Consider the following 142,754-nt stretch of genomic DNA (forward strand, 5'->3'; position numbering starts at 1 on the left):
TACCGCAGCCCTTAAGACCTTTTAATCAAAATGGCAATCAGCTTCAGCATAACCATTTATGTAGTGCATAATAACAGCAGCTTGGGTGCCAATCAACCAACAGGCTGTCCCTGTGTGTGTGTGTGTGTGTGTGTGTGTGTGTGTGTGTGTGTGTTAGCTGGGGGGCTGTGGGGTTGCACTGCAGACTACAGCAGCAGACAAAAGCCGCAAACCCCAAAGTGACAGTGCCTGTGACTGTGTCTGCTTCTCAAACAGGTGTTGATTGGTTTATTTGGTGGAGGAGGAGTGATTACTCTGGTGAGAGTTTACACACTCCTGTTGGTTGATCTTTTTTTCTTACTGAAATGATGGGACGAGTTGCCGAACAGATAACCAGAATCATAGCTCAGTTTTCCTCCCTTACGGTAGCCTACATAACAGAAAGTATGCAGCTTAAAGTGGCAATATGAAGCAAATCCCTTCCTGGGGCATGCTGAAACTATGACTATACAGTATATGTTGGCTTCATCTCTCCTATAAAAAACATGTCAAACTAACAAAAGGATGCTTGCACTGCTCTGCTGAGTGTCAGGTCTTTGCATCCTCTCCTGATGGCCCCGGGTTACTGATCTTCTTCTGCCTGGGTGAAGAGCTGGGTGCCTGAAGTGGGACGGGCAAAGAGGGGAAACTCTGGCCCCGTCCCGTTCTCCACTTTTAATGAGCGCTCCGATCATGCAGGAGTAAAAGTCCAGGTGGAACATTTCAGCGCTTGCACACACACCCGCTGGTCCAAATTGGCTTTTCAATGAACGCGTAAGGATTCGGGGAAGAAACTGCACAGGGAATTACTTTTTGTAACGCCTGGAGGACTATTTTACCTTCTCAGGTAAGTTTACCTTCATTGCTTTGCGGAGATGGGGGTTTTAAACAGAGAGCTACAATTCAGCTCCACATATGAAGTGGGGACTGTTTGCTACTGCGTGGCGTGAATGAATTATCCACTGTTTAAATGACGCGTATTAGCGCGCAAATGATATACATTGCGTCCAAGCGAATTGTGGCACTGCAGTAATGAGGTTTATAAGGGGTTTTAACCAACACTGAGAATTGTTTTGACGTTTTTTTCTTTTGCAATTTATGACTGCGGTTCATTCAAACTGCGATGGTGATTTATGTGACAGTCTGCTCAAATACACGCCCCGCTGCTTCAACCTGGCGTTTGTTTTGCTCTGTTTATATTTCTTAATTTTCCCATTTTTAGTAAACACCCCCTTCCTCTTCTCTAAGGTGACGTTTTAGCTTAATGAATTCAGCCATGTCATCATCATTCATGTTGTAGCAACCTCTCAACAATCTGTGGAAAGTGATCCAGCTTTTATTTATTTACATTTCTCTCCGGCTAGACTCAGCCTTTATTTTGAAATGGCTCATTTTGCCAGTGCAATAATCAGCACGAGGAGTGAATTCTTAAGCTTTTATTTTCATTTTTTATTGTGTTTGACATTTCTTTGTGTGTTCTTTCTGACATTTCTGTGTGGTTTGAAGCAGCCTGATTAGGCACAGGTGGTCTCTATACAATATGTCCAGCAGCAGCCTGCAGGCTCTGGCTTGCACTCAAGCTGGTGCCAGGAATCAGAGTAATTCAGCCTGTTCTGTGCTTGATAAACAAATACTGTCCCAGCAGCAGCTGCCCAAAAACCTACAGAAATGACCTTGTAGAGACATGTTGGCTTTCCTGTGTGTCTGATCTCTCCTATGGTTCTTTAGTTGGCTTGTTGCAACAGTACTTGGCACAGCTAACATGCTTACAGTACATTTTTGACACCTGAATGAGTGGGATTTAACACTCTCTGGCACTGGGTGTGTGTAAATACTGTCTCACTGCAGGCATGCCATCACTCAGGAGCACTGTGAAACCAAGTTCTAGGCAGGTCATGATACTCAAATAAGCCTGGGTCCCCTTTGGTGCTTACCCTCATCGCATTTATTCTGGCCACCCCAGACAAGGAATGTGGGTGCTGCTGAGATGGAGGAAGATTAAAATACAGTCTTTGTGTTTTGGCGTGAAACTGCATGGCCCAAAAGCTCGCAATTACTGATGGAAATAATGATGTTTTTGCTGCATTATCAGTGCTTATCAGCAACTACCTTCAAACACTTTGAAGACTGTGGTGCACCAGTCACAGGTGTGTGTGGTCTCATTGTGTGTTGGCCTTTGAAATAGGCACAGACACTTACTGTACATCCTGTTTACATCATAGACATTGTTTACCTTTGATGCTCCTGCCAGGTGTGATTTTCATTCTGAATTATCAGATTTCTGGCGTTTGTGCACAGATGAGGTGGATGTACTACTAGGTAGATGGGTAAATTACAGAGGGTACATATATTGTAAACGGCCAGAAAAAGAGGTGGGTATACCCTGTATAAGTGTGTACTCTCCACAACATCACCGTTTATGCATCAAAATTCACTAGAAATTTGCCTGCAGGAGCTAAAAATGTTCATTTTTAGCAGCAGTCCAATAGCCTTTGCATCAAACTACTTGGCCTTGTAATCTTACTTAAGGTTGTGCGTGTAATCCACATTGTAGTAGGAATGTTATTCTGAATTGTATTGCGTTTTAATTCCTCAAGCTATGTGACCTGTCTGAGCTGCTGGGTTTGAAAGTGACTGAGTGGCCCTGCACAGAAGCTTTCATCTTTTGCAGTGGCTGTAAAAGAAATGATGTTGCTTATTTTTCTGCACAGTTTCGTGTAGTTAACAGTTTGTTTGATTTGTGTCCCCACCCAGCAGAAATAAGATCCATGATATGCTTAGTTTAGGGAAAAATAAAGCATGCTGGCTCTGCAGAGGCCAGATGAGCTTTAAGTACAACCCATGCCTTATCTAAAGTTTAACACAGGTGTATGCAAGATATACAACACCTCACCCACCCTGCTTGTGATTTATGGTGGTGGTAAGCGGTGGGTCTGGAAGCCCTCACATACAGTGGCCTTCTTCAAAGCTATCTGAGCATGTTATCCCAGATCTCGGCCTCTGTTTGTTTATTTTATCCTTCTCTTGAATGTGTGTGAGAGTGAGTGTATGTGTGTATGGGATTGTGTCTCTGCAAGTCCCCTCAGGATCTATTATCTACAGTACAGGAAACTCCCTACAGTGTTTGTCAAAGGATATCATTTGCTCCACGTTTCACTGCCTGGAGAAGGAGGCATTTATAGGCTCACACTAAGAACACAAATTAAAAGGTCTGAAATTATTGTCATTTCTTGCACATTTCTTTTTTTCCTACAATGATGTCATGCCTCTTAAAGAACAGAAGTAGAAGAAGAACAGAGTCACTGGACGAAGGCTTCTTTTGGAGTATCAGAAGTAGCTCAACTTCGAGGAACTTGGTGTTCACGGTTTAGGTTTCCTCGCAGGTGTATGACAGATCAGCTCTGTAGTTTGCATTATCCAGTGAAGCGCGCTGACTCACCTCTCATACGCTGCAGGTCTGTCTCCTGTACTGTAGTTGTACATATCTGTCCCAGCTTGTTCCCAGCCTCAGATATCTTCCCCCGCGAGGACAAATTGTAGTCCTGACTGTGCAGCAGTGATCCATCTGCCTGTCAAAGCACAACACTGTGGAAAAATCATGTCAGTGCTCATGAATGTCAGATAAAAATGTAGAGCTGCATTAGGGGAAGTCCTATCACTGCCAACTGCAGCTGTATTAATTTTTGCCTTAACATGATACGTTATGTTTGCGGTGGGTGTTCACCCTAAAAATACCATCATTAGATGAGAAATCACTCAGTGCACAACAAGCACCTTGTGTACACTTTATGTAGAAGCTGCAATTAAAAAAAAAACTGTGCATGGAAATAGCTTTTGGTGGTAACTGTGAAAATGTTTAACTCCAAGAAAGAGAAAAATCTTTTAAAGTTACATCACTGCACAGCAAACTTCATGTTTACCAGCCTGACAGGACATCAGTGTAGTGAAGATTACAGGATGCTGTTGTTTAGGACACAGTTGGTGAATCACGCTTGAGCTTTAAAGGAATAATTCAATATTTTGGGAATTATATGCACTTTACTTTCTTCCCAAGCCTTAGATGAAAGGTTAATTTGATATTTGTATTGTAAATATAAGCCACAGCCTGCAGCTTAGCGTAGCTTAGCATAAAGACTTAAAACAGGAGCAAACAGCTAGTTTCCAAAGCATCAATCTAAAGGTCATTACAATGTTTTTTATTCCATACAAAAACCTAAATTAAAAAAAAAAAAAAAACATGTTGTGGTTTTATGGGTGTTGAAGTGCCAGACTATTTCTTGGCTATAAGCACAGTGAATTCCTGATGTCCTGTGGTCACCATGAGGTTGCCAGGCAAACTGCAAAGACAGCAGTGAGTCACCGCACCTGGCCAAGTGAAAGCCCCGCACATAACCTCCCTTAAAACCACAACTTGTAAGACAACAAACATCTTGTATACATATGTATATAATAGATAACAAAATTCCAAAAATTATTCCACTGCCCAGGTCAAACAGAAATGGAAGAGAGAATCAGGCCTGGAGAAATCTGGGAAGGTCAAGCTAGGACCACTAATTCAAGAGCCTGGGGGGAGTTCTGCTGGAAAAAACATAATACCATATTTCGTAACTCCAAAACTGAAATTCATACAGTAGGGGTCTCAGGGGTGGGACGAATGCTGGAGTCTGTGTGGTAAATCAATGGCAGACCATTTTCGTATTTTTTTGGGATGCCAACTAATTTATTCATACTAGCAAGAGATTGCCAAAGAAATAAGGATAATCTTTGAAATAAGAGTTGATTGTTCTTTTGTCGTATTGTACTAGGGCAAAACCCCAGACAATCTCATGACCCAGGACAAATACCTTTACAAAGTACTTTTGGCTGCGAGCAAGAAAGCCATTACACAGAGGTGGCTACAGGGGATGACTGGATTGTAGTTATTAAGGATATTCACTGCATGGAGAAATTACCTTTTCTTTAAGACTGTGACTTGATCAATATACAGACCTTGGAAAAAATGGATCGTATACACAAAGGTATGTAACCTATTGACTGTTCCAACCCATGCCCCCACCCTGAAAACACGAATAACAAACAAAATTACCTTGTGGGGTGCCCATTAGGTCAGTGGGTAGAGCGGGTGCCCTGTTTGATTCCAGCCTATGGCCCTTTGCTACATGTTGTCACTTTTGTCTCCCACTTTTATGCCAAACTGTCCTCAGCCCCCCAAAAATAATCTCTTCAAAACCACAACTTGCTGTTTTACACTGGTGTGAGTTATAACAAGCCTAATATAGCGTTAATTATTGAACTTTAGAGGAGTTGGTAGGCAGATTTTGTTACTTTCGGACAGAGCAATGCTAGCTTTTCCCCTGTTTTCAGTGTTGCTAAGCTGGTCCGGGAACTGCCCATTGGTTCGACATCCCATTGTTCCGACCATATTAAACTCATTGTCCCGAAGTCCGTTCCGAAATCATCATGACGCCCTGTGGTTAAGGTCTGGTTAGGTTTAGGCACAAAAACCACTTGGTTAGGGTCAGGAAAAGATCATGGTGTGGGTTAAAATGAAAAAGAAAGTGGCAAACACATAAGCTGTGAGCCTGCTCCGCCTCAAGCCAGTCGCGCCACACCATACGCCCGCCATGAGCCGTTCAGCACCGCGGACAGTCGGACTAATGGGATGTCGAACCAATGGGCTGTCGAACCAATGACATGGACCCGCTAGGCTAACCTGTTGCTAGCTCTAGCTTTAGTGCACATATGAAAGTGGTGTCAATCTTCTCATCTATCCCTCATCAAGAAGCATCGAAGCCAATAAAATTACAATTTCCAAGTTGATCATGTGATGCCATTGGGCCTCACAAAACTTACACTGTGAAAGAGATGTATAGCTGTACATTTTTTTAGCGTCTCAACCCGTGTGAAATGACTCATTTCTCCATCAGAATTTGACCTGTTTGGTCTGATAGCATTTGAAAAGTCGAGAAGAGCCACACAACTGAATTATTTTATTCCCGTTCATATTAGCGGAGGGCTAATTCGGAAGTAGCCAGCTCGGCTGGCGATGCCATAGCAGTGCCGATGATCTGGGTAATTTATATGTGGCAGCAACTGTAATAGAAATGAGTAGGGTCCTCCATCGCTGTATCCAGTTCTCTTTAAATATTCATATCAAGAATGCAAATAAGCGGATTTCCCAAAATGCCAAACTATTCCTTTAATGAGTCTGTTTTTGTGGACTGTGGTTGGTATTTTTTGTCTGAATGATATATTTAATGATTGAAATGTGGGCACTCCAGTAGTTACAATCATTGGGGATGAAATTACAAAACGACTTATTGCTATTTCTTTGGGTTTTTTTAACCTTTATTTCACCCAGGGAAGTTTTGTCCTGCTTACACACATTCACATCTGACAACACACTGCAGCGGTTGAAGGTTAAAGATCTTGTTCAAAGACAGATTTATCCTCCTGGGATCCAACCTGCGATCCTCTAGTCACACATCAAATAAGACAGGTGCATTTTTACATTGCGCTTTCAATAGTACTACTTAATATTGCAAACATGCCCACTCTGAACTGCATCACACCTGACCCTGCCTCAGAGGTCGCTGTATGATCACATGTTCCCACTTGATCAGATTGAACCTGCTGGCGTATGGCGGCAGTGACAGGCATGACGCTGCCCTTGTGGGAGGTACAGCATTCCTCTGTTAACAGGGAGGCCTCAGTCATCACATCCTCGGTGAGGAGCTCCATCCTACCGCCTCGGGACAAGTCTCATATTCAGTTCATCTTCCAGCCTGTGTTAGGCTTTCTCTGGCTGTCTGTCTTGGTTTAGACTTCGCTGTTGCAGCGCTGTCGTTACTACAACAGACCTGCAGTGTCTGGAATGATGTCTTGGTGACCCACTTCTTCCACTTTGATTTATGTCTTTACAAGAGTATATCTTCTGAATCGGAATGACAGGCACAGAAAGAGACTTTCTCTGTCTACTGTAAACAGACTGTTTCACACTTCTGCTTGATGTGGTTGTTGGTGTCAAACAAAGGAGACATCTGATTGAACACAGTTCCCCATTCCTTACACATTAAATTGTGTCTGTGTGTGCTCTCTAATTGAGTCTGACTCCAGAGATAGAGGGAGGGCTTTTACATACTGTTCTGTCTCAGCCCAGATGTTCACTGTGGAGCTTCTTTATTTGAGCCTTTTGTAATGCAAATAATAATTTGAACAAGATACATTGAGCTGAATACAATCCTTTATTTATCTGGCTGATCTTAGAGGAAGTTGCGACAATGAGTTGCAAGGAGTGTTTCAAAATGTTTAATTGGCCACATTTGGACACTAGATGAGTCATTCAGCTCTGTGTGTAGTCCACAGTCTGCTATTTCTCCAAAAATCTCTGGAAAGTGTATCTCAGTGGCACAAGTTTACTCTGTCTTGTTTCCAGATGACACAACACTCTGGAGTAAAGAATCCAGTGTTAATTTCAGCCAGTAGGCAGGGAGCAGGAAATGTGTTTCAGAGAATGACAGTGAAATTCTGCTGCTTCTCTTTTCTCTTCAAGGTTGGGAGGTTAGACAAGGACACCTGGTTGACCTGCTGAGCCAGCACACCACCCATCATGATCAGAGCATCACTCACTGCCATCTGCCTCGGTGAGCAACCCATCTGTCTCTCCGCAGGAGTATGCTGGTTTTAAATATATCATCCTCCTCTACAGTGTTTCATATTTCCAAAATATTCCCTTTAAGTCTTTTTCATGTACATTCACACCATCAAACAGCAGCACCATCCTCTGTCAGAGAGGTTTTGTTTGTATGGTAAACACACAGATGATTATGCTGCTTTGTCTGAGATTATGTGAAACTCCCTTTGCCTCACCCACAGCGCTCCTCCTGTCCTGTGCTTGCTGGGCCAAGCCTAATGGACCAAAGAACAAGAAACCAAAGCAAGGTAGACATCATCAACAAGCAAGCCAGTAATCTCTCTTAGTCCCAGTGTTATTGTCTCTACTGGCTCGCTCCACTGCAGCCTCTTTTAAAGGTCCAGTGTGTAGGATTTTAGGAGATATTGGCAGAAATGGAACTTACTACAATAAGTATGTTTTCTTTAGTGTATGATCACCTGAAAATAAGAATGTTTATATTTTTGTTACCTTTGAATGAGGTATTTATATCTACATAGGGAGTGGGTCCTTATCCATGAAGTCCACCATGTTGCACCACCATGTTTCTACAGTAGCCCAGAACAGACAAACCGAACACTGGCTCTAGATTAGCAATTCATGTTTTTGCATTTTCACATCAGCCACCATAGCTAGCAGCACCTCAGTAAAAAAAAAACTGATTATTTATTTATTTTATTTATTTTTTCAGTGTTTTTACCAGTTTAAAATCACCTGGTCCATTTGTTTCAGAGAGAAAGAGACTTAATTCAGCTTGTAGTAAAAACGTCCTTACAATGAACACAGAGGGAATTCTAACCAGGAGAAGTTTCAGCTGGTTGCAAAGTGCAGTCCTCACTGCCAGACACCACTAAATCCCCTACATCATACACACTGCTCCTTTAATTGACTTATTAAAAAATGTTGAATTTCTAAATCACTTAAATCATGTAAAAACGTATGTTACATATGTATTTAAAGGTTGGAAACAAATAAAAGAAAAAGATGCACTTTATTAATAAATCCCAATTAGCATTATGCTAATTCATTAGGATAATTAAGTATCATCACAGGAATTAGGGCTGTATTTCTTTGCGATTATTGTCATTATGAATTGTTTTCTCGATAAATTTCTTGATTAATCAATTACTTATTTGGCCCAAAATGCCAGCAAATAAGAAAAATTCCCATCACGATTTCCTGTTTTCAAGTTATGTTATGAAATTGCTTGTTTTATCCGTCCAAACCTTAAAGGTCTAGTGTGTACGGTTTAGTGCCATCAAGTGCTGAGATGGCAGGTTGCAACAGACTAAAACTTCTCTGTGCCAAGCGTGTAGGAGAACTACTGTGGCCCACGCAAAAACATGAATCGCCCTATCTAGAGTCAGTGTTTGATTTGTGCATTCTAGGCTACTGTAGAAACAACATGGCAACTGCATGGATGAGGAGCCACTTCATATGTAGATATAAGCGGCTCATTCTATAATAACAAAATAAAAACAATTCCTAGTTTCAGGTGATTAAAAAATAATGAAAACGTAGTTATTATATTATTTTCCATTTCTGCCATTATGTTCGCCAAAAATCCAACACACTGGTCCTTTAAGAATATTCTCTTAACGATCTTGTAATACAAAGAAAAGCAGCAAATGCTCACATTTGAGAAGGTGAGCCTAGAAAATGGTTGCCATTTAACATTGTAGTTGTTTTTTTTTCAGCTGTAATTTCACTGCTGTTGAAACAATAGTTATACGAAACCTCAACATTTTAAAAAAAAACAACAACCCTGACCTGTCTTATATCCTGTCTTCAACCATCTTGCTCTACTTCTTCTTCCCTCCACAGTTGTTCCAGCCATTGAGTGTGATGTCAGAGCGGGGAAGATCAACCTCCCAGAGTTCATAGTCAAATGTCCTGCACACTGTAAGGAGACAAAGCAGCAAGTCTATGGGACAGGCGTGTTTGCCTCCATCTCCAGCATCTGCAATGCAGCCATCCACAGGTTAACAGCAGGGTGATGAAATAAAGCTTATGTGAGACTTTTTTAAGACTTCTTTAATGTAAGAATTGTTGTGTCCACAGCGGCATCATCACCAACGCAGGAGGAAAGGTGATAGTGAGGAAGATGGCTGGGCAGAACATCTACAAAGGCAGCAATTCCAATGGAGTGCGCTCTCTGTCTCTACCAAAGTGGAGGGAGTCGTTTGTTGTCTCCGGTATAAATAATGAAGTAAACAATGTTAAACACAGTTATTATAGTTAGCCCTTCAACCAACAGCTGGCTCTGTTGTGTTTCAGTGGGGAAGCCCAAGAAAGGAGTGATCTACCCGTCTACTCTGGACTACGTCCCCTCAAGACCAACCTACGTGAAAACAAGTAAGAAGAGGGTTATTTTTACACTTGTATCATGCACCATTTATGTGAATTTGAACTTTGATGCATTACATGTAGATTTTTCATTGAGTGGATTGACAGATGTCCAGTGTTTTACAATCACAGGACAATGTGATAATGACCCATTGAGCAATGATTCAGTGGTTTATTATTTTAAAAAGTTGTCTACACATGTTGGTTAAACTGAGTGAAATTTGGTTAAAATGTAAAAGGTTATTAGATGTATTGACTCCATATAACCAATATTTCAACATCATTTTTATTCACTATATTGTAGCATATACTTTTTCCAGTGGGGTCTCCACAGATGTTTTATGTGGGTGGCCAGATGGGGCCACTGAAAATCTTAGAGTAGGACACCAAATCCAAAAACCGTAACTGAATTTCAGAAATTCTGTTATGCTGTTGAACTATATAGGCTAGTTGAAAACTATGTCAATATGGAAAGTTAAGGAATCACATACTGATATACTTAAAGTTTCTTATTTTACACTTAATGTTACTAATTATCTGATGTGCATAGACTCATCCCAGTGCAGTTAACATTTTGACTCCCACAACAATCCTGATTTAACACAGTATGTGTCTATAAAGTGTTAGTATGTATTTTTGAATATAGTACCATGGCCCAGTTTTTACCTTGACATCTTTTGGCCTACATATCACCAGATAAGTGCGTTCTGGGGACAAAAGGTTACTACGCAGACGTCCCTGCACTCAAGTCTGGCATGTTGAACTTCGCTCAGGTTGAATGAGGAGTTGGAGTGCTGCTGTCTGGTTAAGAATGTCAAGAATGCATTACAACTATACTGTTACTGTAGACGCTCTTCCTCCCCGTCCATCCATCTTGTACGCGACCGCCTTAATCTGTCGTCTCCTTTCAGGTCAAAAGGAGGCCAAAGCGCCTGCAGTCACCACAGTGCTGCCTACGCCAACTGCACCTGAACCCACCACAACTACTACACCCGAACCCACCACCACCACACTGGCTCCCACCACTACCACCACCACTATACCTCCACCACCACCCACTACTCCTAAGCCTCGAGCTGCTGCCCATAAAGTCCGGGATGCAGGTGATTTAAACAACCTTGAATCATACGTCATATTTGCATACATACATGTACAAAAAGCTCGTTCTTTTGCCCTGAATCAATGGATCCATGTATGTTATGTGGAGGATTGTGTATTTACTTGGATGCAGGATGCTGTTCATGATCCAATGATACCGATCCATACAGAAGATCCACTTCAGCCAGTGTGCTGCTTAGTGGCCGTCTAACTAACATTAGCAGCTTGTAACTAGGAATGCCGAACAAGCTTTCATTTGTGTGAAACCTGAGTGATGAAGATGAATGATTGCAGCTGGTAATTACAAGTCACAACTGCAATTATGACAAATTACAGCAGGTCTGTGATGAAGTTGGTGCTGCTCAGTCGCTTGACTGACTTCACTGTACACTTGATCAGCAGACCTTTCATCACTCTTATTAAATGAAAACACTATCAGACGGCAATCACTGTGAGTCATCTGCCATGTTTTGGATAGAAATGCAGCTACAGTGAGTAGACAATGCTGCAATATCTTAAGGTATGTGTGTAAATGAGATGGGCTCTGTGCCAGACTACCTCCCAGCGGTCTCTCTGTCTCCTTTATTCTCTGTAACGTTATCTCTCTCCTCTCCATATTGGCACCCCATTTGTCTTTCTTCTATCTAGGCAGCAGTCACCCATACCTTGCCTCTGTGGCAGCCGCAAGTAAGTGAAGCAAAACAAACAGAGGTCAACACTGGGTTACTTTTTTTTTTGGCATGATAGGTTGCGGTGGTGTTGCTTCACAGTTTTGTGTGCAGGATTAAGTGTCTACATTAAGCATGGGGTGTTCACGTTTCATCAGTCCTATGGGAATAGTGTGCATCAGGATTTATCATGTATTCTGTGTCAAAGTATCGGTGGTCCTACCTTTAAAACAAGTTTGTCTTGATCAGTGGCACAACTTGTGTATTTAATCCGTTCAGTTCACTTGTTTTAAGCCAAAATCTTAAAACAGTAAGCTCATGACCTAAAGGTTGTTATCAGCCCATTAAAATGGTTGCAGTTTTGTTAGGTTTAAATGCAAAAACTACATATGTTTTGGAAAAGTCCATGCTTTGGGTTAAGATATGTACGTTTGTTATAAAACGTCATGTGATGAACTTATGCCAGTTAAAATAAGTCAGCCTTGACATTTGGGGGACATTATGTGGGACAAGAATAGCCATTGGATGAAAGTCCTGTGTTTGTTTGACCCTTCTATCCACCCCGACCACCTTCCTATGCAGACTTTGTCGTTCTTTATACCACATCAGCAGACTTCCTTTGTTCCCATCATAATTACTAAGGCCACTAGAGATCAGAGTCTTTGCTCCCAGTAACTGATAATGGCCATTTGATGGGCTGATAACAGCCTTTTGAATCTACCAATAGGTCCCTTTTAACCCACATCTGGAAGGCTTATAACACGCATTCAATCAAGTGATCACATTCATAGGTGGTGGACCTGGGCTATTGGTTTACGCTAAATCCAAAACTATGTTGAATTTGCTACATTTGCATCTAATTTACGTTAATAAAAATGTTGTGTAAAGTTGCCAACACTGTTATTCTCAACACTGGTATAGGACAGTCACAGAACAGTCAAGGAAAAAGTCCCGGCCAAGGTAGGTCAATACTCTCACTTATTCCAAAGCTCTTGGAAAGTCCTTTACCCCACATACAACAATTTAATTAAACCGTGGCATCTCTTCAAAGTATTCAGAGGAAGTGGCTATCCGAATAGATACCCACAACGTGCCAGTGCAGGTAAACCAATCTTTAATCTTTCTGATATGTCTTTTTTTCATTCTACCTTAACCAGAGATTGTCTCAACATGTGCTCTTTGCTCCAGCTCTCTTTTGTACTGATAGATGTAAACTCTGCATGCCATCTCTGTTCAGTATGTGCACAGCTGCTTTAAAAGACTTTTACGAGTTTTCTAACATAGGGCCGAACCAGATTGTTCTGGAGAAGCCCGACTTCTGTTCTGTTGTCTTTCAAGCCCAATTTGTAACCCACTGTTTTTTAGTGTGACAAAACAAAACGATACTTCATGTTCTCGTAATACATTTGTCTCCCAATCTTGGTCCCAGGTCTGCGCAGACCAGAGGCAGGGTCGGCTATCAGGAGACAGCCATCCTCTCCAGTCGGCCCAGGTCAGCCTCCTCATTAACACACACAGAGTAACAAACAGGTAGACATGGTGGGACTGACAGGGAGTGCGGGTCAAGGGCAGGAAGGGGGAAAGATGTGTCTGTTGGAACAAGAATCCAGGAGACGTAGACCGCTGTGAGTCTGACCCTTGTATCCACACCCATAAGCCCCTGTGATCTTCACCCCAGGGTCACCACTAATCCACTCCATCAAGCATCTCAGCTAACATTCCTTTTGCGATAACCGCTGTTCTCTGTCATCAGGCACATCCTCTTATTCGTGTTTTCATTTTCCGAGATGAAAAGAGGCAAATCAAGCTATGACTTAAGGCTTGTAAACATACCCAGCATATATCCTTTTGTTTTCAATATCATGCTGCGGAGAAAATGCCTTCAGCTTCACTCAAAGCAAAACAGCTGGGCTGCATTTGTGGATGGAGCACACAAACTGAAGCTCTCTTCTGCCCCCCTTCCCGCTTCTTTTCCTCTCATATTCTATCTGCCTGTTTCTCATTGCTACAAACAGCTTTTAACAGGGTTCAGCCAGCTCCACCCGAGCGGACTCCAACCATGAGCCAGTCAAACCCCGGTAAGTATCTCCAGACTTTGAGCGGGAGTCCTTAAACTGCACTAGTAGACGCATTTACTGACGTAGAGGAAGTAGATTGGTCTGATCAAACAGGGGAACAAGTAGGGCAATAAAACCCTGGTGAAATGTTTTATAAAGCAGCACTAATGTTTACCCTCTGTGGAATGATGTGGTTCAATGCATGGCCAGTCCTCTATAAACAACGGGCAGAAATACAAGACTTTCCCTGAACCCAGCATGAAAAAGTGAGCAAGTGAGTATGTCGATACAGCTCAGAGATGAGCAACGATGTGATATCATCGTCCTGAATTCATCTTGTGCCATATCGCCACTATACTGAGACAGCAGCGAAGACTCTTTTAGATAAGACCACGATGAGAAACATGCTCTGTCAGTGCTGTAATAACATCTTATGACAGATCCCATCTGGTCTGGCCTCATCCCCTACCTTGTAAATGCCTGGAGAGAGGAAGAGAGAGATGAAAGCAGCAGCACCAAGTGGCCCGGTGCTGCTCCTAGAGAGAGACGCATGACCCGATCCACAGCGCTGCTGCAGGATCTGGGTCCACTCTCCAGCCTGTCAAGAATAGAAAGCTCTCGCCGTTCAAACCAGGCTAGGTTTGGCTCGCTGAAGAATGCCCTTCTGTTTTAGCTTCTGTGGAATGCAAAACCAAAGATCCCTAAAATTAGACTGAGCTATATCCATTTAAATGATGCCTGATTGTATGATATGATTTCTAAAATGCAGTGTAAGCTGTTTCAAGCTTGTGTAGCATTTATCTGACTGACCTGTTTCTGCTGGGAGTGTGTGAAGTATCTGATCACTGCAGAGAGCAGCCATTCAGATAATAATGTAATACTTTATTGATCCCCTTAGGGAAATTCTTTAAGCTTAAGGTCAGAGGTCAGAGGTCAGGATCAGCAACACAGCAGTGCCCCTGGAGCCAGGAGGGATTCAGTGTCTTTCTCAAGGACACTCCAACAACGTGGATGCTTGCCGACTTTGGAGTTTATGAGTTGAAGGGATTTCTCCCCGGACGCTTTGCCACCCAGCTGCCAGATGTTTAAATTTATTGCTCAGCTTTCTGGAAATGTTACAGCCCAGTTCAGCTTCACATTTGTAATGAGATATGCCCACTTGACAACCACAAAGATTCATGAAAAACCTCTAAAACATGTCAAGACTCTGATCGTTGGTGTTAAAATGCAATCAGATTTTTATGACTTTCAGAGAAACTGCATATTACCATTGCTCCTGCAAACATATTGCAGACTAAGCTCACAACCCAAGGTGAGGATCAGTGTCCTCGATCCTACTCTGACCTTCTGACCGCGGTGACCACCGAAGTGACTATGATCAGGAGAGTTAAACTCAATCCTTTTAAAGCACCTGTTTCATCAGAAAAAACAACACTCCTGTCTGCTGCATAGAGCTGAGCCTTTGACCAGCAGTAAATTAGGCTAATCTCTGTGTCCTACTATCTACACTGTCCCTAGTTTGACACCAACTTTAGAATAATACTCCCACGCTTCGCTGGGCCGCTGGCTGGGCTCTCCCAGCCCGTCCTGGTCAACAAAGGCCCTGCTCACTAGCTGCCACTGGATGGGAACCTCAGAGCTCAGGCTGTGTGTTTGTGTAAGCTACCCATCCACCGCAGGGAGGGGTTAACTGAAGTGTGTTGTCATGGCTCAGTCAGTTTAGACAGATGCGACTCAATGTTATGGTTTTGCTCAGCTGTTTGAGCTTCTAGTGTTCAATCACATTTCGATTAACCTCAGGCCATGCAAGAGTCTGGCCAATTAAACTGCTTGATGTTTTTGCCACATTACAAGTGAAAACTCTGAGTCTGTGTGAACAAACTGTGATGCCAAGAAGAGCGACGGAGGTAGAAAACAGAAAAATGAGAAGCAAATTTTCTCAGAGTTGGGCCTCCTTTCTCTCTCTCTCTCTGCCCTTGAAAGCGTAGGTCTAAATTTCACCAAAACAACCTTTAGTCGCCCAGTCGCTGTCTGTCTGAGTGACTACTGTGTGTTTAGTGTCTGACTCAAGGCTGAACATCTTGTGCATACCCCACTAATAACGTGGCAGGTTTAGTGGAGGTCACAAGTATGCTCCTCCTTGATACTTGTCCTGAACACAGCTTTCTAATCTTCCCCTGCACAGCTTATCCCAGAAGGGATTGGCCGCCTCCCGCCTTTCCTCGTCCTGATTGGTTCCCTGGAGCTCGACGAACAACAGGTACGAAATACAAAACAGAACATTTTTGTCTAACAATTCATGAGCTTATTCTAATATAAAAGTGAGTGGTTTCCTTAATGTTTAAATGGACCATGGTAAGAATGGATGCAAGCTTTTAATTTCTTGAATATAGTAATTTTTAAAGATTCTCACTTAAAGTCAGGAACAATTTTGTCGTCTTGCAGCAAAGTGAATTGGAGAAGAGTTTCTTTTAAAATCAGTTGTGGAAAGAAAGTTGAAAATAAATGACTTAATATGACAGGTTATCTTATTTTATGGCATTCACTTGTCCCAAACATGTGTTGCATCATACCATTAGAAAAGGTTTAAATGTGGGTGATTTTCATTGTATTAAAGGAATACTTTACCCACAATATTTGTTTATTATTACCAATTGTTTAGTTAAATTCATGAGGAAAACTGTTTTCTCGCATGCATCCATAGTGAATGAAGAATCCAAAAACTGGGAAAATTCTTGCTGAATTGGAGCATAGGTGTAGATGTTGGGTGGGACGCAGGGGACATGTCCCCCTCAATATTTAGAAGATTTGCATTTGTCTCTCCCAATAAAATCTGAAAGAAGTAGAGGACTTTTATTTTGACAAAATTAAAGATGTTTAAATTGATGCAGAAAAGTCACAAATTAGGGCATCAAAAAATCTCCAGAATTCAAAAAATCAATTATTTGATGCCCCAAATTTTCTGGCAAAGGACCCCCAAACCATTTGTTTCATGTGTGTTCTCCCCCCAGTGTTTAATCAAAGCCACTCCCTTGAATTGGACTAAAAGGGGGCTGTGATTAACAACAACAAAAAAAAATCAAAATATCTATTTACAAACTCTCACACAACTCGTGCAGTATAATCTAAGTCTAATTTTTTTCTGTTTTTGGATTCTTCGTTCACTGTGAGGGGGCGCAAGAATAACAAAGTTTGTGTGGCTGCATTAATTGCAGTGGTGCTTTGAACTAAATGCTTACATCAGTATGCTAACACGTTCACAACATGGATGTATTAAGCAAAGAGATTCTTCTTCTTATAATACATCCATGTTTTACAATGATAAAATGAATAATGTTTACCAGCACTGCAGCAGAGGCTGATGGTTGGATGGATGATGATGGATGGTTAAAGGCAACATTAAGGAGCCTAAATAAAACCCTTGCAGTTGCTGATGCCTCCACCTTCTCTGCTGTACATTCAGATGTTAGTTATGCAGCTCCAGACTCAGGATACACGTGGAGTGAGACGGACACACCTGAGATTACAGGTAAGTCAAAGTCTAACAGTCTGACAGTTTGGTGTGTACTGCCCCCCTTCATAGCGGCAGCTTACTACACCTTGTATGCATTAATGTTGCATGTGCAAATATGGCATGCTGTGACTGATACGGTGAGGTATCTGCTGATCATGTATGTGTTGAATTGGCTCCATCTGTAAGTACATGCAATGTGTCCCTCAGGACATTGTCTTTACATGCCATCTGCCTGCCATATGAGAGATTCCTGTGAAGTGCGGAGGAGAAGAGCGTAGGGCAGGTTTATTGTTTGTGCATGTGAGAGAGACACTGTGAGTGATAATTCTGCTAAAAGCCGTTGTTTTCACTGGTCTGGGATTGGTTGGGAAAATATGTGACCAATCACAACCATGGAAATATGTGCTTTTCCCTCTGAAGTTCATTGTGGGAATACTAACAGGTTTCACAACATCCTCCTCTAGCTCGGGATCACAGGCCTGATATCTCAGAATATGAGCGCTGGTTTTATAACTTTGGACCGTACCGTAAGTGTTTTTCTATTCTATTTACTGGGCACTAACAAGTGTTGGGGTTCAGGCTTTATATTGTCATGTGTACAGATTGCGATTGTGTAGATGTAAAATCTGTTTTCTCTCAGTGACACAACTTCTCAGACATAATCTCATGTTCCCGTTTTATTTTCTGACACAGGAATAGCTTCAGTTCCTTCTTGTTTCATTTAATGTTTAAAAAGTTAAAGAGCGAAAAATCATATTTTCCAAAAATGTTGAACTACTCCTTTATGCTCTTTGACAGGAAAGCACTTTTGATTTGTTTTTAGTCACAGCCTTAACACAACCACTTACAATATGGCCCTCTGACAAAACACAAAAGGGCATGCAAAAAGCCCTCACTTTCAGATTACAGACCATGGTTCCATCTGTTTGATGACACAGCCGAGCCTCCAAATCTAACTAGAAGGGACATGGTTTGGAAAACGGAGTGGCCGAGCCATTTCCAGCATGCACCACAAAAATACCACCACACATCCAACCAAATGAGACATGGAGCGGATGGGAGCAGGCTGTAACGCCATGGTGTGTTTGCATTTGTTTCACATGTGTCGCAGTCTGTCATCACTGATAATGTCTTCACTTTTAGTGCCTCGCACTCCAGACTCAGATGGCAACCATAAAGTGCCATTGGATACAACCCATACTAGAGGTGAGCGGTGGTTGCCATGGCTACAAACACCTGTTTGTATCCAGGAAAGCATCAGTTTAGACACATCATATAGCATTTATAAAGCAATTACTTTTTTTCCTGTAATTTGCTCCGCTATTCAGTCAGTTGTGAGATTTCCCTAACAGCTGCTGCTTCAGCTTTCTAATAATGAGAAGAGCCTAAAAGACGCCGTATATCTCAGTTCATGACAAAGAAATAAGCCTTTTTGTGTAGCTCTCATGGTGAGTCTTGTTAATTAGTTACTTGCTGCTTTATGGTAGAAATGTGCTAACGCTGAGCTTGTATGCTATCATCTATGCAGTGGAGCCAGTGGATGCCTGGAAGCCAGATGCAAACTTATATGAATCAGGTGAGATAACTTGCACTGTTCCTTTCCTGCCCTCCAAAGGAGTCACTTTGCCAGTAAGTCCTCAGTTCTGACTGTACGCACAAACCAAACCGAGGCCATCCAAGGAACAGCATCTGGGTTTCCGCTGAGCCTGTAATTGAAGGGATTCGGGGTCAAAGTCAAATGGCATGGTTGCTTGAGGATAAAATCAGTTCCTGTTTGGCATAATTTTTGCCACAACAAATACTGGCTAATGTTTGGGAACTCAGGAAAGTGGACAGCTGCAAATGTGCCGTGCTCAACGGAACTTTTACCAAACTTACAGGGTGATTCTGTACAAGTGGACTTTTTATCTTGCTTTGTCATAAGAGAGCAGAACATTTAGGAAGATATAATTACCTCAGATATTAAAAGGTAATGACTGTCCACCATCCCATTTAAATGCTGTGTGATTTAAATGGATGGGATTTCTATAGTGTTGAGAATGCATATGATTATTAAAGGACATAAACCGTCCAGTGAAATAAATGAAAAGTCTTATTTGCAGTACAGAGCCTAAAGAGCAGATTTTAGCAGAATATCAGGGTTCTGCTTTGAAGACTTGTGTGTTTCTTGATTTTCAGGCTTTAACGTGAGGGAACAGGAACCTGTACCCAGAGCACCTGAGCCTGTGTCACAGGGAGACCCAAGTACGTCCCTCATATGTCTTTAAAGCCACTATGTGCAGAGTTTGTATTTGATTATTGCATCCATGTAGTGTTTCTCAACAAAAACACACAAAATTAACTGTATATATCCTTTGGGCCAAACAAATTTGTAGACTTGTTCTCGTCCTCATAAAACATTTGCACAGATATTCCTAAAATCACATAAAATGCATTGTTTACATACAGTACATGGTTGCAAGCTGCTATCAGCCTTCTTCTGCTATCAGCCACCAATTGTTATCAGCAGATATTCCTTCTAAATAGTTTAAAGGTCGATCAGATGATGCTCTTTCCCTACATGCAGGACTGACTGTAACAACATATTAGGTATGGGTAGGCCTATGTCAGTATACCTACATGTGTCAGCAGACATGCTAAATATCTTCGGGTGGTGCACTTCAGCTCGCTAGTGGAAAAAATCCAAGGGGAAACACTGAAAAACATTGCTGCACAGAATGCCTCTAATGTCTGCCACATGTACGACCAAACACATTACTAAATCTGCTGTAACCCTGTGATGTGTCCAGATTGTAAGGTGGATCTGGCCTTCCTCATGGATGGAAGCTGGAGCATTGGGAAGAGGCGCTTTAAGATCCAGAAGGACTTCCTGTCTGAGGTGGCTCAGGTCATCAACGTTGGTGTGGCTGGACCCATGATGGGCCTCATCCAATACGGGTAGCCTCACTTATCCTGTTGTGGTACTATGTGCGGTTTTTAGATAAGAAAACATAATGCAGTTGCTTGTTGTTTTGTCTGAAGGGATGACCCTGTGACAGAGATCAGTCTGAAGTCTTACACCACCTCCAGAGAGGTGAAGTCAGCCATAGATAAGATCTCACAGAAGGGAGGTCTCTCCAATGTAGGTGAGTGACCCGCTGCCGTACAGTAAATGCCTACAAACAAAAGTGTGAAAGTGAAAGGGATGCAATTATCGCATGGTTTACTACCCAGGCACATTCTCACATGCAAGGATAGCATTAAATCTAAATTTGCCGCGAGACACTGTTAGCTAAATTATAGTCCTGCTTCTGTAAGCCGTGTTTTTCCTCTCCTCCAACCAAAAAGCATTTGGTTTTACCAACCCATGGGGGTCAGCTTTCAGAGTGGAAGTACTGTTTTTCTGCTTTGGCTGGTGCGTCAGCATGATGCCTCCACCGCCACATGTGTCTTTATGACTTGCTAAATTTTGCATTCACGCACAAATAGTGTTGTTTGTGTTTGCCCAGAAGTGCTCTCTAATCATACGACAGTGTGAGTGGCTGTAAAAGCTTTTATAATCCCTAACAGAGCCTTCGGCCTTCGTTTATACCACCAACAAGAATATGATAGACTACATAATGGGATATCACTATTTTTGTGATGATATACAGTAAAAGCAATGAACTCAGATGTATATTTGTACACAGGCTACTATGTTGAGCTTTTATGTGGCATACAGTAGTTTTTTAAATGGTTGCTTCTGTACATATTGGTTAGGAGAGCCATAAAGCTTTCAAAAAATCTCTACATAATGTGCATAATGAGCACTTTCAAAAGTATATTTTTTCAATTGTCCTTTCGTTTAATTTCTTGTTCTATGTGTATTTTTTACTTGCTGAGAAACAACTTTGTGAACAACAGATTGGTTCTACTCTCTCAGCATGTCTTCTCCCAAATGCATTCCTGCTTTCCAACCACAGACTTGCATAGAAAGCAAATGCAGAGATCATTTTAACCGTCTCCCTACTGCCCCCTGGTGCCCTGACAGGAAAAGCCCTCTCCTACATCAACAAGCACTACTTCAGTGATGCCAATGGAAACAGAGGTGGAGCTCCGAACGTGGCCGTGGTGCTGGTGGACGGCTGGCCCACAGACAAGGTGGAGGAGGCGTCTCGGCTCGCTCGGGAGTCAGGCATCAACATTTTCTTTGTCACCATCGAGGGCCCCGATGAAAATGAGAAACAAAACCTGGTTGAGACCAACTTTGTTGACAAGGTGGAGTATTGCCACAGAAATGTGTCAGTGCTGAATTAAAGGAGAACTTCACCCACAGAATGAACATGTGTAAATCAACTAGTTAGGCTGTGTTACCTTGAATTTGTGAAGAAAACTTTGTCCCACAGCCTCCATGGAAAACAGAGAACATATTGATTTATTGGTTGATTGGGGACCACATGTAACAACAGCAATTCAATACTGCACACTCCAATACTAAGGTTTTGATGGAAATGCATGTGTTCATGAAGGAGTGAGCATATGACTGGATGAATGAGACTTGGATTATACTGCATGAATTATGTGAGAGTTTGGAAACAGATGTTTTGAAATAGTGTTGCTGTTGTTAAATGTGGTCCCCAATCAATCATCAGTATGTGCCATTTTCCCTGTGTTCCCTTGCATGCTAGTTCAAACACTAATTTATTCACCAATGATCATTTTCTTTGGGTGAGGTATTCTTTCAAAATATGCCATTTTTAAAGAAAGTGTGTCCTTCATTCCACAGGCTGTGTGTCGGACCAGCGGTTTCTTCTCCCTGCCCGTGGCCAGCTGGTTTGCTCTGAGGAAGGCCGTGCAGCCCCTGGTGAAGAGAGTGTGTGACACAGACCGCCTGGTGTGCAGCAAGACCTGCCTCAACGCCAACGACATCGCCTTTGTCATCGACGGCTCCAGCAGCGTGGGAACCGGCAACTTCCGCACGGTGCTGCAGTTTGTGGCCAACATCACGCGGGAGTTTGAGATCTCTGACACCGACACACGGGTCGGAGCTGTGCAGTACACCTACGAGCAGAGGCTGGAGTTTGGCTTCGGCCAGTACAACAACAAGGCCGAGCTGCTGAACGCCATCAAACGCATCAACTACTGGAGCGGCGGGACCAGCACCGGTGCTGCCATCACCTATGCTGCAGAGCAGCTCTTCAGCAAGTCCAAACCCAACAAACGCAAGATCATGATTGTCATTACGGATGGGCGCTCCTATGATGACGTCATGGCACCTGCACTAGCTGTCCATCGCCAAGGTTAGAGGTCAAGATTTTAGTCAGATCCAGAAGTAGATTTTTTTTAGCTCCTTAACACTTAAAACGCTATACTCCTGGTGTTTCCTGGTATGTGTCAGTCCACAGCAAGGTGTCAGGCAGTGTGTTTGATGTGACGAACACATGTGAAACCTGTGTGTGTGTGTGTGTAATCTGCTGTCCCTCCCTGTGATCTAGGTGTGATCGCCTACTCCATCGGCATCGCCTGGGCAGCCCAAGATGAACTGGAGTACATCGCCACAGACCCCGACAAGGAGCACTCCTTCTTCGTAGACGAGTTTGACAACCTTTACAAATTTGTACCCAAGATCATCCACAACATCTGCCAGGAGTTCAACTCCCAGCCCAGAAACTGAGGACTGGGCGGGTGGAGGGGAGGTGTAGAGAAGAGACATCTTGATCCTGGGCTGTCTCAACAGAACACTGATTGTAAATTTACTCACTCTGTTGTCCAGATGGCGGTGCTGGATTGGCTGCGGCGCCCCGTATTTGAACAGGGAAGGGTTTCGAATTTAGGTGAGGATTAAGGGTTCGAACAAAACAAATCTTAAAGTGAATCAGCATTCGGTCCCAAATATACAGATGGTGCTGAGGGTAAAGGGTTTGCATTCACAGTGACATAATGACATCTCATGTGTGCTGTGGTGCCAGATGTTGGTGCCATAAAGAAAACAAAGTATTCCTAATCTTTTAATTATCGTGCTAATAATTCAGCCTTTATAAAGGGGTTTTAAATTGTAACTGAGGGTTTTATTAATGTTAAATAAGTCACTAATTCTCTGTAGATCAGTTATAAGCCAGGTTCAATACATGGTGTCAGTCTTCCTCTGGCATAAAACCTTTTATATCTTTTTTAGGCATTCAAACCTCTAAAATGCACCGTTTGACCTCTGACCTTCTGGGAAAGTGCCGCAGAACATTTGTGCCAAAATTCATTCAGGAGCAACTTTTCAGTGTTTGCCAAGTGCCCGTTTAATGTGTTGATTTTGGAACTACAAGCCTGTAAAAGCGGCGTGCTGGAGCAGCCACAAACCAAAAGTTAAAGCCCTCAAGTGCAACTTAGAAACCTTTACAAAGGATGCATTATTAGGAAGTGGTACCAAAATGATTACCAAACATAAAGCTACCTTACTGGGTTATGGTGCTTGCAGAGAAATGTAGATTTAAAGCATGCCTAGCACTTTCTCCTATGGCTTAACATACTTCATAAACTTAATAACACAGTGCTTTTTATACAATTCTCTGTAAAGAGGATATACTTTCTTAGAATTGGTGCATTTTAATCTTCCTAATAGGAGAGATTTGATAGTAGGGACATTGTTAAAGTTCCTCTCAAAGACTATGGTGCTGATATTGCTGTTGGTATGAGTGCTTGATGAAATGAGGCTTACGTGAGAGGCAAATCAACAACACGGAACAAAGAAGTGGACGAGAAGTGAGGAATGAGGAGCTTGTATATCTTTGTATGGAGTGATGGCAGATCATATATGTGCTTCTCTGGAGAGGAAGCAGTTCATCTCATCACTCTTGTTTTCTAACAGCGTGGCTGCTTCTAACATTGCAGACATTTCTCAGTTTTATTGAAAGAGTATTTATGATTATCTTCCTGTTATGTCCTGTTTGTACATATGCATATTAAAAGCCTTTCGCTAATAATGTTCATAATTGATCAATATTTTTTTTTGCAATTTTTAATAAAATAAAGAAAATGAAGAGAAGTTAAAGCGGCGATTTTCTCCTGAATTTTTGTTTATACGCTTTGTGTCAAAATTGCACTCCTCCTCACTCAAATCTGAACTCACAGACATGATACACATATTTTTAGAGGGACTTACACTTTTTATAGATATCATTATGTCTTATGTCCATTGCAAATAAATGTCCATAAATCCACTGCTGCTAATAGCTAATTCAGCAGGGTTGGGTTAGACTCTGAAATATAGTCAGTTGCAGTTGACAAAATCAGATTATATGGCAATTTTTGCAATCAGTAAAGTAATCCATTGGCTTATTAAAAAAGAAGTCTCACCTGAACACTACTAAATTAATTCAAGACACTGAAAATATTCACCTTACACTAGACGCAGCCAAAAAATTGAATTCCACAAATATCCTGTCTTCTCTTTATACATCTAAAAACGCTTAAAATGCAAATAAAATGCGTTTACAGTTGGTTGAATCAAATTACCCTTTAATTACTGCCACAAAGTGCGTGTATGATTCGCTTCTCATGAGTTAATAGAGCATTGGTTATATGTAAAAAGGTCTACAGCACTGGTTCCCAACTGGTCCAGCCATGGGGTCCAGATTTCTCCTTAGTCATTAGGTCCACACAGTTTAATATATTCTGTCATACTGGCATTTGGCCATATAGTCAAGCTAGTTTGCTGTCTCTGTGAAGTAGCTGTCTGTTAGTCACTCACTCTAAAGCGAGAAGCAGCACTTCAAAATATGAACTCTGTGCTGGAAATTCACTGACCTTAAAAATAAAAATAAAAAATGTACTTGTGAGTCACTTACAAGCCATTCAGAATGGACCCGCGACCCACTTTTGGACTGTGACCCACCAGTTGGGAACCACTGGTCTACAGTTTCACGCAATCACAACTATGATCTGTATGTTTATGTAACTATAATCTAAAAACATGTTTCAAATGTCATCTGGGCTGAATAGTTACTTATTTTTTGTAATCTGATTACCTCATCCTAATTTAATGTTATGTTAGAATCCAACACTGTAATCTAGCATACGTTTGTCAAAATGTAAACAAATATAGGATTTAAACTGGAATTACGGCCTAGCAGTTGCCGCAGTTAGTTTACATTCATGTCTGTCCAGACTCATATGTTGCCATGACAGTTCACAATCCTTCAAATGTTGCTGCAAAGAAGCTACAAACTCGAAAACATGGATGCTTCACACACATCTTGAACCCAGCAGCACAGATGATCTATACAATCAGCAGTTTCAAGGTGGACACTCGAGATTGGTGTCATCAGTATTTGGCTAAATGTCTCCTCTTCTGTTCCTGAGTTATGACATTAAGTTATGGCTAGAAGTGTTTTTGCAGAACGTTATGATGTCACAGTGAAGTTGACCATTTGGATATAAAATGTCACCACTTCATCACTTTTTCATGTTAAACATTTACATCAAGTTTTGCATGATTAGTGTATATTTTTTTGTGTGGTCACAGCGACCTTTTGACATTTGACCACCAAATTCTTGTGAGTTCATCAAGAAATTCCCTCGAGGTGGTTTTGAAATATTGCTTTCACATTTCTGGGATAGACGGACAACCTGAAAACCCCGTGTGAAGGCATGAAAAACAGGGATCAAGCTGTAGTCCAAAGCCTAACACACACTGATTTGGTCTACAAAGGCCCAAATTGTCAGATTTCAAAAACCATAATTTGTACTGTTGCGAACAGCGTCCACGTTTGTCAAATGACCAACATCAGAGCCCAGTTAACATTTTACAGCAGGTTTTATTTTGAACATACTTTCATATACAAACCAGTGACTGAGAAAATGGCTCATTTGAGGCTGTACTCTACATGTACAACATCTTGATTGATTTGTTTTTTCCACCCAGGATAGTTTCCTCCTCACAGTTTACAGTAAACTGGAATCTGCAGGACATTTCTCTTCCCTCAGTGTTGGATGGTTAACTCATTATTTCAAAGTAGTCCCACAGTACTGCACTAATTTCCTGCTAAACACTGGACTACTGTAAATATCTGGACATGATACATCACACTGTAGTCGAGCATGTCCGCACAATTGGGGAAAACTACATACAGTACAAGCCATTCAATTCACACAAGAGCAAACTGGCCAAAAATCAATTAGTTATTCCTAAAATGGACATCTAGAACCAAGTCTGAATTGTAATCATATAACCAAGATGGTTTACTTTGGACACATATGCTTGTAATCTTACTTCTGAAGTGTACAGTTACTTTAATCTAACAAACAGGCATTATATTTAGTGGTCTGTATCACTCTACCAGCTTTGCCTTGAAATGCACAAAATTGATTCCCCAACCACACTTATCAAAAAGGAGCACTCAAACTCACGCTGCACAGTAAATTTTAAGACTGAATATATATTTTGTTTATTATAAGCATTTGTAATTTTACATCCAATGTTAAAATCAACAACATTGTGACAACCAGCTCCATTTCTCCACCCGTCCCCTCCCTCCCTGTTCCCCAAAAACGAGCTTGTTAAAATAACATTTTCAAGACCTTTTTAAAGCAAAGGCACATTTGTCAATACGTGTTTTAAAAAGGAAAATAAAGGCAGGCCAGCAAGCAGAGTCAGTCTGGGAAGCAGAGAAGAAGTGAGAGGCTTCCACAACAGCTCCAGCGAGCCTTCAGTACCCCACATTTCTGGAACAACACAACACGAAACCTGACTTGGAGTAACGGGCCCAGACCTGGTTCGTCTGAGAGGAAAGGTCAAGGGCCAGAAGGATTTAGGATGAGCGTGAAGTCGCAGGGGCAGAAGACCGGCTTGAAACCTCATTTCTCCACTCCACACTCTTTAACACTTGTCCTGAGCCTCCTAGCTACGGAGGTTATGTTTAAGTCTGTCTGAGGGGGGGCGCTGTGGCCGGTCACACCCAGGCCTGCCTGGATGGTAGATGGGGGACCAGAGAGCAGTTCTCCTCCTGACTGCCCTCCCTGCCGACCCTCTTTCACGGCCCGTTTGAGGCTAGCGGCTACATAGTCTACCAGTCCGACAGGAAACCAGTGGGCTGTGAGAGGGGGGACTGGACCCATGCCTGAAGGTCCTTCCCCTCCTGTGTCTCTATTGGTCCCTGATCATGAGAGGCTGAGTCAGAGAGCAGGGCTGCAGGGAGACACGCAGCTCCACGTCATACAAACACTTTGGCGAGAGCGTCTGCCCCGGCGCTGGCGATGTAGCATTTGGACGGATGAAACGCCACATCGTGGATCGACTCCTCGAACTTCTTTCTGTGAGCTGTGAACTCCTGGATGCAGGTTTTGCTCTCCAGGTTCCACAGACGGATTGAGCAGTCATGACCTGTGAAGGACATGAAGAGTTACACACGGTATATGGGGAACAGCATCTCAAAAATGTTCCTGTGAGTATGAATCAGTTTGTCCTAAAACCTGGAAACATGACTTACATTGGTGGCAAAACATTTCACATATCCATCTACACATTACACCAACGGTCACTGCTGTGTTGAATCTGAAGCAATTAATCCATCACTGAACTAATGTTTCAAGGGGAAACAGACACAAGGAGTCACTGGTTACGAGGTACTTACTGCCTGACATGAGATACAGTCCATTAGGGTCTACAGCTAAGCTTGTAACAGCATCCAGGTGAGCCACCATGGAGTGAATCAGCTTCCCGCTATTGTTGTCAAAGAACTTGATGTGTCTGTCCTCCTGTGCAGTGATGGTGATGGGAAGAGTCGGGTGGCTGAGGACCTTGTTGATCTGACAGGGAGTGCCTGGTTAAAAACAGACAAGCATGTGAGACACCACACAGCAGGAGGGGGAATCCAAACGAAATCATTAGCAACTAAAAATCTGACCTGTGGAGTTATTATGCTTTCTGTTTTTTTCTTTAGCTTAACATAACCTTAAAGGGATAGTTCAGATTTTTTGAAGTGGGGTTGTACAAGGTGATACTTAGTAGATGAAGAACTGTAGATGGCAGTTGGCACATGTCAGGTTTGGAGAAGCAGGCAGGAGTATCAGCACGGAAGCTAAGCAATGTACTGCTGTGGATATGCGGCAGCAGCGGCATTCATTTTAACTCCCTAAACATTTTTAAGTTTAAGCGTTGTAGTGCTATATTGATAATATTTTCACAGCTTTGCCTTGCCATCAGACAGCCCTTTCTACAGGAAACTGAACTGTTACATCACTCTCATCAAAGCTGCCAGACTCCATTAACGAAAACAGTAATTATAGCTTGCAGAACACAGGAGCTGCTGGTCTACCGCTGCCTCGATCATTAAGTTTGTTTGCGTTATTGTTTGACTCTGTTGAATCTGAACTAACCCTTAAAAACCCCAAAGTCACACAATAACAAACAAAATACCTTTGAGGCAACGATAGACCAGCAGCTCAGTGTTCAAATTATTGTTGTTGAAATCAATGGAGTCTGGCTTTAAAGAGAGCATAGATACGTCTCACTTTCAGTTGAGTTCCCCATGAGAGAGGTCAGTATGCGGGAAGGTAAAGCAGTGATAATATTCTTTTTTTTAGGATGCTAAAATATGTTTTGCTGCTGCCCCCGTACACAGCAGCAGATTGCTTGGCTTCCTTGGAAGTACTCCAGCCTGCTTCTCCAAACTGTGGGCGTGCTGACTTACATATGCTGTGCAGTATGTAATACACTGGATATAGATAAATACTCATACAACCCCACTTCAAAAAAATCCAAACGATCCCTTTTACTTTTAGTCAGTTCAAACTTGATGTACTGCAGACATAAGTGCCTACTGGTAAACAACTTAGTAACACAGGACAGATATAGAGATAATTATGCACAATTGTGTCTTGTGATTAAAATACTGTATCAGTGACCTAACTGACAGTTAACTTAGAATTCATAAATCAGACCAAGCACATAATAAAACATTGTGGGAGAATATAACATGTGTCTGCTAATGATTTATTTTCCTACAGCTGCCACTAGATGTTACTCAAGAGCCATATTTTGTGATAGCACTTAGCTAACTCTAGCTGATCAACAGAGAATATTTCTGATCTGAGGTCTGTATGCTGCAGCCTTTCAACTGACAAACCTACCCGGCTCCAAATTGGACTCGAGACTGAGAACCAGCTGGCGGGTCTCCATGTTGAAGAGGCCGATCTCCCCGTTTGTGAAGGATGTGACCAAGTGGGCTGGTTCACTGCACACCAGGTCAACTGAGGAGGGGACTCCTAGCTCTTTCACACAGACAGACAGCCACATTTATGTTAACTATTCATTCAATTAAAGCAATATTGAGAAAAAGAAGGTCATGATACAAGGCTGAAGCCCGTACTTTTGTCTTCGTTGAATACTGCGAGGGCTGGGGAGGTGGTGTTGGCGTCCCACAGTCTCACAGTCCCGTCTGCTGAGCAGGAGAGGAGGCGCTGGTGTGCGCTGCTGTATACCAAACCCCAAACTGAGTCGGTGTGTCCAGACAACGCCCCACGCAGCATAGATGGGTCTGTCGCAGAAAAAAACAAGACAATCAAAGTCAGCTACCATCACTTGATTTGAAAATACATCTGATTTAAACAAAAAAACATGGTGCCATTACCGTAGGAGTCGTAGGGGTCGATGTTGGGATTGGGGGTGTTCCAGCACTGTATGGTCCCGTCAACCCCTCCACTGAAACACTGCTCTCCTGTACTGCTCATCACCACACTCAGTACAGCCCCCCTGTGGTTTAAATAGTAATGAATTTTCAAAACCTCTTGTGTAATGTTAAAACAGAAAAATGTCTTAATGTATGAGCATTGGGTACCTGTGTGCCCTGAAAGTGTAGATTGGTTCCACATCTAACGACGCACTCCTGAGGAAAAACAATGAATTCCTTAATTAATGTAACACATAAAAGCAAACAGCAGTGCCAACTTAATGTATCAATGAGTAGATCTGAGTTGTACACAGCCACAAATCAATGTACAATTTGCTGCTATCCCAGTTATTCAGTTGTAGATACTGTATCATGCTGTTGTTTGTACCAATAATACCCTTGACTCTAAAATGACTTCACCCTCTAAAAATAAAAAACATCACATTACTACACACTCTGTGTTGTCTGCAGAGTTGTGACTTGAAATAATGAGTCTTGTGTCATCAATTTTATGTCACATGGGGACAGTTTCCTGCAGCTGAATCATGTAACAGGGCAGCAACAAAGATGAGCTATCCTCCTTATGGGACTGTAATCAACCAAAGAGACTTTCTTCAAAAGTTGTTTACTCTGCTGCTGCAGGTGCAAAAAGACTGAACAGCTGCTGTCCGAGTATTAGTGTCTCTAACAGAGCGGATAAGGATGGAATATACAGCTAATGAATATAAGAGTAAATATAAAGCTGTTAATTTTGCTCCTTTTGGATGGAAAAATGAAACCAATAGTAGGAATCAATCAAAAATCAGTTCGAGGTGTACTGGAATAGTGTTAGGAGGTATTCAATTTGTGTTAAGATATTCTTACTTTTTGGCAGGAGCGGTCTTTTGCAGGTTCCACATTTTTAACGTGTGGTCCTCTGAAGCAGTGACAAGGACGGGCTCCACAGGGTGAAAGGCCAGAGCTCGAATCCCGTCGAAATGGCTCCGCAGAGTGAATTTGGGGTTCCACGTTTTTCTCATAGCATCCTTGTTGTTGCCAATCTGAGGAGGAGACATTAAATTTAGCAACTCAATATGCAATTAACAGTGTTACTACATATAATTCGCAGTCTTAGAATGAACCATAGTTGAAGCACCTCCTTTAGTTTTTCTTTTTTTTTTTTAAAGATTTTTTTTTGGCCATTTTGTCTTTAATTGACAGGACAGGTAAGCGTGAAGGGAGGAGAGAGAGGGGGATGACATGCAGCAAAGGGCCACAGGCTGGATTTGAACCCTGGCCGCTGCGGCAACAGCCTTGTACATGGGGCGCCTGCTCTACCACTAAGCCACCGACGCCCCGCTCCTTTAGTTTTTCATTGACAAAAGCAGCGATTTTACATGAGAGCTGCTGGTCTACCACTGCCTCGTTCAGTCAATTAGTCTGTGTTATTATGTGACTTCGGTGAAGGATTTAGCAAACTCACACAATGACAAAGACAAACTACAAATCAAGGCAGTGGTAGATCAGCAGCTCCTGTGTTCAGTGAGGCAAAATCACTGCTTTTGTCAATGGAGTCTGGCTTTGAAGAGAGCACACACAGGTTTCACTTTCTTTTATGTTCCCCATCAGACAGGACTGTCTATTTGGAAAGTACTGAGCACACCACTGGATTAATGAGACTAAGATTATACTGCAGGAGTTGTGTGAAAGATTGTAAACAGATTTTTTGACATAGTTTTGCTGGTGCTAAATGTGGACACACATAACCTCAATTCATCAAGAGTTTTCTCTATTTTTGGATTCTTCAGTCACTCTGGAGGCATGTGAGAAAAGCGTTCTTCACAAATTCAACGTAAAGCCTGCTATCAAACTAAAGTCAGCCCATCTTAAAAAAGCATGCTACAACCTATGCAGATATGTTTTTACAGGCATGTGACATTGACATTACTTTTGTAAATGCGAGTTAAAAAAGTAACTGTTATCTTCCAATATTATCAAAGCAGCTTCCCTGACGCGGCCTGCCTATAAAAATAGCTGTTTGACACACAGATGGCAGGTTTTCAGCATGTGATGTGACTTGGTAAATTTGCTGCAGATTAAAGGAGGGAGGTGGGATGGCTGCTTTTCACAAAGCTCCAACGATAACATGAACAGGAATAGTTCTCACAGAGAAATGTTCCCATGGCTCTTAAGGTCCATTCTGCCTCTTCCTACTCACATCGTATGCCAGACTGTCGGCCTCATTGGCCACGGTGAGTCCGGCAAGCTCCCCCAGGCCCAGCTCGCTCTCCATAGCCTCATCTGTGCCCATAATAAATGACTTCCCTGATGTGGGCGGGAAGGTCAGTGCCTCAACTGTGAAAAGAACAAATGAATAAATATCAGACCACTTTGGGACACAGTTAGCCAGGGATGAAGGGGATGTAAGCCAGTCTAACAAATCGTTAGCACTTCATCGCTGTGATACCTTCATCTGGCCGGTTCGCATCATGTTCGTTGAACCGGACTGCGTTGGGCCGGGATTGGGGGGCGGCTGGGGGAGGCTGCATGTGGGTCAAGTCCTCTGCATCCCTCAGGTTAGCCAACATGTCCTGCAGCTTGGACCGGTTTGGCCCTGTTTAACGAGTCAGGTCAACAGTGTTACCAAACTGACACAGTGATGGAGAGTGGAGGGAAAAAAATAAGAGGCAAAAAGTAGAAAAACAATAAAATATTGTCACTGAAAGGCTGTGAGTAGAAGCTGAAAAAGAGAACAGAAAGAAAATGGAAGGAAAGCAGCACTGAAAGGGAAGAAAATAAATTAATAAATTATAGTATGTAAAAGAGGAGAAAATGAAGGGACGTCAGTGCCAGAGTCCTTGTTAGATGAACTGAAGAGGTAGAAAAGGTGTTGACATATGTTTATCTTTAAGTGCGGGCTGTGTGGAGAGGTTAATATAACATACAGCTGGATTTTGTGTCTCAACCCTGGCAGAATCATTTATTGATCCAAGTACGGATGTTTATTTTATGATTACAAACAATTTAACACATGTGGGCTCCTATAATCAAACTTTAGAGAAACACTTAGCCCCAAATGACGATTTGTGTATTTATCACTCACCCTGTTATGTTAATTTCATGAAGAAAACTGTTTTTGTCACATGCCTCAACAGTGAATGAAGAATCCAAAAACAGAGAGAATTCTTAAAGAAGTAAAAGGGGTCCACATTTAACAACAGCAAAACTACTTAAAACCCCAAGTTGTGTGAGTACAAACTCACACAACTTGTGCAGTTTAATCCAAGTCTCATTTGTCATATGCTCATACCTCCGAAACAGACAGTCCTTTCTGACAGGGAACTGAATGGAAAGTTAAGTTTACCTATGCTCTCTTATAAGCCAGACTCCACTGACAAAAACAACAATTTTACCTCACTGACCACCGGAGTTGCTGATCTACTGCTGCCTCGATCAGTTAATTTGTTTGTGTTACTGTGTGACTTTGGTGTTTTAAAGGGCTAGCTTGGAATCACCAAAGTCACACATAAACACAAACAAACTAATGATCAAGGCAGTGGTAAACCAGCAACTCCTGTGTTCTGTGAAATTAAATTACCATTTTTGTTATGGGAGTCTGGTGGCTTTGAAGAGAGCAATATAATGGCTTCAGTTCTGCTGTGGAAAGGGCTGTCTAATGGCAAGGTAAAGCAGTGAAAGTATTCTGAATATAGTTGTTTTACTTGGTCCTTTTTTTCAGAGGCTAAAATACATTTAGCTGCCAGCCCCATACACAGCTAAGCTTGCGTGGTGGTACTCCTGCCTGCTTCTCCAAAGCGTGGGCTGGCCACCATCTACTGTTGGTGATACACTGATTATGAATATAAGTACCAGATAAGTAATAATAGTAATAGTAAACTAACAGACTGAGGCAGCTCTTGTGCAAGGTAAAGTTACTGTTTTTGTCACTAAAGTCTGGCTTTGAAGAGAGCATAGATAAGTTCCCTGTTGGAAAGGACTGTCTGTTTGACATACAACTGGATAAATGAGACTTGGATTAAACTGAATGAGTACTATGAGTACATGGCCCCCATATGAATTAAATTAATCAAGATTTTTCTCTGTTTTTGCATTCATCATTCACTGTGGAGGCATGTCAGAAATGCAAAGTTTTCTTCATGAATTCAATGTAACACGGGGTGAGCAATTAATATACAAATGATCATCTGTAGGTGTAGTATTCCTTTAACCCTGCTGGAAAGACAGTATACCAAAGGTGCAACAGCCGAAAAAACATCCCTGACAGATCTCCTGATGATCCCCTCCAAATGCCCACAGAAGTGATAAAGCACCAACACAGTGTGAAGATCAAAAATAGATTTCTGCTTAAACCGGAGGAGGAGAAAGCCAAGTGTAAAACGTCGTGCTGGAATCAAATGTAGGAGAAAGTGAGATGAACTGAGTTGTTGATCTCATGATTCAATCCCAGTGAACAAAAACAGCAGCAATGCCTCACAAATGTGAAATCTAAGAGCTCTCAGCCACTGAATGAGGCTACATCTAAAGTGGGCTGTTACACGGAGAGCAGTAGTATTCAGCTGAGTCACTTCACTGAGTCACTGAAAAAGCTTGTAATTGCTATCCATTTACAACAGCAGCAACATTAGTTATTACTGTACTATCAACATGGCTGACAGATGAGGACTGAGATGGTGATGATCATTATATTATGACTGGAGAAAATGATGTAGGAAACGGATGACTTTGGAGACTGGTGCTAACCCAGATGAGACAAAGACGGACGTGTCATCAAGACTACCTTTCACATTAATTCCCGACATCTGACAGTGTGAACAAGATGATGGTGTGATTATGAATAAAAACATATAAACGGGAAAAACATGCATCAAGCATCACAGTTTGTTTGGGTAGGAAAATAATAATGACAGATATTGTATGAAGAGTACATTCACTAGAAGACAGAGGAGACATTAAGTATGAAACGATAGACAAAAGGACAGAGCAGTGCCAAGTAGACGGCATAATAAGGAGCAGCTAAAGAAGGAGATGAGAAAAAACACAGCCAAGATGTTTTGTTTTTGATTTGAGGCTTTTTGGCTGAACTCAGGATAGTCAGGCTCTACAGAGAGAGGAGGAGGAGGAGGGAGGCAGCAACGCCTTGACAAAACTTACTCTTCACCCCCTTTTTCCCCTTGCGCTCCTTTCTGTACTGCTCCTTGAGTTTGGTTATCAGGCCCGGGTCCACGTCCCAGGCCTCAGAAATGGGACCTTGCTCGTCCTTCTCTACACAGGGGGAACAAAACCAGACCGAGAGGCTGGTGAGGAACTGCTCTGGTCGAGGCCCGAGCTGCTTGACAGTACGGGCGAGGTGCAGAGACCTCTCTCAGACTCATACTCTCCTGGAGGTTTCTAAAGCCTCCAGGAGAGTAGTCGGACTTTAAGACCTGAGACCTTTTTCTTCAAGAAGACTACTCCCACCTCAGTGACAGTAGACTCATTATAACTACTTGTTTAATAATTTTTCTTTTCTATTGGAAGAAGTAAGAGTGGTGGAAGGGAAGTTAATGTCATGTCAGGAATTCTTTCATCTGAACATTTCTGAGTCATGACAAATCTACTCATGAAATCCTCACAGTGAAATCTTTGTGATTATCACAGTGTTGTATACACATGACTCAAATACTCCAACCCACGTTCAAATACAAAGAAACACCTCAGCATGACATCAAGCCCATTTTTATTTCTGGCTTTGGGTCTAAGGAACAGTGAGAATCAAAGGGAATCGGGCTGATTTGACGACACACGGGAGTGGAAGAGACATTGTGGTCACAGGCTGGCTATGGGAACACACAGTGGGAGAGATCACAAACTATGGGTTAAACAGATAAACATCCAAACATCATGATTTATGACCACAGCGTGATATATGAATGACGAGTACTTCATGAACAGTCACCAAACTATGTGAAGAAGTCAAATTCAGAGACGCAGGCAAATCATAAGAGTACAGCATAAAATAATTAGTAATATTCTCAGTGCTTCTGAAACTTGTGTTCTTACTTTGGCGATAACAATGAAACAAGCCCAACTTTGTACAAGAGAAAATTAACATTTTGATTTTTTTTTTAGGTACTAAAACTGTATTTGTGTTGTTGAGTGCTGTTTATCAAATTCCACCTCAGCTCTGTTGTCGACTGATCTGTGACTTACCCCAGTCTGTGCCGTCCCCGTTGCCTCTGGACTCCGGCGAGGTGTCCATCTCGTCAGGGCTGGACAGGAAGTCGAAGCCCTTCAGTGCCTCCTCTGTGTCAGGGTCCTCACTGGTGTCCATACTGGCTGGCGTCGATGATGATGGGGGCTTCTTCCTCAGGATCTGGGGAAATATTGAGAACCATTATTAAAAACATAGTGACAAATTACTACTTTTCTTTGTGTGAGTGCAGAGGATGAGGGTCGACTGTTTTCTCACCGTCCTGGACTCCACATTAGGCCTCCCCTCACTATCCTCTTCATCATCTTCATCACTGAACTCAGCTGCTGCATTCTCAATGAACTTGAAGGCCTCCAGTACAGCGCTAGTGTCAGAGAGCTCAGCTTTCCTGTGAAGGAACAATGAACGATGCATGCATCCATCAGAATATTATTTTACAGTATCTGTACTGATTCCCTGCATCATTCTTAAGTGCAACACACTTTTGTAGCAAACATTGCTGTGTGTTGCCCTTTAATACACATTGCACTGCATGACTTTGGGTTTCCAGGCAAAAGTTCACAATCATGAAAGAAACATTGTCATCAATTAAAGGAGGTGTATGCCACACTCAGAGTGCATCTATGGTTCTGAGTCTGAGCAGGGAATGTCAGCACACAGTCTCAATTAGGGATGGGCATCAATTTTCGATTATCGATGATTGATTGTTAAGGCTTTTGATCGATCACAAATAATTTTGATCGATAGTCGCAGTGTTTGCCCTACAATGCCTGGCATAGGTCCGGCGAGCCGCCGTGCCAACGAGACCACCCGCCCGGCGAGTCACCGTACCAATGAGACCCTTCCGCCCGGCGAGCACAGCAGCTCGACAGGCCTACGAGACCCCCGCCGGACCTATACCAGGCAAAAAATCAGAAACAGACGGAGGCTCTCATCGCTCTCCAAAGCCTCGGTGGCTTCCCTTGAGGCCTCTGAAAACACTGCGCCATTGAAAGTCGGAGGTTTTGCTGAAAACTGAAGCCTGTAACTCTGGCTGGCAACGGTTGTAAACACCCACGGGTGAACTGCGCATGCGTGCCATTCTTCCTCTTTGGCCTGGGGGGGTTGAAGCTCAAAACTGGGGCAGCTGCACTCTCTTACGGCGACAGTCTGCACTGCACTCTTTTGTTTTCTCTCTTTTGAAATACTCGCTTATCAATTAATCGATAATTGATCGTTAATTTTTTTGATGATTGAATAATGAATTTTGATCGTTTGCCCATCCCTAGTCTCAATATGGAGCTGACTGAGCCGGCAGCTAGCAGCTAATGGTGCTGAATCTAAATAAACAGTGCTTACAATGGAAAAAGTGCTGACAGAGCTAAAATGTTTACCTGAAGGGAAACCAGAAGGTGGGCACAGCGATTCTGTGACGACACACTCCTGCTATTAGTGGTAACTGCCATATGAGCACCATATTAGCGCAGTACAGCGCAGCTGCCATTAGCTACACAGTGACATGACTCGCATGCGTTAACATGCACACGCAGCCAGACTGTCTACCACAACAAACAACAGAGAAGCTCAGTGTTACAACACACACAGAGGAAGCAGGACTTCATTCTCTGCTCAGGACACCATTACTCTTCTAAACCATCGCATAGCAATTAGTAGTTTGCTTTTATATTAATGCTCTGAATGTTACACACAGTTCCTTTAAAACAGACTGTCAGACACAAGTATTGTTTGCCAATTTAGATCCTCAGCGGTGAAGACAGGCTTTGAAATCTAATCCTCTTTTGAATTTATTTTGATACAAAGAAGTGCCAGCGCTGTGCATGAAGCTTGTTTATCTTTTTGCTATATTTTCGAAACACATGAGAGTGGCGCAGACTGCACTAGTCTCTATCTGTTTTGACTGTACTGCAACAATTCACTGGACATTCACTGCACAATCTGATGTGCTGCAAAATTGATAGTGTAAAGCCTTAGAGATTATTAGACCCATTACACACTGTGTTAGACGCAATGAACTCGTAATATTGTTGTTGTCCCTCAGTCTATAGAGAGCTTTAGAGGAAAATACTCACCCTCTGGTGCCCATGCCCTTTGTTGATGTGTCCGTCCCGTTGACCAAGGGCTCAGTACTGGTCCGTTCCCCTGTCCTCCCACCTCCATCCCCGGCTAGTCCTAGCAGTGCTCGAACCCGCTGAGACTTAACATCTAAAATAGTGTCTGTGTAGCCCACCTCCTGCAGGTACCTGAAACAAGGTAAATTAACTTAAACCTGGTTATAAAGGGTCAAACCTAATTTTAAAAGTGTCATTTATTGTGAAGGGAATACGAATATGCATCTATAATGTTGTATGGAGGAAGTTTGGATGAAAAGATGCAGAGAAAACGTAAGTGAGTCTATTACAATGCTGCAAAGGCCCACTGATGAAGTACAATAATTCAAAATGATCAAAGATGAGGAAGAGTTGAGAACTTGTTACTGTCAAAATTGCCATGTCCTCTGGCAGTTATCTAGTTGATGGTATCAGCCCTGCTGAGGCAAGACGAGCTACTCATCAAATATTACACTTACCCTGTAGGGTTGAGAGCTAGCAATCTGAGCGGGCAACTGACTGAAAGGGAGGGGTGTCTTAGCACATTATTGATTTGTCCCTTGACACAGAGTGAAGAATAAATTGGCTGCCTCATCAGCCAGCATGTTGCGGCAGATGATGTGTGAGGCTGCTGGAGCCTGGTTTATTTACACAGGCTGACTGTAGAGTAGAATGATATGATAACCAAACTTCCCTGAGCCCACTGGGTACGCCAGAGAAAACAAAACACAGAGCAGGTAATGACTGCTGCTGCCCATGTGAGGGAGCTCTTCCCCACTGTTATTTATTTATTTATTTTTTGCCGTATCATTTCTAGCACAGATGCATACTTCATAAAAGCTGTTAGTCTCACACAAGTGACAACACTACTGCAGGAAAATGCAACTAGAGGCCTGGAATCTCGATACAGTCCATTTTTAGTGGAGCGATTTAGTTTTCTGGGTTGAGAACTGTCACAGAAGGATTAAATCATGTGCACTCACTGTCTGAGGAGCTGACGGCCTTGTTTCCAGGACAGCTGATTGTTGAGCGATCCAGAAGACTCGTTCTCGTTGGCCTCATCTGCGGGAGAAGAGGCAGACACAAATCAGCGCTCCACAAACAGCACAGCCTCTGACATTATTTCCACTCTGTAAACACGACCAGAACATTCCTGCATCACAGCATCCAGGCAACTACACACATCCAGTGCTTAGCTGCTTTCAGCAAGTCAACAGTGGATTAGAGTTAAAGAAAAGAGGGGAATTGCTTCTCTTTAAATTTGGCCAGTGAAATATCGCTTACAAGTTTATTGCAAAAATAACCAAACATTCTTGAAACAGCCGTGGCCAAAAGTATTACCAGTGTTTACGATCCAAATTAGTCACCTTTTAATTCATAGGGCCCTGAGTTATCATTTGACAACATGTGTAAGTTTAATAGCTAGCCTCAATCCAAATATTTACATCCCAGTAGTTAATTATGACCCTATTAAAACTATGTACACAACAGTACTGGCAGTAAAAACAGAGATTTAAAACTCATTAGCAACGGCTTCTTCTTGATGCTACAACAAGACATTTGATATTTAATGATGCATTCCGACACCTTTAAAATGGCTGGTCTCCGCTCCAGCTATGTCCCATGACATACAAGAAAGAGCAACGATGTGGGTCTGTGCCCGCAGCATCCAGAACAACACACACTCTTTATGACTGTCTACGGCTCTGACAAAAAAAGCAGTGATGGGATTCAAAGCTCACTTTGACATTCAACAACGTCAGCATTCTGCTCGCAAGTCAGCTGGGAATTCTGCACGGAGCAGAGAGACGTGTTAATAAGATTTAGATGGTGTGTGTGTGTGTGTGTGTGTGTGTGTCGAGGAGGTTGATTTGGCGGGGCAGCGAGTCGAGGGTGCCTCAAAAAGTGGGTCATGCCTAATTCAGGAGGGTGAGGAGCGGGCAGGTGCACCACCATACAAACAACACCTCCCACTCCCTGTCTCCCCCTCTTCCATCCCCTCCACCTAACACCTCTCCCCTTACACCCCCCCCCCATTCATCAACACTTCAAGGGCTATGGTGCTTTGAACAGCCCTCATGAATAGAGATGAGGAGAGACGAGCGGAAATGTCGCAATCTGACTTAATGATGGCAGAGGACTTGAACATGAGAGGCCAATTAAACTACAATAATATAACAAGAGACAGGTAGTGCACCGATACAACAGAGATACAGAGCTAAACCTAGGTACTGTTATGGAAAGGGTAAACACTGAAAAGTGGGAACAACATTTTAGCTGATGAAAGGGACAGTTCACCCAAAATTCAAAAATGCACATTTTTCTTCTTACCTGTAGTGTTATTTATCAGTCTAGACTGTGTTGGTGTCAGTTGCTGAGTGTTGGAGATATCAGCAGTGAAGATGTCTGCCTTCTACTGACTACAATGGAACTCAAAGTGCCAAAAAAAAAAAAACAACAACAACATTTGAAAACCTAAACAGCAATGTCTCTTTCCAGAAATCATGACCCAGTTACTCAAGATAATTCACAGACCTTGTTTTAAACAGTTTCATGTAGGAACTATTTGCTTTCTACTGAACTACACATGCCAACTGTATCACTGTGCAGAAGGAAGCATGCATCTACTATCTATTCTAATAAACAGTTTCATACTGCTAGCTCGCCTAGCAGCACTGAGAAAGCTAATGTTACAGCTCAGCTGAAGAGGATGCCATTAATGTTAACATCTTGCGCTGTCACAAGAACGAGCTTCTCAACGATGAGTAGATGTACACTTCCTTTTGCACAGTGATATGGTTGGCTGGTGTATTTCAGTAGAAAATAGGTTCTTCATGAAGCTGCTCACAACAAAGTCTGTGGATAGAATGCTGCAGGGGTGAGATTTATTTGTGGGAAGGTAACATCGCCCTGATTCCCTCGACCAAAAACCTATGGGTTTCTTTAGATTATTGCAGAAAATAAACTGTGGCAAACAAAAGCATTTGACACTTTTTCAGCATTATAATCTTCACAAATGAAAATCACTTATATTACTTGAAGCAGACATGCAATCACCAAAAGTAAAAAGCTAACGTTAGGTTATAGACGACCCACACTATGGTTGCATAGTGCGTTCAGCATGGTGACGTTTGGTGTATTTATTAATGGTGTATTTACTGACCTATTTTATGTGTTTTCTTAAATGTGTTTTCTGACATATTTTAGCGGAGTTTATTAACGTAGAACAAAATGCGAAAGTCTTTTAAGCTTGTGTGAACCACAGACCTTGCTTCAAGCATCTCTCCAAAACTCACTCAAAAAAATCCATCGACTTGCAGACAAGGGAACCAAAAGTGCTAAAATGCAAACTTGTTTCTGGGTTTTAGGACTCATTCATGCAGCACTCTATAATCTTTAGTAACCTGGTCATGATTTCTGGAGAGACACTGCTATTGAATTTCCAAATGTATTTTTTTTTGGCGCTTTGAGCACCGCAAACCGAGTGCCATCAATTTCCATTATTTTTGGGAGAAGGCAGACATCTCTACGGCTGATATCTTCAACACTCCAACTCACATCAAAACAATCAATTCCATAGCTTTTCAGTTGAGTTGTTGTTGAATTCTAGATGTTCAAGTTTCTAATATTTCTACGCTACTAAGGATTTTGCATTTGTGGTGATTTTTTTGCACTGGGAGCATTCAGGGTGCAGACTTAATTGTTCTTATCTTTCAAACTGGAATTTTGTTTGTAGTGCTCACAGCATTAAAAATTTAGATTTACTGAATAACGCACAGATTAACTGTTGTGTCTGTAGACTGTCAGAAAACTATGAAAAACTATGTCCTTAAATTCCCATACACCCAAAGGGATTCAGATTACTATCACATGAGAAGAAGAAGAGCAGAAAATGATCACAATTGAGGCACTGAAACTAGGTCATGTTTTGGATTTTCCTGGAAACATTGCTGTTGAATTTTCTTAAATGTAAATTTTCTGCATTTTGAGCACCACATATTTGGTTGTCAACAGAAATATCCAAGGCAGATATCCCGAAACGTGGGCAAATACAACCAGAACTATTTGCATAGCTGCATGACTAGATATCACAACAGGCCAGTGAATTTCGTTGTAATTTGGGTAAACAAACACACTGTAAAAGAGAGCCTTCACAGTGTGTCTTTGACAGAAAGTAGTGAAAGTATAACTGTTGGATACTTTTCTGTCTTACATGTATCGTCATGAATGCTCTCAATCTATATTATTTTCAACCAGTTTGATCGCATTTGTTATACATCGCCTTGTTAGGCAACTCAATATTTCTTCAGTACATCCGTAACATCAATGGCACTCTGCATTCAGGAAAGGACGCAGAGAGGAAATCTATCGAGGCAAACAAGATTCAACATGAATGCAGCCTTCGCATGCGTACCAGTCCTGTCACTTGAGGTATGTGAACTCAACAATCACAGTGATTTAGTCTGAAGAGGGGGAGTTGGCCGTTTGAGCCACCATAGACTTACCAGAGTCGTAGCTCGGAGGCTTCATGTCACCTTGATTTAACTCTGTCCCATATTTTAACTTGTGGTACTTTGCTCTGGAGAGAAAGAGAAAAAAAAGGCAGAGGCAGACAAATAAGCAAACAGGGCTGATCAAAAAGGTCTGAGAAGAAGCTATTTAAAAAACTCATTATGCATGGCATCTGCATATGCTTTGAAAGTCAGCCCAACATCAACTTGCTCTACTTCTCACAAACACATTTGCTTGTTAGACAGCATCACTTCTATGTTGGGCTGTGCTGAAATCAATATCACAACATTATACATATTTATAGAAAACAAGGCGGCGAGTAACACTTGTTTACATTATCAATTTATCAATATCCTTGTCAGAAAATAGTGAAAAATGCACGTCATTATTTCCCTTGTTCAAAGTTGATGCATTTAAGTTGCTTGCTTTGTCTGGTCTTCAGATAAGACATTACATTACTATCGTAGTGGACTGAGAAAACCAGTGATTCTTCACATCTGAGCAGCTGGAACCAGTTAATTTTTGGCTTTTATTTTTTCAGCTATCCTTTCCGATGTATGCAAAAATCACATACATGAAATGCAAGTTGGGGTTCCTGTGATAAACTTCTGTTTTTAGCCACATGTACAACAATAACTTGAATCACTTTGTTATTTCTTTGGCATTCAAATTGACTTAAAATGAGGAATTTAGGGAAAAGATGAATAAAACAACAACACAAAATGCACATATCATCACGATTCCATTGACAGGTGATCAACATAAAAAAAAGGAAATTTGCTCGCACTTAGAAACTGATATAAGATGGCATACAACATATCGTAGAAAATCAGTGTGTGGCTTTTGTGTTTCTGAATTTGCAATACTGAGATTTCTTCCAATGGCTGCACACGCACGCACGTCAGTGGTAAAGAGTCAATACAAGGAGCGCGCTCTCACACCTTTTAGTTCACACAGCCCGCACCACACTACTCTCCCTGTGATCCAGAGGAAGCAACCCCCATCCAAATCAAATTCATTTTAAATTGGGTACATCCTACATTCAGAAAGCCATTTCTGATATTGCTTTCAGATACCCTCGCAGACATGACCTGTTGCTTAGCAACCGGGGAAAGTGGTAGTAATTCTGGGTTAAATGTTGCTCCTGAGTCGGCGATGATCTCACTGGAGAAAAGCAGATAAATATACACTACAAACAGCCAGAGGACAATTCCATACTTAACAAACCTAGTGATGATGTTCCTCATAGAGCACAGGCTGGCAAAATGTAACTAACCTCTGAGCTGACTGGAGGAACAACAGAGCACTAACCTATTTTGACACCTGTCTAGGTCAGCTGTGTTAATGCTCTCATTAGTCGAGACACTCTACCAGCTCCCAGCTCAAATTAACACACCTGCAGCCAGTTGTTTCATTTGTTACCCATCCATCCCGGTTTTCACTTTTTTATTCATAACCTTTAGTTATTTGGGGGGGGGGGGTCTTTGGTGATTACTCACACTCATTTCAGCAATGCTTTACTTTGCATTCACTGAATTCCATACATTCCCAGCTTGTTTACAGTCTTACACTGTTTGGCTACAAAGCATCTAAAGATTTTTCTGAATGCTGTACCTAGGGTTGCAGCGATATACCAGTTTTAAGGTATACCGTGAAATGAAAATTGAAGATTATCATACTGTGTCAATTTGTTTATTTACAATATATTTAAAAAATGCAACTAGAAGAAGAATTTGTGCTATATTTTACTTATTTTCAAAAGGGAGAGTTTTTACACATACTTCCATTTAAAGATGCCGTCAGGTTCAATCACACTTATAAAAGAATAAAGATTTTCCTTTAAAGGTTGTTCTGACTGATATTTTCTGAGGCGGTTATCGTACCCTGAATATCTCATACTGTGGCAACCCTAGCCTTAACACTAACCGTGATTCTTGAAGCGCTATGTCTGAAACCATTAACACTTGTTGCCAATGCATTTACCAATTGTGCCAAACTGAATGCACATTCTCTGATTAACACTCATTTTATAATACAACTTCCAAGAAAAGTGTACATTGGTCTCTACATTGCTACAATTTCTTGCCGATTGCCTTTCCACATTGACACATGCTGCCTATCTCAAGACAACATTGCATATCATGTGGTTGTAGTCTTTTGGCCGGACACACAAAGAAGACGAGATGTAGCCTCATTTTTGTCTGTTTTTCTTTTCTCATAACAAATTTTGAATAAATGTCTGCACACCTACATGTATGACAGGTATGTCGGAGGAGGCGCAATCTTGAGGACAAAGAGAAGAGCTTTTGCACACCTTTGTTTTTTTTCACTGCACTTTTGTTGTTTGAGGAGTGATGCAACATCCTGAGAAAAAAAAACTTTTCCCCTATTGATACATATCTATACTTCACACATTTGGATACCTGTGTGTACGTGTGTTTACTGCATGTATGACAAAATTTTACTGCAAACTGTGATGCCCAGCAAACAGAAATCCAGAGGGCCACGTTTTTAATTTATACTATCAGTGTGTAGTTGGTGCTGTGAGTGCTTATTCAAATAATTTGTGTGTACTGTATTGATGCAAAAACACAACTTTTTAAAAGAGTCTGAAGAGTTTTGCTAGATTTGTTTGCTTTTGCGAAAGATGTAGATTATTATGCTGGTTTAGTGAAAAGTTTTGATGGTGTCTAAGCAATCAGAAAAGCCTGAAGTACTTCCTCTGTGGTTATCTTTGAGGGAGAAGATAGTGACTGGATTGCCTGGCTGACGCTATTAAATCACCGCTCCAAGGGAGTAGTTAAAATGTGAGCTACATCTCATAGTGTTAATAATTTTAGAAGAATAATTATGGTTTGTTACAACTTACGTCTGGCAGGGCAAAAAACACAAGCTGTCAGACAGGTTGTAAACAAGAAAGCCACTTCATTTAGAGGCAAAACTGAGAGGGAACACACCTGTAATGTCTGAAATAATCCCTCATTACACAGAAAAACTGAGTGTATAATGGGTTGAAGTTGGACTAGGATGTCAGTCTGTTACGTATGATGGATGTTAATGACTGAGCAATAATTTTACTGTCTACCTTCCGCTTCTGTTCCAAAACAATGTGGTTGATCTAGTCCAATTTCTATAAAAACCTGTCTAACTGTCTGACTGCTCGTGTTTATCACCCTTTCAGACTTTTTTTCAGTAAATACCATGGCAACTAAATGTTATCATCAGTGGGAATGGTGGCCAAAACATCAAAACAATGACCCAGCTTGTAATTAAATGGAATTATCCCTTAACTTTATTGAGTTGACCTTGGGCTTTACTGATACAAGCACTAGATATAAATGCTTTTCATGTTTCCAAATAAATTAAGACTATTTCTTAAGTTTCTGTAGAGGTCTACAGCTTCAGAGGCTGTTTGAATGACAAACTCAATGGCTTGAAATCACATTAATAGCAACATGTTGAAATCACCAATACATCTCTGTTCGAGGGTGCAGCCATGCGTCAAGGAGAAAGGGAAATGCAAAGTGTATCACCACAGCTACCACAGGGACCTTTTGTGTGATGGTGACGGGCTAATGCACATGAGAATGAGAACAATGTAATTCTTCTGGTTTACTGGGGAAAGAAAGCTGCGACGGTGACCTTGTCTTGGGTGGTGAGAGAATTCCTCTCTCCTCCTTTTCCGTCCTGTCCTTCTACTGAGGACGGTGCGGAGTCATCAGCAACCGACAGCAAACAAAGACCATGTGCCAACACATGCTCTTGTCCAGAGACATCACACCAGCTGGACTCGAGGGGAATCTCTCTGGCACTCTCACTCTGCTTCTGCTGACACCAGCTGAGACGACAGACTGGTACGCATAGAATACAAACACGAGGAAGCTGGAATTTCTTTTAAAATGTTAGCAGCCCTTCTACATATTATCAAGAGAAGTGTACAGAGCTGCACTCTAGAGTGTGCTAGCTCTGTGCAGGTGCAGTAGATGTTGATTTGTTGACCAGTGAGAGTCTCACACAGCCATGTTCTTCTTTTCCATATTTCTCAGAGGCAGGGATTTATTTTTAGGAGCGTCCAAAACATGGAAACACTGCAGTTGTTGCAGACTAGCTGAGGTATTCGTGTGTATTGTGGGTGGGCTGAGGCAGCGGTGGGTGGTAAGGAACTCACCTCTCTTGCTTCAGCGCGTACTCCAGCATTTTGATCCTCCTCACAAGGTCTTTCTTCAAGTTCTCCTGACCTTTCCTCTCCCCCTGCAGGAAGGCAATTTGGGCCTGAAAACACAAAAATAGCATTGTCAGGTCACATTTTAAAGTAGTAAAAGATTTACAGTGGTTGCTTTTATAAATAGAGTCCATGTTTCCGGTGTTTTGGCGTCTTTAGATATGAGCTAGCTAGCAACAAAGACTTGACTTCAAAGACAACCTCCATGAGGCAGCATCTGAGACAACTACTTCTGTCGAGACTGAAATAGGCTGATGTCAAATCAATATGCGTGGCATGATGGGGGGAAAAAAGCCAATCTGTACTATTCTATTTTAATCTAACCTACTCACTCTCCCACACCAACAGCCCCCCCTCCCTTCCTCTAAAATCCCTTCCCTCTGCACACCACTGTCTCTCTTCAGTAACAGGCAGCAGCTGTTGACGCACTCAGTCTGAGTCAGCATTACATTACATTGAATTGCTGGGTACCACACAAACATTCATGTGTGAGTGTGCGCGCATGCACGCACGCTTGTAATGAGAGTAGTAGAGGCTCGCTCACAGCGAAGCATGCAGTGCATGAGCTGCAGCAGATAAATCAATCAGAGCAGATCACACATTAAGCACAACTGTGTCCATCTTACAGCAGGATCAGACACTGGGCTGCTGTAATCATCACAATATATTCCAGTCACAAATATTCAACATTACCAATTGGAAAAAAATCAAAACAGATATTCAGTCTAGAGGGCATCTACAGTACACGAGGCTAGTTAGCTTCCAGCAGGATGACTTCATCTGGTGTTACTATAAGAGGTGGGGTCTTTGACAGTCTCACAGTTGAAACTGATTCTTGGTGTCAAAATAGATACCAGTTTCAAAACGATTCTCGTTTCAATGTAAAGAAAGAGCCACTGACTCCTGTCTTTTGCCCGAGGAGCTGCAAATGAAACATAACAGTTAACATAATTGGTCTTGGTCATCGTCTCTTTTTATTATTAAGTTATTTTTAATAGTTATATTTAAAACTGTAGTTGGAAACTTTTATAAAAAAAAAAACCCAAATTATTTCATATTTGCTGAAATTGTCACTTTATTTACACAGCACTAAATGAGACTGATAATCTGTGATAAAAATCATACTCCTCTGTTTACTCTATGCCTTGTAGCGCTTCTAATGGCCTCACTGCATGTCAGTGAAAACAACTCATCAGAGCCGAGGAGTCTCCAACGCAGCTGTCAATCATATCAATCACTGCTTACGAACTATGGTCAAATTGTCAAACTAGACAGCGCAGATCAAATATGAATCGAGATTGTGTTACTGCATTGCCTATTTCTCACCTCAAATGTTTTCAGAAACATATTTTAGTGTACTGTTTAGCTAGAAAGGTAAGTTAGAAAGGTGGTCCGGCAGGTGGGCGGTGCTTTGTAGTTCACCGTATCCAACATGGCGAACTGGCTGAAAACTAGAATATTTTCTGAAAAAAAAAAAAAAAAAAAAAAAAAAAAAATCAGAGGCAAGAAATAGGCAATACAGTAATAGAATTTTGATTCATATTTGATCAGCACTGTCTAGTTTGGCAGTGTGACCAAAGTTCACGGAGAGATTGACATGACTGACTGCTCCGTTAGAGACTCCTCGGCTCTCACTGGTTGCTGCTGCCACGCCAGTCTGATTATTTTCACAGACTATCTGTCTCATGTACTTCTTTCAGAATATAGTGACAGTGTCAGCAACTATGAACAAAAGTTATTTCATATAAGTAGCCAAGTGTAGCTTTTAGTTAACAGTATTAACTTTGAAGCATCTTACAGTAATTTGCTGACCACCATCACTGGTTTTAAGTTTTTTTGTAAAATTGGAAGTTGGTGTGTGCGTGTGTTCTGAAGTAAAGGGGGTGAAGGAAAAAAGCCAAGGGCTCCTCTGTCTTGCAGTCAGTGTTATATCTCCAGTAGTGCAAGGCTTTTAAAATGAAACAGACAATGGACTGAGTCATTTTCTTCGCAAATAGGAAATTGGATTACAAAGATGCTGGAGCATCGACACTGATTTTCTAATTACAGGAAACAGGTAAACTGGGTAAGGCTATCTGTAATTGCACTGCTGCTAACATTAGCCTCAAATGGCTTGAATGGTGTCACTGTGGTGTGGTTTTTACCTCTTATGTTTCTTCTACCTTCTTCTTCTTAAAGCTTTAAATATTTTATAAAGTGCATTGCATCCTGTGAACCTGTCTTCCACTACATGTAGTCGAAGGAGCAGAGAGCAACCAAAACCAAACACAAGAGCAAAATGTGCGCACACAATCCATACTGTATCTCAGGGGTTAAGGTGAGGTGAAGACTGCCAAACGACTCTCGAGGCTGCTAAAATCTCCAAAGGCTGCGCTGTTTAAAGAAAGGAGGATAAGTATGCTGTTGTTCACCACTTCATCAAAATTACACTCTCCTTTAGTCTCAGTCATTGAAAACCACCAACAAGACAAAGAGCGCAAGAGGTGGATCTAAGTGCCACTCTGTAGTTAGGAGAGGATAACAGAATAATTGGAGTGCAGTGTTTGAAACGTTTTTAGGATCAACATGAATGGCAAACAAAATAAGAAACAGAGTAAACTATTGACTCAAAAGAGCGGCAGTGTGACGGAGGATCCACTGCAAACAAAGATGGAGAAAAGCACCAAAGCCAGACTTCACCTGTCTGACTTCAATAAGAGAATTCAAAATCACACGTTAACATCGTAGAGGGAATGAATATTGACTTGATTCCGTGCATGTCACTCTACATGCAGAGGATGGTGCGAGTTTGAGTGGGCTAAATCACAGTTTCACACGGATAGCAAGTAGCGCTGCTGCTGCCTGCAACAATGAGTCATGACAGCACTTCAATCTGCCTCGTATTAATAACAGCATTTCTTACCAGCCACAGTTCTCCACAGAGGAACTCATAACAACCTGTCTGCTACAGTGCCCTTAGGATTTAGGGTACTGGTGCTCAGTTTTGACAGTGTAAACAGCAGCGAGTTCGCTTGGCACCAGTCACATGATAGCAGTCTGCATAGATGCCAACAATTGATGTTCTTGAAAGGTGGGTCAGCACAGCATATACATCACTCTACCTATTAGCTCTACACAGTCTCCAGTTCCTTACTCATCCTGTTTTATGTGCATCTACCTTCAGCTAAATCTATACTTTGATGCATTTGAGGCTGACAACAATGTTAACAACGATTATTATGGATCTGACTCTGGTGTATCTATAAGCTCAGTTACAGTAACATGAAGCAGAACATACAATGAATAGAGAAAATACCAGCAAAGCCCCAGCAGTACCTGATGACCAACACTGATTTGCAGGTGGATTGAAGATTTTCGAATATGGAAAAAAAAAAAGTGATGAACAACGTGTTTACATTCAATAAAGCATGGATCACACAAATAAGGCATTAGGAAAATATTACATATGGAAAATGATCACTGTTTGGATTGGGCCAGACTGTGTGGCTCCCAAAATAACTGACTCTGGCTAAAGTGGCTACAATCCAAATATCAGTGAGGACCACTGCCTCGGGGCATTGAAACCGTATCACATGTGACCGGACTGCAGAACCTACAAATACCTCATTAAGCTAATTGCAGAGCTAATTTCCATTAAATGCCTCTTGATGTCCAGCTGAACACAGTTGAACTGTCTGGCTCAAACGCTGAGCAGAAAGGCAAAGAAAGAAACAATATAATTACAAAGAAAATTGTTATGATTTCTTCAAAACATCTCACGTCTTACAACAATGAGAGCTGAAGCATGGGCAGACATTAAAGCTCTACCTTGAGAATGTCATACTGATAAACACAAAGTGTAAGAACAGCTTGATAGGTTGTTCATTCGGACACACTCTATACATAACCTCACACCACCACTGTGGATGAAACTGTACATCTGCGTTGACTGATATAGCAAGCAGCCATTCACTCATCCACATAAAGTGCTGGCCCAGGGACCCCTGGGGTCCCGCAGTGCCAGAGATAGAGAAGAGTGCAGCTCTGTGAATCTCTGGCTCGCCATCTCTCCTCCATCAAACATTAACCTTGGGAGGAATGCAATGAGTCAACTTGGGCCATAAAGGGACACAGGAAGCATTTAATTCCCGGCCTCACACTGCCTGCATTATTGGGCTGCTGGATAAGGGCCCCTTAGTCTGTCCGAGTAAGAGACATGTAGAATGGGGCATCCATCTAGAGCGCAGGGCTTTTCAGACACAGGAAAAGGAGGCAGAGGAGATAGGCTAATAGCTTAAGAGGAAAATAAACACCCGCCACTGGCTGAATCCTGGTAAACTAAGGTAGGAAAGTGAGTTGCAATACTTTCTGCTTTGGCTTAAAGTCAATCCTAGTTTGGGTGTCAATTTTCTACTCTTAATTAAATCAACAAAATGAGAGAAAGAGGCTTCCACAGTTCTACTTAATCACACTTTGAGACACTTTTAAGGAAAGAAACACATTAAAGTGTGCAAACAAACAGATATTCAAAGGATACAGTTAAGCTCTATTCAATTATGTTAAGTATTAAAAACAAATATAAATTTGATGTCCTGTTTCAGTGCCATTTAGGTTGAGTTAAGTTCGCCTGAGCACAAAACTCTTTTACTTTTTTATTTTTACAGCCCTTGCACTGGCACGAAATTGACAAAGTTAATGTGTAGATTATGTAAGCACACATTGTTGGCAGTGGATTACACACACAGCAGGAGTGTGAGGAAAACAGTTACATCAAACGTTGTATGTTCTTCTCCACTTTAAATCAATGAATGTATGATGACTATAAACAACATCCCCTCTATTTATAGTTAGAAAAGAGCTTCAAGTCTGAGATTTGTGAATTCCAGACATGTTTTCTTCCAGACATGATCTGCGTCATCGCCAAAGACATCCATAACACAATGAGGCCATTTAATCGAGACAGAGTGAACACTGTGAATAATCCAGTACATCTCAGCGGCAGCAAGACTGAGCTCACTCCATTTGTAGAAGAAATGCAGAGGAAACTCATACAACCTTAGGGCCTGCACACAAACAAAATGGTCACACATGCTGGCCCTCTGGCTGTGGTCAGAGCTGAAGAAGAGAAAGGGGCTGGTGTCAATCCCACATTTACAATGCAAACAACCTTCCTTTCAGCGAACACCAGGTTTACTCTCACAGTTGCTGCAAACGAATGAGCACCATGATGGCCGACCTGATTACTAGCCAAGTACATTCCACACATGCCATTACACTAGTAGCAAGAGAGAAAAAAAGGGCAGAAAAACAACTGAAGCAAGACAGAGGAGCTGGGGACTTCTGTGACGTGGCTACAGTGGTGTATTTCCTATTTGTTCATCGCCACAGATCAACTGAACCTTTTTGCTAGAGCTGCTGCAACTTCAAGTAAGTCAAATTGTGAACATTTATGGCCACTTACTATAAAGTTACCAATTCCACAAACATATGTCAGTCAGAAATTCTGATAAAGCATAATCATCACTTCAGAGATTACATTTAAACAGAAATACTAATCTTAAATGTCTCCCCTCTGTCTTCCCCTACAGTATGTTTTTCACGTTGCAGAGACTGTCCATGTCCTATTTCATTTTGTATATATTGGTCTGAGTGATTTATCCCTTATATACCATGAAATTAACTGAATTCACACATGTGACCTGGATTAGGTATAGCGCCATAAAATCAATTAATCAATGAGAAGTATTTTATTTCAGTTTATTTGAGTCTGCTAAAACTGACGACTGGCTATTATGACACGATGAGCTTCCTAGCTACTGTGGCTAGCTGTAGTGACAGTTGTTGTTATGGTGCTGACTGAAACACAAAAAAAGACTGAGGGGACTCTATCTATTATCTATCAAAACAATCCTGCTTTTGTTTCATACATGTGTAACGACTATAAACCAAAGGCCCGCTATAAGATACAAGACCATTTCATGACTAACATTATAGCCTACCGCAGGAAGGAGAAAGTCTTAAAATTTGTAAATAAAAATGTACAGGTACCCTGGATATGATAGGGTTTTCTGGGCAAATCTATCACATAAAATACCTGACAAGTCAAAGTTCATCATTGCATTGATGATCACCATGGTTCGATTCATCTAGAGATATTATAGGTACAGTAACTACAGTATAAAATGAAGGGCAATATTTTCTCTTACAGTATAAAACATTAATCCCCCGCCCTCATTTGTAACAAACTGATTTACGACAAATATGACTGATTTCTAAAATGCAACTTGAGTTCAGGTGGACCTTCTTGAAGCAGCTTCAGTTACTAATAACTCCAGTTTCACACCCAGCTGTCTCTTCACCTCCTTCTCTGCTCACGATGGAGAGTAATTTTAGTCTCAGCACTAAAACTGGTCATCCTTCCACAACCGCACTCAGTTCCCGAGAGCATCTTAAAAAGGCTACATAGTGACTGTATGTACATGTATTACACAATCATCTGACGGACTGTCAGGTGTGGGTTTGAAACAAACTGCTTAGCTAAATCCACTGCTTCATTTTGCTCCCTGTGTGCCACAGAGGCAGTGAGTTAGATTGTGAAATAATGAGGACCTGTGATCATGGCTGCAGCGTAACCCTTTAAATGCAGACATTGCACATCGATCCAGCCTGCTCATGTCCACAGGCACAGATTCAGGATTGCTCTGATGGTCAGGGTGAGACAGTGAGCTGCTCAGACTGGGATTTAATAAAGATTTCGACTCAGTTATCTGAAATAAGCCAAACTGTGCCTTTCAGCTCTTGTACAATGGCCATAAAACAAAACAAAGTCCTTACACTGCCAGAGATTGCTCACAGAGGAGAATACATCTTCTCTCTTTTCCTAAACCGCTACAGAGACGCAGATTTGTTGTTTTCATCTCATCACGAGGTTCCACTTGAGCTTCATTTAACACTTTGCTGTCAAGTTGACAATGCAGTGCTACCTTACAGGAGGTGCAAACAAAGGCAGCGTGATTGGCTTCTTGAGGACAAGGGTGCTGTACCCCATGTTGCTGCATTAATATTACATAAGGCTCACGGTGCACATGCACAGGCTCACATACTGTATGCAGGCAAAGAGCTAAATTTTTCAACATCAGCATTTTCTCTGACAAATAGGTTGTGTGACTGTGAGGTGTGGTCCCAGCAGAACAATGATGAAAACATTTGCAAATGCAAAAGCAGAGACAATCTGAAATGGGAGAAAGTAATTTAACAAAGGCTCTGATGTTGTAATAAAATAAGGGTTACATTTTAGGTCTCACCACATTTCTGGCATCTCATCATCTGTTAAGTTACCAGTTAGCAGAAACAATGAGTATTTGCACAGTTTATCAAGACAGTGTACTTCTACTGATGTGGGAAAGTATCACAGACCGAGCTTGTGTAGGAGGGCTGAACGATTAATCAAATTCAGATTCAATATTGCGATGTAATAGAATACAGTCTTCAAATAGCAGAAACTGTGATTTTTTAAAATGCTACACAATCTAACCAAACAGAGGATCTGCCCTGTGGGCTTCATGTGCACACATGCTGCACTACGCTTCATGTGACATATGCGAATGATGAAGAAAACAACTTATAGGGTGCCTGGTAGCTCACAAGGTAGAGTGTGCACCCCATGTAGGCTGAGCAATCATCATGTTTATATATTACATATTTGTTAAGAGCAGCCTGGCCTCTTTAAGATTGTGTGCATAATGAGTGTGAAAAAGAGAGACAGAAAAGAAGGATATTAGCAGAAACATGCTCAAGCAGTAGTTAATGTATAGTGTAGGTTTCAGTTTGTCTGTGAATAAACGCCGCAGCTCCTAAAGAAAAGTTAATATCCTGTGTATTACTTCCCAACTGCTGGGTAAAGTGGTAAAGTAAAGCCCCGAAGTGAGCATCAATGTCCCAACAACAGTTTGGAGGCTGAAGCAGGAATGGTTAACAACATCTTCACAACGAGACTTCGAATTATGTAAATATTTTAGAGAGGTAGAGCCATAGTCAGTGTGCACTTTAGTTTGAGTGTGATACTGTTACTGACAGGAGATCAGTTAGATTCATATTTATTATAGAAGATAGAGGAACAGGGCTCAACAATAAGGATTGCCCGATTGCCCAGGGCACGTAAAATGCTACGTCGGACAAGTAAATCTTAGCCTGGTAAAAATTATGCTGATGGCGTCGGCTGTATCAGTCTGGACTCGTTGCTCCCCCAAACACTTTCCAGAAATTTAAATCCAATCAAGGCCAACAGCGTAGTTGACAACGTAAGCAGCAAATCAGGGACTGTGCTGTAGTTGATGATGTGAAATGCAGGCCACAGCTTGCAGAACAGTAATGGCGGCTCCCAAAGCAAAAGGCACTAACCCTAACATTGGTAAATAAGCTAAGTTATTGCAGAAACCGAGTCAATAACAACAAATAAACACACACAAAAGTATGCACTTGTGGAGTTTCTCAGAGGAAAAGATATTTTCGCTTTTCCTCTGACTGGATTTGGCAAAAGCGTGCTTCATTAACTGGCTCTGTTGGTGATGAAGAACATGTTCCCCAGTGTTTTGTTACAATGAATGGCTGAAGGAGTGCCACCCACTTAGAGTGTTTGGGGAAGCATCGAGTCCAGGCCGATAAAGAGAGTCAAACAGAATGTTGAGCTCATGTCATCAGGATGGTCTTGACAGGCTAAGTAAATCTAGCGCCTCACTTGACCAATCAGGCGAGTGGTAAAACGGAATTAAACACATTGTTTTTCCAGAGCTGATGACAGAGGTAGCTAAGGAGTGAGCCATCTCATTTCCTTCTCATCTCTGTTGAGAGCTTCACATTAACAGTGCCGACTCACCATTAACTTTGTTGTTATGTGATAACCACAAAGAACCACGTACGTAGACTTCCATTTATAGATAGTATATGTATAAAAAGCTTTTACTTTAAAGTGGGAAAACAATGCTGTGGCATCAAAATGTGACAAAACAACAGTATCACCACATAACATTCAGACAACGGCAATTTGATCTGGTGAGTACACCAATTTACAACTCTGACGGACCGGCGACCTCAGATTCACTGTAACACTTGGGGGAGGCTGGCAACTTAGTGGCACAACCAGGCAGCTGTCCCACACACCCACACAGACAGATGAAGGCTGTAAGTGTGAATGGAGGAAGGAGAGGGGAATTAACAGGCAGCTCTGCAGCATAGAGAAAGGCTCTGGTGTAAGTCCAACAGGGACAGTAGAGCAAAGCTCAGAGGACCAGGCTTTAGTTAATAAACAAGGGCCCCTTCAGGCTCTCTCAAAGGAAATACACAACCCCTTTTACACCACTCACTATTATCTGTACAGTGAGTATTTCATATACACTGCAATCTTTGTGGTGCTTCTGGTAAATATGACTGCAGTCTGTCTTAAACCTATGATGTTTCTTTGTGGTCTGCAGTCTGGTTATGTGAGAAAGGATGTGAGCAGTTGTCTTGCACTAGCTTCTATGTGAACTGCTATTCTTTTTTAACATTTGTAGAACGCAAAGTTTCTCTGTCATTATCTGAAAAGCAATAACATTGAGAATACGGTATGTTCTTGGTAAGGAAGCATGTACTTTTTTTGTACTTTCCCACTCTGAGGCGCACACTGGGACAGCAAACAAAAATAACTGCAGCTTGGGGGTGGACGTAGTATCAACTGAGGAATGACGGTGACACCCATTTCTGAATGCCACAGTGCATGCATGTGTACGTTTGTGCATTAGTTCGGTCCTTCTTATTGCCGCACCATTGAGCTAAATATGCCTCAGGCTTTGTCATTAGTAAAAGCAAACATGAGATCACAGTAATAAGTCATCTAACTGAGGCAGGCTAATTCTAGGCTGCTCCACAGTTTGCTGCAGTCATCTCCGACATTAAGTAACTGAATAACATGAGCCACGTAATAATCTTGCTCATGTTAAAAGCCTTTCCTTAACAAATATGAGAGACACTTCTATCCAGAGAAGATAAGTGGACCCACGTTTTAGTCTGCGCCCACATAGAGCCACCTTACACCCTGAGTCACCTTCAACCTTCTCCTGGTGTCAAATTATGGCTGCTGACAGATACCTCTGGCAAGGAGATACCCTATGGAGCAGGGATTTCCCCATAACTGGAGGGCTGATGAAACACACTGGAGCAATGCCTGATCTGAACAGGGCGTAACTCGATCCAACCTAAGTCATCCGGCCTGGAAAAGATCTGTTCTAATCAGTATGGCAGGCGGATATCAATTAAATCAATATCATAATATATATATGATTATTTTTTCTGATTAATATATGTTAAAAAAGGGCTGAATGGTTTGGAGAAAATCAAATATTGCAACATTTTTGACCAAATGCCTCAATACTGTAGAATTGACTATTGGTGCATTCAAAACATATTTACAATGACACTGTCCATAAGTAATCATCACTAATTTGGATACAATGGCTAGGTTGGTTAAGGCATAATAGAAAAGATAGAACAGTCTGGTAAGTTCACCACATTACTTTACCGTAATGTAGCCTTTAAAACCAGGAAAAGACAACACTTACAATATTTTAGCATCCAAAATCTAAAACGGCATCTAGTCTCATATCACAATATCAATATAATATCAATATATTGCCCAGGAATATGTTACAAAGGTTTGCAAAATCACTTTCAATCAAATTTCACTTCAATACAATTGACTGTCTTCTACTGTTATGTAAGACATCGTAACTCTCTGCAGACATGTAAAACAAAAGCTTGTTTTGTCCTTTAGATTACAATAAGCTTGAAATCATTTGGACATTCTCTGGTTTCATCTTCTAAACTGGGAATATTTACTGGTATTCACCATTTTATTTAATTGTAAACTATTGGTCAGAAAAACCAAGACACCTGAAGATGTCACCTTGGAAACTATGATGGACATTTTTCACCAGTGTGAGCATCGTGAAGACATGTAAAGGTCATTTCCACTATTTTTCGACTATTTGAAGAATAAAGAGTTTATTAACTGATAATTAACTAATCAATAGTTGCACCCATAGTCACTTTCATTACCAAAACAACATACTCCAGATTGACTGGCGTGTAACTAATCACCAGCTGAGCAAATAAGCTTTATTGAGTCAATCAATTGATTATCAATAACCACTCAACTAGAACTTAATCATGAATGACAGCAGCCTATACATTACAAAGAAACAACACAGCGGCAGGACAAGTCGGGCATGTACAGTACAGTTTCTGTGCTGCTTCATTAGAGAGGAGCGGCTCTGAGCATGACCTAACAGGCTGGCTGGACGACATTCCTACAAGCCCCGGGGTTCGCGTTCCTCCCAAACAGCAACGTGAGGCACAGCTTCAACTGTCTTCCATTCAGTGTCTACACAACAACAAGAACAAAAATCCTTGGAGGAGAGTGTTCAGCGGGTTGCGACATCACTTTATGTACGTTCTTAATGGTCTCTAATCTGAAACCAGGTATGTAACCTTCTTAAAACATGCAAGATATTAGTCAGTTTTGATTCAGTGACTAAACACGAGTGTGCGGACATGATGATGAGCACTTTGAGCAGCATGTTGCAGAGGGATGAAGTGGACCAAAAAGAACATACAGTAGTTGCTATATGGTATCTTCCATTAACGCTCTGAGCCCACTGGAACTTTTCATTATTCATACATGTCTATTTAGGATCATCTAAATGACTTTCTATCTTTTCTTTCTCACTATGGTCCCTTCACTGAAGATTAATCCACCCTCTATGGGTAAAAACATTGTATGTGTTTACAATAAATATATACATCCCTCAAGGACACAACAAGGTTATATCATATGAGGATTTTCAAGGCTTTTCTATAGTTGATTTGTCGTTATTGCTTTGGTATTATGCAGCTCTGGCACAAAATGATATTATAAGAGAGACTAGACTAAATGGTCACAGCTGACAAAATTAATTTTAAAACATCTATTCAGAGAGGTACTGTGCCACAGTGCTTAGAGTACAGTTGTGGGTAAGCCAGACATTTTAATTAAAACTGCATACTGCAGGTTAAATTATGTTCAAAACATCAGCCATCCTCACATTTGAGGTTAGGTGCAACAAAAACAAGAACTCAAATTGAGCGCGCACTGTTTTGCCGCCACAAACAAACCACCCAATAAGCCATTTAGCAACCTCACTGTGCTTTGCCGCAGTTGCTGCTGCTACTGCGCTGATAAGCTTGCTTCATGACAGCAGACAGGAAGCTTAATACACAGGCCAGATGAGTCAAAACCCTACTACAGTGAGCAGGGTATACGTCACCGAGCTAAAAACAATGCAGTGTGCAGTGTCTCCCTCTCATCTCTTTGTTAGTTAAGGTCAGTCTGTCGGTGGAGCTGCCTGCTGCCAGACCCAAAAAAGTCAGTGCTGGCTCTTGTCTGTGATCCAACAACAATGGCCCCACAACTAGGTCAAAATGATGGAAAGAAAAAAATATTTTCTTCCAAACATAAGGCATGGGGACTTAAGTTAAACAGTAATAAGCTGTAACAATACTTACTTAAAATGCTGGGTAAGAATGGTCTGGCACATAGTGTCCTAAGTCATTTCCCCTACCTTAGGTATGAAAAGCCTATAACATGCGCTGGTGATGATAGTTTCTAGAGCCAGTTAAAGCAAAATCTATAAACATTACTCATGTCAGACAATGCACCAGTAAGATGACTGGTACAGCACTTTGTACTCCCCAACAGTGGAATCAAACTGAAAAGTTAAAAGTCTAGTTGAACTTGATAACACAACAATACATATTTCAAAGTGAACTGGAGTACGTGCAAAACATTAACTTCTGGTTTAAGCAAACTACACATTAACTGTCCTGATTTGTGTCATGTTTCCCTTTGGACATTTTTGGTTCACAGCAGGAAAATATATTGCCTTCCTCTATCTTATAAATAGCTAAATATTCTAGTTGTTCAACCATCAAGTGAGGGTCAGGTGTACTATAAAAAGCGTGGACCAGTTAATAGGACCAATTAAAGCCCCGTGGCTTTTATCAAAGAAAGGCATGACATCATTTTCAGTTTTCTCTTCAGGAGTGGCAGTATCATTGCAGCTAGCTTATGATAAGGTTCATAAACAAGACAGACTGACTCCACAGTCTCTTGTGGGTTGTAAGCTGTCCGTCTGCACTGACAGCTCTAAAGAGATCAAAGCACTTAAGAAAACTACTGCCTCTTCCCCTCGTCATTTTTGGTGGTTTAAAGGTAAAATGCAATAAAAAAAAATAAAGGCGGGGTGCTATACGTTTAGCTTTAAGTAGAAAGGTAACCGTTATGGGTTTCTACACAACGTTTTAGCATTACACATCCACTGTTTTGCTAGCAAATGCAGCTAACAGTTGGTCATTTAACCAGGCCTATTTTTCTCTAAAAGCCACTCCAACACCTGTCCTGCAACTCCTAAAGGCATCACGCAAGTTTAGTGGTTTCAGTCACAGTAGAGAGGTCGCAAAACAGCCGTCGTGCAGTCGGGTCAGGGGGGCGCTGCAGCTCCTTTAGCTCCTGAGCTAAAGCTAACAAGCTAGCATAGTAACCAGAACAATCAAACACAGGAACTCAGCGCGAGTTACAAGAAATGAGCTGCGCTAGGGCCATTAATATATGGCCGAGTATACATAAAATGTGGTAGTTTTCACCTGTAATTCGGCCCGCTCCACCTCCCATTGTGCTCTCTCTACTTCGAAACGGGCCCATTCGTGCTGCAGGAAGTGCAAGATCCCCGGGATACTGTACTGCGCCCTAGCCGCCTCCCCAGCGTCGCCATCGGGCAGCGGTCCTTTCCCACCGCCGGGTAAAACAGAGTTGTTATTATTGTTGAAGAACACGCCGGGCCCCGCCTGTTCGTCCATGGCCGGGCTCGGTGGAAAGGTCTGTCCGTTGTCTCGCTGAGTCGTGGCGGTAGATATCAACGGAAGGGCAAAAACCTATCGACTGCGCTCTGTCTCCTCGGCTCGAGGGAATGAACTCACTTTCTGACAGCTAGCTGTCAGTGGATGACGTCAGTAGCCGCGGCCACGCCCACAGCATGTTGGCTGGGGGCGCTCGATTCTCTCACCCAGAGTGGCCAGAGAAACATACTCTCCTTCTTTTACACATTTTACCAGAGAAGTAGCATTATGTTATAGATCCTGTATCAGCATTTATACTTTGTCTAATAATAGAACAATCAAATACAAATATTAATATTAATCAATAACAGTAAAACAAGTAAATACAAACAGACATGCCAGGGGACAGTGTACATATGCAAAGCCAGAAGACAATATTCATTCATGGAAACACATTAAAAAGATGCACAAATTCATCGTCTTAATGGATTTCTTGTTTTTTGGAGGAGTAAATGGTTTTCATGTTTTGCTTGGTGTCATTTGGTTTCATTCATTTTCAACTGTAATAAATGAGGATATAGAAATATAGATTAGATTTGTGGGTATGGGATTTTGCCACAAAATATTAGAATAACAATATAGCATTCTTGATTTTACTGCTGCGAAATCAAACAAAACATTTTCTAGGCATAAAGTGAAATCAGGGTCTGTAATATCAATAGCAAATCTACTCCAGTCCTCCCAAAGCCTTTTAGTATGAGTACAGTGCCAAAACAGATGAACAAATGTTTTGGGTGTACTACACTGGATAAACAATGTCCTCTTTTAACTTAAGATAATGATAAGCTGGGTAATATCTGTGTACAATATGTTAATTCCAGTTGTTCTTCCAATTAAGGTAAAGCTGTTCCAGTAAGTAACCACATAGGGAACAGAGACAACATCTTTCTGAGATAGATGACGTATCCTTCTCTTGTTATTTTTGCTCGATAAGAAGCATATCTGACTCACATGAGAATCAGCTGGATTCAGCGCTGGAGACATAGGTCTTTGTTTTGTTGCATCTTTCAACAGCATTATGACCACATAAGGGATTGCATCTATGACTAAGGCACGCTCCTTTGGAGTTACTGGTGTACCAAATTTGCTGAGGAATTGTGAGTCGCTAAGTAAATCTCAATTGTCCTTTAACTGGCTCACCAAGATATTATTTATGATCCATTTCGCATTAATAGAGATTTGTTTTTATATAGTAGGTTTCTATTGTCCCAAATGAAGTCTTTATTTAAAAAAAACTGTGTTTAGCCAAGGCCAAAATGTGTAACAAAGACATCAGCACAGTGAGGTCAAAGTAACTTTATTCACATTTCAAAGAAATGAAGGTGCAGTGTAACATAGCCATTTCAACAAATCTGCCAATGTATGAAGGAAGCTGACACTCACTCACTCATGTAGCTATTACACATAAGCAGATTTGGATCAAAAATCAGTTATTGGCAACACAACCGTCTGTATGATATGCAGCACATAAATTAAATGATGTAGTATCCCCCCCATTTATCAACAGACTAATTAACTGTCTCTGTGAGAATTACAATTTCTGCCCCCAAACAAGTTGAAAACATAATGCATTTATTATTCAAAGGGCTCTACTAAAATCTCATTCTAGGCTCAAATTAACAATCAAAAGGTGATTTTCTCAGTTGTGTTTAAGAACAAGTAGCAGGAAGGTTTACAGAATAATTTAAGAGAAAATCGCCTCTTCAAACAAGGAAACAAAAAACTTAAAAAAAAAAAAAACAACCCAAAAAACATCTGTAACAATCAGCAGACCCTAAGGTCATATACTAAACCAGGTCCATTAAACAAACATGCATGATTGGAATCAAAAGGAACAAATAATAACTGCCATGTTCACAGTGATGTAATATCACAGAGAAAAGTGGCACAGTAAACATCAGCTTTTGGATAGTGAGGGATACGAACAGACAAAAAAAGTAAATTGTGTCCCTTTATAAATGCAATGATACATTCACACAATTTCCTACAGATTTTAAAGTGAGTTTTGTTTTTAAAGTTAACATTCAAAAGCTTTTTAATATTTACATAATTTCCTTCTTGACTTAAAGAGAAGTTCTCATCCATCAAAAACAAAAATGAGATGTAGAATAAATAAATACACTTCATAAACTGTGGCTGACGCAGACATGACATGTGGTTCTCTGTTGACAGACAACAAAACAGACCTAAAACAATAACATTAATTCAGGCTGTGAGAGTGTGCAGTGCATTTTGGAGAGTTCAGAAGAAGCTCTTCTTGAGTTTGATGGTCGGTGCAGCCTGCACAGTCGGCTGAGTTTGCCTGGCTGCAGCTTTGGCTCTGCTGCTGGCCTGGTTGGCCCGTATAGCAGATTCCAAACGGATTTTAAGCTCAGGTGCTGCACCAATTACTATCTTGAAGGCAGCTGGATAGAGGGGGCCAATCCGCATTAAGTTCTGAAGGGCGAAATCATGCAGGCCTTTGGAGACTTGGGGCGCAGAGGAGATGGCATTTTCATCCAGAAGGTAGGAGACGAGAGTTGGTACAAGAAGAGCCAGCAACTGCACCCCTATTAAACACATAATAACATGAGACCTTAAAAAACATAATCACTAACAGCAAAACGACTTAGATCTCAGTTAAGCATGGGGAGAGTTTAACTGCACTTCCAACACAAATGGAAGCGAAGCCACAAATCCAACTCAGGAGACCACAAGACAGTGTTTACCAAAAGCCCCTGACAGATCAATTCACCATACTGTCGAATGTGTCTCAGAATACGCCAAAGTAACATCAAAGCAACCAGGATCAGGTATGTGTATCTCTATATCTGCATGACAATATATATGTATTAAGTAAGTAACAACTGAGGGATGCTAGAAGCACAGTTTTGCATCAATAATTTATACGTAGTAGACAAGATGTGCCAGATTTGAGAGAGGAAATGGACACGTTTTTTTCTTGGTTCCCTATAAGCCTTTCACGATACTCTGTCCGCCACCAGGTACCATCTCCTGGGAAAATGAAGGCTTGATTTACTGCACAAAGGAAGTGTGTCAACCATTGTGCAACCAAAACATGAAAAAGACAGTGCTTTTGTTTTCCCCAGTAGCCATCGCTAGCTGTCCTCAATGGGCCTTTTTCACAGCAGACATTTTGACTTGTCACAGTAGGGAAAGCACAGGTAAAACTGATAACATTAACAACGGCTCAGTCCCATTAAATGTCCCTGTATGCTGTTCCACTGAGCCAGCATGCACAATACCAGGGCCTCCCCTAAGTGGAATCCAGCTGTCATTACTGTTATTGAATACGACTGTGATTTTCCTGCTATGAAATGTCAAAATGTCTGCTGTGATAAGGGTCCATTGCCTAGGAGTGTCAATGTAAGTTCTTTGCAGTTACTATCCACAGTAGCAGAAATGGCAGATAGTGGAAAAACCAAAGTAACTGTGAAAACTCTACCTGTAAAAGGAAAAAGAGCCCCGTTAAGAGAGGAAGTAAAGTCGGTAAAAAGGGAGTGATAACAACTGAGGTAAAGCAAGAGTGAACATCCGGCAGGCTTTCAGTCAATGGAGAGAGCTGCTGGACTGGAGAGGGTTACTATCTGACAGTCAGTTGGCATTCTGTCTGCTAAATCAATAAGTAACAGAACCTGCCTACTTATCAATATTATCTATTAATGTTGTTAATGTGTTGTTTGTAGTTGCTAGGCTCTGAGGAAAATGGAATCCAGTTGTCTTTGCGATAGTGGTGCCAACAACACATTTGGAAAGGCTTGGAGAGGTTGAAAAGATGTCTGTTTGCACTACAAGAAATAAACTGACATATACACTGGATGGACAGAAACTATTTATGGGTCATGAAATGCAAGATGATCGACAGAAAATGTTCTTAATTGCCTAAAATGACCAAACTCTGGTGCCAGTTTCACCAGACTGAAGATTTGCTGCTTTTCCTTGTTCCTTTTTACTGACAATACAGCACTTATTATTGTTTATTGTTGTTGTTTACTCTTATTGAATACTGTTGGTTGGACAAAACAAGACTTCTGATGGATATTTTTTACTGATTGCTGTCATTTTATAGGGTAATGGATTAATCAAAGTAAAAATCTGCAGATGAATTTGTAACAGAAACAATCCATAGTTGCAGCCCTAAATATGCAATGCATAGCACAAGCTGCATCTCAAACAAAAATAGTCTGAACACCAAACATGGAATAAACTATGAAATCAATCAACTTTCTGTGAGTGTGCAGTGTTTTTTGCATTACTAGGGAAATAAAAACTAGAGGGTGCATGAACAGGAGAAACAAAACACAAAATGTATAATTTAAATAAATAATATAGAATATCTAATATAGCATAATGTTGGAATCAATAGTGAAATTGACAGTAAACCAGTGCAGGGGTTCTAAATTTAGCATTTAATGCTCTACTGCTCCGATCTTTGACAGCACACGTCCAAAGGCACTGAGCTAAATACTTTAAGAGACCTACTTTAATGGAGCTAAACGCTTTAATGGAACAAATACAGTACTTTAGTGGTCCATTAGGCAAAGGCGTACTTACGGTTCTGCTCTTCACCCATGCCAACCAGATTCTCTAAGACCCTGATGCCCTCCTGCACAGCCTGCAGCTCGGCAGCAGTCCCTGGCCGACTGCGCTCCACTGCCTTCAGCTTCTCCACCATGAGTGGAGCAAGAACGTGGATGTACGGAGTAGAGAGGGCACGGCTGGAATGCTGAAACACTGACAACAGCAGCTGGTAACATCGTGCTTGAACCTGTGGTAAAAATGAATCACTTAACTTGGTGGAATCTGGAAAACACTTTTTGACGGGGCATTCAAAATTTGTCCAGGTTGAGATTCTCATACTTCAGCTGTGTTTGTACACACAGATACTTACCCAGGGATCACTAGAGTTGAGGGCATTTCGGAAGCGGTCCATGCAGCCCTTCTGCAGGACGGTGACTCCTACAAGTTCATTGCTGGCTGACAGCAGGAAGAGTGTGATCGCTGTTAACATGCTGACCTCATCCATGTCAGGCCTGGACTCATCTTCAGTCGCACACAAACAAACAATGTCATAATTTTTTGCCCCCCTTCAAAAAAAGGCCTGAGGTCACGATCAAATGTGTGTGTATTTGCTTACCTGGCTGTGAGTGCTCGAGTACAGACGCCAGGCTGCTCCTCACAAGGCCGGTCCACTGTGTCTGCATGCTCTCCACCCGGGCCAGAGGGGAGGTGATGATGGTCTTGATGCCCTGCAGGGCAGCTGACACAGTCACAGGCACCGAATTGTCAGTAGTCTTAACTGCAGTTTCCCTCAGCACACCCGTGATTAGGAAGAGCACCGTGGGCAGGATGGTCATGCTTCCTGTAAAAGGCCAAAAGAAACTGTGTGAGAAACTGTTTAAGCGTGAACACCACATTGCTATGCTAATAATATTCATACTTACTCTTAATCTCACACAAATGCATATAGCAGTTTCTAATACCTTATTATGATAACTGAAAAGCACAAAGAAGCCTTGTCTGTGTGAGTTTAAGAGTTTAATTTATCATTAGCATACACAAACCTGAACAATGCGGGCCAAGAACGGAATTAATTCTAAATAAAACATCCAAGCTGGAACAGAAACTTGCTATCAATGTGTACCGTGATTGTAGAGATTTGATTTTGTCTTTTTTCATATTCTGTGTGTGTGTGTGTGTGTGTGTGTGTGTGTGTGCAGTTTGCTTCAGGCCTCACCAGCAGGAGAGCAGAGCGAGGGGAGTTCTGCCAGGATGGAAACAGTGTTTGCCACCAGTAGGGCACTTTCCTCTGGTAGTCGCTGAGGCCTGAGTGGCACATGGCTGGGTGACTCCTTCACACGTGTGTTAAGCTGTGGCAAGTGGCGGACCAGGATGAACACAAGCAGCTCCATGGCTGCATACACCAGAGACTTGCCGGGGACGAGCTCCCCTGTGTCTCCTCCTTCCCCAAGGCTGGGCTGAGAATCTTTCTCGCCTTCTTCCTCTTTGCCTGAGCAAAATGACACAGTGACCTAGATCACTCAAACAGCTACATAATTTAAACAGCTTTACTTTGACGAGAAAACTTAACTTAACTTAAACTAAAATTCAGAATATAACAGTGTTTAGGTATAATGTAATGTAAACAGGGCTGAACCTGTAGAATGTGTTAGTTCCTGACCCTTGCTGGTCTTCTGTCGCTGCAGATGGTCTTGCGCAGCCCTGATGGTCTCCTGTACGACAGCAGTGACCTGGAGCTGTACAGCCGGAGGATCCCGGGTCAACAGCAGCCTGTGAAGCACGTTCAGGAGCTCCACTGCCAGCAGCTACAACAGAAATATCATTTACAGTTATACCACTGGGAAACACTGGGAATGTGAACACTGATATTTAGAATGCCCAACACGTCCTATTCCTCTGTGCTGGCGTGCTGCCAACAGGTCCACGAGCAGGTGTTTTATCAGAGTGGTAAATGGGCAAGTGTTACACAGAGTTTCTCAGCGTTATGTTACAATGCTATGGAAGTCCATTGCTGTCAGCGTGATGAAAAAAAAAGGATATTCCACGTCATTATAATGAGAAATGTTCTCAAATATTGAGTTACTATGTCAAAAAAAAACTAATTAAGCATCTCTAAATAATGGGAATTTTCTCAAAATGATGACTAGTATCCTAATATATTGTGAAACTTTCTCAAAAAAATGACTTAGTGTCTCAAAATGATGAGAAATTTTCTTAAAATAACTTTGTATCTCAATATAATAAGAAATGCTCTCAAAATAATAGAGAATTTTCTCAAAATGATGACTTTATGTCTCAAAATAATTTACTAAATATCTCAAAATAATAAGAAACTTTCTCAGAAAAATGACTTTGTATCATTTCTCATTATTTTGAGAAAGATGTTATCATTTTGAGAAACTCAAAACTCATTATAATGACTGACAGGATCATTTTTTCATCACACTGGCGGAGGTGAACCTCCATATAAACCATAAAAACATCTTCAAATACTTTCATACTACATGTTAACATAAATTGTTTGGGGTTTTTTTGCTATTCAAACAACAGAAAATCTTCATTTTTATATAAAACAGGCAAGAGGTGAGAACGATATCTCTGTGTGTCCAAGCACACAAACATAGCACGTGGCTCTACTCTGTGACAGGAGACTGTAATGACTGCATGGCAGCACCAGACGGACACATGCTGTGTCCCAGTTTAACGGCTGGATCCTCTCAAGTCCACACCTCTAGACCAAATACGTCACTGGCCGACAAAGACCTGTCCCATTTCAAAGGCTCCACTAAATGCAGCTGAGGAATATAACCTGCTTTTTTACTGAATTTGTGGGACACAATCTATGTATCGTATGAAGCTCTCAATATCCCATTATCCATTGTGCAGCGGTCAATTGTTTAGTGGAGCGTTGGAGCGATCCTTGCTGCCTCGTAAAGTCAGTAAATATCACATGACCCTGTTGTATTTATCAGATACTTGCCCTAAGGTGATGATCAGTCACTGGTAAATATATCACTTGAACTAAAGCAATGAAACAACTACAAAGTCGTGCTTTGTCAGTTGGAATTTCTAATTTATGCAGTGGTTGAATTTCTGTGAACATTTGACAGTTGTGCTGCTTTTTAATTGAAAAATTGAAAAATAATTTTACAAACAGTTTCAAAAATACAAATAGCCTAAGCAAAAACAAATTCTGTTTCCTAAAATGCAGGTATAAATTGCAGCACAGTTTAAATATTATTTCAGATGTCACGCTGAGTGTGTAATTCAGAATACATTTTAAAACAAATGTCAAATTCTAAGAGAGTGGTACAAATCTTCCAACATGTCTCTCTTCCTTGCGTATGTAATTCCTCGTCTCCGACTTGTGTCTTTACCTGGTCCTCTGCAATATGGTGCTTAGCACATGGAGATTCTAGCAGAGTGAAAAGAGCGCGCAGGCAGGACATCACATGTTCGATGGGCTCCTCGGGCCGGGGGAAGCAAAGAAACTCTATACTGACACCTGAGAGACAGAACACAGAAATGCACTTAGGGTGTGTTCATGCTTTTCTCTTTTTCTGTCCACCACCATCCCTTCTACTGTCAGCAGATGCGAGGTGGACCCACAGCTGCAAGGTAAACAAAAAGCAGTCACCATGAAAAGGTGTTCAGATTTTTAGAAGAATACCTGGGGGTATTGAGTGTTCTCGAGGAACATCTCAGTTAAAGCCAAACAGTCTGAAACAAAAACACAGTAACCTGAATACATTATACCACAAATGATGTGTGACTCTTTACCCAACATCAGATGCATCCTGTCTTTGACCGACTCCTCGAAAGTCTTTGTGGTGGAGGAGGCTGCTGGAGGGATGGCAGGAGCCTTGGAGACAGCTGAGGGGACTTCTTCTTTCTCTTCATCAGCTCCGAACCCAGTGCTGCTAAGCCATAGGGCCACAGCGTGCAGTACAGGGGCCCACGAGCTCCGATAGTGGAGCCTTGCTGTGTCTATAGTCTCTGGAGTATAAAACGCTCCACCTGAACACAGACACGCAAAAATAGGAAATTATTTGCTTTGAGTATATTACTTCGAAATGTGATTTTAATTGTTTACAAATGCACCACATTAATTAAAGTAGACACACAGATATTAAAATATATGCTCTTAAATTATATATTTATGTTTAGGCCACTGGAAATATGAAGTATATTTCGCCTACTGGTAAACAAATGACAAATTCTAATTTAAGAACACATGCCTCAAGACAGCTCCAACAATCTGCTGAAACATCTCATCAAAACGGTAATTTGATAGTTGTTGTTTTGTTGCTGTTGTTTTTGTTGACATTTATTAAAAACAGTTCAAATCACACTGAAGTTTTTTTTGTCTGTAGTTGCTCTCCAGAGAATACAATCACAACTTTCATAGGGCCAAAACTAGAGCAAAGCACTCAAAAACTAGAGCTTGAAGTGGGCTAAATATCCATGTACTATTAGAGACACTGCAAGCCTGCATTGTTATGTGCATGTGTCCGCACTTATAAAGAGATTTGATCCAGATTTTTGTGGGCAAGAGTCTGACTTGTACCGTCAGGAGGCAGCTGGCTGGAAAACTCAGCGGGCAGAGTGAGCAGAGCGTAGTCTCGCAGCATGGCCAGCCACAGGCGGCTCAGCGAGGGCAGCTCTGGCTGCACCAAAATGATGAGGCTGTCGGGCGGAAGCACGTCGGCACCCAGATCCTCGTCATCCTCGTCCTCATCTCCAGTTCGGACTGGTTTGGCAGGCTTGGACTCTGCCTCTTTCTTGATCTTCATCGCCACCACATAAACCTGAGAGAGAAAGCCAGTGTGTATAGTCAGCTTTGTCACTTGCGGCGTAACAATTATAGGATAGCGCTCTGATCTTCAGTCTCACCTCAGCCCATGCCTTCAGCACAGCCAGCTTCTCCATCGTGGTGGCACTCTCACTGTACAGCTGACTGGATGAGCCCTTTCCAGCCTGCACTTTGTCCAGCGACGACACAAGCAGGTTGTGGACTCGCCGTAGGTCATTAAGGTCACTGACTACGCCACTGCCAATCCATGTACTGCACACCTGTAGTCACATAAAGGGGTCAAGATAATAAATGGTAAAACGAAATGAACATTTACAGCACCCACAGCCTGTTAGCTACTACTTCCCTTACAACTAATGAGAAAAATTAAAAACCCACATTACATAACAGTGTTGAAGGTTGATTAGTCATCATTAAAGGGGTTGGGGGTGTCAAAGAACAGTTATTAATAAATAAGGCTGACGTGTTATGGCTGTGCAAGTGGAGCATGCATTTATAATATTACATCCATCTGAGAAGAACTGCTATTAGAGTGTCAGGCAACCAAGAGCAGGTGAAGGACAATTACAAGTCAGTTATGATGTAAATGGAATTTGCAAGCCATCTCATTACCTTGTTGGTTTATTTACACTATTCTCTGTATCATGGGTATTTATTTTGTTTTCTATGTTGTTCTTAGTCAGTTATTCCATTTACAAAAGAGAAACCCTGACATCAAGCTATCGGCTTTAAGAAAGAGCAGAAATAGTCTCAGCAGGCAAAAACCCTGAGCCAGAGATACGGAGGGGGATGTCACAGAGAGAAGGGTTTTTTAGTAATACTGCTGACAGGCATGTTTGTCATTTTCCACTGTCACACATTCTTCTCATCAGTATGAAATAAGTCAAAGAGCATTAAGAAAACTTGACACTGCTGGGTTTTAAGGGGATGATGAGTCACTGTGCAGCGGTAATTAATAACCATTGGAGCAGCATAGCTACAAAAGCCTCTGAGATCATCAAATACATTAGAGGTTCTGTACGAAACTTTTGACATGTATTAGCTGTTGTTTATTGCCATTTGCGAACGGACTGCAAGACCATGTGCCACTTTCTCAGTTTCCTCAAGCAACATGTTCCCGAGTGCCTTGCCTGTCTTCAGCTCCGCTAGGCAAATTCGCGAATCCTAGGTTTGCAAAAAAAAAGACCTGCCCTCCTCTCCCTACGACTGGCTAGTACTCATTGCCTTTGTTAGTTGGACTGGTTAGGTTTAGGCAAGAGGAGCAGGACTGGTTAGGGTAAGAATGTCAGTGTAAGCCAATCAGAGCCAGAGTAAGGCAGAGTAAGGTGGGCCATTCCTTCCCTATCCTAGGTTTTGTTAATCTGCCTCTGCTACAGTGCTAAAGTGCAACAGATATTAACTTATAAATGGAGTTCACAAACGTCAAACGCCATAACTGAGTCCACACATACTGTGTTTGCATTAAATACGTTTTGCAGCAGCAGCCCGGCTGAGACGGACCTTCAGTTAGGGCTGCAGGAATGTGTATTCTCCTCCCAGCCAAGTAGTGTCCTAGTGGCGGAGAGTGCGACGGAGAATCTGTAGGGTGTGCTGACTAGCAAATTAATATATCAGCTAATGTTACAAAGCAGCCAATGCCAGATACATGCAGCTTGGCTTAGTTACAGCTAGCTGGCTAACCTTAGCTTGCTTGTTTGCTAACAATATTGCTATGTTAGTTGGCTAACTTGCGTAATTACTTAACCAGCTAACATGATCAATGAAACTAATTTATGCATTATGACAAATAATGTTGATTTAGGCAACAATAAAATATGTAACAGTACAAAGCAAAGGTGTATAACTAATGACTCCTTTCTACTAGCCAATAGCGAAGTAAGGCAGGAGCAGCCAACTAGCTAACCATATCCTATGCTAAGATTAGCCAGCTAGCTGTAAAGCTACCCTGCATGGATTAGCAGTTCATTACTTCATTACATTAGCTGATAAATTAAACTGCAAACGCGTGTTATCAACATGATGCCAGTCAATTAGGTCAGTCTTGTGTACGCCTATGTCATGTCACTGTTACTAGCCAATGCCCAGGTGCTCGCTCACACCTACAGAGTGCGAGCATGAGAACAGGATGCTGATGGCAGTTCTCTTATTAATGAGTATTTTCTGAAAGACACATACAGAACCTTTAATATATGTAAGGACTGCTCATTATATTGAATGTTATAGTATAAACAGGGCAGTAAAGTGAAATGGTTTGTAACCAATTCAGCTGCTAAAAGGTTTCTTCTAAATAATTGTTAACAAAGCAGGGTGCCTTACCTGGCATGCCTTAGCTGTGATGTCAGATGGTGTATCAGGTGAAAATGCAGGTCTGAGGGCAGCTCCGACCTAAATGCATTCAAGAATAGTACAATGTTCACTTCTTCGATTTTGATTCACATTTGCTGCATCACTATTAATTTGGGACATCTGCAACATTATGCAATCTGACTTACATTGGCCTGGTATTGTTCCAGGATAACGTGTCCTGGAAACTCGGGTTCTGGTACGGAAGCAAACTTTTTAATGATGTCTTCCAGGGCCTGCAGGCCAGCCATCCTCAGCTGGTTACTGTGGTCTGTGGCTGCCATGAAGGCCATTCGGATGAGGTCAGACAAATGGAGCACCAATTGATCTCCTGAATGAACAGAAAGATAGAAAGAAAACCGATAAGGATTGTGCGAGGAATACAAATGTATTCATAATCATTGTGAGACATGAGATCTCAGTGAGCAGCCACATTAATCAATCAGACAATAGAATTTATCAGAGATTTCTGTTCAACATTTGCCAGTCACTGTTGAATAAATGCTTAAGTAATCCTCTGCTGATGGGTTGCATGTAAATGAGAAGGTAAAATTGTTGCCTTCCTCTTTGTGAGAATATACTGAAGATTAAATAACAAGACACACAAATCAGTTTTTAGGGTTTCAGTGCGTGCTTGCAGTGACTCCAAAGAAACTGTATATTGACCTTGAGGCTAAGATTTAATTGAGTATTAGCTAAAGTGCACCTCTCAAAGGATTAGTTGGACACGCCAGCATGCAGAGGAACCATCCACTCAATCCCAATCAAAATTTTGGCTTAGCTGCTTTCAGAGCTGCAAAATCACCACACTGTGCTATTACTATCTAACCTGTGGAATCTTTCCTTATTTTGGAAGAGCTTATTTAAATACTGGCTCTTTTATCTGTCACGGTGAAAACAATCCCTCCCACTTTTGCTACCTTACCTCTAGCTTTGGTCCATCTTTACATAAAAGCACACACAACATTTAATATTCCAGCAACCTCGACAGTCTGTATTAAAAACAGCTAGGCTACTGGTTAGTAAAAAAAATCAATTCCTTTAATTTATGTAAGCCACACTTTTAATACTGGTAATGACTTTAGAAAATTAATTTGAAGCACAGACAACAGATCACAGGAGGCATAAATCAATCACAAATCCTTGGAAGTGAGCTACTCTGTTCTGGCAGCATGGTGAACGGTACCTTTGGGGTTCTTGGCTTGTGCAGAACGTGCAGCTGCCAGGTCAAAGTGCGCTTTGTCATTCTCACACAGCAGGATGATGCGGCACAAGCAGTCCGCGGCAAATACCCGTGTCACCCAGCGCGGCGCTACGGAGGGCTTGGACTTGTCATCTTCACCCAGGCCTGTGAACATGGTGTCGTCGTCCATCTCGTCTTTTTTCTCAGAGTCTTCCTCATCCTTTTCCACCTCAAATACAACGGCTCCTCCTACATCTGAAAGAGGAGATTGACACATTGATGATATAAGGGTTTCAAAGAAGATTTAGTCACAAGCATTTGAACTGAGATTGGGCAGCAAAATAAACTTGATTGCTGTGTGATATGTTCTTTAGTTTCAGTTCCAGCCTTAATTTTCTTGGAGACAGAAAATGGTAATGTGTCATATTTTACTGTTTTGAAGATTTACCTGTAGTTGCTGCCAGGACATCCTTGCAAAGTTTCAGCCAATGAGAAAGCTTTTCCACAGCAAGAGACGACAGCATGTGGCCCAGTGTGTCATGGATATCAGAACACAGCTTCCTGTCTGTCTCCCGATCCAGCATGCCAAACAGAACGCCCTCGAGACCGGTTTCTGTGATGTTCAGATCTAAAGCACAAGACAAAATCAACACAGTAAGAGCCACAGTGTCTCACTGAGGTATATCAACTGAGCAGGCTGCTCCTGTCAGGTTTACAATATATACTCACTGATTGTAGTGTTGTCTCCTGCTCTCTTCGCCAGACTCATGGCATACTCACAGACCTCTGCAGCCTCTCTCTGAGCGAGCTGCCTCAGGCAAGCCACGGCAGCACGGCGCAGTAACAGGTGAGAGCTGCACAGGTGGACCTGCAGGGATCCCATAACACAGAATGAAATTGTGATTACAATAGGGAAATACTATAACTACCATATTCTTAGTGTGAAACAATATGTCTTACACAGAGACAGGGCACCAGGCTGGACAAGTTAACATGGCGTGGAGCGAACATGTGCAGCTGCTGCAAACATGAGATGGCAGCTGCCTGCACAAGGGAGTCAGAGTGATCCTGCATGATGGCACAACCAACCAGGCAGGACGAGCGGATGGTGGAGATAGTGGCTCCATTTCCTTGCAAACCCAATGACAGATTAGAGAGACAAAAAGAAACAGCATTTTAAACAGTTAGAGTTAGTGTTTTCAAGTCCACTTCAGTGGCCTGTGGTGTGCTTACACTGCCACCTGCTGGCCATGAAAGGGTACATTGCTGGCTATTACATGGCTTTCATGAGCTACAGTGAGGTTTGTGAATTTATTTCTGCCACAGTTACCCTGTAATTCTGGTCCCACAGTGGTGATGAGTGCTCCCAGGCAGCGCCCCAAACACTGGTGCACCTCTGTGTGAGACGGTGGCACTGTGAGGAGCAGGGTGAGTACCAGAGAGAGTGTCGGCTCCACGTAGCCTCTGTACATGGGACCGCTAGAATCCACGATCAGAGCCAGAGAGTGCAGAGCCCATGTCTGATTAAAAAAAAAAAAAAAAAAGATGGAGGATACCAGAATTAGTTATGTGTAAAGCACAGATTCTGATATTTACAAATCAAATACAACAGAAAAAAAACAGCAAAGTTCATCCATGTAAATCAATCTATAATCCAGCTCCACTCCAACTCTCCTAATCTCCATCAACTGTGAGTGAATTTTAAAATCCATTCCTCCTGAGTAATTCACTGTACCTGGACCTCATGAGAGGAGCCATCCTGGGCCAGAGCCAATAGGATGCTGACACTGGTCTTTAAGTGCTGGCCTGAGCCAATTCCTCCAACATATCGATGCAGACAGCCGAGAGCCAGTGAATGGCCTGTCCTTGATACTACATCACGGGCCGACTTCAGTCTGGAAATTGAGGAGGGAGAGAGATATGGATCACATGATTAAAGCCAAGGATAGAGAGGTAAACTAGATTCAGTTCAAGATAGATGTGCAGACTATCAAAGACTGGAACTTAGATTCTGAAAACATCTACAACACCTACAAAAAAATGTTAAAATGTTTTGTTTTCTGTGACTGATTATAAAAGGTGATGTATTCACCAGGTCTCCCTTGATCTTAAGAACAATAATAGCAGAATAAAGAGAGACGAAAGAAAAATATAACACAGATAAGAAATGCTTACTTATCAAAGCTGGTCTGTGCCATTCTGGCGATGAAAGTAGCCTCGCCCACCACCTGAGCCATCCTGCCCAGGGCCTCTCCAGCAGCACAACGCAGAATGGGGTTGGGATTGTCCAACGCTCCCATCACCAGGGCCAGGGCCGACTTACGCACCTCCTCAGGACCCAGAGTACTTTTGTTCTCAGCCAAACCCTTCAGTGAGGAAGAGATACATATTTCTAATTACGTAAATATTGAAACATGATATTCCTGTCTGAAGAGGATATGAAGGGAGTTTTCTCACCTTGAGGGCACTAAGCACTGCAGTAAAGATGTTCAGCTGGACTGCCTGCTGTCGTACTCCTTTAGCCTGCTTTATGCACTCTGCAAAGTGGTCCAGCATCTGCAGCCTGAATTATACACAAAGTCAGTTAAGCAAGCACGTCATTAAGAGCTTTGCAACAGTGAACATAAATACATAACAGACAAGTGAACAAATATCACAGCAGATAAGATGCAAGATGTTGACGTGTTGCAAATACGTCCACATGTCTGCAGCAACAACTAAACTTGTCACCTGTGTTTGAAGGAGACGTGAGGGAAAACCACACCGAACAGAGCCACCGAAGCGTCAATGACGGACACACCCAAAGGGAGAGGTCCTGGGATGGCCTCGCCAACAGGAACACGCAAGTAGATGGAGGAGGGATCGTGTTCCAGAGCTCCGCTGCCAGACGCGCTGTTGGGTTGTAGCTGTTTAGGGAGTGATCACGCAGTTGTATCAACAGTGACCAAGACATCAGATATGAATGGTTAATGTTAAAGGGGATCTATCATGCTTTCCCTTATTTTCTGTCCTACATATAATGTTTAAATGTCAGATGTCCTTATTAAATGTGGCCAAAGTTTCAAGTAATGATGTAAAGGTTTGTAGTTTTTTTTAAAAATTGTGTTTCCAGCGTTTTTTTCTACTTGGGCTACAAGATGACATCAGATCAGATGACGGATTTCTTTATATGGTCATCTACTCCAGGCACACTACTGCAAGTGTTTTACATTACAAACACTGTTACATGTAGCTACATGCTAATGGCAGGGAAACATGTAATCTTGGTTGTGATGTTGTTCATTTCAGGGTTCATTAAACCCTGTAAACATGTTTTAGTAGAACCCCAAAATACAAGTATGAACCTGAAAAGCAGCATAATAATTGGTCCCTTTAAAGTATAGACAGTTGTTGGTAACCAATTCTTCATTATGTAGAAGATTTATATCTTGGATTCTTTCATATAATTGATTATTCTACTCACCTGATCCTCAATGCACTTGTGGTCAGTCTCCTGTAGCCAGGAACCCATGAGCACACTGTCATCATAGTGACAGAGAGAGCGCAGCAAGGAGGTTGTAGTGTTGGCAGAGTTGTCAGTCAAAGTGAACTCTGCCACCAGCTCTCTCAGGAGGGCATTGAAGCTTCCTACACAAGGAGAATAGTGTTTTTTTTTTTTAAACACCCTCCATAATAAATGTCTTTAACTTCTGTGAAAAAAGCAGAAGTGACTGTGTTACCTTCATAAGTCTTGGGAGGCAACAGAGCCAGGATGTCGTACAACCGGAGCCTCACCATTGCTGCACTTGCTTTCAGGTGAGCACCATGGACCTTGATGATGGCAGGGACACTGACAAACACATGAACAATCATTAGATATATAATATAGACAAAGTGAAAGAAATGCAGGAAACAGATATCATACATTACAAAATTAATAAACACCGAGTACAGAAATCGTAAAATCCTGCAACAAAGACAAAATCCTTTTTTGTCTTTATGTTGTCAACAGGCAGTTGTACTTGAAAGTGTCACACTCACTGTGACATCATGGTCATTGCACATTCAATGGGAGTCATCAGTCTACGGATCACATCTTCTGTGAGCAGCTCGGGACAGTGGGCCACAAAGCTACGCATGGCTACAGAAGAAAGGCAAAGTCAGAATTTTGTCTACTAACATCATAGAGCATGTTCAGGTATGCAGGGTGGTGTGTGTCTTTACCACACAGTGCTCCAGCTCTGCCCTCCAATGTGACCTGCCAGGTGAAGGAGTCTCCTCTGGCCTTCTCAGCTTCCAGCTCCTTCTGGGAGCGAGGAAACACGTTCCTCCACAACAGCAGCATCTTGGGAAGGTGATAGCGCACAAGGGAGGGACCTGGAAACAAACACAATATATTGGCAATGTTGTCAGTGAGAGAGGGGGAGATTGTTGACAAATCAGTGCCAGGAGATAGGAGAGAGATGTCTGGGAGGCTCACCCAAAGTCATAAGGGCACCCAGCAGCAGCCATCCAGCCTGTGTGCGCTGCAGGGACAGTCGACTATTCTGAGCAGCCGTCCTCAGGAGGTCTTCAGCGATACTCACTACCAACTACAAGAAAAAAAACACAGACAACCTGTAGATTTATATGATGCAATCACTAAGGCTGGTACAGCTAAAATAAGCAGAAAGACCTAAATGATAGATCTACAAGAGAAGTACGAAAGATTACATTCTGAGGCCACACACCTTGCCCTTGGAGTGGGGGATACCCAGCGGACATTGGTGCACGCCTCCCAGCAGAGCAGCCATCGCAAAGCTGTAGCCGCTCACAGCCTCAGGTGAACTCTTCAGGTTGTTGATTCTCTCTGCACAGCGGTCCAGCAGCGGAGTCAACTGATATGGCAGAGCCACGGCGACACAGCGCAAGCACCATGCAGCGGCCAAACGAGCTGCCATGCTTGGGTGCAGCAGCACCGAGGTCACAGTTTCAAGGAGTCCTGGAGAGGAGGACGTGGAATATGTTTACAACTGTGACTGAATCCAGTCTGAATTCATTCCCTCTGGCTGGAAAGTCCAACATATTAAACAGTGCTTAACACTGGCAACAGTGCTGACAGAGCTAAGGTGTTGACCAGGGGGGAACCAGAGGATGGGCGATATGCTTCCATGACACTGCCATCCCAATATCAGTGGCAACTGCTGTATGAATGCAGTGCAGAGCAGTAATGACTAGCTACCAGGATACACACATGGGACTTGGCTGGACCAACTTTTCACATCAAAACCCCAGAGAAGCTTTGATTACAACACGGAACGCAAGTGTGACTTCATTCTCTGCTTTGGATGTATTACTGATGAATTACACCACTATATCTTTACATAGCAAATAGTGGTTTGCTGCCCTGAATGTTGCATACAGAACCTTTACTGTATACTGAAATGTTACAGCATATTACCAAAATTAGAGAAGACGCTGTCTAACATTATACATGTTGGCTAAGTAAGCAAGTTTTCAATCCCGTTAGGAGCATTATCATCTATATATAATCCCATCTTGTGTTAACAGAAACGTAAGAGCGCTGAAACAAGTATCCCACTCAATGTTTTGTGTGCCTCACCAATAGAAGGCTCCTGGATGAGTGGTGAAGCTGTGGCACTCAAGCTCTGAACCAGACTGCCCAGCTCTTTGAGGGCACACACCATGACATGCTGACTGGCAGAGACATCCGCTGCCCCTGCCTTGTTCTCTCCACTGATGTCATTCACAACTGCCTCTGGAAAAACATGCGGTAGAGGAAATATACAAAAAAGAAGGGTTTGTCAGTATAAAATGCAAAAATGGGAAGTTGAACAAAATGAAAAACCCTTAAAAATATGATACTGTTATGATGCAGTGCGTGCAGCATTGATGGATAAGGTGACCTGCACTGAAATGCAACTTCTCAACAATTTCTCAACAACAAGGCATTTTTTGTCAGATTTGTAACATTAATTATGATCCTCTGACATATTATATTAAAGTATGTGGTAATAACCTAAGTGTCTGGCCACATTAGTCCATATAATGCTGTCACACATCATCGATCTGCCATTTTTTTTCTCTTTACACTACTGGAGAACACACTGCTATACGCCACAAACACAAAGCTCTGAGGATTGTTTTTAATAAAAAAAAGTGCAATACAGGAAACAAATATAGTTAAAAGGATAAAAGTGACTTCATCAGAATTCATGTAAATTGCTGATTAACAGGTTTGATAGTCATTTATCAAGTACTTAAATCCTCAGAACTCTATGAAGGCCACAGTCAAGATCACATGAAGGGAAAAAGTCAATTAAATGACTTTAGGAAGAGATTTAAAGCTGCTCCTTTAACTGTGGCAGTCATGCCTGTAGATTACAGAGGGAACGTACACTAGGAGGTCCCACAACCATCATGTCTCCAGGAAACATTTTACAAGTTATAGTCACAATGTCTACTTTCAAGAAGTCTCACAGATCCAGCTGGTTGAAAAACAACTACAAGCAGCAAGTATCGTCAAGGGCCTAGGACCACGTCTCAAGAGACATCAACATTCAACATCTTTTTAAAATACTGTTTTAACACCAATATGAACAAGAGAATGTATGTTTGACATACAGTAGTTTACATCAGTTTAAAGGTTGCAAAGCAAATCAGAGTAAGAATCATCCTTCCTGAATGAGATGAAGTGATTATAAAAAATGATTGATGTGTTGTTATACAGGGAAAAAAATGGAAATTTGGAGGAACTGAAATCAATAAAAACCAAATGATGGACAAACTTGCAAATATCATGTCATGTTGCCGTGGGGGGGGGAATGGCTTGTTCCTACTATGTGTCTGTGAATTTAGTGGCACATGCAGTTTTTTCTGCTGGTGTAAGCCAGATGTCAACAGCCAGAGAGAGTTATGTCATGCTCCTTAGGGATTGTAATGCAATAATAGAAGAGCAAACAGCCATGACGGCTATGCAATAATGCAAGCATGAGTAACTCAAATGCTGAGCTGGCAATGGATAATGTTACTGACATTATGATGCTGCTTGTGGTTAAAAAGACAAGAAAGAGAAGAGTGATCCGAAAGAAGCAAAGAAGGCAGAAATCAAGAGGGAAAGCAGAAAGAGGGAAAGCCATCTCCGCACACAACAAAAGAGAAAAGAAAAACCATCTCTGTATACAACACAAGTGCAAACCATGCAAGAATTGTAGAAACTAAAATGAAGGATGACTTAAAAGTGATAATAATGGATGAGTACTTACTCTGTAATGCTCTGAACCGTGATATTTCCCCCCCATCCTCCTTACCCACAGCCCTCATTTGCTTGCTGATGGCTTGGCAGATTTCTTTGCCGGCTGCAATTTGTGCTTTCTCTCCAAGTAAGCCCCCCAGGGTGGCACGCAGCATGAAGGAGACACAGCGGCGCGAGTACACAGCCTCAACATGTGTCTGTGTGGCCCGTGGGTGGGACACTAGGTCCAAAACGTGGGACAGGAATGTGGCAAAGTTGCGCTCCAGCCACTGACCACCAAGTGTAGTCACAAACACAACGTAGGCCTGAAGAAAGATCATGTGTGAAATGGCTGAAGATAACAACACAGGTTCGGATTTGTGTCGTGTTTGAAAATTCACCTCACCTGTGTGACGCCGACCCGCACCTCCCTGCTGACAGAGCCTCCCCCCTTCAACATCTCCCCTCCGCTCTTAAGGAAGCCAGATCCACCACGCAGAAAGCCTGTGGCCATCAGCTCCAGCACCTCCTCCAAAGTGGCTCGCTTTACATTCTGACGCATCACTAAAGGCAAAAGAACAAAAGTGGTGAGCTAGTCTACTTAACATGAAAGGAGCCAAACATAAACTGCACAAATCAACTCTATAACCTACCAGCTGCTTGTTTAGGCATCAGGGCAGTGGCCATGACTGTCCCCAGCAGTTTGGCCACTGCTACCCGAACACCATAGTTAGATCCTTCCAAGGCTTTAAAACACAAAGTGGCCACGTTCTCAAGTTCTGTGGTCCACATGAATACGGCCTCATTCTGCAGCTCCAACAGGCACTGATCAGACAAGAAGAATAAAGATGGGGTCCTGTTAGTAACATCTACATTATGCATGTACAGGAAACATTAATTATTCTGACAATTATACAAACAATATGGATGCTTAGTTCATACATATCTTTGCAATATAATGGCCACACAAATGTTTTCTGAACAGGAAATCATATTTCACAATAGGGTGGAGATTTGCGCAACACATTTGAGTTTGGTCACATTAAACAACATAGCACAAATATGTGTAATTTGTAACTCTTTTACAGCATCATTAAACATTCTTCTCAGACCAACCTTTGCTACTGCACAGCGTACAGCCATGGACCTGTCTGTAAGTAGAGAGCGGGCATTCTTGTAGATGTCTCTGTGACATGAAGCTGCAGCTCCACCCAGTCCACAAAGCACCTTCTGCAGGCTGAGAAGGATCTCTCCTCTGCCTTGTGACTACATCAGCAAAGTAAATGTGAAAACAGGAGAATTAAAATAAATGTCACATCTATTTCTGACTAATACAAGTCTTTGCTTATCCATTTCTGTTCCTATATTCTACTATACAATTTAACCTAATACATTCTGGCTGTAAGAAAATTTAATGTGCTTTTCCTTCTCCCAATTTTGAACTCTTAAAAGTTATACCTCTGCACTCTTTAATGCCTTCAAAAGATTATTAATGGTGTCTGGAAAGGAGCTTCCCAGCATCCTGCCCATCTTCTCATAAAAGGCTCCAACACATGCCACTGCAGCACTGCAAGAAAGGTTACTGTATGCATTAAACTAAAAGTATACATTATATTTCACTTTAAATTGTTTGACAAACAATGCAATGCAATAATCAGATGAGAACTCAGAAATGAAATGAACATATAAATAGATTATCTCTTGAAACTGAACTGCTGTAACTGTGAGTTTCCTTTAATTCCACATATTCTCACATTCATTATGCAAACCTCTTTTTGACAACATTCAGACTAGCTTTTATTTTATCGATTTTTGATGAAAAAAACTGCATAACACCCTGTGCAATGAGTTAATGTAACCTCAAAGCTCCAAACATTATTGCCTTTGTTAAAATACTAGGCACATTAGCTCAGGGGTTAGCAAGGAAGTGTTGGTGGCTGTGTGCACTCCACATCCCCTCTCAGTCAACCTGAATCTGTACAGAAACAGGCAGGTATGAAAGAATAATGGATGCAGGACGACAGTGATGCAGCTTCAACTGCTGTTGGATTCCATTAATACCAGCAACAACACAGCATTATACCTCCTTTGGACACTTAATCTCCCCTTTTAAACATGAAATGTCATTCTGCAGATTATCATTTGGCTTAACTGCTAATACCCTCTGTAGGCCCACCTACAGAATATATCTGAAACACTCAAAGTAGAGCTGAACAGCCTATAGCTTAATGCAAATGTGCAGTATGTCATGCAGAATATGTACTGTATAGGGACTGTGTTAAAAAAAACAGCAAATGAAAATAAACACTGCTGCAATTAAATGGGATCTTACAGTTTAGTAGGTAGGTATGCAGGTGTGTCATCCTTGCTTTTAATGATCTCATTGCATTTATCCAGAGTCTGGAAAACAGTGAAGGTGTCACCAATGCTGTAGAGGGTAGCAAGGTTTTTGGCCAGCAGTTTTCTTGTTGGCGGCCCAGGGGCACTGCTGATCAGTCCTGTCAGCTGTTCCACCAGCTTCTTCTGCTTCTCCTTCACATCCACCTGCCATTTAATCACACAACAACATGACACACTGCCTCTAATGAAACGCACTCAGGAAAACAATGCCAAAAACTGAAAAGTCACCTTATTTGCTGCCACAAGCACTTTATCCAGGAAGCGGAGCCATTCGAAGATGAAGACAGGCCTCTTTGCTTCAGTGATCTGGGCCAAGGCATCTTCGTTGAGCAGCAGACTGTGAGCCAGCTCCATGGCGAGGACCTTTTAACACAGTGCTGTAAATCGTCCCCTCTGAAATGTTCTATTACGGAGTGTGCCTTGTCAGTAGATGTCTCTTCTCCTATTTGTCCTTTCATCCAATCACCTATATTAAGTATTATAACAGTACTTCAGCTACTGAAGATCTGCTGACATTTACTGTCCCTGCTAAGACTTTGGGACTGTTCTTTACTTATCAGAGTACAGGGGTGGCTGGGGTGTGACTTCTTTTTGGACCCTCTCCGAAGCCACAAATATTTTTCCTTAAGCCTCCCTGAGTAACTAGCAGAAATTGCATGACCCTCCCTCCGCAATCAATAAGTTGTTAGATTTTTAAACTTACGAAAGAAGATAAAATCCTGGAGTTGAAAAAGGCCTTGATTTTTCACTCCGAGGGTCCTTGGATGCTTGTTAAGGCTTGTTCATATTACACGATTTTAACCCCAATTTTGCATCACAGAGACTATCGTAATTTTTTGAGTGTTCATACCTGGCAACGTGTGTTTCTGTCATCGGGAGTCTCGCCAACTGTGTTACGATCTGTGTGCACACCACAAGATTTCTACACCGAGCCCTCGCCAACAGAGCCCCAGATAACGCGGTGACGTCACCAAACTACGTTTTTTAACTTGCACACGACACATTGTAAAGGCTGGATATTCTTCCCAGTATTGAATCAGATCTGCCTCCTGTGGACACCGCCATTGTTGTTGTTGCTTGCCGGCTTGTCAGTGTTGTCAGATCTCGGGAGAGAAACAAGCAACCAGAGCTATGGAAGCAAGCCCCAAGAAGCGACTGGACCTGGCAACCCTGCGGCTTGTCCTCCTCACATTTCTTCCGTCCTCCTGCGTGCTGACGTGGGACATATCCCGCCTCTCATTGGCTGATGCTCTTTGTCAGTCGTGTCAAACTTCTCCAGTTTTCTAGCATGACAGATATCCAGTCCCAGTCATAGACGAGGGGGCGACTTGCTCGTAGGCTTGTTCATATATGAGGGCTCGTCGTGGTAGAGTATCTGCCGACTCACCTCCAACCCAAGGTGGCTCTCAAGATCCTCTGCGACGTCAAAATCGCAGTGATAATCATGTAATGTGAACTAGCCTTTAGTTAGTGCAAAATTGAGAGATGTAGAATTATGTAATTTTGATGAAATATCACTATTTTAAGATAAGATTTGTTTGTTTTTTGTGTTTTGTTTTCTTGAGGGAAGCATTTGTCACACATGATGTGTCCAAGGACAATCATGAAATGTGAAAATCCAATGATAATTTCTGCTTATACGGTTTCTGGCTATGATGAATGGTGTTAAAAAATCTGTGTTAAAATGAATACAATATACACCCATTTAAATTTGCATGCCCCTCCCCTAGGCCAAATCAAAAAAGCGTGAGTCCCTCCCCAGAGCTTATAACATTTGACATGCCTCTCCCTTTTGGCACCAACCCCCTCCCCCCTCATAAGTAACGAACAGTCCCTTACTCTGTTTGCAAGAGACAAATGTTACGTTGATTTTAAAAATGTAGCAGCTGCCACTGCTTTGGGCGTTTTTAAAACAGTGCTTATCTATCGTAAAAGTGTAGCAAACTAAAAGGTCAAAGCTGGGTAGCGTTAACACTTTGCTGCACTGTGTTGACAGCTGCCTGCCTCCAGCTGTTGATAGGTTAGCAACCCAAGCTAGCTAACAGTTACTTCCTACGAGGAACAAGCTAAACTCCGGCTACACACTCTCACCCAGACTGAGCTATAGCTATCTATCGTCTTCTTTTAAAACGTTTAGATGTCCAAAAACACCTCTGCGACAACACCTTGCTGAAATGTACGATACATATAGCCAAAATGTTCATCCTACCTGTTTTCGACAACCCAGGATGAATGACGACGAGTATCGGCGGTGTCACACTAAAATCTGCCCGACGTGAAACAGAGGAAATAATGTGCTGAAAACATTGCTGTAACACAGTTTTTCAAAAAAAGTTGTTTCTTTTTATGTGTCTTCCTTTTCCAGTTGCCTTTGTGTATTTAAAATAAATATCTACTTCTGAATTATTTGGCAAAAGCGCCGCCGGAACTGTATACTTGTTAGATAGCTTGTAGCTACTCGGGATGTATCTATGAACGAACCAAACATCCGTGAAGCAAATATCAAAGGCACAACCGAATTATAAATTAAGTCTACAGCTGTTCTTTTGTACATTAATTCTCTTTTTCGCGGCCGTAATGTCTGACGAGGAAGAAGACTATATGTCTGATGCATTTCTCAGTAAAATGTAAACGTTTTGTGTGTCTGCTGTTTGTATCAAAGCCTGAGGGTGTAGAAATTGTTACACTACATGATGTAGTATTATTGCCTCTGTGTTATCAGTCCCATATAATTAAAGTTAATGGTGTTACAGTTGCAAAAATATAGATGTGGGAGTTTAGAATCATTGCTTTTCACAATGGCTACCACTGTTATGTTTTTCCAATAACTTCCTCGATGTTCTTCTGTCCGTCAGACAAGATGTGAAGCCAGGTGTCAGCATGGTGAGGCGGGTAAAAGAGGCAATGAAGAAGGAGACACGACAACAGGAGATAAACATTAGAAACCGGCAGAAGACCTTCAAGGAGCAGGAGAAGGAAAGCAGAGAGGCAGCTTTACAAAACTCCATCAGCAATGAGAACAAAGGATTTGCACTTTTGAAGAAAATGGGTTACAAAGCTGGTCAAGGCCTCGGAAAGGAGGGCAAGTTTCTTCTTTGCTTTTTTTATTTTTCTTTATCTGTGTTGCATCTGTTGCTTGTGTTAATTTTAACCTCTGTTACCTCTTCAGGTGCAGGAAGGGTTGATCCAATTCCTCTAAATATCAAAACCGGTAGGCTATACATATTTATACGTCAAAAATGTATTTGGTAACGATTACTGTTGGGAAGCTTGCTTTGAAATGTTACAGATTAGTTACCCTGTTAAATATTAAATTAAAAAAGGTAACTGTTTTAATTACGTTGTCAGAGTATTGATTACTTTTCCAACAAATGTTTTAAACTGGACAGCAAAGTTTAAAAATGTCTGGCTATGCTAAAAGAGGCCATTCATGCACAGTGAAAAGATACAAAGCAACAAAAATAATTGTTATATTCTACATATGAACTTTGTTCCAAAAAGAATATATTTGTATATAACCCTATTGAAGTCATCAGTGTTTTGATTAGTAACTGTAATTCAAATACATATATTTTGCTCACTAACTGTTTACAGTTGCATTTATTTTGTAATTTAATGCATAACTGTTTTACTGCTTACAATTCTTATATACTTTTCTTTGTATGCTAAATCAGACAGAGGTGGCATTGGAATGGAAGAGATGAAGAAAAGAAAAGCAGAGGAGGAACTTGAACATTATCGTCAGAAAGTACGAGCCAAGCAACAGAATGAGACCAAATCTCTGGAAGATTTTAGGTGATGTTTGCAGCTGTCTTATGAGATGCGCTATATCTCTATGTAATATAGAGTATGTGTAATACATCTGTGTGTGTAATCTTGTGCTTTTAATTCCAGGTCAAGAGTAAGGACAGAGAGAGAGGAGCGAAAGATTGAAGGAGATCTCAAAAGGAGTCAGCGAGCCTGTGAGCAGCTGGACAGTCAGAAGGTTGGAGGAATAATGGTTTTATCACAGGCTCACCAGTGCATCACAGTGCTAATGCTGTTTTGCTGTTCAGTTGCTCTGCACTGAGAATAAATACAGACTAGGGGCTGCACAATTAGTCAAATTATTATTAAAATTGCAATATGGTCAAGTACAATATTTCAATCACAGGAGCTACAGTTTTTTCAGTAAAGGTAAAATGTGTCACAACATACAACTATAAATGAAGCTTTGTGGTTCTACATAGATGGCTGGCCCACAGATCATATTCCAGATGTAAGGGAACGTGCATTGTTTGGCACAGACGCCAGCAAAATCACATCATCATCATAGTTAATCCAGGGAATAAATTGTGTATATTTTGGCAATTCACTCAACATCAGTTTAGGTGCAGCGCTTGGGGGTTTCTGTGTGTGAATCTTTTGGCTTAATTATCTTTCAGGGCATCACTGCCCCCAGGGAAGACTGGTACTGGCCTAAAGCAGAGACTGATGAGGAGGAAGATGCGCTTAAGGAGGAGGAGGAGGAGGAGGAGGAGGAAGAGGAGATTGTGGAATTAACTGTAAATGTCTAGTTTACCTTGTTTATTCATGTGTGTTATGTGTAATCCAACTTTATGACCCCACATTTGGTGCAAAGACTTCTTGCTAACATGTTGACATACTGGCATATTCTGTCAGTGTGTAGTACAGTTATTATCCTGGCATATGGTGAGATAAATGCATCTTGTATGTGTCATAACTTTGGTGATTAATCCACAGTAAAATGAAAATGTATTTGATATATGCCTCTCTGTTACAGTCCTTTGACAAACTACAAATTTTGACATCCTATTTAAGAGGAATCCATTTTTACTGCATATGGTGTGGGACCACCTATAATGGTAAGAGTGGTGACACCATGGCTGTGGTTTTATTGTTATTTTTGTTGCCTCTGCTGATTTATGTATGTATTTTTTTGTCTCTTACAGATGAAGAGGACTTGTGCTCTAACTGTCCTGGGGATACAGCAGCAGACCACGATTGAAGTTACAATTTGTGCATTAGGTCCTAGGAAAAAAGCGGTAACAGATGTTTGACCCTAGAAACGTTATATGTGGAAGTGAGTGCAGCATTTTATAATGGGAAACAGGGTCGTCACACTTGGCTTTGATAAGCAATTGATGCAATTAGGTCATCAGAAGTGGAGGAATATTTATTTATCATGCTCATGTGAATCTGTTGTCTATCTCTGGAGGCACTCTCTGTTTATAGACCCTAACCCTATTTTGGGGTTGCAGTCTTGATTTTTCTTTACATTTACAAATCCTGTGGAAATATAGGGTACCTTTTAATGTTAATATTTTGAAAAGATGTGCAGAGGTTTTTTAAGACATGTTTCAAGAGCAATACCTGTGTTTCCATTAAATGTTTAAGAATCGTACCTTGTATTTTTTTTATCTGTTGTTTTACTCGAGCTACTATGATACAATAAATTACATTGGGTTTTATTTACTTAAAAAAATGTAGACACTAAACTTCCTGACTCTTTAATCTGACATTCCCATTTTGCCTTTGTGTTTATGTGCTGCTCAGTTTTGAGTTTATGTGGGTTTTAAAATTATTATTTTAGTATCCTCTTGGGTCACCACTGAATTTCAATACCAGCAGAATATTATTCTGTATCTGATAAGCATATCAGTAAATACACAATAGTTGCCTTTTCTTGCTTGTTTGAAAAGTCATATGACACTTGTGACATGAAAGTTACCTAAATGTGTCTCTGAATCATGATACAAAACACTTTTCTCTATGAGAAGAGGACATCTCCTACTTGCTGGACAGTCACTTCCTCAGCCATTTTTTTCATTAATATTTATTGAACTTTTTTGCTTTTTTTCCCTGACAAAAACAGTGTCACCAAGTATTAATAAATCAAATATATGTACATACAAAAAAACAACTAAATAAAATAATAATATGAAAACGCATAAGTAACAATACATAAATAATTCTTAAAATGAAAAAAAAAATAAAATAAAAAAATCTATTTTCCTACATTAATATGCACCACATTCCTCTTTGATCTACAACCGGCAGATACATTAACAACTCCAGCTCCCATGAGTCTTAGCTGTAGGCGCGCTGCGAAATCTTATTGGGAACTGTAGTTGTTGAATGCTAACAAAATAAGCGTTTTGTCAAGGTGGCGAACAGGTGGGCACAATTTCTGTTGAAGCTAGAACATTTGTAGAAGACGACAAATTAAACAAAATTCAAGCAGACAGTAGTTAAATGTTCGATAAAAAAATGAAAATATGCGTTAAAAATATTTACTGACAAAGTACCGAACACTAACTTAACCGCTACGAAACCCAGCACTTTTATCCATGGTGACAGATAGTTTCCTCTCGGTTCATGTTTGCTTTAACCACTTATGATATTTCAGGCACCATTTGAAGCTGCCATGTTGTGTGACGTTTACCGAGAAAACGAAACTTACTGCGGGTGAGGCTAAACCGAAATTGAGTCCAGACATAAAGAAGATGTGGAAGCAGAGTTAAGATGAAAACGGAAAAGATATAGTTTGCATTCAGTTATTTGCACTTTGTAATGTAAGTTGACGTTGCGGCTGTTGTGTCGTTTGTAATGGACGTAGCTAAACTGAACGAGTATACACAGAAAGAGCGCTTGGCGCTGAAGTATGAGGACGTTGGATGTGTTGGCCCTGATCACATTAAAACGTGAGTTGCATGAATTCTCTGATGGGTTTTACGACGTGAAAAGTCATGCCTGAAGATCGGGGACTAAAAGGACATAGTCTTATTCAATGGGAAATGTAGTACTTTCCCGTTTTCTGTTGGTAGTCTAATGAAATAGGAAATGGGTGTATTCTATGTGCAGCTTTAGGTCATTCAGTTTAATCAGGCATGTTTATCTTACAGTACGTTACTCACAGCTCTATGTCCACAAATCAACGCACTTTGTCAGCTGTTACCACATTTACATTTGCATGTAACGTGCATTTAACATTCACAGTATATTCTTTTAGTTCAGATACTTGTTTTCTTCATATTGAAATCCTATGGGCAAAAACAATAGGCAGATGTTGAGGGATATAGCATTGTATGAGTGTAACACTGCTTCAAATAACATTGTAATACATGCAAGTGATGGTTAACTTTTAGATTCTTTTAAATACTGACTGAACTGTGTCTGTGGCATTGATAGATATTGAAGAAGCTTTTGGATCTGATACCAAACTCAGGTATTGTAGGCCAGCTCTAGTGCTTGCCTGAACATTAACAAAACAGTAGTAGACATATCACATTGTTGTTCACATGTAATATAATAAAATAAAATGACTTCACACTTGCAGTGAGACACCTTTAGTTTCTCCACGAGGGCCTCAGGGGGTCCAACAATATGTCAAAGTGATAGTTTCACCTGTGGGAATGTCAATCAAATGTGCAGATTCATGTCTTTGTAATGCAGCCTGCCTTTCGCTACATTCTCTCATCATCTTGCCTGTTTAACTTAGTTTAATCATTCCTCCTCAGATTTACTGTGAGAGCAGTCGTGAATGGTAAGGCGTATCCTGATGGTGTGGGGAAGAACAAGAAGGAAGCCAAACAGAACGCAGCTAAAAATGCCCTGAGAAGCTTGCTTGGGGAACCAGACGACTCTGTGTGTAAAAGTCCAGAGGTAAGTAGCAATACATACTAGTTTCTCCTAATGTGCAGGGGAAGGGAGGGAATTGGTTTGTTTGTCATTGACTGGAATACTGATATGAATGTGCTGTACCAGTCACGAGTTTGGACACACTTTCCCATTTACTTAATGAGACAGAGTGTCCAAACTTGTGACTGATCCCATTGATTTTCCAAATGTCACACAAGCAGCTGTCAGTGAATGAATATAAAATCATACTTGCTTTTGTTTATAAGCCTGGAGAGGAGAAACACAGCGGCGTATCAAGCAAACAAGAGGAGGAGTTGAGTCAAAACGTGTCAGACATCTGGTGAGCACAAACAGTATCAACACATTGTATCTGTGTGATTATTCTGATTCAGTTTGGTCATTCAGGGTTATAACTTGAGTCTGCTTTGTCTGATTTGGTGTTGCAGTGATAAGACAAAGAGCTTGAGTGTGATAACTTCAGATGAAGGTTTTGCAGAAACAAATTTTATAGGACTTATCAACAGCCACTGTCAGAGAAACAATCTCCCTCATGACTACATTTTAGAGAAAAGATGTGGTCCACCTCATAACCCTCAGTGAGTATGACTGATCATGTTCAACCTGAATGGACACCACACACACTTTATGAACACTAAATGGCTATGAGGGAGAAATTTTAACACTGAGTTTGGAATATTTCCTCCTTTTCAAAACACAACACAGGTTTTTCTACAAATTAGTGATCAACAATAAGGACTACCCTGTGGGTGAGGGCAAGAATGTCAAGGAAGCCAAACAAAATGCGGCTCAGTTGGCCTTGTGTGCTCTTCAACAACAGAAAGACTGGGACAGCAAGGTATTTCATATTTTCTGGTCATTTTGGTTTTCGGTATGCCACGTCAAAGACTGTAGAACAAGCACATTGCATTTGTTTCCTGACTCTTTTATTTAACCATCAGTTTTTCTGCTCCACTAAACCTTAGCTACCACAGCTTCATTTCTTTTTTTCTTTCTTTTTTTCTGAAATCATTTCAGATCAAAATGTTTTTATGTCTCTGGCCACAGCCACACAGGTCTGGAGGCATTATGTTTTTGAGTTGTTCATGGAGATTTCTTCAACTTTGGCACAAACATCCACTTGGATTTGAGAATGAACTGATTAGAATTTGGTGGTCAGAGGTAACTGTTACCTCACAAAACATGTTTTTGGCCATAACTCAAATATTCATATGCTAATTCTGAGACAATTTTACACAAATATCCAATAGGATAAAATAAAGTGATGACACTTTACATTCAAAAGGTCAAAGGTCACTGTGATGTCATAATGATCTGCAGAAACACTTTTCTGACCATTGTTCATGTCATATCTCAGGAACAGTAGGGGAGACATTTGCTCAGATACTCAATTGTGACACTCATCTTGTTTGCCCACCTTAAAACTGTGCTGATTGTATAGATCTTCTGTGCTGTCGGGGGGAAAGATGCGTGTGAAGCATCCAGGTTTTCACAGACATTTATGTAACTGTAAGTGCAACTGGACTGGTTGGCTGAGGCATGCAACCATGAGGCAGTAATTCTAGTTTCAATTTGCGTCACACACACCAGCATTGTTGTTGACATTTTCCAGTAGGTTTCAAAGTAATCCTAAACCTTATTATTTAAACAATTTGTGTGGAACCAACATGAGCATTATGGTCACTGCCCACGGTGCCCACTGTAAATGTAGTTTCGTGTACCACTCTTGCCATAGTTGTGCATGCAACAAATTTACAATGCAGTGATTGATCATAATGACATTATGGTGTATTCTAGATATTAGATATAGATTAGATATATTCTTTATCAGGGTTAAAAGTGACATTTGTTTAAACTTGGTTGCACTGCCCGCTCTGTTGTAAAATTGTATGTAGCAGTGTTGTTGTGTCGCTGTCTCTGTACCAGTGTTCCCAAAGTGAGAGCATCAATAACTATTATAAATGCTAACAGCCCAACATTTCCTTTGTGCTTTCAGGGATCTTCTTGCCCAGCTGATGACAGTGCACCAGCAAGGCTGTCCATGCCACCAAACACACCGTAAGACACTGTCTTAGCCATACAGCTGATAGTTAAGTTGAATGTTGCGCATATTCTACTTAAGTGTCTCATTGTATTCTCAAGGGGATCTCATAATGCAAAATCAAAAAGGGTGCCAGCGACCACAAGTGACTCAGTTGTTCCCACAAGTTCATCAAATCCTCCCAAGGATCAGGTCTGTTATTTTCCTATATGATCCTCTTTTTGCTTTAACTGACCTTTTAGGTTTCCCCAGTTTTACGTAGAGGAATACCTCACCTGCAAAATGATCATTTGTATTTCAGTCATTCACCGTGTTACTTTGAATTTGTGAACAAAACTTTGTTTTTCTCACATGCCTCCCTTGTTAACAGAGAATCCAAAAAAGGGAACATTCTTCATGAAGTGAAGTCATTGGAGATGACGTTGAACAACAGCAAAACCATATCAACCATAACTCTCACGCAGCTTGTGCAGTCTAATGCTCAGTACCTTCCAGACATATGCATTTACACTAAAACGTTACACTATAAAACACTTATATCTAGGAGTAGAGTGCCCTGAAAGTGCTTAGGCGTACGCCATGAGCTTTACTTAAGCAGAGTTCCAGAGTTCAGAGTCTGAGCTATTCTGCCATATGTGAGAGTGTTTGTTTTGATGTGTTTTAAATCATGACGTTTTAGCCAAAATACATGTATTTGGGAAGTAACGAGCATACGACTGGATAAACGAGACTTGGATTATACTGCACAAGTTGTGAGAGTTTGCAAACAAAAGTTTTGATATAGTTTTGCTGGTGTTAAACATTGATCTTATTTACTGCAATTCATGAACAATATTCACCTTTTCTAAATTCTCCATTCACCAACAAAGTTTTCTTGTACAAATTCACAGTAACACAAGTAATTGATATACAGATGGTCATTTTGCAGATGAAGTATTCCTTTAACTGGTCTTGATTACTCCAATGCCAGAAAGTCCCTTAATGCTTTACAAAGATGCTTTTTAGGGTAACGTGTATTTGATAAGAGCACACAATACACTCGAGGTCATGATGTTGTACTGTATATTGTCACAGCTGTGATTCGGTCATAGGCACGACAACAGTTCAACAACAGCTTAAACAGCAATGCTGAGTAAGGAAATGTTAACAAAAGGTGATGAAATAAATTATTTAAGTATGTTATGTAGCTCCAAAACAGTTCCTCCAGTGTCCGCAGCACACACGCCAGGAACTCACAAGCTACTCTGTATTTACATTGATCTGCAACTGTGTAACTTCGTCCAGTTGGCTGATGAGACGTTGGCAAACCTGGATGTTTGCACAGCTGGATTCAGCTTCCACTCTCCCTCATCCTCATCAGTACCTTATCAGATGATCATTGATAATTCAGTTCAAACGATATCACAGCTTTGCTTTGCTTTTATTGCCTACAACAGCTCTACAAATGTAACTTAGCTATAGTTGGCCGTAATAAATGACAACAGATTATGATTTCTTTGTTTATTTATGTGGCTCCACCAGCACAAACTAATAAACCGGGACTTGACTCTTTCAAGTACACAAACAACAACAAACAATACAATACTTTCAATTCAATTCAATACTTTCAAACAGAGCTAATAGCTCATAATAACTAGCTTTTTTACATGTTACAAGTCCACAACCCTCTACTTCGACTCATGAACATTTATCTGTACGTTTCCGTTTATTGTGCATCCAGAGAAAAAGGTGTCTGTTGAGAGTTGTTTTGGTGGCATGTGTTAATCCGGCAAGTTGACAGGTTGATCTGAGATTGCGCTGCTCCATTGTTTCCTGCCCTCAATGGATGGTGTCCAGTAAATTTTTAGTGAGCTTTCAGCCCTGCAAAACGGACATGATTTAGGCTAAAATTTTTGTTTGTGACATATTATAGGCTAAATCATCATACTGTGTGTATGTGTGTGTCTGTAGGCTAAAGTACCTCACCTGTGCCCACTAACTGCCATGATCTCTCTCGCCTCGAGTCCAGCATCAGACAGCTTCTGTATGGCCGTGGATCTCAGGCTGTGGTTGGTGTAAGACGTGTGCGTCCCTGCCTCTTTACATATCCTGGGCAACATTTGGGCCAGCTGATTTATTCCCAGGGGAACGCTGGTATACCAGCAGGTGTTGGTCACAGCTACTTCCCTTCTGGGCTGCAGACAGAGGTCTTTTGCATCTGGTGGAATATTTTTGTAGAGATGCTACCGGGCAGAGGGGATTTCCCCCGTTCTTCAAACATTGCGCCCCTCCGGTTTTCCCCTGTCTCTCTCTTTATGATTTTTTGTTTCTTCATTGAATGTCATTGTGAAATCCGTTCTCCGTTCTCGTCATGTTTTAGGATGAATGAGTCAGGTTTGAGATCTCGATTCCCCTCTTTGCCCCTGCGTCCAAAATGCAGCTGAATATCATACCAGACCTTATTCAGTAAACCTTTGGGGTTGTCCGGATTCAGTGCTGCAGAATATTTTATGATGCGCTGGTCATCAGGTGAAATTGGGGGGTAGTGTGTTGTTCTCTCTCTCCCTGCCCTCCTGATCTCTTTAACCACACCTTTGAAGACATTGTTAGCTGTTGTGAATTCAGCATCCTGCATTAAATTCCACAAATGGCTAACCGGAGGCTCGTTGATGTAACGGTTTAGACCAACCTGGAGTCCAAGATAGCTGCTGATGCTGTAGAGCTCCTCTTTAGTGGTCCGGATGGATCCATAAAACTCCCTTAAGACTGTATTCAGCTCAGTCTTCTCAACGGACTTCAGATCAATATTTATGTTTTTCAGACTTAGCCAAGTCTGAAAATTCATTTTTGCTCCTCTCCAGTTTGTCGAGGTCGGCTGATGTTACACAAACACACCTGGAGGTCTGCACAGAAGAGTCCTGGCTTTCCTTTTCCTCGTCCTCTCCTGACGACCACTCATAATTGAATTCAAATGTCATTTTGGGGAAATTATCCATCCTCTTGGCGTAACGCTATAGTGTCAGTTTGTGTCAATGTAGCGAGTGTGACACTTGGTTAATTAACGATTGTATTTATATTTATAACATCTGTGAGCGGAGTGATTTTACTGTTGCATATCCCAGTGATGTTGTACTCTACATCAGAACTCATGGAATGCCTCTCGTCCAATCAAATTACTAGGTCGGAACTAACTGTTGTATAAATAAATATAACAATGCTACCAAGAGTATTAGCCAAGTCAGTCTAGCTCCCAGCACACCTCTTAATCATATAACATTTGTTTTCATTGCACTCTGAGCTCTTTAGATTCCTGACAAGTATAGAAGGACTTTGTTCCTCTTTAAGTTATATAATGGATTTCCAATGTATGCATGCTTAAATATAACTGGATATATTTTCCCGCTTCCCATTACAAAGATTCAGAGTCCTGATGTGAAGCCCAGAAGAAGGTAAGCTGTCATGTGAGACCCACTGTAAAGGTACAACATATTTCACCTGACGATATTGCTCATTATACTTTTTTTGTCTTGTTAGAATTGCAGCAAATTTCCAAAATGCCCACAAAAAGAGTAAAGAGGTAAAGTAAGAAGATATCAATCATGCTAGATTTTTTTTTTAATAACACTATCATTTAAATTTGTTGAAGTACCATGATATTTTTTCAATACCACGTGTTTAAAATGATGCAATCTTTTATTATGCATTTAATAGTATCAAAGTACCAAAGGTTAAAAACTCAAACTGTGGCTGTTGCAGCCTTCCCTCCAGCAAAGAACCCACCACATGAATAAATGCGTGTTCAGTGACTTTACTGTATCAGCACGGCCGAGGACTTTTTTTGTTCTTTTTGCCATGGTATTGAAAGAGCTATCAAGTCTTGTTTTTTTTTACTCGTATTTTTTGAAGTTTAAAATTGTATTATTGCAGCAACCCTAGTATCATTATATAATAACATATCATTACTTTATTTTATTCATTCAAGAATATTGCTGATTTCAATGGCAAGAAAACAGGAAATAGTCCGAGTAAGAAAACAACAACCCAGACAGTAAGCTCAAGGTATGGGAAAAGAAGACATTGATTCACAATATTTGCATGGTCTTTAGCCCTGTATATATGTGTACTAACATACATTTTTTATATTATTAAAAAAAAAAGTAATTTATGTATTGTCACCATTTTGCCTCAGTCATGCTTGTGTTAACCTCAACAGGTTTACAGCAGAGTTTGACTCCATAGTGTGCCTCGGCAAAGGAGCCTTTGGTCGAGTTTACAAGGCAAAACAAAAACTGCTGAAGAAGGATTACGCTATAAAGATTGTCCGATGCAAAGAGTAAGTCAAGTGTAAAAGATGTTTCATTTTGTTTCCATTTTCAAATGTGCACTGTGTAGTATTTTTCTGAAAAGTGCATAATAAGTTTAACTAACTGAGCCTTGTTCTTGTTCTCCTTAGGATCAAAAAAGCTCTACGAGAGGCAATGGCATTATCAGACCTCCATCACCGTAACATTGTTCGATACTACACATGTTGGTTGGAGGATTCAGAATACCAATGGGACACTGCAGACGACAGTGGCAGCACTTCACAGTAAGTCACATCTATTTACCAAAACACATGCTGCACTGTACTTATTTTACTAAACATTAAGGTACGTCCGGTTCTGTCCCTTCTTTTCTAGGTCGACTGGTAACACACCGGTAAATTACCTCTATATTCAGATGGAGTTGTGCGACACCAAAACACTCAGAGTATGGATAGACGAGAAGAATATTCTGAATGTGAAGAAATCTCTGCGAGACTCCAAGAGAAGAGATGAAAGTCTAAGCATTATTCAGGAAATAGTCAGTGCAGTGGAGTACTTTCACTCCAAGATGCTCATCCACAGAGACCTGAAGGTGAGACGAAGTGAATAAAATCATTTCTAGAGAGTCAAAGTCCCCAATGGGACCTTATTTTGGAAAAAAATGTGTACAGTGGTCACAGCAAGAGATCATTTTTTGATCCTGTCTAAATTGTGCCATGAATACACGTTTGTCATTTAAAACTTTTTTTTTCTTTTGAAGTGTGATCTCAGTGATCTACATCTCTCGTCTTGCACGATATATGTCACCTACACCAGCCATGTTCCCCCGCACAAATGTAATGTCGTCTTACTTGATGTTTTATCCAGTGACTCTTGCTCTTTTTATCAGCAGAGAAGCGAAAGAATGATTAAGACCCGTTGCTCATGTGAGTACATCCCAGTATGAAACTCACAGGCATCACGCAGCGTGAGATAAAGGTATGATGACACCTATGTGACTTATGTAGTTGTCCTAATTACATATTTTCACAGTCTTAAACAGTCTTACACACCATGTGTGTAATTCATGGCACAGCTGAAATGGGATCAAAACATTGTCTCTACCTATTGACTATCATGCTTTTTTTTTTTAACAATAAGGTCCCATGGTGGTCCACTGGAAGGGAAGCACTTTGCCTCTCTATTACATCCCATCGGTCATAAAGCCATATGTTTGTCTATCTCTTTTTCCCATGGTTAGCCTGCCAACATCATGTTTGGGCAAGAAGGAGAAGTGAAGATCGGAGACTTTGGTCTGGTCACCGATGAGAATGATGGTGATGCTGAGAACGTGATTGAGAGAACCGTGTACAAAGGAACTCCATCTTACATGGCTCCTGAGCAAGTGAGATTTTCATTATCTTTAGATTTTTCTGTATTATAAAGTACTGGTTGTCAGAGGTAGACCTGTGGAGATTTTCACCACAGCTATTGCTGTAGAGCTGGCATACCTTTTGCTAATATTGTGTTTTTGTTTTATGACAGAAAAGCAAAAACACCTACGACCGAAAAGTGGACATATTTGCTCTGGGGTTGATATATTTTGAACTCCTTTGGAACACTGGCCTTGAAAGGAAAGCGGTGAGTTGTTTGGAGTTCAAAATAAATTCAGGTCAATAGTAACTGTTAACTAAGAACTGCTTTTTGCTTTGAGTTTGTTTCAATGATAGGTACCAGACACTTTATCAGATAATAGAAGTTGATTGATCTTAAAGGGATAGTGCACCCAAAAATGAAAAATTCAGCCATTATCTACTCACCCATATGCCGATGGAGGCTCAGGTGAAGTTTTAGAGTCCTCATATCACTTGTAGAGATCCCAGGGGAGAGGGGGTAGCAACACAACTCCACCTAATGGAGGCTTACGGCGCCCCAGATTCAAACGTCCAAAAACACATAATTGAAACCACAAAATATCTCCATACTGCTCGTCCATAGTGATCCAAGTGTCCTGAAGCCCCGACATAAAAAGTTGTTTGGAAAAACGTCATTTGAACTCTGTTTTTAGCCTCATTGTAGCCTGCAGCTTTAACTGCCTCTCTGTGCACCGCGCTTACGTGTGCGCGCTTGCGCGAGATCATGAGACATGGGCACCATGTGTGTTCACGTGCTTTCGCTGGTCTCGCGCACAAGCGCACGAGCAGGAAACATGCAGCTGTTATTAATAACATCAACAATGGTTTTGTTCTATTCAATTGTCCCAGTAAACCATGACAATCTGAGGGTGATTCAGCAAGCATAATACCAGGACTCCAAAACTGAAGCCGCCAAATGGAGTTCAGTAGAGCTGCAACTGTTTCTTTGCATTATTGATTAATCTGCCAATTATTTACTAGATTTATCAAAAATCATTTGGTCTATAAAATGTCAGAAGTCTCGTTTACTCAAAGTCCAAGATGATGTCTTTAAATGTCTTGTTTTGTCAGTCCAAAGTCCAAAGATAACTAGTTTAATACAATATAAAGCAGAGAAAAGCTGGAAATCTCCAATCTTAAGAGGCTGGCAATAGCATTTTCTGCCCTGAAAAATTACTTTAATTGATCATCAAAATAGGGCAGCACGGTGGTGCAGTGGTTAGCACTGTCGCCTCACAGCAAGAGGGTTCCTGGTTCAATCCCAGGAGGGAGCCCTTCTGTGCGGAGTTTGCATGTTCTCCCCGTGTCACCGTGGGTTTTCTCTGGGTACTCCAGCTTCCTCCCACCAAAGACATGCAGGTTAATTGGTGACTCTAAATTGGCCATAGGTGTGAATGGTTGTCCGTGTCTATGTGTCAGCCCTGTGATAGTCTGGCGACCCTCAAGAGGATAAGCGGTAACGAGAATGGATGGATTATCAAAATATTTGGGTATTAGTTTTCTGTCGATCTAATTCTTGCAGCTCTGGATTTAAGCCATCATGCATTCCCAGCTGGCCACCACCGTCATGAGACGTTGATATTTGGTTTAATTTAGGTTGTGATGTCTGGTGACCAAAATTCAATGTCAGGGTGACATCTAATGCCGCCGTTAATTTGACGCAGAATACTGGCAACAGATGAGGTTGATATTCTGTTGGTTCTAAGTTGTGTTGTTAAGTACCCAAAATTCAGCATCTTGCAAACATGTCATGCCAACGTCATCTCAAGTTACAATAACAACATTTAGTCGTCAACCTGATTTTCATTCCAACCAGAATTTAATGTCTGTCAGACGATAGAGTCCCAACGTTTTTTTGATGTCATATTGACATCCGGTGGTAGCTGTGTTTCATTATTTACACCTGTGCTTTTCCCACTGTGAAATATTAAAACGCCATCAGTGAAAGACGTCTAATGGACAGCTTATGGCTTTATATCACATCAATTACATGTTTTTTCCTCCCTTTTATCACTGCATGATTTTCAGGTTTGGGATGATGCCAGAAACCAGAAATTTCCTCAAGTATTTCTACAATATTTTTCCCTGGAGGTAAAATTCTTTGTTTTCCTTGACACATGAAACAGAGGCAGCAGTGAGGCTGAGGTAGTGGGTTTGCACTGTTACAACAGTTCATCTGTGAAGCCTTGTGGGATAAGGAGCCAAAACAGGACTGTGGATGTGTGTGTGTATAATGTAATAAAATGTTAAATATCAGGCAGGAGAGATGGCTGTTTAAGGATGTCTTTGTTAGGCTGCCCAAGTAAAGTCAGCTTGAGGGAAATACAGTGGAGCCTCAAAGACACTGAGCATTTATGGATACTGTGGCGATCACAATAGCTTTTCTCTTTGTTACAGAGCCAAATCATAAAGTCAATGCTGTGTGCGAAGCCAGATGACCGCCCTGAAGCAAGTAAAGTAAAGACGGACTTGGAAGAGTGCGCTAGTACACTAACAAAGCTTAAAGATATGCGTCGCGACAATAGGACTTTCTGATTATGACATGGAAAAAACAACAGGCAAAAGCATCAGTCATCACAAGCATGCCTATTTATTCAGCCTCATATTCCATAGTAATTCTACTTGCAAGTGTCTGATTGCTAAGAGGACTGTCTCTTTTAATAATTCATGAACTGATGAGACAAAATGTGACATCATTATGTAGTATTGATAGGACAATGCACATAACCAGAGACTGCAATAATGTTCACTTTCCACAAATAATCATGTCCTGAGTAAATACTTTGACGGCTGGTATTAAAATAATGTGTTACGTGCTGGAAATGTTTTTAAACTGACGTCACATTTCATCCTTTGTTTTGTAATGAATGAGCTGAACTCGAAAATAAAACACTGTTGGTGACTGGGGTGTAACGATCATTCATCCTCTGTAAAGTTTGCACATGTACTGTTGTATTTTACACACTTTATGAAATTTAGTGGGTGCTGGGTGATCATCAGTCCTCCAGTGATGATCTCGTTTGTGTGTACTTTCAAGATCAAGCTGGACAAGTAAGCAGAACTAGGAGGAAAGAAACAGGTAAGTGGCAAGAACAAAGGAAGACAGAGTTTTGTTTGATTTTCAAAATAAGGTAAAAGAAACATTAACAGTTATAGGTAGGTCCAGATGAGAGAGAGGAAGTCATCGTCCTAAACCACTATAGAATGTAAGGCATGTAACTGGTCTAAGCAGCCACTGTGGGATGACTTTAAAGCTCTATATGTCTGCCTTGATGGGACACTATGACCACAGTTTGACTACTTAAACAATGGCCATTTCTATGGCTTTGACTGTAGCTTTGATTGTGACTGTTACCAGGTTGTGAGGACTATAATTTGACACTCGCATGTAGGTTTGTTAGTGTCATTAAAAACCTGTCACAGCCTTTCTAATTACAGCAACCACTGCAGTAACCACATTCAACCCCCCTATTGTCACAGCATTAGTGTCACAGAACATGTACAGAACATGATTTCCCAAACCTGTGTCCATCCCCACAGCCAGGAACAACCAGCTGACACAGGGTGTGTCCACTTCCTCTGTGGTCACTGGCTGCTACAGTCAGAGCTCAGCCGACACTCTGATGGGACCTCAGACAAAAAATTAACCCTATAGCATGTGAGAGGTGCCTGTTTTTAAAGGTTTGCCCCCAGCCTGAGACACTGTGCACACCACTGGACAGATGTGTTCAACTCTGAACAAACTGTAACAAAATATCTGCTGTTATTGATACCTAATGCCATAAGACATTTTTATTTATGGGTGTAAATGGACTTAATTGGTGCCAATTTTATAGTTTCGATTATTCAGATAACGTTTTTTTTTTTATCTTAGATGAAGTCAAGCCACGTAATGTGACGTGAATGACGTTTATATGGAGAAATCGAAACCTAAAGGTTTCTAAAGACAGCTGAATCGAAACAAACCACGGATACACGCAGGACCAGGAGCAGGGTGAAGACGGTAAAGGGAAGAGAGACAATTATTGTGAGCTTTAAACTTTGTACCCACAGTTTTATGTAATTTGGACTCAAAAGCTGACTGCTGAGTCATTGAAGATGGAAACAGGAAACTGTGTTGCCAGACTAAACGAATACGTGCAGAAGACACGGTCTCAGCTGCACTATGAGGACCTTGGCTCTGTCGGACCTGCACACAGTAAAGTGTGAGTTACCTGTTTGTTGTGAATGCCTTTGGATGAGAGTCTCTGGTGGGGTGGCATGGATGGTGATAGCCCTGCTGATAATTAGTGGTGGTAATAAATTATCATGTAATAGCCACAGAAACTGATGATTACATTTTAGGAGGACACCTGGTATATTAACAAACTCCCTAAAGTAGCCTGAAACTACTTGGTCAGAGACAACCAACTAAATTGAGTATTTAAAAAATGGTACTGAAGGAGTTAACAAAAGTTAGCTCACACATCTGCTCCTAAGCAGTGGTTGCCCCAAAGGGGGGCCAGGGAGGGCCATGGCCCCCCTGATACAATCGCTGACACCTACTGACACAGTTTTAAACTAGCCTACACTTATACAGAGAAATCAAATTCCTGAGATTCAGATAAGACTTCCTGTTTTTGTGTGCCACCTGCATATTTTCAGTGGCTCCATATGGGCACCTTTATGAAACATTTCTGGGGGCGCTACTTTGCCTTTTTACTTATGGCACAAAGCATCATATTCAGATGAGGTAGAATGGGTGGAGTCTATTCTGTGCAATTCCGTACTGTGTTTTTAAAGAACAAACTGAGTTGAAAGTCCTTAACTCTTTCCCCGCCATTGATTAGATTTTCAGTCATTTATGGCACAAAGCTTCCCCATCATTCACGAGATATTCCGTCAATCTGTTTAAAGATATTGTTACACTGTGAAATAGAACAGCACTGCTGTGTCTAAAAACAAACGGAGAAAAAGATCTGCTGGAAAGTGTATGTTGTTTACAGAAATGTAGCAGCTTGTAAAGTGCACGAAAATGCTGACGGAAAAGTTTACGGTTGCGCAAGACGTGGTGACGTTGATGGACTCAGACTCAGACAATTCCTGTTGCAATTTGGACGAAGAAACAAACAAGTTTGGTGGGACGAAACAAGATCACCATGATGTGACAGTGATACACGGACAACATGACCACAGAGGAGACAACAGAACACTGAACGATCACTGAACGTAGCAACGTGTTCCACTATACCTCAAAGAGAATATTATTTTCATTATTATTATTATTATTATTATTTTCATGTCTACAATGTAAATTGACATAAGGACATGAGAAAAAACAAAAAATGCAAATGTGAAATTGATTTTATACTTTAAAATGATATTCTTTGACAAAAATGCCCTTTTCTGAGCTTTTTGTCTGGAATATTTTCTTTGAATCAAAATGCACAAATTCAAGTGTTGATAAAAAAGAAATGGAATAAGACAGAATAAAATGTTTTTGTGTTTAAAGCAGACGTTGCACTAGACTTTTTCGTCGCTGGTCATTTTGGCCGACAGGGTCATAAAAATCTAGTCATAATCTATTTTTACCGGTCATTTTAATTTTCGTTTTTAAATGATAATAAAGATATTCAAAGACATTCAGTTTTAATTCATTCAAGCAAGTTATAAAGTATGCATTAATAAGGACATGAACAAAAAGATGAACAGACATCCACACACCTGTGCCAGTTCAGCGTCTGGTCTATTTTTCACGTGAGCCGCGAGCACTTCTGTCAAGCTGGATAGAGCGGATCGTACCAAACAGGAAGTCGGACACAGAAAAGACGAGAGAATCCGGCCAATTTTCAAAATAAAATAACAACAGCACGCACTGAGGAATGTGAGGAGAAAATACCGTGTTTATAATTTAAAATAACACAACAGTGCATAACCAAACACATTTTTTCAATACCCTAATCACTTCATTACAATTTTTATTTTGTGTCACCGAGCCTACAGACATAACTACATAAATAAAATGGTCAGAACAATATGCCTTATTCATTCAGTGTTTATCCAACACGCTCAATACATGGACATGCAATGACAAATTGTCATTAATTTATTACATTCTAAAAAACGATTAAAATATTGACTTACCCATGTTTAAAATGACCTGTTGAAGTGAAAAAATGAGTACTGACGGGAACTGACGAGTGGAGTCGATGTTTAACCGGCGCGGAGAGCGCGGGAGAAATGCGCTGCCTGTGTGGACAATCAAGTGCTTCGGCGGCACTAACGCGTCCGGTGTGTCCAGGGCGTTATGTCAACAACCATAGACATATATACATATATGTATATATGTATATATGTCTATGTCAACAACGCTACATGAAGCAGATGAATGACTTTTTCTCTGCAGTGTGAAAACAGCAGCCACTTAAACCACTGACTGTGCACTCCAAAAAACGGTCAATGATCGAGAATATCCGGTTAACGCGACCCCTGTTCTATAAGGCAACGAATATTGCGGAGGGTGTGGCTCATCACATAAAGGTGTGTAACATCTCAAGGGTTTCACCGATCACCACGCAACTTTGTAGGTATATGACCACACATAATCTGAGGGGACCCCTCCATTATTGATCCGATCAAACAAAATGGGGGCGCTTTAGAGCTGATTTCTTATCTAGGCCTAACCGCCATATTGATTTATACTAAACTTGGTAGATATGTAGAACAGGACGCCTCAAGGTGACTGGAGAAATTTAACTTTAATTGGCAACTGGGTGGCGCTATAACAACAGAAAAATGCTTAAAAATGACTAAAATGCGACCGATTGCTGTGGCTCCCCCTGTGGCCCAATGTTTTTTTTCCCTCTAATTTTTAGTATGACTAAGTCATGGTATGGTATGCTGTACATAATCACGGAAACTGTCAGTGTGTCATTCTGTCAGTCAGTCATTCTGTCTGTCCCACGTTTTTCTACTCACTGACGTGGTCAATCTATGTGAAACTGCACATAGGCATTGAGGATATGCATAGGTAGAAGGTGACAAAGCTATCACTGGGTATGGACTAGTAAATGTATATATGAATGTATCACAACTGAACAAGGCTTTATTGACTTAATATCCTGTTAGAGTCCCACAGTGGTAACAACACAGGTGATCACCTCCTACAAGCTGAATGGGGTAGTGTGCAGATTCATGTAATTCAATGCACCATACCCCCACTAACATAATGAAAGGGTAGCCTGCCTGAATAACAGAGATGTGATGATTCCTCTACAGATTCACCCAGAGGGTAGTCCTAAATGGGAAGGTCTATCCCAATGGTGTGGGGATGACCAAGAAGGAAGCCAAGCATAATGCTGCTAAGAATGCCCTGAGCAGCATGTTTAAGAGCGCACATCAGGACTCAGTTGACACAGTAAGATTATTCTTCCTCTTTGCTAAACTAGAGCATGTTGGATTGTAAGAATTTACAAGTAAAAGACCAATCATAGGCCTGATACTATGCTGTGTTGTAGGGTGTCATATGCTCAGCAGGCCATAGTCCAATGTGTGAAACATCTCAAGGTTGTATTTTTTATTTTCAAGACTGCAGATGAGAACAGCCATTCGTCAGGTCGACAAAAGGAGGAACTTAATCAAAATGTCTCTGATCTTTGGTGAGTAGATCACAACAACCGTGCATTGTTTCATTGTCATGTATTCGTCAGTGTGAAATGTTACTTGTGTTTTTACAGTGATGAGACAAGACGCCTCAGTTTGAACTCCAAGGACAACATCCTCACAGAAACAAATTTCATTGGATTAGTTAACCACTACTGTCAGAAGACAAACCGTGGCCATGCATTCATTGAAGAGAGGATATGTGGTCCACCTCATAAGCGTCAGTGAGTATGAACCAGAACCTCGGCAACCTGAACAGACACTACTGACACTCTATGGAAATGTCTATAAAGACATATGCATGCAGACTTTGTGGGCAATGGGGTGAGATTTTGGTATCAGAAGTGCCCTGGTGTCCGTTAGTAGTCAGAGTAGTATTGACCAATTACGCGGCAGCTAAACAGTCAGTGTGTGAAGAGGGGGTACACATTGGCTGAAATGCAACTTCGGAACCTAGCAGCTATCGTCCAACGACAATTTAGCTTTTTATTAACTATCTTAATTTATCTGCATTCATGAAAGAGGAAGTCTTGGCCCAAACATCCTCTTGCTACACAGGAACATCTGAACTATCTTCGACTGCTCTGATAGGGTTTATCATCATCAGGCCACTAGCTGATGTTTTTCAAGACTTTAGGCTAACTTTTGATTAATATTCAATTTGAAACAATACTTAATATAACAACTTACACTATCTCTTTTCAAAACAGGTTTTTCTACAAATTAATAATTGATGGCAATGAATACCCTGTCGGCGAGGGTATGTCTGTCAAGGCAGCCAAACAAGATGCAGCTCGGCTGGCCTGGTCTGCTCTTCAGGACCAGACCGACTGGGACAGCAAGGTATTTCATATTTTGTCCTTCTTTGAATCATCAAATATAATCTCATCTCAGTTTATTAGGTATACCTAGCTAAAACTAATGCAACAGCTCTAGCTAGGTGCACCAAATTCACTGTCAGGTGAGTAGTTTGGTAGAAGTAGATGTTTCATTTCATTTAAAGGGCTTTTTTTCATTCAAGAGATTTCAAGTTTTTTATTTTTGTTCCAGGCAAAAGCCTGTTTTTCTATGATGATGTTTAACATGTCAAACACCTTTCCTGTGCATTTCAGGTGTCCATCAGATCAACAGCCTCCGAAGGTGGTGCCACATCTATGTTGTCAGCACGATCAGCTTCACTGTAAGACACTTATTGTCATTGGTAGGAGAGCAGAACATTAACGTAAATACTAACAAAGCTGTACTCAAGTCTGTCATTGTTTTCCCCTAGGGACTCCTACGAGTCGTCATCTCTAAACACCTCAAGGAGCACAAGTCATTCAATAATATTCACAGATTCATCAAACCCCTCCAAGGATCAGGTCTGTTCTCTCAGAATCGTACAAAATCTGACTGAGGTGAAAAATTGTGTCACATGATTAATATTATTTGATTTTATTTTTTAAGAGGGTAAAAGAACGTAGATGGTTTTATTGAGAAAATGCTCCATTGTCACAACTAACCTTTTTTGTGTGTGTGTGAATTGTAGATGGGCTTACGGTCAACTGTGTCTGAAAATGATGCACCAGCCAGGTTGTCAACACCAACTTCACTGTAAGGCCCTTATTGACGCTAGTACTGAAACAGATTGTAGAAAGGCTGTACTCATGCATATTATTATTTTCTTCCAGGGAGTCTCTTGCATCATCACAGAGCATGTCAACGGGTACAAGTAGCTCAGGAATACAGACGGACTCATCGAACTCTTCTAAGGATCAGGTCTGAACCTTCAATCACAATCTTAAACGCATTCTGAAATCCACCTTCTTATATCCTGCTTGCTCTGTATGTCAAGAGGGAATGGAATAATAGTACTATTATGAGAGCAAGAAAGTTTTGTTTGTCTAGTCAAGGAAAAAAAGAGAGCTGCAAATTTGGAGGGAGTCACTCAAAAAACAATATACCAATTAGCTGTTTTGATGTGACGAATGGCACGTTGTTAGTTCTGCTTCTTAGATAATGTACAACTTTATGAATAGAGATGGATTCTAAATTTTAAATCTGTTTTATTCTTTTTTTCTCCAAGCATGCTGTCAAAGACAGGAATATGGGAAATAGTCAGAAGGACGCATCCACCCAGTCAAGGTACGGCAAAAAAATGCATTGTCGCATGTGTGTTCTATACTGATGTGGTCTTAAATCTCTCACCCAATCAAAAAGACAGTAGTGTTTTTTTTTACCATTTTTGCCTAACAAATAGCCTTAATCTCAACAGGTTTACTGCAGACTTCGATATCATAAAACCTATTGGCAGTGGAGGCTTTGGTTCTGTTTTCAAAGCAAGACATAAACTGTTGAACAAGTTTTATGCTGTGAAGATTGTCCGCTGTGAAGAGTAAGTATGCAGCAGTGAGGCTGAAGTGTGCATTGTGCAGTTTTATGTAATTACTTTGTTCACTGATTTATTTTCTTGTTCTCCTTCGGATCAGGAAAGCGTTTCGAGAAGTGGGGACATTGTCTGACCTTCTCCACCGTAATATCGTCAGATACTACACATTTTGGAAGGAGGATTCAGAGTACCAATTGGACATTTCAGGTGGTAGTTCAGCTGGCAGTTACAGCTCTTCCCAGTAGGTCCCATGCACTCACCCTCAGTTTTAACGTTTTCTATGAAGTTAAAGGTGAGTAATTCAATCATTTCTCTCTAATAAATTTATTTTCTAGATCTACAGAAAATTCATCAGCAAAGTACCTCTATATTCAGATGGAGTTATGTGACACCAAAACACTGAGAGAGTGGATTAAGGAGAAGAACTCTCAGCCTCTGCAAGACTCCAAGAGAAGAGAAGAAAGTCTAAGAATTGCTCAGCAAATAGTCAGTGGAGTTGAATATATTCACTCCAAGAGGCACATCCACAGAGACCTTAAGGTGAGACCAGACTCTGCATTGTGTTGATATAGATATAGATATCGATATCGATACAGAGCAGCTACCTGTGTGGAACTTCAGGCATATGTGCATTTTACCTCTGGTGTACCCTGACAAGCCCCTGCCCTGAGACAGATCCTTGTGCTCCCCACCCAATCAGGTGATAGCATTCCCTGTAAGGCAGCATCCAGCCGGAAATGAAAAGTTAGCCGGAAGATGCATTGGTCATCCTTCTCATCATACCAAACTAGTCAGACAGTAAACTGTCACTGCTTCTCTCCCCGGGATTTGCATCCCTATACAACTGGGCTACCCACTTGAAGGTGTGTCTTGTCTGCTGACACCCTAGTTTTGAGCCAATGACTTTTTAAAGCAGGGTGCTCTTTAGCACTGTTTACTATTGCACAGTGCAACGGTTGTTGGTAGCTTGAGTTTCATCCGCAGACCAAGAGCTTCCCACTCTCACTTTTTTTGATGTAATTGAAACTGATGAAGTATCTGTTATGTCTGGCAATAGCAGCCACGGCTATTAAACATGCAGCTGAATCATCACTGAATGTTAGGGCTGAATTGTCCCTGAATGATGATGAAGCCCATCTGAAGTCAACGCAACCCACTAGGCTGCGGCCGGGTGAGCTTTGATCCAATATCAGAGATGGTCATGTTCTTGGCATGTTTAAACCAACAGCGTATTTAAGATGGATGACATGACAGCTCTCAAAAAATGAAGCCAAAAGATCTTGATTGTCCCCTGGTGGCTGGCTGCTGTAATATGGTGCGTTCCAGGCAACCCGTAACTCGTGTTTTCACAACCTGTAACCCATGAAAGTGCACTGGAACGACAGTCAAACCCGTAACTTCCCACCTGTGAACTCGTACCAGATCGATGTACTCCCAGTTACGCTTTCTGACGTCACACAGCACTCTAAACCAATTACCTTACTCCTCTAAATAACAATGGCAGCCCTATGGATGTGGTGTTGATGCAGGTGATACATGGTGAGAAATAGACATAAAATAACCCTAATGTTAACGCATTATTGGCAGCTGGTTTCCAGTGCAAGAATAATCGATACAAAATACGTTTCCAAACACACAGATAACGTAAAATAAAAAGTATAATAGCATCTGTGACCTTGTGCGCTGTTTTTCCTCCTTCGTTTCGCTCAAATGAGCAAGGAGCAGGCACCTTTGGCGATAGAAATATTGGGGAAGCACAAACATATGGTTCGCCATATTCAAAGTTAAACAGGAAGTAACTGGCAGTTTGTCATAACTTTCCTGGAACGCTACAAAGTCGTAACTTGTAACTTGAAGTCGTGACTTACGAGTTCAAAAGCCTGTCTGGAACGCACCATTAGTCCTTAACCCCGCCCCCTCTATGTTAGCAGCTAGGATGGGGGCTAAACAAAAAAATTAAAGTACACACACAAAAAAAAATCCTAAAGATGGTTTCTGTCATTTTCGGTAGTTTATTTTCATTTGTCTGATAGCTTTGGTTTTAATGAGTTGTTTGATGCTATAAACAGGGGGTATGATGTTGTGATTGGTAGCTGTGATTGACTCGAGATTAAGTGGGGTGTACGTATGGACAGGACCTAGATACTGTGGCCCCGCCCCCCATTCACTACTGCACAGATCCTAGCTCCAAATGATGTCACTACTGCAAGATGGCACTTTGTGTGAGAAGAGGGAAATGTTTGTCTCAATTTCTGTTTTTGCTTTTCAATGGTAAGCCTGCGAACATCCTGTTTGGACTCGATGGAGAAGTGAAGATAGGGGATTTTGGTCTGGTCACCAAAGATGATGATGACGATGCTGTGGTGGACAGGACAGTAGACAAGGGAACCCCATCTTACATGGCTCCGGAACAAGTGAGATGGTCTTCACAGACAATAATCTCTGTGTAAAGTTTTTCTGTATTATTGTGTTTGTTAATACTGTGTGTTTATTCTATCACAAAAGATGGAGAAGGCCTATGACCGAAAAGTGGACATATTTGCTTTGGGGCTGATATACCTGGAACTCCTTTGGAAAGTCTCTTCTGGCCACGAAAGAGGAGATGTGAGTCTTTCATTTACTTTACTATGAAAGTTTGACTTGCCACAATAATGTAATCATATTACTGTAGATAGCAGACACAGTGGAACTTTATTATTCATCTTTTAACCTGTCTTCTTTAATTTTTCATTTCATTTATTTGTAATGTTCAACAGAGCATAATTTAATTATTATTACATTTCGGCCCAACTAACATGTTTTTTCATCCTTTTATCTCTTCATGAATACCAGATTTTGAGGAATGCTAAACGTCAGATGCTTCCCAAAGAGTTTTCACTGGCTTTTCCCCAAGAGGTATATTACCATATTTATATTATATTAAGTAACTTGTTGGCCACATGACACAGTATTTCCCACAGAGTGCCAATCAGTCATGAAGGTCACCAACAGAGTAGCAGGGAGGCTGATGCACAGGGGTTTACACTTTTACAACAGCTGTCCATCTTCTAATCCTCCAAGGATGAGAGTCAAAACAGGGCTGCTGCTATCTGCATGTGAACAATGTCAAATATCAAGCAACACAGATAAGTGTTTTGAGAAGAGATCAATGTCAGTGTCCAAAATGTATATGTCGGAAATACTGTGTACTGTGGAGCTTCAGCAATATTGTAGTATGACAGCATTTATTACTGTTGGTTCAAAGATCTCAGTGGCATTTTTTTGTTGTTTTTTACAGAACCAACTTATCAAGTCAATGCTGTGTGAGAAGCCAAAAGACCGACCTGAAGCAAGTAAACTCCAGGCAGAACTGGAGAAGTGGGCGCAGATATTCAACTCACAAAATGTGCGTCGGGAAAATGCAACATACTGATTATCACAAGGATTTGTGACAAGTCTTGGGAGCGCATGAAAATATGTCTGTGGTGATATACTATTAATTGTTACTGTAACTGTTAATGTTGACATCAAGGTTGAAAGTCCTAAACAAAATGGTAGCGTGTTGTCACATAATATGCTACTTTTTACTCTGCTATTTAGTTAAATGAATACATTCAGAATACTGATTTGAAACAGATGCATTTTTTCCCCATGATATGTCAGAACGCCTTGATTGACCAATCAGGAGTCGATCATGTTATTCCACACAGTAGGGAACGCTTGCAGTGTAAACACTTCAGAGGAGAACAGCAGTGGCGATGTTCCTTCAAGCTCAGCAGCCCGACCAAGGGTCAGACAGAAAGAAAAAAATGTTTGTCAACAGCTGGAGTACAAACAAACAAAGAGCAGGGGGTAGTGTTCTGTGGCGTCTGCGAGGGGCAACCCAACTTATCGAGACATATAGCTGCAGCCATGCTCTGTTTGGAGCCTGCACGACACGCCTGTACACACTGCTCCAGTACAAAACAAATAAACCAACGCAACGGTTTTTTGAACCCTGCTACAAGGCGACGTTGTAATAAATGAATACAAGGCCAAACGTAGACAGAATTTGCTTTATAATTCATCATAAATGAAGATTCGACCACCTCTCTTTAACACATCTTAGCTCGATGCTAACTTAGCTTTTTCTTCAGGGCCTCTGCTCCCTCACGAAGGGGTTAAGGGTGCTGATAGTGAACTGAAGTGTAGGGTCAACGTCCAACACCAGTCACGTAGCTGGAGAGCTGAGTGGCACCACTCTGTCGGCAGTTGAGAGGCACCTCCCTCGACTCGCTGTAAACTAGGAGAGAAGTGTGCATGGTGCGTTCTTAAGAATAATAAAACAGAGGAGTTATTTTCATCATCTCAGCCGATGGTTAGAAATGACTACAAAGTAATTATTAGTGAAGAGTATTTTCGTCCAGTTTTATTTCAAAAAGGGTGAAATCATAACCTCCTTGGTGGAAGTAGATACATGAAAAACAAAAAAGGAGAACGTCATTTTTTTACCACAGATGTATTAAGAGACCAGGACACAGCGTTGGAGCCCGTGTCCCGTTTATTTCTTTGAGAGTTACTCTGTGTAAAACTACCCAGATGATCCAATGATTATCGGCACTGCTTCCGCACCGTGTGGCCCACAGAGCAGGCGCACTAGAGCGCTCCGTGGCTGAGTCGGCTACTTACAATTTCGCACTCCGTTAACTTGAATAGAGATAATTTAATGAATTGCGTGCCTTTTCTAGACTTTGCAAATGTTATCCAACTGAATGGATTAAATCATGAGAATGAAACGAGTCATTTTGGGTTGTGACGCTCAGAATAATTTCTCCACTGATTTACAGTCACCTCTTGTAGGTCAATGGAAAAAAGTCGTTTTGGGCCACACTTGACTGGCTGCTATGAAAATTGCCTTCAAAGCCAGGCACTCTTCCTGGAAGTCTGATTTTTAACTGGACAAGTGACTTTGGTGGCGAGACAAGTACATTTACTTGTCGAAAGGACGAGTACATTTGCAAAGAACAATTCCAAAGAAAAAGTACATTAGAAAGTTAATGTCGAGTCCTAATTGTGTCGTTATTAATATTTGTAGGAAAATGGTTAACGTCCTGCACTTACATAGCGCTTTAACTTGAACTCTAACCATGGTAACTGGTGGCAGTTTGGGGTCCTGGGTTTTGTACAAAGACACTGCCGCATGCACACAGAGGGTGAAACCATTAATCATGCAATTAGGCTAATGAACAACCTGAAATGAGTTAATATGTGTTTTATAATCAAGATATGAAACATGAAATCAAAAAGTAAGGTTTACATTAATTCACATCTTTCTAGCATTTCTTCTAAATAATCATGAGCTTGTAATTTCTGTGTCCACAGTTGACATTTTACTCTATGCTGGTTAAACATATTTAAAGTGGGGTCACATCACAGCCTTTGATTTGTACTGAATATCTGAAGTTGAAAAACAGGATTTCCCAAGATGGGGCCTGTATTTTGTGTGGTTTAGTTTGTATTTTGGGTTTTGTGTTGTTGTTTTTTTAATTTGTTTTTTGCATACATTCATCAATAAAGGAATGGGAAATAATTAAAATGTCAATATTTCTGTTTTATTTCAAAAATATTGTTGGGCATAATTCAGGAATGGATTGATGAATTAATTTATTTGAATTGTATGAGAAGTTGCCACACCTGTTGCATCAGGATCCAAGGTTTACAATTTGTTTTGGACATGATTTACTTTATGAAATTGTAATGTAGCCATAAAACCACAGTATTACAGTAACACATAATTAGTATATGAAAATGACATAGTTTTATTTGGCCAAGAGATGAAAGTTGATAATTAACTTTTTTTATTTACAGTGATGCTTATCAATCACGTAATTTTATTTAAATTGTCATTTTAAATTGTTTCCAGTTATGGAATGATAAACAAATGGGAAAACTGAGGTAATATTTGAGGTGAAACAGGAAATCACAGGCAACATTAAAGATCCATGTGTTAGACTGACCTATCCACCATGTGTTTAGAAGTCTGCTGTTGCTCAACAACATGAAAATTCAAGGAGATGTGAAGAAGTGTTTATCCTGTAACATTAAAAGAAGAAGAAAAAAATTTGAGGTCATGCATTTTTTCCCCTTATTATGATTTCAGGACCAAAAAAAGAGATCACCTAATTTGCAAATGTGTTTATTTTGGACCAATAATACTGACACTGTGGATAACCTTGTTTTTAAGCTTTCCAATAATCAGAGATACTGTTTTGTTTAATTTTTTAAGTATATAATTGCGTCTTGAGGTGGGGTGGATGTCCAAAACTGTCTCCTGAGTGGTGGGTCATTCTGGTTAATCAAACCACATTCTAAACACTTAAAGACGTAGGTATCATGTAGGGAAAAATAAGTTCAAATTGAAACAGGTGAGGTCAGAAAGTGATTTATTTCTAACAGAATGGGGAATGTGCCCCACTTTCATAAAATCACCTTCACGTACAAAATGAGCTCAGTGATTCTGTCACTGATTTCCAGAACTGTAAGTGCAGGACAGCTGTGTTCAGCTGTGTATTCAGCATTACTGACATAAAGGAATTAGACTTAATTTGGAAGTATTTTCTTTCAAGATCAAGCTGGACAAGTAAGTAGGGATAGGAGGAAATAAACAGGTAAGCGGCAAGAACAAAGGAACACAGAGTTTTATTTGAATATCAGATTAAGGTCAAAGAAATAATAAAAGGTACAGGCATCATCTGGTCACATGCTCAAATAGATACTTGACACTGGACATGATCAGTATACATGTTACTCTCACCCCACAGGCTGCAGTGCAACCACATTGCTTGCACTGTCATATTTTTGACTGCAGGGCATGGTCATAAAATACATTTATTAATAGGCCAGCATGACTAATGTCATAAAACATTTACATGAGACTTGCCAAACCTGTACCCAACCCTTACAGCCAGGGAGAACCAACTGACAGGGTGTGTCCACTTGCTCTGTGGTCACTAGCTGCTACAGTCAGAGATCAACTGACTCTGGTGGGACCTCAGATTAGAAATGGACCCTATAACATGTGAGAGGTGCCCCTCTTTAAAGGTTTGCCCCCAGCCTGAGACACTGTGCACACACCACTGGACAGATGTGTTCAACTCTGAACAAACTGTGACTACACATTAACTACAGTAAGGCTATTAGTAACTAATGCCTAAAGACATATTATTGCCATTTTGCCAGCAGGTATTTAAACCAGGTTAACTGATAAAGTTTTTAGTTCCAATTGTTCAGATAAAGTTTTTTTTTTTTCAACATAAACTCAAACTACGTGACGTTGTGCAGATGACGTTAATATGAAGAAATCGAAACTTAAAGTCAGTCTGAAGTCAGATGAGTCCAAACAGGATAAGGACACAAGCAGTGACAGGGCTGTGAGAATAATTAAGAAGGGTAGGGAAAAGAGAGACGTATTATGAGTATGTACTATTATTTAGACTTTGTTCTCACAGTTTTATGTGATTTGAGCTGAAATTCCGACAGCTTTATTTAAGATGGAAACAGGAAACTGTGTTACCAGACTGCAGGAATACGCACAGAAGACACGGTCTGAGCTGCAATATGAGGACCTTGGCTTTGTTGGACCTGACCATGATCCAACGTAAGTTCAGTTACATGTGGGCTATGTTATTTGTCGTTGTAGCTACATATATTGTCGTGCTCCACCAAAATGGCAGTGCATTCGGGGGAGAGTCTCTTATAAGGTGGCATGAATGACCATGGCGCTGCTGATAATGATGAGGGCGGAGGTTCAGTATGTAAGCTCTGGATCTGATCTGATATGTTAAATCTACTGTGAAGTATACTGTGGTCAGGTAAATCTGATCTGATAGACGAGAGGAGTACAGTCTTACAAAATGGAAACACCACAAGTATCTCAAGTAGGCCTACCTCCAAATTGTACTTAAGTGTGCCGTGAATAAATTCAGTGTTTCATTGTTAGCCCATACATGTCATCACAATTGAACAAGGCTTTGGTGTGTGAATATCCTGATGGAGTCCATCATTAGTCCCAGCATGGATAATTACCTGACCCCATAGAGCAGGGGTGTCTAACTCATTTTGGTTCATTGTCTATTCTCTTGTAGTGTAAAAAATACAAGTGCATTCTGAAAATGTTCATCAGATGATACTTTAACTTGCCTTAATAACAGAGATATGATGATTCCTCTACAGATTTATCCAGAGGGTAGTCCTGAATGGTAAAGTCTATCCCGAGGGCGCTGGTAAGAACAAGAAGGAAGCCAAACGTGATGCTGCTAAAAATGCCCTGAAATGCTTGTTTGAGAATGAACCTCAGGACTCAGCTGACACAGTAAGACTATTGCTCCTCTACTAGAGCATGTTGAATATTTTATAGTACAAGACCAATCATAGGCTTGTAAAGGTATTGTTTTGTAGGGTCACACACTCAGCAGGCCATAATCCACTTTGTGAACTGTCTCTCAATTGTACTCTTTTTTTTTTTTTTTTTTTTTTTAAATGTTCAAGTCTGCAGATGACAACAACAGTGCATCAGGTGAACCAAAAGAGGAACTAAATGTAGATGTTTCCGATATCCGGTGAGTAAATCGCAACAGCAATGCATTGCCTAATTTTGTCCTCCTGCTTCTGGCCCCCTTGCTCGGACTTTGCCCATCCTCAATCTTGGTCTTTATTTTGATCACAACTGTACACCTGATAAGTTTTGTGAGTCTGTCTTGTATGGTTGCTACATCAATGCGTTGACAAAATCTGTCCACAGACAGACAGACAGACCTGTCAAAATACTCTGAAAGGCTTCTGTATAGTTCACACTACAATTGGTGTCATCAGGACCACATTTTGCCATGTTGACACATACACACAGACTCACTAGGTTAAAAAATAATACCAGCGGCTGCAATGTTGTCACAGCTGGAGACCAAAAATCTTAACTGCAAATATACAGTGGTGTGTACACCTGACTAATTTCTGATTAAGAAATGGTACTCAGGGCTGGATCTACTAAAGGTTTGCGTGTATAAAAACGTGTGTAAACGAATTGCACGCGCAAAAAAATGAATAAACTGATTTACTAACAGTGTGCACTAAAGGTTGCGTCTTTCAAAGGTGCAAAATAGCACGTCTGCATCCAGTTAGTACGTTTGCAGCAATGAATATGCAATATGGGGCATTTACACGCAATTGTGCGTGTGCTGGGAGGAGAAAATGTAAATATATTAATTTAGCACGCGCAAAGTGATTTATCAAACCTGAAAACAATTTTGCACATAGAAACTGTGTCTATATTTAACACGTGTCAGAGGGAGGTGCAAACAGTTTGTATGCGTAATTGCGCACACATGGCTGCGGTTATTGTTGCAAGGAGACATCGAAACGATGAAAAAAGACGCAGAGAATGCATTTTTCACCCTGGTGTGAACATTTTTGGAATGAATGAGGAAACAATCATTAACACTAGAACCGCCACGACGGTCTGACAGACCGTTTGGGTTTTTATAATGCCAATAACTCTGTTTAGATAAAACCTACAAGCTTCTCTTCCTATGTCTTTTCCTAAAAATGTGTCTTGTATGTTTTCTGAAGCCTGTAAGTTACAAAAATTAAACACACTAGATTTCTGAGCATTTATACCTCCGACCGCAGCGGTCACACAGACCACTGCTGAAAATTATAGGCTACATTTTGATACATACAGGTAGGCTATACATATTGCAAAACTCTGTAAAAGTACACCAAAGCATACATTTTCGTTTCCAAATATTTATTTGAAAATGAAACCATTCATATGGTCAATAAAAAAACATTTTGTTAATAATAAAAAACTAATGTAATCTCAACAGTGACCACGCCAGCCGGCGGGACTGCGGCTGAACCGCTTCCGATGTTCATTCATTCATTCAATCGCGTGTTCAATGTGTGTGTGTTAGTGTGTCAGAGAGGAGTATCAATAAAAAAAATTATAATTAATTATTTCGGTGTTTATTTCTTTTATTCTTTAAAATTAAAATGCGTAATATAGCCAACAATATTATAGACCGAAAGTTAATCTAATTTATTATTGTAGAATGTATTTAGCAAAGCCACTTTCAACTAAAGACACGGCGCAGCAGTGGCGTAGCTGCAAAAAAAAAAAAGAAAGGCATTATAAAAAGCAGACAAATAGTGTTAATTAATTGACATGAGACATTGGAGAGGTTGTCAGTCCTGTTCTATAGTCTGAAATATTTTTTTTATTTTATCATAACTTTTACATAACAAGCGCTTGGAGGGGTGCTGTAATCCTGGCGGTCCTTGTGATATAGCGTTCCTTTGTGAGACAGTCAGGTTTCTTTGCTGTAGCTCATTTAAGTGTTTATTGGCCTCATCTACCAACACCTCTAATTCCATAGGGTCGAATTTCACTTTGCACTTTCTCTCCAAACTTGCTATGCTGCGAACCATAAAACACGCAAAACCCTCATTTAAATAGGGTGTCTCCAACACGTTTGCACCTCTTGTCATTTACGCAATCACTCTTAGTAAATCACCCGCAAACCGCGGTTCAGCCCCACACGCAAATTTCTAGATTGTGCATGCAAATTAGTACAAGCAAATTGGGATCTTAGTAGATCCGGCCCTTAGTGTTTGTCTGTATTACACAATATTGTAATATGATGTAATATGAATATAATATAGAATGTGATGCAAAAATGTGTGCAACATATTAACATAATATTGTATAATATGGTAGATTTTTAGCATTATTATTTAGTATGGGAATTGAGATATAGTATAAGGGGAAGGTAGGAATATTGGTTTAGTTCAGTTCTGGTGCTGTTGTGCAGTCTGATGGCAGCAGGTACAAAGGAGCACCTGAGTCACTCAGTTTTGCATGTTTTGCAGTTTCATGTTTTCATTTGTGTGAAATGTCACTTGGTTTTTACAGTTATAAGATAAGAAGCCTCAAAGTGAACGCACAGCTTCACAGAGACAAAAGAGAGACAAATTACATAGGAATTGTCGCAAACTACTGTCTGAAAACAAACCGCTGCCATTCATACATTGAAGAGAGGAGATGCGGTCCAGCTCATGGCCCTCAGTGAGTATGCACCTGAACTCTGTAACATGATAGACATTACTGACACTCCATGCTATCTTTGGATTTGTGTTCACGTGTAAACAATAATAAAATGTTGGCATAATAATTTAAACTATGTCCTCCTCTTCAAAACCCAACACAGGTTTTTCTACAAATTAATGATCGACAAAAAGGAATACCCTGAGGGTGAGGGAAGGACTGTCAAGGAGGCCAAACAAAATGCAGCTCGGTTAGCCTGGTCTGCTCTTCAGGAACAGTCAGACTGGGACAGCAAGGTATTTAATATTTTTTACTCCATTTAATCATTAAATATACACTCGGCTGCCAGTTTATTAGGTATATCTAGCTAGAACGAATACAGTCTGACATTACAGTCCTGCAATAAATCCTACCTTAATGAAGGTCATAATGTTCAGTATTTCTTTGAACGCAGCCTTCAAAAAAAAAATTTTTTTTTTCATTTACACCATATTATATCAAGTGATATTTCCTAGCATGAACTGATAATAGTTGATCTTAACCCCAGCTACTTTTGAATGCTTTTAAATGAAATGGTGAATTGGGGTGAAATTCCACGTTAAATAATGTCTAACATTCTGTGCATTTCAGGTGTCCGTTCGATCAACAGTGTCTGAAGATGGTGCACAATCTATGTTGTCAGTGCCGTCAGCTACCCCGTAAGGCCCTTACTGTAATTATTAGGGGAGCAGACTATGGAGTTAAATACTGAGAAAGCTGTACTCATGTCTCTCATTGTATTTCCCTAGGGAGTCCCATGAATCATCAACACAAAGCACGTCAATGATCACATTCACCGATTCATCAACCCCTTCCCAGGCTCAGGTTTGTTCTCTTATAATTGTAAAAATTCTTGAGTTAGAGCAAGCTCTTTTTTACAAGAACATCCTGATTACAGTACAAAGAAAACAATAAAAGCACACGAAAGTTACCGTAGACATCATCAAGTTATAAAACAAGGATTACAATATGTACTGTAAGGACAAAGACATCAGCATAGGGAAAAAAAATCAATTCACAGAAAAGAAAACATGTATTCACACTGCTCTAAGTCAGTCACAGGGGATTTGAATTGATTACAAGGGATTAGTTTATATAATTTTACAAGCTTCTGCAGATTATTCCACTTGTGTGGTGCATTGTATTTAAAAGTTTCCACGTCTTAGTATTAACATGATGATTTTCTAGAACCAAATAGTCTTGGGGCCTGCAGTGTGAATTTGTTCTGTAGTTTAAAAGATGTGTGATACATTGTTAATAAATAGTTTGCAGTGCTGTTCTCGTCTCACTGGCAATGATTGCCACCCAACAACAATAAGTGTCAATAAGTGATAAAAAGGTTGCCTGAACTATTTGCTTTCTACAATTCTGAGTAATACATGCCTTATTTCTATGAAAAAAATGCAAGTTTTGCTTTTCAATTCATTAATATGTTATGTAAAACACAGCTCGTCATTGAGCCAGAACCCAAGGTATTTGTAAGAGGATACTCTTTCAATCAGTGTGCCATTAAGGCAAGTAAAATTCACTTCAGTTGAACAGTTTGTCAGTTTTATGGAGAACTGCATGCATGTGGTTTTACCTGAGTTTAACAGTAATTCAAAATCAATCAAAGTTTTCTGTACAGCACAGCAATCTTGAAACAAGTTATTATCTGCCTGGGAAACAGAGGGCGCTGTCGTCTATAAAATGGCATTGTCTGCATACAGATGAATTTTACTGTTTCTAACTTTGACACCCAATTCATTAATAAAAATTGAGAATAAAAGTGGTCCCAGGATAGAACCCTGTGGTACGCCTTTATTAACGCTAAAAAAGTTGTGTTCTACTGCTGAGATATCTTGAAAACCAAATATACAATTTTTTTATCAAATCCAATAGATTCTAGTTGTTGTAAAAGAATTTTTTGATCAACAGTATCAAAAGCCTTAGATAAATCAATAAAAAGGGCAACACAATCCTGCTTGTTATCTAATGCACTAGCAACATCATTCAAGACTGTTGATGTAGCAGTCACAGTACTATGCCCCGGTATAAAACCTGATTGTTAAGATTTTAAAATGGAGTGTTGTGATAAAAAATATTCTCACCTGATCATTTACTAGTTTCCGTAATACTTTAGCTAGACATGATAGCCTGGAAATTGGTCTGTAATTATTTAGGTCATTTGACTGGCCATCTTTATGCAAAGGTAGGATGAAGGCTGACTTCCAAATAGCAGGGACACTTTCTGTTTCTAAAGTCAGAGTAAAAATATAAGTTGATAATTGAACTAAAAATTGAGCTGCTGATAATAACAGTCTTGGATTTAACTGATCAGCCCCAGTGGACCTTTTTGGGTCAATAAAACAAAGAGCATTAAATACTTGTAAAATGCTTTAAGGAAAAGATCTAAGTGCCACACTTGTTTGCCCAACAAGGTGCACTGTGGTCAAAAATAAATAACCTGATAGAATTAAGTGTTCATTGAATTCACAGACAAAGTTACAGACTATGGGAGGCTAAAAGGAGCATTGTAACAGCAAGAAAGTTTAGTTTAGGTCAGTATTTATGGTTCAACAAGATGAAAAAGAAAGAATGGATAGACTAAGGTGAAAAATGACACAACATGATCAGTATTATTTCACATTATTTTATAATAGGGCTACAGGACAGGACATCATTTTATTTTCAACATGCTATAATGTAACAACTTATTGTGAATTGTAGATGCCCTCAAGGTCAACAATGTCTGAAGATGATGCACCAACGGGGTTGTCAACACCAACTTCACTGTAAGGCACCTATTGACCGTAGTATCGAAACAGATTGTAGAGCTTAATGCTGAAAAGGCTGTATTCATGCAATGTATTATATTTTTCTAGGGATTCTCTTTCATCATCACACAGCATGTCAACGGGTACAAGCGGCTCAGTAGTATTCACTGATTCATCAAACTCTTCCAAGGATCAGGTCTGCACTTTCTATCACAGTTTTAAAAACTGTGGTGGTTAATAGCAAAATCCACCCTCTTATAATGCGCTTACTCTGTATGTGGGAAGGGCAGCAAAGAGAGCTGCAAAGTTCTGTAAATGCAACACCAATGATTACTTGTGATCTTACCCCACCTATGGAGGGAGTCACTCCAAAAGACACCATAATACTTGGCTGTTTTAATATGTGTGACACGTTGTATGTCAGACTAATTTAAAAAAAAAAACAAAAAAAAAACAGCTTAATATATAGAGCAGGGTTGTACATTTTATTTCATTTTTTTATTCCATCAGGTTGCTGTCAAAGACAGAAATATGGGAAATCGTCAGTATGAGATATCCACCCAGTCAAAGTATGAAAAACCAAACATATTTGCATAGTAGCATGATGTGGTCCTAAACTTCTCTCCCAATAACTGTTGTACAATTAAGACATGTCTGTGTTGTTGTTTTAATTTTTTAATTTTTTATCCTTTTAGCTAAAACAATATAGTTAATCATGACAAGTTTAAAAAGGAAAACAAATTGATTTGCATTGTAGCATGTGCGTTTTATACTAATGTGGTCTTAAATCTCTCTCCCAATAACCAATATATAATCAAGAAGACACCTCTGTGTTTTTTGCATAAACAATAGCATTAATCTCAACAGGTTTACGTCATACTTCGATCCCATGGAGTGTCTTGGCAGAGGAGCCTTTGGTTGTGTTTACAAAGCCAGAGATAAACAGTTGGACAAGTTTTATGCTGTAAAGATCGTCTACTGTGAAGAGTAAGTATGCAGTAGTGAGGTAACAGTGTGCAGTGTAGTATGTGCAGTATTTGTGCAAGTATTTTGTTTGATTAATTCTTGTTCTTCTTTGGATCAGGAAATCTCTTCGAGAAGTGGGGACATTATCAGACCTCCTCCACCGTAATATTGTTAGATACTACACATTTTGGATGGAGGATTCAGGATACCAATGGGATATTTTAGCTGACAGTAACAGCTCTTCACAGTAAGTCTGATGCACTTATTTTGAGTTTTAGCTTTTTAAGTTAAAGGTAGGTAATTACATCATTTTCTTCTCTTTTAGGCCCAGAGATAATTCATCGGCAAAGTACATCTATATTCAGATGGAGTTATGTGACACCAAAACACTTAAAGTTTGGATTGAAGAGAAGAACGCTCAGCCTCTGCAAGACTCCAAGAGAAGAGAAGAAAGTCTAAGAATTGCTCAGCAAATAGTCGGTGGAGTCGAATATCTTCACTCGGAGAAGCACATCCACAGGGACCTTAAGGTGAGACCAGACTCGTGTGGCTGAGGCAAAACTGTTTTTCCCTGTTGAGGCCCTTTTACCTCCCTGAGACAATAGTAGTAGTGGAGGACAGAGGACAGTGTACCTTGAATCAGTATATTATTCTGGTGTTCACTGGTACAACAGTAGGAGAACCACATTCTAGACGTTTGCCCCTCACCTTCATTTACTTATAAACACGTGGTTTATTCTAAGTATTCTGCTAGATCTTGCCCAGTAAGTCCAAAGAGGTTGTGGAAATGCGCTGCTTCTCTCCTGCTGTCGGAAGTGCTGTATTCAGCTCAGTACAGCTTAGACTTGATGCATGTGACCAACATTTTTTCATAGTTAATTATGTGCCATTACAAAACAGTACTGATTTGGAGACAGTAGACAGAGTCAGGTGGTTTTTATGGTTCGGGTCTTACCTTAAGGCAGGAAGTTGAAGTTAACCCCATATGATGGATCAGAAAACGGCAAGCGTGAGCCCAGAAACATGACACAGATGAAGAGGTTCAGATAAAAGTACTCTTATACTTGAATCAAAATGCAAGCAGGGAGCTGACTCTCTCTGACAGTATTGCATTGGGAGACATGAAAGGCCACATGATAATGACCCAAAACACACCTAGTAGATGACAACTGCCTTGCTGAGGAAGCTGAAGGTGAAGGTGATGGACTGGCCAAGTATGTATCCAGCCCTAAACTCACCTGTGCACCTGTGGGGCATCCTCAAGCCGAAGGTGGAGGAGCGCAAGGTGTCTTCACATCCATCTGCTCCATCATGTCATCATGGAGGATTGGGAGAGGATTCCTGAAGCAACCTGTGAGCTCTGGTGAATTCCATGCCCAAAAGGGTTAAGGCAGTGCTAGATAATAATGGTTGGCACACAAAATATTGACACTTTAGGCACAATTTGGACATGTTCACTGTGGGGTGTACTCACTTATGTTGCCAGCTGTTTAGATGTTGATGGCTGTGTTTTGAGTAACTTTCAGAGGAAGGTAAATCTATACTACTATACAAGCTGTACACTGACTACTTTAAGTTATATCAAAGTGTCATTTCTATAGTGTTGTCCCATGGCAAGGTATAATAAAATATTTCCAAAAATGGGAGGGGTGTACTCACTTATGTGAGATACTGTAGGTGGTATGTGACAAAGTAAGCAAAAGAACAGAGTGTTATGAGCTGACAGGAATTGTGACATTGTTTTCTGCCTTGTAAATGTTTGTATATTTATGGTATGTAATTTCTAGTATTTTTTTTTTACCTATTATGGTATGTCTGCATTATGTCTGGCCATTCTTTTAAGGCCAGTATTGAAAAACTCCCCACCATGATGTTATTCTTGGTGGGACTGAGGAAGCTTTCATCTGTACTCAGACTGGGGCTGTCAGTGTTAACACGTAAATGGCGATGTGTTCAAGGTCAGAACATAACAAAACGTTGACACAGAGGGCTCTAGTTTCGCAGATCGGGTGAGGCAGAAGCGCAGCGCACCTGCGCTTCACCAACTGGGTGTGGCCAGGTGGATTTTGCAAGTTTAGCACACCGTGCGTGCTGGCGCAGCTACTCCTCTTTCCCACCTCTGTCCCTCCTACCTGCGCAAGTCGGAAAGAGGGAGGAGAGAAGGCGTGGAGTGGGTTTTACACAGCCGATTCACATCACACCAATCAAATGAGCCCCTCTCCCCGCCCTTAAATGCGCCGCAGGAAGGCGTAATGAGAGTTTACTCAATTCGCCATGGCGGAAGAGAGCAGCAGCGTCAGACGGCCAAACTTCTCCCAGGAGGACACTGATGTTTTGGTCCGGGAGGTCCAAGCTCGCAGTGTCCAAATATACGGAACACAAATACCATGCGCAACGAGGATGAAATCAGAACCACCTGTGCCCTAATGTTTGCCTGTAAAATGAACTTGTCTTTCCCAATTGAATTGTGATCATTTTGGCATGTAAATCACAAAATCAAAGATGTGAAAACATTTGATAAACTTTATTTTGACACAAACACAACAATAACCAGCCTCTGTGAACTAAAAATGTAAACTTATAGCCCTTCAAGTACAAATGTATATTTAAAAAAAAAAAAAAAAAGCTTTTAGAACGTAAAACTGAAGATCATCTTGTCAGGAGGAGGAAGAGGATGAGCTGGGTGAGCCGGGGGGCACAGCCGGGGGCACCCAGCTGCGCAGCCAGACCAGATGGGCCCGGCTGCAGCCATGGGACCAGCCCTTCCTGGACCTTCAGGCGGGGGGGTTCAGGATGCTGGAGAGGGAGCTGGGCTTTCTAACCTCCCGGGTCCAGGGGTTAGAGAGCCCAACTCCAAGGAGTGGAAGACTGGCTCCGGGGCATGAGTGACAGGCTGCTCCCGCTGGCCTCGATATGCAGCCGAGCGCCTGCTGCCGCAGGGTACGGCCACGGTCCCCGCACCCAGGTAGCCATTAAGGCCACGCATGCGTGGAGGTGTCACTGACCAGAGGAGAGGAAGAAGAGGAAGGGGGTTGGGGGGGGTCAATAAATTTGTTGACAGCGTTTCTCTCATGTGCGCGCACTCTCTCTTTCTCTCTCACAGTCTCACTCTGTTTCTTTTCTTTTGACTTTTCTAAGATGACAGATGCTGAATATATACTCCCTATCTGATGCTGTGGCTGTTTGTGGTTGGCTGAGAGGGATGTGAACTCAGCTGTGTTAATCAAATCAGGTTGGGTTTCCATTACGTGTGCCAAACATGGCAAACGGTGCCAATCCCCTTTGATCTGACATCAGATGTGACGGGACAGTCGATATAGAGATACATTTATGTGCTGATTGCAGATAGATGCATTGAATAGTGGTTTTGTGTCTATTTATTGCATCATTAATGTGCCTGATATTCTGGAAACCTACCTGTGAGGTTTTGGTGATGTGTGTGCACTGTCCGCCCGTCAGCCAAACTTCGGCTTACACCGGCTGAACTCGGCCTGTGCTGACAGTAGACATGGTTTCAGCTGGCGAGCTTTTAGCGCACCTTCGGCGAAGCCTTTTGGCACGAAACTGTTACTGTGCCAAGCTGGATCTGTCGGCACCTCCCGCTGCTGCGCCGCCACACCCATCTCAGCGCACCACGGTCTGCCAAACTACCAAACTGAGCGCACCTCGGGTTGCGCTGCTCGAAACTAGCTCTGCGCGGGGTTCACCACCCTGCGCTGCGCCGGGAAACTAGAGCCCCTTGTGTCAAACAGAATTTAACTATCACCGAAGTACTTCAAGTTTCAGATACCAACTATAAGCTTAGAACTTGTATGAATCAGAGAGAGTAACATAATTGGAATGAGGAATCAGAATGATCTCTGAGTAACTGCACACCATGTCGACACTGACTGGACAGAAGAATGACACTATGCAGAAACATATGCCCAGCACCTCTCCAAAGTTACAGTGCAGTGGAACAATTCAAGTGTAATCTTTTAAGAAAAGGAAATAAAAACTGTATTTCACATTTTAAAAAAAACACTTTGTAGTTATCTTCTCTAAGTCATGGGTTCAAGACCACACTCTTGTAGCAGTGCAGCGCTGATTTGAAAAAAATAAATCTAAAAGTCAAGATCATAGGCTATATTACTTTGCATTTATTTAATTCCTAACCAAGACACTCTGGTAAAAATTGCTGCACCTTGCAAATATGAATTGTTTTAAAATATAAAATAATGGAATTTTAAATATGCAATTACAAAAAAATGTGGTTAATTGTGATTAACTTTTGAAATTCAAGGATTAATCCAGATTTTAAGAAATTAAGGCAGTCAAACAATACCCTTTTTTAATTTTATTTCAACCTCCAAGTTCACTTGTTTATGCTTTACTGCCCATAATGTGAGGAGCTAGATGTTTATTTGTTTCACTTTCTGTTTTTGCTTTTTGGTAAGCCTGAAAACATCCTGTTTGGACTGAATGGAGAGGTGAAGATTGGGGACTTTGGTCTGGTCACCAGAGATGCTGATGATGACTCTGCTTTGATGGAGAGAACAGAAAACAAAGGAACCACAACTTACATGGCTCCTGAACAAGTGAGATGACCTATCTGCAATTAACTTCCAATTCATCTGTATTATTGTGTTAACAAATGTTTTCTTTGACAGGGCCTATTTAGGTAGACAACCTGTATACCTACCACACTTAACAATGCTACCAAATTTCCCAGCCTCACCTGTCTTTACGGTTGGCAGTGAGAGCTGTATGATAAAAAGTTTACATCAATCATGTTACAACATTTATGCCAATAGGTCTTTATTCAGCTGAAGATTCTTTTACCTCTAACTATGATTAACTATGCTAGTTAATCTAGCATGATGATTAATGTAACACTGGGGAGGTGAAGGTGCCTTTTACCAATACTGTGTTTTCATTCTGTCACAGAAGACGGAGAGGAACTATGACCGAAAAGTGGACATATTTGCTCTGGGATTGATATACTTTGAGCTCCTCTGGAAACTCTCTACTGGCCACGAAAGGGGGAAGGTGAGTTTCGTATAAACAGAACATAACCATGGGTCTCATGCACGACGTGATCTAAGAACAAATTTTCTATTATTTTTGTTTGGATCCATGATTTGTTCTTATTTTGATGTTAGGACAATAACATTGTACTTTTAGGTTCATAAAATGTAGCGGAATCCACAAATATGAAGGATATTACAACAGACATTTCTGTAATCTTACAACGCAACGTCTGCTGTGACAGCAGCCACTGGTCTGACGAGCAAGAATCTGGTGCACCTCTGCTGGTTGACCAGCCTGATGAAGTAGCCTTCTAGCTACTGCAGTGTTGCCAGATTGCTTCAATAACTTTATTAAAAGCCAGAAAAGACTTTGAATATTGCAAAAAAAATGTGCGTACTATGACAAGTAACTGATTTCTCTTCAGTGTCTAGCAAAAGCAATGTATCGTAAATAGCAGATACGATGGAACTTAATTATCTTTTAGCTTCTCTTGTTTTATTTTTCTTGTACTAATTTGCTAAGTTCAACAGAGCATTACTTGAATCACTTGTAAATTTGAGGTGAACCAACAAGTTCTTTCATCCTTTTCTCTCTGCTTGAATATCAGATCTGGGATGATGCCAGAAGCCAGAAGCTCCCTGAAGAGTTTTCACTGACTTTTCGTGAAGAGGTACATTAACATATTCTTATTATTCCAGGTGATTAACTTGCCACTTTAAAACTTCCACAGGGTGCCAGGTGGTCATGATGGCCACCAACAGACAGTGATAACTAAGTATATTTACTCAAGTACTGCACTGAAGTACAAATCTGAGGTACGATTTTACTTGAGTATTTTCTTCTTATGCCATGTCATACTTCAATATTTCAGAAGCAAATGTTGCCCTTTTACTTTACTACAATTATTTGGCAGCTTTAGTTGCTGGTAAATTAGGATTTTCGCACATGAAAATGTAAAAGTAAAATAATTTGGAGATGAATCAATTGACAGAACTGACAGAAACTATTTTGATAATCGATAAACATTTCATGGTTGCAGCTACTGAAAGGTGATTAATTTGCTGGGTTTTCTTGGAGTTTGGACTGTTGGTCGTACAAATCCAGTGTTGCGAAGGTCTCACTTTGAACTGTGTGCACGTCCCTTCCTGATTCAATGGTGAAAAATCCTACTGAGAAAAAATTGCTATTCCAGCACTGACAACAACTGCCTATACTGTAAAGCAACCCAAAACAGGAAGTAAGGACTTATCAAAAAGAGAATTTGAGAATAAACACAAGAAGCACATGTCAGTTTGGGAGAAGATGGAGAAATAATGTTGCCTTCTGCTAACCGGAGTCAAAGGCTCACAGCTGCAACTTCATGTTCACATTTATGTAGCAGGAGCCTTAAATAACAGTGTGCCGGCCGCCTCACTCCCCGCCATTACATAACACATCCGCGGGAGGAGAGTCGGAGCCGGACCCCTAGTCAGCAGCTGCAGCAACCCAAATCCAGCCAATGCAAACCCCAGCTTCAGGTGACCACACAGCCCTGACTTCCCCCAAGATCAGCAGATTTTTTTATTGTTGCGTTACAATGGTTAGGCCATTAGCTTGCTGGGGGGTTTGCACCGGCCCAACTCGAGCCACAATAGCCGCAGCCTGAAGGTCCATCTCACAAGCTGCTACCTGCCCTCCTCCTGGCAAAGCAGTCCAGGCCAGATGCACTGTAGGGTGGCTAAAATGGCTTGCTAATTCTAGTTTTCTGGTCTAGTTTGTTGCTTGAAAAACAGAAAGAGCGGAGCAGGAGAGGCTGGGAGAATGTGCAGTGTGCAGCCCTAAAATAGAATATTAAATAAATCAATGTACGAGACACACTGGGATACTGTATAAAGCATGTGCATATGCCCATGGTCATCTGGTGGAACGGGGTTAGGACAGAGAGAGCTGCAGGAGGAGGGTGTGTTTTAAATTTTTTATTTATTTATTTTATTAGAATATGGAATCAAAATCAAAAGTACTGTAGCTGTGTATCAGCATATCTGAATGTCAAATATCAAGCAGCACAGTTTTGAGGGGATACCACTCTCAGTTTCCAAAGTGTATATGTAAGGAACAGTGTGGAGTGGAGCTTCAGCAATATTATAGTATGACAGCATTTATTATTGTTGTTGCAAACATCTTGGTAGCATTTTTTTTCTTTTTTGCAGGACCAAATCATCAAGTCAATGCTGTGTGGGAGGCCAGAGGACCGACCTGAAGCAAGTCAGCTGAAGGCAAAGCTGGAGCAGTTGACGCAGACACTTAACGCACAAAACATGAGCCGGGAAAATGCAACTGCCTAGAGTTATGATAAGTCATAGGAGCGTGTAGGATGATGTATTTTTGCAATTTTATATACTGTTATTAATACTGCATAGTATATTTTTAACCAGTTAATGAATGGGGGCCTATGTGTTTTTTAATGAATGAATGAAACCAAAGTTTGAAGTCTATCATGATTTTAAAAAGTTGTTTTTTTTAAAAAAAAATAATCATTCACATCTGTTTTGCTTTTATTCTACGTAATCATGCTGGTAATTTCAGTGCAATTTACATTATATTCCATGCTGGGAAATGGTTAATGTATTTAAGTGATGTCACATTAAAGCCTTTGTTTTTTACTGGACATATTAATAACTGTTTCCTTGTGGTAGAATGGGCATGCATCTACACACTGAATGTACGTTAATATGCGCATACACATATTATACAGTACATGTAGACAGTACGGTAGCCAGACAGTCAGTGCCGAATGTGCTTTCTGGAGCTTAAAGGGCTGAAAATGATCCAACTGTCAGATTGAGGAGTCTGTTCATGGACTGTCACAGATATAAACAACAGTGGCAATTTATGGCAGCATTTCAATATCATTTCAATAGAAGGACAATAATGAAGATGGCGAGTGTTTTATGCAGCTAAGTTTCTTAAATTGTATTCAAAGGACAGGTTTAACAGAGAGGATTTAATCTGGTCAGCACTGATGCAGGAGGCAGTGTTGCACCTAAAAACCTGTGTAAAATAAAAAAGATTAGTTTGAAAATGCAACAAACGAGGTGTTGAAAATGGATAAGCCATTCTTCTAGCAGTGAGCCATGACCCCAGTTTGTAAAACGCACAAGCAAAGTGCATCATTGCCCTTACAGACATTACAGAACATTTATTATCACTGAGCAAATTAGACCACAACCTGGTGCCTCTCACTGCCACCTACAAGCTCCAGCAGAACAATGTGAGTGATGGGGTCTGAAATGAAAGTGACAGAGTGCTTTAAGCTTCAGGTGAACCAGGCTGAAGGTCATCTGAACAGTATAGTCTCATCTGGACATGTGGGCAGCACTGTGAGGATCATAATTTTCTATGTCGTCATTGCTATCTATACAATTGCAACAACAAAAGGAATGGAAATGATAAAATTCACTAAATAATTTCCCCATAAATTCCAACATTTCATTTGTGACTGCTGAACTGTTTGTACAATATATAAGTGTATCCTTCAGTGTTGCAGCAAATGGCATTCCCTCAACTTGTTTACAGTACATTGTGCCATCTGCACTTCACACATGTAGTTAAGATTGATCCATATTTTAAGCTTGTGGCACTTTCCGACAAAAATATAAACACTGGTATTTAACAAAATGAAATATCTATTTTAATCATAATGGTTGTACTGTTTAAAGGTAGCTGTTCTGAGTGAAGCTGGAACCTTACTTTTTAAACTAAATCTAAAATTGGTGCATTTTATTCACAAGCAAATGTCATGAATGATGAGCACTTCCCAAATGTCTCACAGAGCATAGTATTTTACACAGATGAATTGTTGTGTATAGTATTTGTGTTCATTTTGTTGCTGATGTCTGTTGACTAAAGGTAGGGGGAAAACTTCTGTGGTAATAGTCGCTTTATCTTCATGGCAATAAAAAAAAACATGCAGCTTGACATCATAGACAATCTAGTTATGTAAACATGTCGTCACATTTTCTTCACTCATGATGGTTTCATATGCTCTGGTAGTGTTCTTATTTATTTAGCAGCTTTCCTTTAAATGCTCTTTAAAAAACTGAGAAAAGAATCAATAACAGCATTAGCGACTTGTGATTGTAAAACCAGCAATAAACTGCGAGGCACAGGCACTTGTTTTATAGATCACTAGTATTTCTAAGGTGTCTCTGGAAACAGCCACAGTGAGATGATGATTGATGTGCATTTATCCAACATTCCAGATTTTGACCTGTTTCTGAAGCAACCTGTGGAGAATAAGGATTCTTCTGTCTTTGTTTTATCCCCTGGGTTCATCTCTTTAAACCAGCGCAGTAAGATAAAACAGTACATACAGTGCAAATGGACAGTCCAAGGTACAGGACAGCTGTGAGTGTGTGTTAAGGCTGCACTGGTTACAGTGTAAGAGTTGCATACAGTGGTTGAATTTGGGGCATAACACATGTCACTGAACCTGAAGGATTGTGTATTGATGTGTGGAATTAGGTAAGGTAGTGCAGGCATGACTACAGTTTGAGAGTGTAAAGGCGCCTGAGGTTTTTGGAACAGAGCGAACTCTTCCTGCCTGTGTCTTCAACCTGGTGTCTCTTGTACTTTGTCACTTTAAGACAGCTGAGAGCCTTTCACACACTCAGTACTTCAGAACTTCAATTCACTCTGACCTCTCACCTTGTCTTACCTGTACTGTATGTAGGTACTAAAGCTTTCTGGGAACTGTAGTTGTTGAATATTATTTCAGAGAGCTCTTGGCAAAGTGAAGAACAGGTTAGCAACTACTTCACTGAAGCTACAATAATTTCAGGCAGACCTTAGTTAGGCACCATTTGAAGCTGCCATGTTGTGTGACGTTTACCGAGAAAATGAAACTTACTGCAGGTGAGACGAGGCTGAAGTTGGCTTCCGATTCACCGCTTCTGATTGGAATTTCTCAGTCCACCTTAAATGTCACATAACGCCTGTAGATGGCGGTATTCAGTCATTTTCAAGCTAATTCGTGAACTGAAAAATTGAACAAATAAGGGGAAGATAAAATGAGAATGATCAATAGAGTGCAATTGTTCTCAATTTTGAGCATTTAACTGTAGCATGTTTTTCTTATTGTCCTTACTCATGGTAAACTGTTTTTCAGTCTTGCTGTTTCTGCCTATTTGCTGTGGTCTTGTTTGCTTTGTATTAAAAAGTCTTAAGAAACTAATACTCCAGTATGACAGGAGATGTCAAAGGGTATCATAATCCTTAGTTTTATTCATTTTATTGTAGTATTTTTTTTCTTATCGATCTCAATATTAATTGAGATCATTAAGAAATGATTAGCTTTGTTAAGAAATGATCTCAATTAAGAAATGGTCCAGATCACAAACCACTAGGCCCATACTTAGACTAGTCAAATCTAGACTAGATTAACATGGAGAATCCAGAGACTCATTAAAACACAGTCTCAGATTTGTGAAATCTTTACTCTATTTGTGAAAATGTAAAAAAAAGGCAATTTCACTGCTTTTTTTCCCATCCAGCCCACATTAGACCAGATCCAGATCACAAACCACTACACTTAGATTTCACAAATCTGAGACTGTGTTTTAATGAGTCTCTGGATTCTCCATGTTAATCTAGTCCAGATTTGACTAGACTAAGTGTAGTGGTTTGTGATCTGGACCTGGTCTAATGTGGTCTGGATGGGAAAAAAAGCAGTGAAATTACCATTTTTTTGCATTTTCACAAATAAAGATTTCACAAATCTGAGACTGTGTTTTAATGAGTCTCTGGATTCTCCATGTTAATCTAGTCCAGATTTGACTTGTCTAAGTATGGGCCTAGTGGTTTGTGATCTGGACCATTTCTTAATTGAAATCATTTCTTAATAAAGCTAATCATTTCTTAATGATCTCAATTAACATTGAGACAACAGTAAACTGTAAATATAGAGTAAAATGAGTAAGACTAAGGATTATGATACCCTTTGACATCTCCTGTCATACTGGAGTATTAATTTCTTAATAGTTTTTAATACAGAGCAAACAAGACCACAGCAGATAGGCAGAAATAGCAAGACTGAAAAACAGTTTACCATGAGTAAAAAACATGCTACAGTTGAATGTTCAAAATTGAGAACAATTGCACTCTACTGATCATTCTCATTTCATCTTCCCCTTATTTGTTCATTTTTTCAGTTCACGAATTAGCTTGAAAATGACTGAATACCGCCATCTACAGGCGTTATGTGACATTTAAGGTGGACCGAGAAATTCCAATCAGAAGCGGTGAATCGGAAGCCAACTTCAGCCTCGTGCAGGTGAGGCTGAACCGAAATTGATTCCAGACATAAAGAAGACGTGGAAGCGGAGTTAAGATGAAAACGGAAAAGATATAGTTTGTATTCAGTTATTTGCACTTTGTAATGTAAGTTGACATTGGGGTTGTTGTCTCGTTTATAATGGACGTAGCTAAACTGAACGAGTATGCACAGAGAGAGCGCTTGGAGCTGAAGTATGAGGACGTTGGATGTGTTGGCCCTGATCACATTAAAACGTGAGTTGCATTGATTGTTTACGAGCTGAAAAGTTGGGCATGTAGGATCTAAAGAGACCTGACCTGGGACTTAGAAGACATATTGTTTTATTAAATGTTAGGATAGGAGTTTCCCATGTTTTTTGTTTGTAGAAGAAATAGTGCTCTAAGTCATTCAGTGTCCTGGGGTTTATAATCTGCTGTTACCACATTTAAACCACACACACACATTAATGTAATATTAAGTCAACAGTGCATACCTTCAAAACTGAGTGGAGATAATATCAAGTTTATATTATTTTACTTTAGTTTAGTTTATCAAACTTAAGGTTTATCAGGCACTTCCTGAAGCCACCAATATTCTTCTTCTCAATGGTCGTCTCCCACATCACATACTGTCTGATAAGTTGGTCTACTGCACACTCCACAGCAATGAAACCACAAACAAGCACTCAAAACGTTACACAATAAACCTTTCACATTTCATTACTGCCATATTCTGAAGAAGTATGGACTACTGAGCTGGGAAAACCTCATCATGCATAAAAATATTTGTCTTGTATAAAAAGATAATGCATGGTTCAGCACCTCCTCCTCTATCTGGCATCGTAACCTTTAGATCCACTGCTGACAGAGCCACTAGAGAGGCAGCTAGGGGAGACTGCACGATCCCACTGAGAAAAACTGCATTCAGCCAGGCCGTTCTTTCATCAGTGGAATTCAGTGCCACAAACAATCAGAGAGTCTCCATCATATCACCCATTTAAGTTTAATGCCAAGAAATGACTTGTTGACACCCAAAGATGTGAACACTGATACCCGTAGTATTTAACTGTAACATGTGATAATGGATTTTGTCTGTAATGTTTAATATGTGATCTGTTTTACATGCTGTATTTTATTGTTGTTGTTTTTCTATGCCTTTTTACAGCTGGCGAAAGGACAGCTGATGAAAACTAGCCTTTCAGCTCATTTGGGTGCATTTACATTTGTTAAAATGTTGATTACTGCACACTGTGCCTTTCCTTCAATATATATATTTTTAAAGTTAATAAATACACCTTTGGGGATGCTAATCCAGTGTCCAGGTTTATGTCTTTGTAATGCAACCTCCGTCACGTTACACTCTCTCATCATTTTGCCTTTTAAACACAGTTTAATCATTCCTCCTCAGATTTATTATCAGAGCAGTCCTGGGTGGTAAGGCGTATCCTGATGGTGCGGGTAAGAACAAGAAGGAAGCCAAACAGAACGCAGCAAAGAATGCTTTGAGAGTCTTGTTTGGAAAGCCAGATGACTCTGTAAGATTTTTACATCTCTTTATTGTTACACAAGCTGCACCCCAATATCATAATATAACTCAACTTTTTGTTTTCAAGCCTGGAGAGGAGAAACAGAGTGGTGCATCAAGCCAACCAGAGGAGGAATTGGATCCAAAGGTGTCAGACATCTGGTGAGCACAAACAGCCATAGCACATCGTTTCTGTTTCATTATTCTGATTCTGTTTGATTATGACATGTTTTAATTCTAATCCGATTTGTCTTGGTGTTACAGTGATAAGATAAGGAGCGTGAGCGTGATAACCACAGACGAAGGTTTTACAGAGACAAATTTCATAGGAATCGTCAACAACTACTGTCAGAAAACAAAAAACTCCTCTGATTACATCTTAGTGAAAAGATGCGGCCCACCTCATTACCCTCAGTGAGTATTACTGAACATGTTTAACCTGAATGAACACCACAGACACTTTTTAAACTCTTCATTGATATGAGAGAGAAATTTTAACATGATGATCCAAATATTTGCTCGCTGCCTGCAAAGATATTTCTACAAAGTAGTGATCAACAATAAGAGCTACCCTGTGGGTGAGGGCAAGAGTGTCAAGGAAGCCAAACAAAATGCAGCTCGCCTGGCTTGGTCTGCTCTTCAAGAACAGTCAGACTTGGACAGCAAGGTATTTAATATTTTCTACTCCCTTTGAATAGTCAAATTAACACTCAGTTGGCAGTTTATTTGGTTAACCTAGCTAAAAGTCGTGCTGCTATAAACTCTACCTCTGTGAAGGTTCAAATGTTCAGTTTTTGTTTTAACTGTTTTAGAGAGGTGTTGATTCATTGTAAAGGATGCAGTTTGTGATGCTGTTGATCTGTATTGCATTATACAAAGAGGTGTTTCTGTCCTAAAGCCTACCCTCCTGATGTAATGGAGTGAATACAATCTTTGAATGGAAGGGTCATATTTAAATTTAAGGTGTGCTGATGGATTTGCGTTGTCAACTCATGCAGCTCATGTAGCATTACAAGTAAACGTTCCACCTTAAGAGTTGCCGGCTGTCGGCCCAGTGAATTAAGTCATTTTTTTTTTAGTCTACAGCTGCTGTGAGAGGCAGCAAAACATCCTTTCATTTTGTAGTTATAGTTAACTCATAAATGTAAGACTGTGTCTGTGCCACGGTATAAACGATGGTTACAAAAGCCTCAAACCAGCCACAACTCAGCCCTTAGCAGAGTGACCACCTGCTATTGACCAATCAACAGACTGCAGTGTTCACAGCTCCACCTTTTAGTACCAGATCTGTGTGCTAGGTACCCCAACAGAGGGCTGACCAAAAATGGGGGCGGTATGGAACGACTTTATTGGTACTATCCACCACTTTTCACATTGGAAACTGAAAAAACATGCGTACCGAACTGACCTGAACTGTACCTGACTGCTTGGTGGGCTTTAGAAACACTTGTAAGTACAACACAAAGAAGTACAGCCATGGGTAGTTTGGCAGAGAAGCAGACATTTCCTCCCAGATGCTTCCTGATGCTTGTAAATACAGCACCAATGACTACTTGTGATCTCACCCCACCTACAGAGGGAGTCACTCCAAAAGACTATATACTACCTGGCTAGTCTGATGTGGATTAGACCTTGTCTGTCATCTTTCTTAAATAATATACAACTTAATAAGCAGAGCAGGGTTCTAGATTTTAAATCTATTTTATTTTTTTATTTCTAAGGATGCTGTGAAAGACAAGAGTATTGGAAGTAGTCAGAATGAGACATCCACCCAGTCAAGGTATGGAAAAAACAACATTATTTAACATGTGTGTTTTATACTAGTGTGATCTTATAACTCTCTCTCCCAATAACCTATATATAATCAAGAAGACACCTCTGTGTTTTTGTTCTCAACAGGTTTACCTCAGACTTCGATCCCATGGAGTGTCTTGGCAGTGGAGTCTTTGGGTGTGTTTTCAAAGCAAGACACAAGCTGCAGAACACGTTTTATGCTGTAAAGATCGTCTGCTGTGAGGAGTAAGTATGCAGTAGTGAGGTTACAGTGTGCAGTATTTGTGCCCGTATTTTGTTTACTGATGCATTTTCTTATTTTCCTTTGGATCAGGAAATCTCTTCAAGAGGTGGAGACATTGTCTGAGCTCCACCACCGTAATATCATCAGATACTACACATTTTGGATGGAGGATTCAGGATACCAATGGGACATTTCAGATGGCAGTTCAGTTTACACTGTCAGCTCTTTCAAGTAAGTGGCATGCACTTACCTTATTAACCTTTTACTTCAGGTTAGGTGAGTGTTAAATCATTTTCTCTTCTTATTTTTCTAGGCCTCCAGATAAGTCATCGTCAAAGTACCTCTATATTCAGATGGAGTTATGTGACACCAAAACACTTCGAGTGTGGATTGATGAGAAGAACACTCAGCCTCTGCAAGACTCCAAGAGAAGAGAAGAAAGTCTAAGAATTGCTCAGCAAATAGTCAGTGGAGTCGAATATATTCACTCCATGAAGCACATACACAGGGACCTTAAGGTGAGACCCTCACCACCATTTGCTAGTATACATGAACACATGATTATTCAAGTTTTTTTGGCCTTTTGTACTTTATTTGAGAGAGGATAGCGTACTAAAGTGGGATGGGGTGGGGGTGGGGTCCTCCTCAGGACATTGCTGTTAGATGGCATGCACTGTAACCACTTGGCTACCAAGGTACCCAAAGTCTGGTTCATTTTTAAGGCCAGTATTCAATTGATTTACATTAGATTAAACAGAATAATAATAATAATAATGTTAACAAATGCTACTTGAATAAATGATTTTACTCACTTTTTTGGGGGGTCTACATTGAGAAAGCAAGACAGAAAATGTAACGAGAAATTTTAAAAGAGACACAGAGAGGATAATGTTGCAAATGATTTATTTTTTATTCCTAAATGATGAAGTAGATAAACACAAGGCCATTTTATGATCATTTATCTAATCAAACTGAACAATATCCCAATGAAATCTTGGTACCTTAAATTAATTCCAAGCTCTAAGTTCACTAGTTCACGTGTTACTGTGTCCATCATGTGAGGAGCTACTGCAGATGATTATTTGTTTCAAATTCTGTTTTTGCTTTTCAACAATTAGCCTGCAAACATCCTGTTTGGACTGAATGGAGAGGTGAAGATTGGGGACTTTGGTCTGGTCACCAGAGATTATGGCAGCACTGATGATGATGATGACGATGATGACTCTGCTGTGAAGGAGAGAACAGGGTGCAAAGGAACCCCATCTTACATGGCTCCTGAACAAGTGAGATGGTCTATACTAAAAATGTCTTTTAACTGTAGCATTGTTGTGTTACTATTAGTTATGTTCTTGTAATAGGCATAATCAAGTAGACTACCTCTGTACCTCCTACACTTATAATGCTCCTGCATTTCCTGATACTCAGCCTCGCTTTGCTGTCGGCAGTGTGAGCAGTAAAATCAACACTTTTATGCAAACATTTTATAACATTACACAACATTGTTTTTAAACTTCTTTAATCTCATGAACATAACTAGTGAGTCTAGCATGATTATTCAAGTGAGGATAACATCAGGCTGCTCCAACACCTTTTTACCAATACTGTGTTTTTATTCTATCACAGAGGTCAGAAAAGCCATATGACCGAAAAGTGGACATATTTGCTCTGGGGCTGATATACTTTGAGCTCCTTTGGAAACTCTCTACTCTTCATGCAAGAGCCGGGGTAAGTCTTTCATGAACAGAACATAACATTGTGTGTTACTATTAAAGTTGCCACTACGATGTTACCATAATATGCAGGCTTTTGTCTGCTATAAATATATAAAACACCAGCTAAGTAAACACTAGTGGGTGATATCTGTTTCGTATGGTATGTACTGTAGCAAAAGCAGTGTACCATAGATAGCAGATAAGATGGAACTCTATTCATATTTTAATGTGTTTAACTTGTCTTGTAATAATTTGGAGCATTCAACAAAGCATTATTTTAATTATAATTACATTTCCAGGTAACTAACATGTTTTTTCATCTTTTTATCACTGCATGGATACCAGGTTTGGATGAATGTCAGAAGTCAGAAGCTTCCTGAAGAGTTCTCACTGACTTTTCCCGAAGAGGTACATAAAAATATTCCTGTTATCCTAACTGATTGATTTGCCACATGACGCAGTATTTCCCACAGAGTGCCAATTAGTCAGGAAGGTCACCAACACGGTTGCAAGGAGGCTTACTTACAGAGTTCCTCACTGTTACAACAGCTGTCTCTTAAACTCAAAGGTTGAGGAGTCAAAACAGGGCTGCTGCTGTCTGTATGTAAATAATGTCAAACATCGAGCAGCACAGATAACAGTGTTTTGAGAAGAGATCAATCTCTGTCAAAGTTTGTCAAAGATGTCAGAAATACTGTCAAGTGGAGCTTCAGCTATATTGAAATGCAACAGCATTTATTATTGTTAATATAAAAATCTTGGTAGCAGTTGTTTTTGTTGTTTTTTTGCAGGACCAGATCATCAAGCCAATGCTGTGTGAGAAGCCAGAGGACCGACCTGATGCAAGTCAGCTGAAGACAGAGCTAGAGAAGTGGGCGCTAACATTCAACTCACAAAATGTGAGTCAGGAAAATGCAACACACTGATTGTCACAAGGATTTGTCACAAGTCTGAGGAGTGTATGAAATGATGTCTCCTCTGTGATTTAATGCAGTGATTTGATATACTGTATTAAGATGATGTGTAAATATGAAATGTGATTAATATTTGTGGGAAAATAGTTATTTACTGCACTTAGACACAATTAAAGAGCAATCTAAGAAGGGGACCTAATATTATCAGTTTTATAATCAGTCAGAATGAAACATAAAATCATTTTTATTGTGATATAAATAAAAGTTACTTTTACAGTAATTCACACCTGTCTTGTTTTTAATGCTTAAATGTATTTAAAGAGATGTAACATTACATCCTTTGGTTAATATTTTCAGTTGGAAACCATTTAATTTCTGAACGCAGAGCCTCCGTTTGTTATGTTGTTTAGTTTGCTTGGTGGTTTTTGTTTCCCCTTTGCATACATTCATTATTAAAAACAATGGGAAATAATGTCAACACTTCTATTTTATTTCAAGAATTCATTTAAGTTTTGTGAGAAGCTGCTGCACCTGCAATGCACTTGTAACTCAGTCAGTAAAACTACAGCATTACAATTACATGTAGTTACATTTTTGTGTGAAAGACTCTAACGACAAGGCACTTGATCACGGGCTTCAAGCTTAAGGGGAACCAGACTGAAGGTAACCTGAACCACACACTCGTGGACAGGCAGCATCATAATTATTTATTTCTCCATTGCCTTCAATACAATCCAGCCGCCACTGCTGAGAGAAGAGCACCACAAGATGCAGTAAAATGCCTCCACAACCTCCTGGATTACTGACAGGTGGAGCCCAGAACTATATGTCCTAACAGGTGGTGAGCAACGCATGAGCACCACAAAGGACTGTCCTCTCACCATGAGAGTAAGCTGTGTTGTAGGTGAGGTATTCAAGTTTAATGGAAACTGTAACTGAACACTAATGCAGTCAAACATATTTCGCTTTTAGTAGTTTAGCATCACGTGTATTATTATATGTATTGCTCTTCACCTTTCTGTACTATTAGAGTTCTTAATAACCTGTGAAGATTTTAGTAGGTGGAGTCTTCAATTAAGCCTCTGGTGGTTTTGCCTCTCCCTGCACTGTATTTTATTAATCATTTTTCTTGCCTTTAATTGTGTGAATTAATAAATTATAGTAAGCGTTTAGTCAGTGTGAAGAACAGGTAGGCACAGTGGCTTATCTTCCTACAGGCGATATAGGCAACGCTTAGGGCGCTGAATTGTATAGGTGAGGTGTTGTGACAAAAAGAGCTACCCGCTCAGAATGCCCATCAACACAAACTGCGCATGCGTAGTGCGTTTAAGAGACAAAATACCAAAAAAAAAAAAAAATCCAGAGAACACGCCCATATTTTAACCACATAATGACCTACTCTACTTTTAACAAAGATAATGTATTGCTTTTACCTACATTCATGACACTAGAGGTACATTCTGGTAGATGTGTCGCTTCCGGTGAGTCATTCTGAGCGGGTAGCTGTATTTGTCAATACACCTGCACTGGATGGGCACTTCACTGACGCTACAAGCACTTGAAGCACTCAGACTGACCTACTAACACAAACTGCTCATTCATGGTGCGTTTGCGTGACGAAAAAAAAAAACACCAAAACCATACCAGGTGACACAACCATACGT

The 142,754-nt window shown here is 40.8% G+C and overlaps 7 protein-coding genes across 23 annotated transcripts; 5 read left to right on the forward strand and 2 right to left on the reverse strand.

The window, feature by feature from the left end:
• Positions 1-370: 370 nt before the first annotated feature.
• Positions 371-24,367, forward strand: vit (vitrin). Of its 6 annotated transcripts, XM_033613684.2 has the most exons (23): positions 372-865; positions 7,571-7,661; positions 7,894-7,959; positions 9,515-9,671; positions 9,752-9,885; positions 9,968-10,045; positions 10,948-11,139; positions 11,783-11,821; positions 12,724-12,762; positions 12,854-12,904; positions 13,232-13,294; positions 13,818-13,880; positions 16,045-16,119; positions 17,323-17,388; positions 17,838-17,900; positions 18,517-18,579; positions 18,902-18,949; positions 19,552-19,617; positions 20,163-20,310; positions 20,395-20,498; positions 21,383-21,609; positions 22,118-22,631; positions 22,827-24,367. In XM_033613684.2, exons 2-23 carry the CDS (start codon positions 7,628-7,630, stop codon positions 23,003-23,005), a joined length of 2,469 nt encoding a protein of 822 aa, XP_033469575.2. In that variant the 5' UTR covers positions 372-865; positions 7,571-7,627; the 3' UTR covers positions 23,006-24,367. The 6 variants fall into 6 exon arrangements, with proteins under 6 accessions (XP_033469577.2, XP_033469575.2, XP_078016676.1 ...); XM_033613686.2 differs by lacking the exon at positions 17,838-17,900 and having other exon boundaries at positions 371-865; XM_078160550.1 differs by lacking the exon at positions 13,818-13,880.
• A 2,888-nt stretch (positions 24,368-27,255) lies between these two features.
• Positions 27,256-61,035, reverse strand: LOC117248364 (striatin-like). Of its 3 annotated transcripts, XM_033613381.2 has the most exons (17): positions 60,694-61,035; positions 46,948-47,051; positions 42,773-42,846; positions 39,251-39,329; positions 38,250-38,420; positions 36,439-36,568; positions 36,180-36,342; positions 35,142-35,252; positions 32,437-32,583; positions 32,188-32,324; positions 30,855-31,030; positions 30,159-30,206; positions 29,952-30,073; positions 29,691-29,858; positions 29,452-29,592; positions 27,954-28,142; positions 27,256-27,703 (listed from the first exon to the last, which is right to left on the reverse strand). In XM_033613381.2, exons 1-17 carry the CDS (start codon positions 60,904-60,906, stop codon positions 27,534-27,536), a joined length of 2,343 nt encoding a protein of 780 aa, XP_033469272.1. In that variant the 5' UTR covers positions 60,907-61,035; the 3' UTR covers positions 27,256-27,533. The 3 variants fall into 3 exon arrangements, with proteins under 3 accessions (XP_033469272.1, XP_033469273.1, XP_033469274.1); XM_033613382.2 differs by lacking the exon at positions 35,142-35,252 and having other exon boundaries at positions 27,386-27,703; XM_033613383.2 differs by lacking the exons at positions 46,948-47,051; positions 60,694-61,035 and adding an exon at positions 44,007-44,088 and having other exon boundaries at positions 27,386-27,703.
• A 1,191-nt stretch (positions 61,036-62,226) lies between these two features.
• Positions 62,227-85,684, reverse strand: heatr5b (HEAT repeat containing 5B). Of its 8 annotated transcripts, none has more exons than XM_078176257.1 (36): positions 85,628-85,684; positions 83,647-83,811; positions 83,351-83,562; positions 82,477-82,585; positions 82,135-82,284; positions 81,672-81,843; positions 81,425-81,582; positions 81,050-81,344; positions 79,387-79,542; positions 78,515-78,765; positions 78,265-78,376; positions 78,009-78,161; positions 77,826-77,925; positions 77,525-77,634; positions 77,269-77,432; positions 76,536-76,711; positions 76,263-76,368; positions 75,981-76,171; positions 75,541-75,700; positions 75,136-75,325; positions 74,766-74,935; positions 74,535-74,673; positions 74,254-74,433; positions 73,809-74,060; positions 72,772-72,953; positions 72,596-72,664; positions 70,360-70,539; positions 70,034-70,274; positions 69,247-69,483; positions 68,844-68,971; positions 67,103-67,271; positions 66,683-66,955; positions 66,083-66,307; positions 65,837-65,988; positions 65,500-65,713; positions 62,227-63,494 (listed from the first exon to the last, which is right to left on the reverse strand). In XM_078176257.1, exons 2-36 carry the CDS (start codon positions 83,770-83,772, stop codon positions 63,187-63,189), a joined length of 6,210 nt encoding a protein of 2,069 aa, XP_078032383.1. In that variant the 5' UTR covers positions 83,773-83,811; positions 85,628-85,684; the 3' UTR covers positions 62,227-63,186. The 8 variants fall into 8 exon arrangements, with proteins under 8 accessions (XP_078032383.1, XP_033469036.2, XP_033469037.2 ...); XM_033613145.2 differs by having other exon boundaries at positions 83,647-83,884; positions 85,628-85,676; XM_033613146.2 differs by having other exon boundaries at positions 83,647-83,821; positions 85,628-85,661.
• A 209-nt stretch (positions 85,685-85,893) lies between these two features.
• gpatch11 (G patch domain containing 11) lies at positions 85,894-88,820 on the forward strand. The gene is made up of 8 exons (XM_033612842.2): positions 85,894-86,045; positions 86,274-86,500; positions 86,588-86,629; positions 87,093-87,213; positions 87,313-87,403; positions 87,843-87,962; positions 88,202-88,283; positions 88,371-88,820. Exons 1-8 carry the CDS (start codon positions 85,996-85,998, stop codon positions 88,424-88,426), a joined length of 789 nt encoding a protein of 262 aa, XP_033468733.1. The 5' UTR covers positions 85,894-85,995; the 3' UTR covers positions 88,427-88,820.
• A 959-nt stretch (positions 88,821-89,779) lies between these two features.
• On the forward strand, positions 89,780-114,358 carry LOC117248633 (uncharacterized). Its single transcript, XM_033613839.2, has 34 exons — positions 89,780-90,122; positions 90,939-91,083; positions 91,326-91,399; positions 91,506-91,655; positions 91,783-91,915; positions 93,074-93,135; positions 93,220-93,310; positions 96,515-96,546; positions 96,632-96,674; positions 97,080-97,156; positions 97,311-97,430; positions 97,551-97,685; positions 97,777-97,993; positions 98,642-98,785; positions 98,926-99,021; positions 100,824-100,886; positions 101,193-101,327; positions 102,834-103,000; positions 106,053-106,191; positions 106,362-106,432; positions 106,511-106,660; positions 107,147-107,279; positions 107,549-107,616; positions 107,707-107,797; positions 107,965-108,029; positions 108,107-108,194; positions 108,502-108,560; positions 108,691-108,810; positions 108,905-109,045; positions 109,140-109,344; positions 111,081-111,218; positions 111,310-111,408; positions 111,637-111,699; positions 112,082-114,358. The coding sequence occupies exons 1-34, from the start codon at positions 90,028-90,030 to the stop codon at positions 112,214-112,216; spliced, it is 3,744 nt and encodes a 1,247-aa protein (XP_033469730.2). The 5' UTR covers positions 89,780-90,027; the 3' UTR covers positions 112,217-114,358.
• Positions 114,359-116,130: 1,772 nt separating this feature from the next.
• Positions 116,131-131,278, forward strand: LOC117248421 (interferon-induced, double-stranded RNA-activated protein kinase-like). 2 transcript variants are annotated; one of them, XM_033613481.2, is made up of 17 exons: positions 116,131-116,419; positions 116,995-117,133; positions 117,310-117,380; positions 119,729-119,881; positions 120,024-120,156; positions 120,491-120,558; positions 120,649-120,724; positions 122,609-122,673; positions 122,764-122,851; positions 123,166-123,224; positions 123,523-123,642; positions 123,740-123,868; positions 123,947-124,151; positions 128,058-128,198; positions 128,548-128,649; positions 129,239-129,301; positions 130,821-131,278. In XM_033613481.2, exons 1-17 carry the CDS (start codon positions 116,313-116,315, stop codon positions 130,953-130,955), a joined length of 1,854 nt encoding a protein of 617 aa, XP_033469372.1. In that variant the 5' UTR covers positions 116,131-116,312; the 3' UTR covers positions 130,956-131,278. The 2 variants fall into 2 exon arrangements, with proteins under 2 accessions (XP_033469372.1, XP_078032283.1); XM_078176157.1 differs by lacking the exons at positions 122,764-122,851; positions 123,166-123,224.
• Positions 131,279-134,920: 3,642 nt separating this feature from the next.
• LOC117248422 (interferon-induced, double-stranded RNA-activated protein kinase-like) lies at positions 134,921-141,367 on the forward strand. Of its 2 annotated transcripts, none has more exons than XM_033613482.2 (13): positions 134,921-135,177; positions 136,331-136,457; positions 136,536-136,609; positions 136,712-136,861; positions 136,982-137,114; positions 138,169-138,227; positions 138,347-138,466; positions 138,555-138,695; positions 138,778-138,982; positions 139,583-139,747; positions 140,088-140,189; positions 140,522-140,584; positions 140,968-141,367. In XM_033613482.2, the coding sequence occupies exons 1-13, from the start codon at positions 135,083-135,085 to the stop codon at positions 141,100-141,102; spliced, it is 1,569 nt and encodes a 522-aa protein (XP_033469373.2). In that variant the 5' UTR covers positions 134,921-135,082; the 3' UTR covers positions 141,103-141,367. The 2 variants fall into 2 exon arrangements, with proteins under 2 accessions (XP_033469373.2, XP_033469375.2); XM_033613484.2 differs by having other exon boundaries at positions 136,331-136,380.
• The last annotated feature ends 1,387 nt before the right edge of the window (positions 141,368-142,754 follow it).

Source organism: Epinephelus lanceolatus, chromosome 17, assembly GCF_041903045.1.
Source record: "Epinephelus lanceolatus isolate andai-2023 chromosome 17, ASM4190304v1, whole genome shotgun sequence".
NCBI lineage: Eukaryota > Metazoa > Chordata > Actinopteri > Perciformes > Serranidae > Epinephelus > Epinephelus lanceolatus.

Excerpts from the sequence above, each read along its gene's own strand:
- gpatch11 (XM_033612842.2), top strand. The coding sequence starts at position 85,996 with ATGTCTGACGAGGAAGAAGACTATATGTCTGATGCATTTCTCAGTAAA. Across the intron at positions 86,046-86,273 it reads GATGCATTTCTCAGTAAAAT|ACAAGATGTGAAGCCAGGTG; the intron begins GTAAACGTTTTG and ends TCTGTCCGTCAG. Across the intron at positions 86,501-86,587 it reads TCAAGGCCTCGGAAAGGAGG|GTGCAGGAAGGGTTGATCCA; the intron begins GCAAGTTTCTTC and ends TTACCTCTTCAG.
- LOC117248364 (XM_033613381.2), bottom strand. The coding sequence starts at position 60,906 with ATGGACGAACAGGCGGGGCCCGGCGTGTTCTTCAACAATAATAACAAC. Across the intron at positions 35,253-36,179 it reads CGGGGACGGCACAGACTGGG|AGAAGGACGAGCAAGGTCCC; the intron begins GTAAGTCACAGA and ends CCCCCTGTGTAG. Across the intron at positions 28,143-29,451 it reads CGAGTCCAATTTGGAGCCGG|GCACTCCCTGTCAGATCAAC; the intron begins GTAGGTTTGTCA and ends GTTTTTAACCAG.
- heatr5b (XM_078176257.1), bottom strand. The coding sequence starts at position 83,772 with ATGGAGCTGGCTCACAGTCTGCTGCTCAACGAAGATGCCTTGGCCCAG. Across the intron at positions 78,766-79,386 it reads CATCCAGGAGCCTTCTATTG|GACTCCTTGAAACTGTGACC; the intron begins GTGAGGCACACA and ends CCTCCTCTCCAG. Across the intron at positions 75,326-75,540 it reads GCTCCTCTCATGAGGTCCAG|ACATGGGCTCTGCACTCTCT; the intron begins GTACAGTGAATT and ends TTTTTTAATCAG.
- LOC117248422 (XM_033613482.2), top strand. The coding sequence starts at position 135,083 with ATGGACGTAGCTAAACTGAACGAGTATGCACAGAGAGAGCGCTTGGAG. Across the intron at positions 138,228-138,346 it reads GAGACATCCACCCAGTCAAG|GTTTACCTCAGACTTCGATC; the intron begins GTATGGAAAAAA and ends TGTTCTCAACAG. Across the intron at positions 140,585-140,967 it reads CACTGACTTTTCCCGAAGAG|GACCAGATCATCAAGCCAAT; the intron begins GTACATAAAAAT and ends GTTTTTTTGCAG.
- LOC117248633 (XM_033613839.2), top strand. The coding sequence starts at position 90,028 with ATGGACGTAGCTAAACTGAACGAGTATACACAGAAAGAGCGCTTGGCG. Across the intron at positions 101,328-102,833 it reads GTCGCGACAATAGGACTTTC|ACTTTGTACCCACAGTTTTA; the intron begins TGATTATGACAT and ends TGTGAGCTTTAA. Across the intron at positions 103,001-106,052 it reads GGACCTGCACACAGTAAAGT|ATTCACCCAGAGGGTAGTCC; the intron begins GTGAGTTACCTG and ends ATTCCTCTACAG.
- LOC117248421 (XM_033613481.2), top strand. The coding sequence starts at position 116,313 with ATGGAAACAGGAAACTGTGTTACCAGACTGCAGGAATACGCACAGAAG. Across the intron at positions 122,674-122,763 it reads TTGTCAACACCAACTTCACT|GGATTCTCTTTCATCATCAC; the intron begins GTAAGGCACCTA and ends ATATTTTTCTAG. Across the intron at positions 129,302-130,820 it reads CACTGACTTTTCGTGAAGAG|GACCAAATCATCAAGTCAAT; the intron begins GTACATTAACAT and ends TCTTTTTTGCAG.
- vit (XM_033613684.2), top strand. The coding sequence starts at position 7,628 with ATGATCAGAGCATCACTCACTGCCATCTGCCTCG. Across the intron at positions 10,046-10,947 it reads ACCAACCTACGTGAAAACAA|GTCAAAAGGAGGCCAAAGCG; the intron begins GTAAGAAGAGGG and ends GTCTCCTTTCAG. Across the intron at positions 11,140-11,782 it reads CCATAAAGTCCGGGATGCAG|GCAGCAGTCACCCATACCTT; the intron begins GTGATTTAAACA and ends TCTTCTATCTAG.